A 144,179-nucleotide genomic window follows, 5' to 3' on the forward strand; every position below is an offset into this window, starting at 1 on the left:
CAGTCCCTTCACCAACAAAAGACGGGATGTTGGATCATAGAGATTGACGTGCCATGGAAAGAATCCCTCGCTGTTATAGAACTGGGATTATGATCAATATTGTCAACAGCAGCAGTGGTAAACACATGACTGCACAACTGTGGAGGGCATACCACTTGTTCTCTATGAAACTGCTGGCAGACGTGGTTCCTCATCTGAATTGAGAGCTGAAAAACACGATCATAGGATACGCTCAAGCCCAGATGTGCCATTTTATCTACAAGTTCCCTTTTACGTGTGTGGGCATGCAACATCAGTCGTATGTATAATGGAACTGGTGTCTCCTGTGCAGTACTGTGTCTGACAAAAGCTGCTGTGTCTGGTGCCCGCTTGAGCTTAACACCATCATGTTGTCTGGTCTCTTTTATGTAAAGCATCAACTCAGCAAACACAACACCAGAGGTTGATGCTGCATGTCCCTGGCCATTATCTTCAAGACCTTCTTAGTTAGCCTTTCTGGCACTATTATAGAGACCTACTACTTTTAGCACCTTACTACAGGGAAACACATTCAAGCATGGGATACAACTAAAGAAAATTGCCCTACACCTAGCCCGATCGTTCATCCAGTACCATTTAATTCCTGTGCGATCTGTACACCATCCGGGTAACAATATGAAAGTCATATAAAGCCCTGTTACCCTTGGCTCGGCTGTCCCGCGCTGGCACATCCTGTCCATTCAGGTGTGGCTATCTAACTACATCTTAATATGTAAACTATTAAGTAGATGTGGGGCTAACAAGATAGCATTTAGGACACTAAACTATCACCACAACCAGCACATTAATTACAGAAAATATGGCATTATTAAGCAGAGTGTATTTAGCTGGCACTGAACCCGCATCAGTGGCGTCACCAGTGTGCCCTGGCTGTGCTTCAACATCCACTCTTACATATCCATTCATCGAATGGTTCAGTTGTTTTCATTTTGCAGATATAAGGATTTTTGAGTTTATTGGATCAACATTCTAATTCCAATAAAATAGATAATAGCTCTATTTTCTTGCAATTTAGATTTTGGCCATATGGCTGCCATCTTGAAAGAAACAGTGGTCATATTCAGTTGTGAGGTAGAAGGAAGCTTCTGGCCAATTCCAAAGTTCCAAATTTGAATTCTGCATCATAAAAAATGATTTGAGACCGAGATCACCCATATCACACAATGATGTCGTACAAGTGACGGCTGCCATCTTGAAAAATGAATATTCAATCACAATTTTCAATTATCCAAAAGACATTTACCAAGTACTATGTACGGTAAATAAGTCTGAAATATCATATTATATCCATCACCCATAAGAAAACAGTTGTTGCTGGCGGTCATCAAATTCATGATGCCTCCATATCCAATTCTTTTTGGAATGCCTTTGGCTATAAGTGTACCAAATTTCATGCTTTTATCACAAACTGAACGATTGTTTTGGTTATCTGCTGCACTATGGTGCTCACTGCCAGCCAGATGTTTCTTTCAGAATCTGTGATAGTAGAAATATTTTAAGACATTATTTGTGCGTCAGTAATTCAAAATGTAATGTTAACTCATCAGATTGCTCATAATTCGCGCCACCGTGCCGTGCCCCCTTCTCATAATTCATTCAGTTCTTCTGATGAACTTGGCAAAGTGTTTCACAATGCAGAACTGATTAATGAACTCATGTTATACAAATCAGTGGTTCTCAAACATGTTCATGTCAAGGACCCCCTAATTAGTATTGCTTGGCCTCAAGGACTCAAGATTTACAAAAGGGTTTCAAAAATATTCCACACATTTTGTTTATACTGTTTTTTTGTTTTTTTAATAGCTGATCTACACCCTCACAACGCATCACCATGCGATGCACTGTGAGCTTGTAGATCTGCCATTTTCAAATAGGCAATTTATAGGGTTTAAGTGGTTGAACTGATTTGATTTTTAAACTTTGTTTTATTGTTTTTTCTGCACATTAATAACAGGTTCAGTGGTATTCGGTTCATGATATGTGCCTTAGGGGGAAAGGGAAAATACGTACAGGCCTTCACATTGAAGGAACCACAACAAAGGGAACGAAAAAACAAAACAAAAACCAAGAGAAAGCAACAACAGCACAGCAACAAGAGAAACAATAAAACAATCCATCCCGAAACAAAAATGAACCCAAATACAAATACTCGCGCGCACACGCACACACACACACACACACACACACACACACACACACACACACACACACACACACACACACACACACACACACACACACACACACACACACACACACACACACACACACACACACACAGCGTCAGAGCCTCTCAATGTGGATCTGATTTTCTCAAGTTGTACGTTAGTAAAAGTGTCTCTTATCCATTGAGTATGGGAAGGTGGACTTGGCGGTTTCCATCTCATAAGTATTAGTATCAGTAACCTGTAAACTGATTGTATGACATTCTAGTATAGTAGCATGTATATCTGTCTGTCTCTTATATGTCATCATGTATGCATGGGGATCTCATCTTAAACAAGCTTAGTGCTTAATGAGCTTTCCAGTTTAGTAGACCGTGTATTGTGAAATGTTAATTTGTACTTCCATGTACTGTTATGTACTGGCATGTACTGTTCTCATGTCTTACTAAATAAAGTACATCAATCAATCGATCAATCAGGCGTCTTGCCAGCAGTGTTACAAAGGCTATCAAATCTGCTTGAAATCTAGACAGAGGCAGTTGGGAAATACCAAACAGTGCAGTAATGGCGTTAGGCTCAATGAGTGTCCCAGTTAATTATATAAGAGTATTCAAAATCTCAGTCCAATATGTGCTCAGAGAATTAATTGCATGACCAAAACATATGTACAAGTGTTACAGATGACTGGTGACATGTTTCAGTTGGGATCGATATAGAGGATATGCGCATGCTTAAAGTGAATGGCACATCGAGTGGCAAATCGAGTGGCAAAGAAACATGCAAAATGAGTTTAACATTGCTTAATGTTGTTTAATGCAATTAGATATGACTTTTCTGTTTGGATGCATGGGCTGTCAAGGCCAGAAAGTATTTTTTTGACACTCAGTAGGCATTCCTGCATAACTTCCGGGTTTGATGATGATGTCACACGCATATCCTCTATTGTCGAATATTCTTGAGAGCCTAGCTTTCGTCCAGTGGGTCCGATGGACAACTTAATTAACTGATTTTGATGCTATATAACCTCATTTAGCTAGGGACCACCTGGAAACCCCCCAATGACCCCTGGCCCTGGGGGTCCCTGAGCCCACTTTGAGAACCACTGATAAACATTACCTGCTTTTGTTAGCTACTGTCTGCAAAAAACTAAGTTAAAAAAACGGATTACCAAATCTGTCTGCACACTAAAATTCTCAGTGTTAATTTAACTGTCTTAAGGATCCATTCATTCCATTGGTACCAATTGTACTCTCTTTCCCTTAATTAAACGATTTTACTTTGTACTGTAGGTTCAAAACAAAATTCATAGATATAATAATAATAATAATTCATTACAGTCAAAACAAATGAGGTCAACATTAACTCTCACTGATGTGGTCTGATTTATACCTGAAATAAACAATGACATCATGCAAATGAATATGCTAATGCCATGTCTAAGACTGTGTTGCACGGCCCAAAAAAACTGATCTAAAAGCTCACAATGCGTCACTGTGAGCTTGTAGATCAGTGATGTTTGGGCATGCAACACAGTCTTACGACGAAACATTTATAAACTTTAGAACCAGAGCGAGTCACTGTATCACCCCCTGCATTGACGAAACTTCAACCTGGTGTTTGCACGTTTTCCATTTACAGCCCTACATCTACATTAACGTTCAGATTTCAAATATAAAGTGGTTACCCCATGGCCACGGATGTTACAATTCACTTCGGGCCGGTGTAAGTACCCGTATATTCCGGATTGTTCAATAAAAAGCATTTTAATCCGATTGGTGGCCATTTTGTCATAGAGTTATAATGTAACAGTGTGCAGTACTTCTCCCAACCAATAAGGTCAAGTAGTTGAAAGCGTACGGAAATACGGAGAAAATGGCCACCAATTGAATTCAAATGCTTTTTATTGAACAATACAGACTATACGGGTATTGCTGAGTGCCCGAGTAGACTTGTAACATCCGTGGCCATAGAGTAAGCACTTTATATTTAAAATCTGAACGTTTATGTAGATGTACAGGTTGTAAAAGGAGAAAGTGCAAAAACCAGGTTGAAGTTCCGCCATGACGCTCGTGACGGACGAGCGTCGTGTGATCCATGGCTAATACACGCCAACTGCACGTTTACGATACTAACAAGTTGGATAATATTTTAATTCCATAAACTAATTAAACGTACCTGTTATCTAGCAGAGTAGAAGCATGGAAGCAACCTGTTTGTAAATAAATGTTCGCTCAGCCGACAAACGTTAGTTTCTCTGCCTCCCCGGTCTGTTCAAAACTAATAAGCTCCGCCTTGAGCTGCGTGACGTAATGTCGCACTGTAGGTTTCAGTGGTTCTCAACCTGTGGGTCGGGACCCCCAGGGGGATCCCCACATGATTGGGGGGGGGGGGGGGGGGGGGGTCATGGGTCTTCAACACTGGGTCTGTAACGCCTAGTGGGTCCTCAGAGTTACTAGAGGGGGCCCGACAAATAGTTTTGTTGTTTTGCGTTAAAAAAAGTAAAATTTCTGAAAATACACATCAACATGAATCCAATGTATTATTGGCAAAGATAAATTTAAAAAAGCACACCAAAAAAAGCAAACAAAAAACCTTTAATTGACACAACACAGATGATAGTGCTGTCAAACGGATCAATGAAGCCATCACAACTGCAGCAACACTTGGAGGCAGCCCATAGGCACTTAAAGGAAAAACCTGTGGAATACTTCAAAGCTATAGTATCAAATCTCTCAATGGACAACATGCATTGATGAGACAATCAGCTAAACATGGTGAGCTATATAGCTTAGAAAGCCTCTTTGGTGGTGGGCATACATAGCCTGATTATCAGACTGAAGCTGCGTGGAGCTTCAGTCTGACATTGGCTCCAGTGTAGGCGATTACAAGGGGGAGGGGATTCGAATTTCCCTAAACCAATTAGAATTGGTTTAGATATTCCCTAAACCAATCACAAGGGATCCCCACCCCCACCTCCGACTCTCATTGGACAATAGGTTCACATTACACCACCAGACCAAGAGAGGCAATCCACTCAGAGAGTGGGCGGGGTCTATGGTCTGGAACCAGGCTAACTTTACCCCTGTGCCACCCGAGAACGTAATTCAGGTTTTTCCTTTAATTTGCCACCCATCTATATAAAGCTGTACAATGTCATTGTACATAATATTCATTACACACAATCAGACTAATAGTATTACAGTATAGTGCACGAGTAGAAAAAATATAATGTCGTGTGTACTCAAATCCATAATAGCATGATGTGACCCATAGGTCAAGAGCTTATCTCCTGTTTCCTTAGCTTAAGGCAGCTTGATGTGGAGGTATGCCCTGGACATGACCCTCGATCCAACACTTGATACTGAGGGCCAAACAGGGAGGCATTGGGTATCATTTTTATAGTCATCTGTATGACTTAACCTCGTAAAAAATTATAGAGAGGGCACCGGAAATCTCCGCCCATTCACTTGTATGTAGTTGCTCACCCAGCGCAACGGGCGGGGCCTATTTGGGGCCTCTGTGACGTATTTTGCGAGCCCATTCGCTTGTTCATGTGTCTGGCCCCATCCGTAATAAGCTGCAGTACCTACGAACGGCCAGCATGTCCAATGCGCTTCACTGCTCCCTCTCGGTTCTGGGGGCTTGCTCGACCTCCCCGCCTCAGGGCGGACATGCTAACCACAATGTCACTGAGCTGGTTAATACATATAAAAAGCTGTATATCATTTTTCATAATAGGCATTACAAATAATCGTTATAATTGTACAGTATAGTGTACAAGTAGAAAAAAAAAGTCTATATGGCGGGACGTCTGTTGTATATTCTGTCCCCGGAAGGTGTCTTTTTCGACCAATCACAATCACAATCACGACCAATTTCAGTAGCTCCGTCACTCCCAGCGTACTGTGGCGTCAACCTACGACACAAAGAGGAGGGAATAAAGCAAAGGAAGGGGTTACATCAGCACCTGAAACTGGCACCGTTGGTTCGGTTGTTTGATTAGATCACTTGCGTGAGAGTGCAAGAAAAATAATTACTCCTCATACCTCTTTGGCATATTCTGCTGTGGCCACTTGTAACCTGCAAAACTCTTCGAGCTATCTGTAATAAGACAGATAGTCAGACAGACACCCCCTTTAAAACTCCATATCGTCTCTGTCGGGTGGAAACCTCATATGTCCAAAACTGTTACTTTTCACGATTCAAATTCAAACGCATCAAAAGTCGAGGTTGTAGATCTGCTACTTTTGATGCCTTTGCGTGACGCTGCAGTATGATCAAGTAGGGCATTTATTTGCGGAAAAACACAACAAGTTAAAATATGGAGATAAGAGGTTTCTGCCCAACAGCAATGATATATTAAAAACAAACTACATGCTTTTTTGTCATTCATAGATTGCTATGAACAATAAAACTAAAAGAGGCGTACTTTGTTCACGTGAGATCGGATGTATGGGGGTTGACTTCCGTTGGGTCTCTTCCTTGGCCTCATCCATGCTCTTCTTCCTCAGAGGGTGAGCAGATTCACGAGAGTTGTGTCTCTGTCTGGGAGGTCTAGTTTTCTTATCATTATAACGGTCTTTCAACTGCGTAGATTTGGAATGTGTAGGACTAGTCCTTTGCTCCTCTTCATCTGTTTCCACAGTGGTCCTCTTGCCTCTTGCTCTTATCTTGGTCGGGATATAAGAGGAAAGCCAATTGCTTGTCATTTTTTTCCTCCCTGAAGTTGGAGAAGATGACATTGTGGAGGCAGAATGAGACTGGCCGATAGTAGACTGGCCTTCCCTGGAGATATCCTCCAAACTGTTTCTGGAGGTCGGCAGGCCCTTTATGGATTTAGAAACACTTTCTTTTGTGGAATCTGAACTTTTTCTGGAAATGAAAGGCTTTTCTTTTGCTGAATCAGAATTTCCGCTGTATGTAGAAGGACATTCTTTTGAGAAGGATGACACTCTGGACTTAAAAGAACGTCTTGAGGATGAACTATCCCTAGTTTCAGGAAGGTGTCTTCCTGAGTCATTCTTCTCTAAAATGGACTCATGTATCCTCTTTTTTCTCTCTAATTCAGGTTGATGTGAAATGCTCTCGTGCAGATGACTCAGCTGATGATTCTCCCAACTGTTTCTGGAGGTTGGTAGGCCCGGATCTCTGGATTTAGAAACACCTTCTTTTGTAGAAGCTGAACTTTTTATGGAAATGAAAGGCCTTTCTTTTGCTGAATCTGAATTTCCACTGTATATAGAAGGAAGTTCTTTTGAGAAGGATGACCCTCTGGACTTAAAAGAACGCCTTGAGGATGAACTATCCCTAGATGTGGGAAGGTGTCCTCCTGAGTCATTCCTAAGTCTCTTCTCTAAAATGGACTCATGTATCCTCTTTCGTCTCTTTAATTCAGGTTGATGTGACATGCTCCTGTGTAGATGACTCGCCGCAGCATCACCGTTATCACCACTCTCAGATGTTGACCTATATAAAGGGCTTGGACTTGATCTATGTTCCCAGCCCTGATTAGAAACTGTTAAGCGATTTTGTTGTAGTGGGGACAATGAGTAATCAGAGCTATCTTCAGTTTCAGAAGAATTGGACTGTGGACTTCTCTGAAGTGTACATGGTTCCCTCTCAATTTCAGGTGAGGTGAATCCCGTATTTTGGCAATCAGCTGGCTGGTTGAGGTGTTGGTCACTTTTAGCCTTTGATTTAGAGTAGTCAGGGACCACGCTTTTTCTCTTCGAAGGTTTTTCTCTCTTCACCGCTCCTCTGTCATCATGACAATCAGAGTCATCCGAGCTGAGCTCTATTGCAGCACTGTGCTGTGAACTTATCTGAGGTGCCGTTCTACATGAAAGTTGGCTCCTGTTTCGGTCTTGTACATTGGCCGTTGCCGTTCGAGTATTAGAGTGCTTCTCAGACACTTCCATCTGGTTAGAAGCAGAGGCTGGCGCAGATTTTGAGTCACGTAGTTCAGTAGGAGATAGAATTCTCATTCTGCTAGCTTGTCTTTGTTCCTCTCCATGCTCGACACTTTCTGTGCTGACATGGCTTTCATCCGTGGGTTCAAATCTGAGGCTTGATATTGCCACAGGAAAGACCACCCAGTCATCATCATCATCCTCCACCTCATCTTCTGTTTCATTGTAACAGTCATAACCATAATCTGCATTTGCATACACAGATGATAGAGATTCATCCACCATCGATTCCTCACGCTGTCGACGGTTTATTTGTCCATCTTGCGTCTCATTGTGTTGTGGGAAGCTCACTGTATTGATTACTGCTGGGCTGCAATCAACTCTGTGTATGGAGGAGATATTATAATTGGTGTCCTTTTTTATTAGCTGCAACGCTCTCTCTCTCACACACTCAGGGCACGGCTGTCTCTCAAAACGATCTTCAGTATCAACATAATATGGATGGATGCATAGTTCTAAAAGGCCCTCTCTTTGGATGGGTGGATCCATGACCAGTTTGGGGACTTTCGGCGTCTGTAAAATGATGATATTGTCGGTCTGATTTAGTTTGGGTGTCCGACAATTCCCCCTGTAGGTATGAGATCTTCAGGGTGATGACATTTTTTGGACCTCTTCATCCTCTTCATGCCCTTCACTGTCAACTGTAGAAGACTTCTCAATCACAGGCGATTTGACATTCTGAGTAAGGGGGATATCCCCTTACTCTGATTTAATGTTCTAGACTCTGCTATCTTTTCTTTTCTTTAACAAGTTAAATTATTTGAGCATCTGAGAGAGGATGAGCCACCTTGTCAGTTGAAGATTGAGAGTTGGAATAGCTTTACTTATGGTTCGTGTACTGGACTGAAAACACTTTTTGCGCCAAGAAGACGATGGGGAAAGTGTACTGGTTTGCTGGCTCTCATTGAACTAGGTGGGAGATGACCATTGACATTTTCCGCTTCTAATAAAGATGTGATTCCTTGAGGCGTACCCATGGGGTTAGACACCAGCAGTGGGGAAGACCCAATAGATGAACGAGAAACTTTTGTAGTAAACCTTTCCTGGGCGGTCAACCTTGGAATTTCAACAAAGCTGGTAGGGATTGATGATGGGTGTAAATGTCCTTTCTGTGTCAGTCGAGGGGTATTCTTTGGCCTAGATGTGATGTCATCAGCATGGCCCAGAATGGTGACTGTTTCTTGGTCTCCGCTATATAGCCAAGTGGCACAACACTTTGTGGTCTCCTGCAGGTTTACAACCAAACACGGGGTGCCAGCTCACAAATCGGGAGTTACTCTTTGGCCTAGATTTGATGTTATCAGCATGGCATGGTGATATAATCATTCCATGGACAGTCCTCTGTTGCTCCCACACAGGATAGGTTTTGCAGGCCCCCAGCTCTGACAAATGACCTGGAGTCTGGACAGCTATGGTCTTTGGTCTATAGAACAAAAACAATAATATGTATTGTATGTACAACTTTAAAACGTATACCACTTCTGACTAAACTGGAAATAGGCCAATGCAATGCCTTTCCCTCTCTTGGATACATACTATGTAACTAGGAAAGTGCACTCTGAGCACAGATCTCCACCAGGCCTGGTTGCCAACCCAGGGCTGTGTCAGTCATGGGGTGCAGCCACCAGGACACGAAACAAGCTGAGGGGGGAAATAGAATTTGTACAACAGATGGTGCATCTGTTCACAATGGTGGCACCTTCAATTAGTAGAATTCAAGTCAGATTTTGGAGGTGTGCTCTATACGGGCCCCTCAACATGCAAATTCTAATTTGGGACTGACTGGATGTTGCGGTATATGATTTTAAAAATATTTGTATGAAAAAAAGCCCTTTTTGAATGCGGTTAAAGGCAAACAGTATGGGGTATGAAAACCCTGATTGACAGTCATTCTCACATGAAGTATGAGCATTTGTGGGGGAGGGGGCACCTCTCCTTTTAACTCCAGTTTTACCAGATGATTATCAGACATGGAATTTTATAACAGGGCTGTACAGTTAGTATTTTGGATATTGTAGCATTTATTTATTTGTATACTTTCATGAGGGCCTACCTCTTGGCACATGATACATGCAATTAATCCATTACAATCAATCCTTTGATTTGGCAAAGCGATTTGGGTTGTACAACCTTGGGGGTGTCACATTCTGTCACAATGACTCATCCCTGCATCCTGTTAGATCTTATTATTTTTGGTCCAACATCTGCTGGAATCTGGTTTAAGCCGGATCCCACCAGGTTTTACTGAGCTGTTTTGGCAGGGACATGACCCTGTTTGGCAAGGAAATGGTGGAGACAGATGGTGTAAATCTTAAAATGGTTTACGCTTGTATGAAAAGTAAGAAAAAATTATCAATGTGGTTCTTAAGCTACCAACACGAAGCACAGAGAAAGATGAAGAGGAAGTCAGTGTGCGACGTGCGAAAGAGACAGGCTGCTGTGTATAAATCTTACATTAGCCAACTTCTCTTTTGGGAAAGGGGCAAAACATGCTCTCTCTATCTCTATCTCTCTCTCTAAAAACCATACCCACACACCCCACACAGACCTTCTCTCTCTCTCTCACACCCACACACATCCTTTCTCTCTTTTCTCGCTCTCTCGCACATGCATAGCGAATCACAACTTACTCAGCAACCCTAACCCGTTAGCAAGAACAGACTCTGGTTCCGAGGGCTGAAAACGGGCTGAATTTCCCCCGCAGGATCAAATAGGTCTACTTTATTGTACGGTCTACAGTCATCCTGATGAAGGCATTGTTGCCGCAACGCGAAGGAGTAAATTCTTTAAATTCTTGCCATGCATTAGCCAGACTATTAAAGCTTTTAAAATCTTTCCACACAAGTGCCTTGGTTTCCTCCATTTTGTGCCAGGTCAAAATTCTATTCTTATTCTTATTATTATCATCATCATCATAGTCTATCCAAACAAAGATAGGCACCTTGGGAGTTTCATGTTCCCGAAAGCAGATGCTCTCAATACATGACCTCCTTGTGATGAGGCGAGGAGAGAGAACTGGTTTTAACTGGTATTACCAAGGGTTTAATATATTCACCCATCATTTCTTATATGGTTAATAACCTAATGTATGTATGACCATGGAAAAACACCTTCACTCCTGTGTGTAGTAAAAAACTAAAAAGAAAACACTCAGACTGACTCGGTTCTTGTAAACAAGACAAAATACTGAATATATCGATGCAATAAAATAATTTAATATCAAGCATACATACATACATACATACTAACCTAGCTTGCTTTTATGTATTAAATACGCAATTAATATTTATTCATGTTTTTATTTGAATCCTATTAAAACTATTATTTGTAATATAATTCAGAAAATTCATGTTTTTTTTTTCAAGCCCTCACACAAACTTCTATATCGTCTCTGTCGGGTGGAAACCTCATAGGCCTATGTCCAAAACTGTTACTTTTTAGGATTCAAATTCAAAAACAGCAAAAGTAGCAGATCTACAAGCTCAGAACGCGTCGCGAAGCGATGCGTTTCGAGCTTGTGGATCTGCTACTTTTGATGCTTTTGTGTGACACTGTGGTATGATCAAGTAGGGCGTTGATTTACAAAAAAAAAAAAAAAAAGTTAGAACACAGAGTTAAGACGTTTCTTTCCGACAGCAACGATATGAAGCATAAACTGCTTACCTTGTAGGCACAGTTTGTGCTGGTACTTTTAAAAATGAAGATGAGTAAAAATCTGTAAAAAGTCCGGTTTCCAAACTAGACAAAAAGCTGAGCTGGTTTGCAAAGCGACTGATATAACACGGTCTGTCACAGCACCACAATTTATATTCCACAGGATAAGGGGGGGGGGGGGGGGCAGACAACTCCCACTTTTCACAGCTGTGTAATAGTGCTGAGTCTGACCTTAACAAGAATGCAGGATATTGCATGATAGCTACACTTGTCTAATTCTCTACGGACTATGTCTGGGCGTTCAGTCAAGTTTAGGACCTCGATCTGCCAAAAATGTTTTGAGAAAAGAATTGGAGTTGAGAAAATAAGACATTTCAGACACGCACACGCACACACACACACACACACACACACACACACACACACACACACACACACACACACACACTCTGTCTTTCTCTCTGGGCTTTCCCTTAATGCGACAAAACTGACAGAGTGTACACACACACACACACACACACTTACTTCTCTTTCTCTCGCTCTCTGGGCTTTCCCTTGTTTTTTTGCAGAGACTGAAAGAGTACACAACACAAGCAATGGAGTTGAGAAAATAGACAACTCAGACGCGCCCGCCCGCCCGCCCGCCCACCCACCCGCCCGTCCACACACACACACACACACACACACACACACACACACACACACACACACACACACACACACACACACACACACACACACACACACACACACACACACACACACACACACACACACACTCTGTCTTTCTCTCTGGGCTTTAATGTGACAAAACTGACAGAGTGTACACACACACACACACACACACTCACTTCTCTTTCTCTCGCTCCCTGGGCTTTCCCTTGTGTGTGTGGCGAGACCACTCACACTACAAACAGAAAGTTATATCAATGTCCTATGGCTATCACAGAGCAATAGAAAGGAGATGTATATCCACAAAAAATACAAAACAATGGCAGTACGGTGCGTGTATGGACACTGTAATTGTCACAATACTATGCACAGGAAATTATAGACCAAACATGAAGGACAACCAAAACACTTCTATCCCACACCTCAACTGTTGGAGGGGGTGTATTACTACTGATAAGAAGATACTGGAGCCTGTGCGCGTCTGAGGGCAACACCCCACAAACCCCGCACCACAAATTACAGAGAAACACTATAACAACCAAAACATTCCTTATCCCACACCTTGAACGCTGAAGGGGGTTGTGTTACCACTGACAAGAAAATACTGGAAGTCTATGCGTGTATGAGGGCACACACCCCTACACACCCCGCACCACAAACTAAAGTTGGCTTTTTAGTTGAAACCTAGGCGACACCTGACACTTGGCACGGTCCGAGTGAAGCTACAGAAATACGTTGTACTCACGAGATGGACCACACCCCTGGCTTAGCCCTGCCGTATCTGTGACCCGGCCACCGGTGTACCTGGTGCAGTAGAAAACAGAACAAGGCAAGCTCAGAAATGCTGCTGCATGGGACCAAATCCCACAGTTAAGCAAGCCAGAGGCCAAGCCAACCCGGAGGCTCCCCGCTAAGCGGAAAGTGTCAGAGTCCCATGTAATATTAACAAATATAATTCCAATATAAAATAGTATGAATATATAAAACGATCGTTAAAAAAATGGAATAAATTATAACTTCTGAAAAACAGTCCTGGTACACTTCCTCAAATTGTTGTTCTAGGTTGACAGGTTCCCCCGGCACCACCTTATAACAGAGAACAATCAGTCATATGAGCAGGCCAGAATGAATCACTAATGCGAATTTTATGAGTAGGCTTCGCTTACCTTGAACTATTATGCCGGCTGATTCAGTCTGGTCAGCCCGTATGCCCCCAGGTGATGGGGAAAGATCTCTCTCCGTCACACAAGTGGATATAGGGGTCCGCGTCTCGGGGTCACCATAAGCCGCTAATTTGGTCCTATATCGGAGCTCATAAATAACCACATTTGAAGTGTTTTCTTACGAGACGAGACGGAGACCAAGATACTCTTCAAAAGCAATGATTTATTCACAAACTGCAGTGCCTTGATTCAGTGTACAGTCACCAAAACCAAGTGAAGTGTTCAACTGGACAACAAGCATTTATACTCTTTTCAAAGGCCAAAAATATCATTTTCTGCACGTCAGTGGGGGCCAAGGTCAGGTTTTTGGTCCTTAAAGTGTCATCACATCGTGTGTCCCATGGAGTTCACATCCTCCATGTTTGGGTCTAAAGAATGGCTGGTTATTAATATTGTGCCTGGCGGCACATTTTACCTTAACTAGCTGAAAGGCTTTTCTTTGTCAGGGTGTCTAATGAGGATGCTCAAATCCCATAGGCCCCATTTGTGTGACGTTCCCATGGCCCTTCCCTAGACCTGGCCGTTATGACGCGCAGGCCCACAGAACTATCACCCATTATATATTTGTGTCTTGCTGACTCTGCAGCCACCAGACATTTGATCATGTTGATAGAATGACGGGAGGTGACTGATTCATGACTCAGGACACAGCCTATTCTAATAAAAAGCCTTGTGGGAGACCACACTGACTGCATGTCATGCTTACATACAGAATAATAATAATGATTAAATAATCCTTTTCTAGGTAAGGCACACTTGGTTATATGTATTTTATATACTTAATATATTCATCAAAATCACTCGGCCTCCACATCCATATTCTTACTTTTTGTGTTTTCTTTCATAAAGTAATGCCCTACTTGATCATACTACAGCGTCACACAAAAGCATCAAAAGTAGCAGATCTGCAAGCTCGAATATCATGGGGAGAAGTACAATAACACTCATGTCAGTACGGTAGTTCTGCCAAGAGCACAGGGTAGAGATCATAGTTATACTGTAGCTGCTTCAAGGACAAACCGAACCATAACAAGATAGGCTGTTAACAAAACAATAGCTATTAGGCCTAGTGGAGACATCTAGGCTCTTATATTTAAACCTTTATATTTTACCATCACTTATAACACTTCTACAATACATTATATTTAGCAGCTTGTAAGCAGCCATATAATTTCTTCCTCAGCCTATTTCTTAAGGTTTCTTAACCTGCAACTGAACCCATTCGGATGTGCACATCCAGTTCTCCTTTTTTCAAATACTCTGGACTAATCTATGTACCAACGAAAAACATTGACCCTTTCTTGACACACAAACACACACTTCCCATTCTCACGATTCACAAGTTCTCCCCCAAAATAGTGCCAAGGATTTAAAAAAACAAAACGTGTTCTCTAGAAGCGCCCAGTTCTCCGGTTACCGACCACTAGTGCCCATTAATCTACATAAAATAGTGTAGGCCAGGCCTAGGTTTCATTGATAACTGACCATTTGTAGGCCCATTAAGTTCAATCTGGTGACTTCTGTCTGCCTGTTGGATCTAGTCTCAAATAGCCAGACAACTATTCCCCTATCTCTGAATGCTATGTAGAGTCTGGAGGAGGCGTCACATTACGCTTTATCCACTGATCATTTTCAGAGCTTCCACTGCTCCAGACTGTATGACGGAAGCATTTGAAAATTTGTGGGAGACAACAGTCTGGCTGGCTCACGAGACTACCTGTTGACTAGCATTCAGTCAGGGGGGGGGTCTACACTGATCTCATATGGAATCCAAATGACAACATCCATCGCCACAACAAAGACCTTTAATCCACAACTTCACTGGGATAATGTTACTTTATTTATTTTCTGGCTGAAAAAAACGCAATATATAAAATTGTAAAAAAAAAGACTCACTCATAAAATCAACTGTCGTAAGAAAATGTTTAATGAAACACATGAATCATCTTTCAAACAGATCCTGGAGAAATATACTGAATTCTGAACTGTTATTTAGCCTTGGTTCTCAGGGACAGCTGGTACTGCCGTTTTTTTCTATTGTTTTAGTAGTAGGAGCAGTAGCCTACCTTGTAGGATAGAAACTCACCCAGCACTACTACAGGTCCTGGTAGGACAGAAAACCAGCAGTACTAGAGGTCCTGGTAGGACAGAAAACCAGCAGTACTAGGGGCCTGGTAGGACAGAAACCCAGCAGTAGCCTACTAGGGGTCCTGGTAGGACAGAAAACCAGCAGTACTAGAAGGTCCTGGTAGGACAGAAAACCAGCAGTACTAGAGGTCCTGGTAGGACAGAAAACCAGCAGTACTAGAGGTCCTGGTAGGACAGAAAACCAGCAGTACTAGAGGTCCTGGTAGGACAGAAAACCAGCAGTACTAGAGGTCCTGGTAGGACAGAAAACCAGCAGTATTAGAGGTCCTGGTAGGACAGAAAACCAGCAGTACTAGGGGTCCTGGTTGGACAGAAAACCAGCAGTACTAGAGGTCCTGGTTGGACAGAAAACCAGCAGTACTAGAGGTCCCCGATGACCATGACTGAAGAACCCTGGACAAAATAATCTGAAACCAGCTCATTCCTGAATGCGTCACTTACACTTAAGACAAGCGGCTCTAAGTAGGTGGTGAGAGCGAAAAGAGACTTCAAACTTTATTGAAGTTCCTGTACTGATATGAAATCTAAACATATGGTACAGTTTGTGCGATTCTGGTACTGTGCAGAGCCTTGTTTTTCAGCCTGTACTGGAAACATCAGAGGACATCAGATCTGTCTCTCTTATGATCCCTTGCTTAATGGCACCCAGGGCCCCAATGAAATACATTATTATAATGTCATTGGGAGGGTAACAGGAGGGGTGGGCACTAAGGAAGAGTGGTCACCTCGATGTTAATTTGGTCCAAAATGTGAAAAAAATAAAAGTAATGTAAAGTATACGGGCTAATAATATTATATTTCTACAATTGCAACAAATTGTATATCCAATCATTTTTGGGCATAAACAAGAATTTGACGGGTACATTTAAGTCTGATAATGATGTATTGTTCAAATCATGCACACTACATTACTACTACTCATTTTTGAACATTTGACAAAATAGCAAATTTTACATCGGGGTGCCCACTCTTCCTTAGTGCCCACTCTTCTTGTAACACTGGGAGGACAGAGTAAAAAAAAACACAAGGATGATACGGAATATTGATTTCGGCGTGTCGTGGGAATTGAACCCATGAGCAATGTGGTTACAGTCAAGTCTCTGGGGGAGCAGGTGGGGGTGCAGACTACGTGGCTTTTGTCTTGGCGGTGGGCTCCGTTTCCTGTTCGTATTCTATCTGTACAAAGGCTCTCTTCCTGAACGCCGGACCCTTGGCAGGAGCCTTCCCTTTGGACGCAGACTTCCTCTCGGTCTCCTTCTCCATCTCCTCCTCTTCCTCACTTGACTCTTCCTCCTCCTCCTCCTCGTCTTCATCGCTGCTGGCCTGCAGGTTGTTCATGTCCTGAGGAGAGAGAGGAAGAAAGAGGGGATGATGATGAAAGGGATTTCTGGGGACTTACGTAAGCGATGGCTGTACGATGCCAACCTAACAAAGTAGTTGTACGATAAGGGCTGTCACAATTAAGACCGGGAAAGCCTCTGTGTCATTTTAGATTTCTTTGGCTATTCAAAAATAAGAGATCTACAAGCTCACAAGCTACGAGCTTGTAGATCTGCTATTTTTGAAAAATCGTGAAAATGTGTGCACATTTAATATATATATATTCATTTTTAAAGCAAACATTTTTAACTCAAATATTTGCTTCTGGGGGTCCCTGGAACAAAATATTTTGAGATGAGGGTCCAAGTACATACAATTTTGGGGGTCCTTGACATGAAAAAGTTTGAGAACCACTGATATTATAGTGTAGTGGCAAATACTTATATAAAAGAGAAATATAGACAGGTTGAAATCCTATGATAGTCAGGAGGCCTCAAGATGTTTCAGTTCTTGAGTAAATGTACTATACACCACTGTTATACAGATGTTTCTACTTAAGGCAGCAGCACTCAGAGCGTCTGCGAAGGCAGTGGAAAGTTTTAGAAGCTGTACAAGTCAGGGGTTGTACCGCAATGCATGTGTTGTTGCGCAAGAACAGGACCCCATCAAAAAGGAGGGGGCGAATCAAAAGAAGAATTGCAACATTGTGTCCTATAAATATGAGGAGAGGGTTATATTTAGTGGTAGTTGAACATTGAGCACTATGGAGCTGACTGCCTGCTAAATGCTATGCTGTAACCTGCCTGCACGCAAACAAAGAGATGATGATTGAAGATCTGCCTGGACTAAGTGTCTTTCCATCTATCCATACACCTGGTGATAGAATATCCTAGTCTACAGATATCCAATTCAATAGCAACATAAGTTTTTTCAAAAAACTGTTAAGATTTAGAAGACATTTGTAGAATCCCCCAGAAGCAAAGATTTGAGTTATAAATGTTCGCTTTAAAATATATATAAATTAAAAGATTTGCACAAATGTTCACTATTTTTCAAAAATAGATCTACAAGATCTACAAGCTCATATCGCGGCACCCGGTGCTGCGGCTATGAGCTTGGATATCTGCTTTTTTTTTTAATAGCCAAAAGAAATCTAAAATGACACAGATGCTTTCCCGGTCTTATTGGGTAACAATTAAATTGTGTTTTTGCCATTGAACATCGGAACATGAACAAAAGTTACATTTCTGTTGTCCTTTCAGGCTTTGTAAACAAAACCTGCACAGGTCAGATTGGACAAATAAATTATATTTAATCATTTTATGAATCCTTTTTTTTGTTGTTCTTCCCCTTAATGTTGCTGAAACAGTTACTTTGAGAACTGACCAGCGACCGTCGGTGGAAGAGTTTCTCTCGGCTTCCTTATTGACCGCTCATTTCTACGTAGGAGAACGAACGGCTTCGATAGGAGCCTCCATTTTATAAAGTCTAAAAATGTTATAGTGGAAATAGCCGATCTACAAGCTCGCAATGCATCGCGAGCTTGTAGATCAGCTAATTCCAACACAATGTAGCATAGCTGTACAACAGACTTTATTTACCTCAAAGTCACTGATGTCACTCTCCTCCAGCTCATCAGCAGCAATAAACTCTGTCTTTCCAACATCCTGAAAACACATTTGTTATTAATTATTGTTGCAACATCCATTTTATTCAAATGGAGATATGCCGTATCTGGAGCAATACAGTATACTGTAAAAGGTGCTATAAGTGATGTTTTTTCTTTGTTAAAAAAAAAATTCTTAAAAAGTGAAAGCTCTATATTCCAAAAGTTATCATTTCTATAGAGTGGTTGATTAGTAACAGGGGTCTCCCAATCTCTCCAGGTCTTAAGTAGAACGCCACAAAGAGATTTTTTCATAGTGTTCCAGTTCCAATTTCGACTGCAAATTTTGTTTTGTTTCATCACTTCCAAATACACTGGTTTATGCTGTATGATTTCCATTTCCTGACTGGATGAGATCGGTACGGTATCCCAACCTGAAAATGTATTTTCCATTGACTAAAGAGCTGGGGAAATGGGGAGACCCCTGTTACTGAACAATCACACTATAGCAATGATTATAATTAGAGTATAGCGCTATTTATCACTTATAACAAGAAAATATCATCTACAGTAATTGACAGCAGTTAGGGAAGGGAGGTGTTTGTGTGGGATTTGAACCCACGTGTTGTGTCTAAGGATAAATAAAGATCCAGACAGAGAGAGTAGCCTTCCTCACCTCATCTTCTTCTTCATCCTCCTCCTCCTCCTCCCCCTCTCCCTCCTCTTCCTCCTCTGACTCGCTCTCCTCCTCCTGCTTTTCCAAAGCTTTGTCAAACGCGTGTACAGGGAAGTTGTAGATGTCTCCGTACTGACAGACAGACAGGCAGCAAAAGAAAGAGAGACAGTTAGCACCTTCAAGACAACGTTCGGTTTAAAACGGTCCTCATTTTACTTTACAGGGAAAACTTGGTATTTCAATTCAAACTTCAGCCGCTTGTATTACATTATTTCATATAGTCAATTAATCTATTGATTTTATTTGCATTCCATGGGATCATTTAGCCGATACAACGGTGGTAAAATAAGGTAATAAAGCAGAAAATTATGGCAAATTCTCTGCACAAGTTATATGAACCCAAACATCTTGAAATGACTTAATGTTTACCAAGAATTCAAAAACAGAACTTTTCCTATATAATGTGGAACAAAGAAAATGTGCAAATAATAAATATTAGATTTGACTAATAAAATGTAACATCAGTGGATGAATCAACAGTACAACATACCGTTCCCTGTTTGAGCCTCTCCAGAAGTTCTTTCTCTATAGCCGTGTCCAACTGAGCTGCAATCAATGCTTTCTCCTGCACGCACACACACACACACACACACACACACACACACACACACACACACACACACACACACACACACACACACACACACACACAGATAGACAGTTAGGTTGGTTTCACACCTGGACATTTAATTAAATTTAAACAAATCCTGGACTGTATTGTTGGTACCAATACTGAAAATAAATAATAAACTATGGCTAAATTAGGCCATATTTACGGTAACCATATTTATTTTGTTCTTCCCCTTAATGTTGCTGAAAAAGTTAATTTGAGAACTGACCAGCGACCGTCGGTGAAAGTCTTTCTCTCGGCTTCCTTATTGACCGCTCATTTCTACATAGGAGAACGAACGGCTTCGATAGGAGCCTCCACTTTATACGCTCTAAAAATGTAATAAATAGTGGAAATAGCTGATCTACAAAATCACAATGCAAAACAATAAGAAATATATATATAATTAAAACCTAACCAAACGAAAACCGCAACAATGCTGCCACTTTGCCCAGAGTGTATGAACTATAGGTGTGAACCTGCCCTTCAAAGAATTTCAAACAGATGTACAGACGAAGTGATGATGGGAGTGTGTTTTGACGGGCACGTCAAAGCAAACTAAAAGAAAAAGAGTGTCTTCTAAAGAAATAGACACAAAGTCAAAGCTGTTTACAAACACGTTTATCTGTATTTTCCCCAGTTTGTTTCATTTTGTTTAGTATTTCTCTGTGAGAAATGTAACACTCTGCAATGCTTCAGTTATTTTGATTTTTGTTTCTTTACCAAACTTATAATTTGTTTACATTATTAGTAGGGTGGGCATAATAAGCTTCGGCTTCAGCCCTCACCTTTTCGGTCTATGAACAATGTCTTGTATTCTATGCTGTAATGTATATGTTTTTCTGAATGACCGAGATGAAATAAACTAACTAACTAACTAACAAAGATCAAGTGATGATGGAGTGAACATAAAGATGTACAGTAGTGATGATGGAGTGAACATAAAGATGTACAGTAGTGATGATGGGGTGAACATAAAGATGTACAGTAGTGATGATGGGGTGAACATAAAGATGAGTGAACATCTCACCTCTTTCCTCTTCTCTCTCCTCTCCACCTTCCTGCTAAGGGGAACCAACTTCCTCCTGAAAGCAACACGAAGTGAAAGATGTCAGCATTAAGGCAGGTTTATCTGTTTAGCAGCACATTTCCTACACAAAAGCTTTTCAAGATGCATTACATAAGAATGTGGTCTTCAGCAGGGGGTCTCAAGAGTTGCTACAGGGGGACCGCCAAATCTTTGTGTGATAGGAACTTATTTTTTTACCTTGACCATTTTGAACCCTAGAATCCCTACATTTGCCAAAAAATAGCACATCTACAAGCTCACAATGAGCTTGTAGATGTGCTATTTTTGGCAAGGGGAAAAAGAGCAGACCAAGCACAGAACCAAAGGTCAAGTTTACTTTTAGTTTAAAATGTCTGAAAATACACATTAACATAAATTCAACATATTAACTCATTCCCTGCCTAGAACGACTAAAACGACTTCTGTCCCATAAGCCATGCCTGCCTAGAACGACTAAAACAACTTTCCAAAGCCCAAGGAGATATGATTTTTCGACGATCTAGACTCCCATCCACTTCCTTGTTAACTTAAAAATTCTGTATCTCGGCTCCTGAGTACTTTTTTTTTCAATGACAAATCTTGGCAGTGGGCAAACGCGGCCAGAAATAATTCAGGCAGTGAATGAGTTAATAGGAAAAATGCATTAAACAAAAACGAATTGAAACAACAATGATGATAGTGCTGTCAAACAAGTCTATGAATGTATCTATGAAAAGGTTTAATCTGCAACACAATTTTATACAATATGTAGTGGGGGTCCCTGCTTTATCTCTTTCTCAGCTAAGGGGTCCTTGGCCTGAAAAACGTCAAAGACCCCTGACATAAGGCAGCACTGAAAGACATAGTAAAATGTGTATTGGAAGCCAGAGCAGATATCTGAGAATGTGTGTATGCATGGTTTTCAGCTTTCTTAGTTCTAGTTAGAACCTTCTAGTTACCTTACCCCAGTACCAACCACGCTGCTGTAATGATGACTATAAATTGCATAAATAAATTGCATCATGCACCACCCACTACCCCAGCCTATAACATATGCTATTCTGGATATCTTATCCTATAGACCATATTGAATCATTTTATACATGCATTTTTGTTGTTCTTCCCCTTAATGTTGCTGAAACAGTTACTTTGAGAACTGATCAGCGACCGTCGGTGAAAGACTTTCTCTCGGCTTCCTTATTGACCGCTCATTTCTACATAGGAGAACGAACGGCTTCGATAGGAGCCTCCATTTGACACGTTTTAAGAATTGAATAAATAGTGGAAAAAGCTGATCTAGTAACTGAACTGGTTGTACTTACTGTCGCTTGAGCGTGAGTTTTCGGATGCGGATCAGGTACTGCGTGATCTTGGTGAAACGCTGTTTACATTTATGTCGGATGAACCTGGGCCAGTAGATCAGATTTTTGTCGATCATATCCAGAGCTTGCTCGTAGTTCTTACTCAACTTCACCTGGAGACACACGTGCACATTTTTATAGGTGTGGACACTACTGTGTGTAAGACAGCAGAGGCGTAAATAATGTATTAAGATATTATTATAAGAGTTGAGGTTGTAACATTGTGATTTTGCTATGAGGTTAGTAACATATTGTGATACAGATCATATTTGTATACAAGCATTGAGACTACATGATTGCATGCAGGTTGCATAGAAGTGATCCATAACTCGTTCTCGTTTCAGATCACTCAGTGTCCTGTGTATATAGCTTGTGAGGCGCTGGGCGAGTGAGTACCCGTGCCGAGCGGTTGACATTTGATGGAACGCATTTTTCTTGACTTCTTCTCCATTGTGTCTTATGAGTGGTCGGGTTCTTTTGCAACCTGCCTGCGTGCGCATTCCTGCGTGATATCAACGTGCCGTGGTCTGATAAGGGGTCTATTATATCAATACTGAGGTTAGTATTAAAATGTGACATTGTGTGGCGCATGAGGGATTTCATGTATTCCTTATATAACCATTTGAGCCTCTATAATCTGCTTTCTACTCATAATATTCCCTTGTACTCATAATCATGCAATCATTGTTTATCACAATTTTATTGTATTCAAGTTACTGTTTTAATCATTATATATCAAATCATAAATATGTGTGTGGTTGAGTTGTGACCAAAAGGGGATTACCCAAACTACTGAAAGTAGCAGCTCACAACGTGTTGCAATGAATTGCATTTTGAGCTTATAGATCTGTTATTTTCACTACTTCTTAAGTAGATATTGTGGGAGAATTAAGGGTTAAACAGCACAGACAATCTCCCCGGCCTTAAAGGATATGAAGGCTGAGACTGAAACAGGGTGATTGGAACACCAGATAGTAATCATGATACATTACATTACATTACAGTCATTTAGCAGACGCTTTTATCCAAAGCGACTTACAATAAGTGTATTCAACATAGGTAGGGAACGAAAACTACTAATCACCAGAAGTTTTAAGTACATTTCCTGCTAAAACAAGCAACCAAGAGTATACCTAGCGCTAAGGTAAAAGTGCAATATATCAGCTACCTACTTTCTTAAACAGATGAGACAAAAATGGCAAAATCAAATGAGCACGAGCTAAAACAAATAAGTGTATCGACTAAACAAGATCCAATAAAACAATACAAAAATAAAACAAGAGTTCGTACAACTAGTTAACAACAAGTAGGCCAGGCAAAGAGGAAGGATAGTGTTTCCTGAAGAGGTGGGTTTTCAGCCTGCGGCGAAAGATGGGCAGTGACTCTGCTGTCCTGACTTCAGTGGGAAGTTCATTCCACCACTGTGGGGCCAGAACAGAAAAAAGTCGTGACCGTGTCGATCGACCAGAAGGACCGTTGAGTGGCGAGGGAGTCAGTCGCCCCGAGGTGGCAGACCGGAGTGGTCGGGCAGGGGTGTGGGCATTGATAGCGTAGGCCCAGAGTTAGAAACAATGGGGGAACATATTGATGATCAGAAAGAACCAAGGCCGTTAAGGGCAGCCAAAGAGCACCATGGCCTATTAACCTTAGGGGAAACAGAACAATCTAAGAGTATTGAATTAACAATAAGGAGAGGAGAGATAAGGGTCACCTCGACATGATTAAGGGAAAGAGTTTGGCAAACACATGTTGTGTTCTCCTCTGTGTACATGTACACAGAGGACGTACGCAAACATTGGCAACAATAACTAAATCATAAATAGAAACATGAGAAATGAGATAAGGGAAAATAACTAAGAGAGGAGGAGGGGGCGATCACAAACGATATACTGTATAAGGGCCACGCAGAGGAGAGAAGAGAGAGAGATTTGGGACCACATGTGAGCTGCTTATGCTACCTGCTAACCTTCTAAGAATGTAACTTCTCTTCTGAATAAACCTTTGTATGATGTAACCTTCACGACTGGACGTACGTTCTTATGCCTACCCACCCGACGTGATGATCAAGCCACAACAATATTAAAAAAATATGTCCACTGTCCTCAAATGCAAGCACAAATATTGAATGGGAATATAACGTTTCGGTCTGTTAGACCTTCACAAGATGAAGCTCTAATAGACCGGAATGTTGATATATTCGCACTAAATATGTTTGCTTGCATTAGGACAGTGTGCAGTGTGAGTGTTTTCTTTCATTACGATAGGGCATTCATTTGGTGTTCTCCTACGCACTTTGTAAATGTGCAAAAGACTAGCCTTTCATTAAATATATTTATGAAATTCTTTTGAAAAATGTTGGACCCATAGTTGGGTCAGGACCCAACTATGGGTCCTGACCCAGTGTTTGGGAAACACGGATATAAGCCATGGATCCGTTCATTCACTTGATGCAACAACTCTCAGGTCTTGCATCAACTCGCTGCAGCTACTGCACTTCGATGAAGATTAACACTTCGCTTTAACAATTGTTACAGTATAAATAGTATACTCACTTTCTCCCACATCTTGCGAGGAAAGGCTGCTCTTTCTATCACCTTCATGTATAGAAAAATCTGACCTAGGAGAGAGACACACACAGACACATGGTTAGAAATAGTTCCTGGTACGTTATCTATATACCAGCTTCAATGTCTTCACAGGGTAACCGGAACGCTTGCCCCAAAACACACTCGCCCCCATTTTTTCCGCGGATCACTCGCCCCCATCGGCGGACCGCTTGGCGCTGAACACTCTCCCCTCCTCCCCCCTCCCCGCGGGGACCACTTGCCCCACAACCTCTAATATTAAGTTAGGAAGTAGTTAGGCAAAAAACTGTTACGATGGAGGCACGCCGTCTGAAGCGGACTCCAGCCACGAGAGGCACCGCAGAGCTCACAACGCGTGGCGGCACGTTTTACGTTACTTATGACAGTTGACACGGTCATACGATGAAGTAAGGCATTCACTTAAAAGCTGAAATATGGACATACAAGGTTTCTGCCCGACAGTGACAATTTTCAGAAAAGAACACGCAGAAAGATGAGAAGGAGAGGCATGTGAGAGAGGCCGTGTGTGAGAGAAAGACAGATACAGACAGACAGGACGCGTGGTCTCACCTTTCTCCTCTTTGATGGTGGCATACTGGCTGTTAGCCAGTGGACAGGAGGAGCGATTACACAGGCCAGTCAGGTTGTACTCATTACGACAGAATGTCTGGGTCTTTGTCCTGCACAGGAGGACACACAGATGGAGACAGATTTAAAAAACAGACAACAAAAAACAACGAGAAATGTAGGGCTGTCACGATTACACGTAAAGTGATGCGTTGTAAGCTTGTAGATCTGTTATTTCTGTTTTTTTTATATTTGAAAATGTATTGAAAATGTTTCAACATGGAAACGATTATGACGATTATGCAAAAATAATTGCAAATAATTGCGATTAGACAATTATGTAATAATTGTGACAAGCCTAGATAAATGTTGAACAGACTTGGTGATGGAATGACATTGAAATCTTAAGCCAAATCCAAGCTTTAATAGATCGCTAATAGATCACGTCAATCAAACAGCAGCCATGCTTGTTGCATACTTACCTAACCTTGTAGGAGCAGAACCCCTTGTTTCCTATGATGTCCCAAATCACCTATAGGACCAACACACACACACACACAACATTTATAAAGAATTAACATTTTGAAACATTGACGATAATTATCTCAGTAGTTCATGTCTGTTTAAAACCAAAGGGACTTGAGACCAAACAGCTCTGACCATAATGCATCACGATTATCAAATCTATTGTTCTTTATTCTTATTTTTCTGCAGTTGTATATTTCACTACGTTTACTTTGTTTGTAGTTGTAGGGAAGCTGTTCAATCTTAACAGGGCATGTGTCTAGACACCATATTACACAATATATATCCTACAATAAAATCAAACATTGTTTTTTTTATAATACAGGCAGCACATTTATAAACAACCATAGTTGACCAAAGTGCTACACAAGTTCAAAAAACAAACAAAACAAGGCAAAACATACAAGCAAAAAACCCCCCAAAACAACAGGGGAGAGAAATGTGTGTATAAACACAAGCTTGAAACAAGTGTGCATAAATGTATAGATAGAGCAGTGGTTCTCATAGTGGCTTCCAGGGACTCTCTGGGTTCTAAATAGACCCTTACAGGCCTGTAACTCTGACAGTACACAAATGGAACCAAATGGAGCCTGACAGGTCCATTTGGTTCCATTTGTGTACTATCAGAGTTATGTGGGGTCCTTGAATGTAAAGTTTGAGAACCACTGGTATAGTCACTAGACTAGAGCAAGTACCCACATGGGTAACAGGATAGGTGGGCACCAAGGAAGAGGAGGCACCTCAGTGTTAAATTGGCTATTTCATTCCCAGTAAAGTGAAGTATACATGAATAGAACATGCTTTAATATTCGACAATTAAGGTCGAATATTTCTACAATTGCTAAAAAAAAACGTATATACAGTCATTTTGGGGCATAAACAAGAAGTTGAAGGATATTAATTAAGTCTGATAATGATGCACTGTGCATGTTAACATCATGTATACTTAAGATAATTTTTCAAATATTTTGAACAAAATAGCCAATTTCACATAGAGGTGCACACCTATCCTGTATCCTCCACATGTGCACACACACAGACCTATACATGGGAATAGAATATAAAAGATGAGATGTGACCAAAAACTTAAGTTAACTGTGGTTAAACAGACAATAGTATGTGGTGATTCAGTATTAAGCCATAATTTCGACTTGAACGAGACTGATTAAATAGATAATAGTACAGTATAATAGTGGGTCTACCGTCTATCGCCCACTATGGCTGTTTTAAGACACACTTAAAACCTGTTCCTAATAATGCCGGTGGTAGAGGAAGGCTCTAATGGAATATATAATATATATAACCATCAATTAAGCATTTAAACTTTAAAGGGTACAGATCTATGAACCAAGCTCATTATTGAACTGAAACTATGTAATGTTTAAATGTCCTGTCTGGCTGCTAGGCCTCTAGCATAGATAGTGAGTATAAAACAAGAAACACTTACGTCGTCGTGCTGCATTGTAGATTATTTCTCTGCCAACGTCACCTACTGTAGGAGTAAACGGACAGTTCGGACGCCGTCTCTGTGATATATAATAACTTAAAAGCACTATATAATGAAGTTATGATGAAATGTGTCATCTGATGAGACCACATGGACGCGTTCAGGAGACCGACATCTTTGTTATGCGACCGGCGTGTCGTCCCTGGTCAAATCCCGTGAAGTCTCGCGGTGTTAGCTTTTTTTGTTTTTTTCCCCGTTTTTGATACCTTTATTGATCCAGCCTAAGTTTACAGTTCAGATCATATGGTACCGCTACACTTTATATATTTAGTCAATATCATATGAATAAAGAATGTGAACATTGACTTTAGGTTTACTTGTTTGTCTATCACCATAACAGAGAAAACGTATACACTTTTGTCAAGGCCAAATCTTAACTTAACCTGAACAATTCACTGGAAGTGTAAAAAATTGTGCGTTTACTTTGTTGTGAATTTCTTTTGTTTCAGGAGGAACTGCAGTTAAAATAATATATTTTTTAAAAGGTGTGGGGAGATGAGACGGTGAATGAGAATGCAATGATGTATTTGTTGTATATATTTAGGTCCATTATTCACTGAATGTTTCAATCCATCTAGTTCCTTTAAAAAATATATATTTTCCTATAATGGTATTATGAGGTGTGTGTGTGTGTGTGTGTGTGTGTGTGTGTGTGTGTGTGTGTGTGTGTGTGTGTGTGTGTGTGTGTGTGTGTGTGTGTGTGTGTGTGTGTGTGTGTGTGTGTGCAGTTGTGATTGAAAAATAATTTCCGAACACTAATTAAAACCTGTAATGTTTGTTTTTTTATTCTGAGTAGGTAGGCAGAGGCAATAACTCCAAAAACCACCAGATGGCGCTGTGGACACTTTCATATTTACTTTGCGATCCCAGAATGCATCACTTCCGAATACATTATAAAACACATTGCTCTTCTGGCCGTTAAAACATAGATAACGAGTTATATTAACCCCGATTTCTCAAATATTGGACTATTTATATTCATAATGATGCATATGAATGATTTTGAAGAATACTAAAATATAATGATGAACCATGACTGAAACCACACGTCCAGTAGAACATTAACAGTGGTGGTGCCGGGTGAAAGTTCGATCCTTTCGGTTCATTCAGATGATGATTGGGTTTAATCACAGGTCTCTGTGATAGGTGCAGCTCAACAACTTGTTACGCTATGTGCCTCAGCCCTTCTGATCCTGAACCAGACACTAAATTAATTTCTGTACAATACAATTAAAACAATAGTGTAGACAGGGCCTTCAACCTTCTCAGGCCAAGGAGGACCCCCTAGCTGAGAGAGAGATGAAGCAGGGACCCCCTACTCTATTGTATAAAATTGTGTTTCAGATTATGTTTCTTTTTACTTGGTCTGCTCTTTTTTCCCTCTACACCTATGCCTCTTTGCCAAAAATAGCCGATCTACAAGCTCACAATGAGGCGTTGTGAGCATGTAGATCGGCCATGTTTGGCAAAAGTTCTCCCCAGAATAGGGATGCTAGGGTTCAAGTGGTTAAGGTAAAAAAATGATGATAAAAATGATGAACCATGACTGAAACCACTGCTCCTGTTGAACATGAGGAGTTGTGGTGCGTTTAAATCTTTGATCCTTTGGTTCATTCAAATGATGATTGGGTTAAATCACAATACTTTGTGACAGGTGCAGCTCTACTTCTTGTTACGCTATGCGCCTCAGCCCTTCTGATCCTGAACCTTAGAAAATAAACTTGAACACGTTCAAAATAATAATAATTATATTATGTTATGCTGATGACTACAATTGCAGCACAAATATGGAGAGAGTACCCATTTGTAAGCTCCAATTTGATATAAATTAGTTCCAATTTTGACTTAACCATTTTTGTTATAACCAAATGATTCTTGTCTGTTTATTCTGCAAGATGGAAATGGCATGACGACTCATAACAGTAATGATTGCTAATAACATAAATTAAAATAGACAGAATGAACACAAGAAAAAAATAAAAAAATAATATTGTATATAGATGTGCAATAACTATTGTCACTTTACATTTTGTCACATTTAGATTCATGAGTTATTTTAAGCCGACTGCTCTAGTATTCTTACGATTTAAATGTAGAATGTTGCATAGAAAAGATTTTTGAAGAAGACTAAGATGATAAAAATGATGAACCATGACTGAAGCCACTGCTCCAGTTGAACACGAGGAGTCATGGTGCATGTTGTCCTCCGATCCTTCGGTTCATTTAGATGATGATTGGGTTAAATCACAACTCTTTGTGACAGGTGCAGCTCAACTACTTGTTACGCTATGCGCCTCAGCCCTTCTGATCCTGAACCTTAGACAATAAACTTGAACACACTCAAAATAACAACATATTATGTTACCCTGGTGATTACAATTACAACAGAAAAAATATTTGTCTGCTCTGTTATTCAGTCTGTTGTCCTGTCAGTCAGACGGCCATATAGGATGGGCCTTGAACTACAGCATAGGCTGAGGGACCCACATATTTTATTCATTTTTTCTATACACATTTTAGTGAATTGTCAGTCGGCCTTGTGGCCCATGGGCCCCAGCCCCACTGGCCCCATTAGCCCGGTCCGAAATCCGTCCATGTCCTCCTGTTACTGAATTTATATATAGAATGTTGCATACTATGGGAATGATTTTGAAGAAGACTAAGATGATAAAAATGATGATGAACCACGACAAGGAGTCGCGGTGCGTGTTGACCTTTGATCCTTTGGTTCATTCAGATGATGATTGGGTGAAATCACAACTGTTTGTGACAGGTGCAGCTCAACTATTTGTTACGCTATGCGCCTCAGCCCTTCTGATCCTGAACCTTCCCTCATCATTATGATCATTATAATACTTACTGTAGTTACTACCGTTTCAGCCATTCAGGAGAGTCCAATTTGTCAGCTTAATTTTTTTGAAATATTCCAATTTTGTCTGCTCATATCTTGGTGTCATCACTTCCGATTTCACTTGTTTAATGTTTATACTGTATCCTGTACGAGTTCGCTCTCCTGATTGGATGAAATTGTGATCCCGACCTGAAAATGCATTTAGTTTATTAAAGAGCTGTAAGAGACATGGAGACTCCTGTTACTGAACATACACCTCAGTTTATAGAAAGGATTACTATCAGAATATATGTAGAGCTATTTAACACTTATTTTAATAAAATGTAATGACTGATTAAAGTAATGATTGCTAGGCTATCACACACTCACACAAAACCAACCAACTCAGTCTTAGGGGAGGCCATAATATACATTTGCATTTACGTTTTTGACTTTGGTAAACGTTTTTGACTTTGGTTTTGAGTTCAGAATTACGATCATGTTGTTTCTTACTTTATTTTACTATGGTGTAAAATAGTTGCATACATGAATTATTAGGCTTGTTGATACAAAATAAGAACACAAATACAGTAGACTCGTTTGGAAAAACAACAGAGAAATGGTTTATTTTTGTAAATAGAATGAGCTTTTCACAGCTGTACAACACTGGCATCTGTAGTTGGCACTCTTTAAAGGGACAATTCACCCCAAAACAGAACTCACATTTGCCATTTGCTGTTAAGCTCTTAAGAAGGTGAACACACTGAAACACTGATTCTATGATCCGAGATCAGAGAAGATCAGGACAGGAATAACAGATCTGAATTCTGCTTGAGGGTGAATTTTTCATTTTATTTTGTTTAAGAACCCAAAAAATACCAGTCTCTGAGACACACAGTACAAAAACCATAATAAAACAAACACACCCAGAAAGCCACAACAGGAGTTCGGCCCACAGAACTGACCCAAGGAAGAAAAAGGAAACAACATCAACATGCAAACTCACACATTTACACTGAGCTATATTAGGCATGCAAAAACAACACTGTTCTTTTAAAGAGGGTCGGATTGACAGGAAACACGCATACAGCACACACACATACTCGCACACACTCTCACACAGTACAGCACGACAAATATTCCATAAAGTATCAATGCCAATGTTTTTGCTCCTTCGTCAATGATGTGCGATTCTACCGATGTCCACATCATGTGGGATTGAATCCCTCTGACTGGTTCCATTTCTGTCCAGCCCAGTCAGAGGCTTGCCAGATCTTTTTTTGTTTTGTTTGTTAGTTTGTTTCCTTGAAGTGATACTGCAATTTGAACAAAACAGGGTCACCCAGTCCGAAATACCAGATGCACTGTGGCAAGGGGACAGCTTTAAAATCAACCCCTCAGTGCCTTGTTTGAACCATAATGGACACATACAGGATTGGGCTTATAGGGTGTGTTTATTTTATTTCCTGTGAGCAGCAATGACACCCTCATGGTCAGTAGATAGATATCTCTGTGTTAATGTCGTCTCTTTAGGCAGCGCTACGTCCAGCGTTATAGGAATATACGTCTTAATCTTCCCATAGTGAGTCACTGTGGAGGATGGAGTCCTTACTGTACCTTCACCAGTCAGATGGGACTTTTACAACAGAACAGATGTTAGCCATGCCAGTGTTAGCTGGTACACTGTACCAGCCTGACAAAATCCTACCAGCATCTGTTGAGGGGGGGGAGACTGGTGTTGGGGAAAGGGGGGTACTGGTGTTAACAATTTCCACCCTAATTAGGACTAAAAAAAAAAAAAAAACATGGGTCAGTTTATCAGCAAATCCACATTACTCATTACTGAGAGTTCAAGAAAGAGAGAGCCGGCCCGCCTTAAATGAACAACATGGTTTTCCCAGACACTTTTGGAGACTTATTCTTCTTGGGGTCAGGTCTTGTTTAATGCCGATATTCCCTCCCCTAGTGGGCTAGTACAGAGCCGCCCAAACTGTCTCCACCATAAGAAAGAAACACTTCTATATCCTTCCGGAGGTTTCTGTGAGTGCAGGTGTCCACAGTTGTGCGTTGAAAGAGTTGATGTAAGCAGAGGACTAACCCCCACAGACTCCACGTCAGGACCAAACCAGGGCTAACCAACCAGAGCTTAACCTCTTAAACCCCATATGGTTTGAGCGGAGTCCCACAGGGCTCTATACTAGTGTCTTTTCCATTTTCTGTTATTGTGGGGAAAGCTTTGGCTCTGCTATTTCCCCGCAATATGGACACTGGGGTTTAAGGGGTTATGCCACTGATGTTTTTGGAGGAGAAAAAAATAAACCCTGGTTTCCACTGCAAAGCCAGGCTTGACTTTACTACTACAAAAAGACTTGATTAAAATTTTTAATAATTATGCTTTAAAGTGTAAATATGCTTCTTTCTCAACCGGTTACTATAAGAGCCTTGACATTCAGATGGTGATAAGCCTGAGTTGGACCTGCTGTGGAATCGTTGCCAAGGTAACCCAAACCTGTTGCTATACCGTGGTAAACCACCCAAGGTGTCTGCAGTCCTGCATTTGTCCGGCACTAGAGCCTCTAATGTGGAAGATAGACTTTATTCAGTGGCATACCGTTACACAAAAATGATTTAAAAAAAAGGACCATACCGGGGATCTGTCATGTTTAGCCCGTTGATTTATGGGGCTTGAGATAAGATAATCCAACACACACTTGACCTCACCGTTACTCTTTGTCAAAGTTACGTTATCGCTGAGTATCAAAAACATGTATTGATTTTATAAGTATAGCTAAAAATAGAAAAAAGTGATTTTAAGAACAAAATTCCAAATGCTCTTCATGATTTATCAACCTTAACAGACGTTAGCTTGTCCTTGACTTCATTATTCAGGTAAAGCTTGCTAAGAGTTTAATGACTATGGAGAAAATGTAAACAAACGTGATATCTAAGAAAAAACTAAGCCATTAAAGCCAGAATGGTTTATATTCATGTACTGAAGCTGTGAATACAAAAAAATGACATGTTTTGCCTCCGGTATGGTCCTTTAAACTTCTATTAAAACAGTAATATGAAACAAAATCAAATGAACAGTTCCTCTGAGAGTTGGAGTGGTGTTGCAGTGGTAAAGCGGGCCATCCACAGCAGTGGTTCCCTAACGTTTTTAGCACCCAAAAGAGAAAGTCTCCCAAGGAGCAAAACTAGTGAAAATAGCAGATCTACAGGCTCACAACGCATCTGTGTTATGTTATGAGCTTGTAGGCTATTTTCATTACTTCTTAAAACGTTTTTTTTAATGAAATTCTTTTTGGTGAAAATGTCAGAAAATCTTTTGAAATAATAATTAAAAACAGAATGTTAACGGTCATCTACAGCACTGTTTCCCATACATTGGGTCCCATTTGTGGATATCCCTTTATTTATGTTAAGAAGTAGTGGAAATTACCACTCGACATGCTCACAATGTGGATGTGTTGCGAGCTTGTAGATCTGCTATTTTCTCTTTTTGGGTCTCAAGCTAAAAAGTTTGGGAACCAGTGATCTACAGTATCTCCGCGTTGCAACAGTCTGTATAGAATGATGTAATTCCATCCAACAGAACTGAAAAAAAACAACAACAGTTTAATCTCCAACGGAACAACAAACCCAAACAGAGCAGAGATGTTGTGAAAACTGGGCTCATAAAAAAAAAAAGTCAGTCTTTAAGAACCAATGATTTCGACAACAAAACTCAAGATTTGTCAATCTGCAATGCAATAACTGCAAAGAAATTAAAAAAAATTGAAATCCCATAAGGGTAAAACGTGACTAAGTAGCAGTAATCTAGCATAACTGTTGTTAGCCGAGCTACTGTATGATTCAAGATCAAAACACCTCCAACTGGCGTTCTGGTTAGCGCATTATTCATGGTGAGGTTCCACACTAGCCACCTACAGTATGGGTTAACAGGAGTACAACAGGCTAATACAGGTAAATATTTATAATATATATATATATATACACACACACACACACACACATACACACAGGACAGGATGGGAGAGAGACAGTATATGTTATAAAATCAATTTTTAACAAGAAACAATACAGTTAGATGCCAATAGAAAAAACATAACAAGTAGGACAGAAATAAAAGTTGTATAAAAATGTGTCGACATGAAAAATGAAGAGAGAAAAATAGGCTTCGACCAAGAATTTTTAGCATAATTCTAAAATAATAATAGAAGAAAAAAACAAACAGAAGAACTGAAAGGCAGGCAGAGAAACAATAATAAGGCAAGTTTCCATTGACAATATGTTGCACACTTGATTTAAAACTAAATATATGGATCTTTGTCACAGCTCTTAAAAACAACAATAAACGAAAAAAACTGCCCCATGAAAACAACTTGTTCAATGAAAACCTGCCTGTTTGTTGGTTTGTTTGTTTGTTTGTTAGGCACTGTATGGACGATGGACAGGTGTGTGGGCTGAACTGTGGTGTGGAACAATACTTGGTGGTAGAGCCGTTAACGTCAATAGTTCTGTTTATAACTTCAACACGGTGGCATTTTTTTTTAACCCATTAAGACCTGAGGCCGCGTCTAAAAAAAATCTAAATCCTAAAAAAAAAATTGGAAAAAAATATTTTAAAATAATTTTCACGATTTTTCAAAAATGGCAGATCTACAAGCTCGTAGCGCGGCACTCGGTGCCGCGCTATGAGCTTGTATATCTGCTATTTTTGAATAGCCAAAGTGACATAGATGCGTTCCAGGTCTTAATGGGTTAATCATAGCTCCTGTGTATTTTTGACTTCCAAAACCGTTGATGTAACCGAAAAGAAAAGAAAACATACGAGGGAAATCATTTGGAACCAATGCAGAATAAAGAGCTAATCTGTGGGCTAATCATTTACCTGGCAGACAGCAACTTTTGTACCAATGTATTTCCCCATATCGTAAAGAGCACTCGGTGAACGAAACAAACGTAACAGAAAGAGATTTAAAGATCAAGTCAAGATGGTCTGTTTTTAAGGTAATCTGTGAGAGAGGTGAGCTGCTACAATGACGGTTAGATCATTCGGTAGAGAACAAAGTGGCGGGAGACAAGTTTTAAGAATATACACAGAAAGAAAATGAAACAAAACAAAACAAAAACATGAGTCTCTAACTCAATGTCCTCTGGTTCTTTACATCACGGGGGGGGGGGGGGGGGGGGACCCAGATGTGTTTTAATTCCACTTAAAGAGTCTTCCGCCCCCACCATAGACAACTCTGCTCTTTGAAGCACGTTCGCTAAAACGCTCTCCCATTGGACGACGTGTGCAGTAAAATCCTCAGCGATTAGACAAGTGATCCTTTACGTACTTCCCCGTTCAAGTAGGTTGTCCATGTACAATACAGGGGGGGGGGGGTGCGATCGATCGTAGCGGCTCCATCCACACTTCAGAGATAAATCCTCGCACAAGCATTCTGGGAACGCAGGGCCATGGACTTGGCTGGCAGAGAGACGTGGGGTTTCAGTAAAAGATGCCTTTAGAGAGATTTTGATGTAACACTACTATATGTTAAGAGGTCAAATCCTCCAATCAGACGCAGACCTGCCCCTCCCCCTCAAGGTTTTTCAAAACGGTCTCAGCAGCTTTCAGGAGATGCGTCTCGATCAAGTACGGGCGTCTTGATCAAGTCGTTTTATTGTCTCACGAGGGATTCACAGACCTACTTCACCGCGTTAGGAGGAGGCTGATGTTTCACTATAGGGACAGCGAAGGATCTCAGGACAGATTTAGTGTCGGTCATAGGGCCGCACGAACATGACCGACACAAGAATCCTGATTATTTAGCTGATTATTGTAATCCTGATTATTATTGTTTGGTGGAAAAAATATGATTTTACAATATCCTTAATGCCTTTGTTGCACATTGTGTTTTAACTGTACCATATCTTTGGTCAAATAGTATGTGGGATGGATGTGATTTGATTGTGCCTCTGAACATGATGGATGGGGAGATGACTTGTACAATATTCTGACTTTATTTAACTGTTGTGTAACGAGACGACTGTGCTGCCCTAGTGTGGGAGCTGTAGTTTTTTTTTTTCTTAATGGGTCTTATCTGGTCAAATATGAAACATTTGTTAAACCTTAGAAATGTCTCTCTCAGCTATTTACTCGACAATAAACAGTGAAGACAAAGTCAGTGCTGTGCAGGCTTTTTTTTAACAAATTTCTACAAATTTAGCCCAGCAATAAGACCATGGGAATTAGGTTTTGTCTTTTGTGTTCTCGCACCTCAAACTGCATAAGTTCAACCGAAAAACACAATGTTAGTATTCGTAATGAAAGCCAAATGGGCGATCCTAGCTTGTTGCAGCATAGCTAGGCATATACAAGCAGGTATACTGTATATATATGCCTTGCTGTGTTAGCTTGCAGCTGGAACATTATTTTCAATAATGAATGCTAGCCGTGTAAGCATGTCGTCCTTCTAAAGGAGTGAGCGCCATGTGAAGAAGTTGTCACTACTTTTCTAGCCTTCGGGTTTTTCTTTAAGAAGCATGTCTTAACTAGTCTGGACCGGGTTTAGATCTTCCGTCTTCAGGTACTTCAGTGCGTTTTTTCTGGGTTCCAGTCAATTTTCCTTTTTTGTTTTGGATCTTTTTCCCCCTCTCCAACCGTATTTTAACGATGTTCTCATCTTCAGAGGGGTCAGGGAGAGGTGGTTGCGTCCTTGCTAGGAGGGGAGGGGAGGGGAGGGGGGGGTGTCTTAGGAGGTTTTGACCAGGTCATACACGTAGATGTGGAAGTCGTCATCAAACTTGATGAAGTAGACGGAGGGCTTGGCCTCCACCTGGTGGATCACCATCCCGGAACGCTTGCCACCGTCCTCCTTGGCGTATTCCACCTGTTTCCCCACCAGGCTGTCCACCACCTCCCCGGGTTCTCGCTCCGCTGGCACACTGTCGTCTGGATATGTGAGAGTGAGAGAGTGAGAGAGTGAGATTGAAAGAGAGAGAGCGAGAAAAGGAAGGAGTGAAATATCATATCAGCAGGAAGGAGGTTTGTGTTTAACCCTTTGGAAAGCATCCATCACTTTAGATTTTAACCACTTTAACCATTATCTTATACTTTGGCTATTCAAAAATAGTTTTTTTTTCTTTCAGATCTACAAGCTCATAGAGCTTGTATATCTGCTATTTTTGAATAGCCAAAGAAATATAAAATGACAGAGATGCGTTCCCAGATAGAATGGGTTAAATCAAATGATACAAGAGTAAATCAAACTAAAGCAGAATATATTAAATAACATTGCATAAAGCAGTAAAGTCGTACTGGAGTCGGGCATGATGCGAAGGTCTCCCTCCTTGTAGTCGTCCAGTAACTGGTACATGTACAGGACCGGGTCCTTCTCGTAGGTGATGTAGAACCAGGCGGTCATGATGGGGGCTCTGGCTAACACCATCCCCCTCCACTCCTCCTTGGGACCCTCCTCCGTCTCAAACATGTGCTCCACCGCCTTGCCGATCATCGTCTCCGCTAGCATGGAGTCGCTGACACGAGCCGGAGCTGGTGGTGACGGAACAGAGCAGAGGACAGGTCAACGTGGTGACGGAACAGAGCAGAGGACAGGTCAACGTGGTGACGGAACAGAGCAGAGGACAGGTCAACGTGGTGACGGAACAGAGCAGAGGACAGGTCAACGTGGTGACGGAACAGAGCAGAGGACAGGTCAACGTGGTGACGGAACAGAGCAGAGGACAAGTCAACGTGGTGACGGAACAGAGCAGAGGACAAGTCAACGTGGTGACAGAACAGAGCAGAGGACAGGTCAACGTGGAGACGGAACAGAGCAGAGGACAGGTCAACGTGGTGACGGAACAGAGCAGAGGACAAGTCAACGTGGTGACGGAACAGAGCAGAGGACAGGTCAACGTTTCAACGATGTACGCTTCAGATCCGAGATCAGCTACAATATTCATCCATCTATCTACATCTCACACTCTTGTCATGCAAGACCTATAGCCATGAAAGGGTTCTCATTGCTGTAACTAAATAACAAACTAACTAACAAAAAACTTAATTTAATAATGGGCTAACTAAAGACTTAATTAACTAGAACAGGGGTCTTCAACGTTTTCAGGCCAAGGACCCCCTAGCTGAGAGAGAGATGAAGCAGGGACCCCCTCTATATTGTATAAAATTGTGTTTCAGTCTCAGATCAACTTTTGCTGCTCTTTTTTCCCCTCTACGACTATGACCCGTTGCCAAAAATAGCCGATCTACAAGTTCACAACGCCTCGCTATTTTTGGCTAAAGTTCTCCTCAGAAAAGGGATGCTAGGGTTCAAGTGGTTACGGTAAAAAAACAACAAAGATTTGGCGGACCCCCTGTATTAACTCTGAGGACCCCCTAGGGGTCCCGGACTCCCCGTTGAAGACCCCTGAACTAGAAGAAGAAGAATGAGAAGAAGAAGGTGGTAGACCTTTATTAATGCTGAGGGAAATTAAGTTTTAACTTCATCCAGCTGATGGCTTCTCAGGGGCACTCAATCTTTAAGCCTTACCCCTTATGCCTATACTTTTTAGAAATGTTAAGACTATTTTGAAAAACATTTTAAAATATTGAAAATAGCCGATCTACCTCGACACATTGTGAGCCTGTAGATCGGCTATTTGTAATGTAATCCGTAGGGAGCAGGACAACATCACCCAAACTGCCCTTCACTGGACACCAGACGGTAAACACAAGAGAGGCCGACCCAAGAACACCTGGCGCAGGACAGTGGAGGGAGAGCTGAAGAACCTGCATCACACCTGGGGTTCTATAAAGACGCTGGCCCAGAACAGACAGGAGTGGAGAACCTTTGTTGCTGCCCTACATGCCAGCCGGCATAAAGGGCAGTAAGTAAGTAAGATCGGCTATTTGAACCATTTTAAAAAGTTTTTCAAAATAGTAGAAAATGCCAAAAACCTTTAGGCATACGGTGTAAGGTGGTGCGAAAGAGAGGGCCCTTGAAGGCCAGTCCACTCCAATGCAACTTTTTGCAACCATTATCCCCTAATGAAACCGGTCTGCAACTGATCAGTCCAGACAGCTGCAACATTCTCTAAAACATTTTGGTGTGGACTGGCCCTAAGTGTCTTGCTCGGGGACATTTCGACACGTATACTTGGGCGAGCCAGGAGGAGGCGAACCGGGCAACCTTCTGATTACCAGGCGGCCTCTCTACCCACCAAGCCATGGCCGACCAACATAGCGCAGCTAGTGAGCTCGCTAACAAACTCAGTAATTAGCTTTGCCACGGTGAAGATTCTTACCCACTCTGTCAGGCAGGACCTCCAGTCCTATCACCCTCTCGTCGCTGTACAGCTCCAGGCCGTAGATGCAGTCGAAGCCGTCGTATTTGATCAGGTAGAGCGACGGATTGACGGGCACCTGGTCCAACACCGTGCCCTTCCACTGCGACGACTTACCTACACAAGACATACAAGAACCAGTGTTCATTTTGTTGACTAAGACTAAAAGACTAAAAATATTTTGATATTAAGTCGACTAAGACGATATTTCAGATGACTAAAATAGGACCAAAAGTAAATGGTGTGTTATTCAAAACACTAGGATTAAATCTAAATTTGCTGTCAAAATTAACACTGATATTTAGGTACCATGAGACAAAGAAATATTGATATTTAATCGACTGAGACTAGACTAAGACTAAACGATTTCAGATGAAAATAGGACTATAACTAAATGGTGCGTTATTCAAAAGACTAAATCAGAATTTGCTGCCAAAATGAACACTGACAAGAACAGACAGACATTCAGAGTCAGGACAGACCTAGTCTCGTGTACTATTCCACAATCTCCGCATGCTAGCATACAGAGTCTGGAACTACACATCCCGAAAGCCGAGACAGGAAGCCGCCACCTGTTCGTCATTTCCGTTCACGAAAATACATTTTAAAATATCTTTGCATTACATTTTTCAATTTCCATTTCTGCTAAGCAGCAAGCTATATCTTATGAGTAAATGATTTTAATTTACATTAGGACAAATTTGCACGACTGTAAAGATGAAAACGAAAGCGGGGAGGAGGCGTCACATCCGCTTTATGGCTTTCTCCAGACTGTATGATGGAAGCATTTGAAAACTGTGGGAGACAACGGTCTGGCTCACAAGACTGGGACAGACCACACCGACAGACAGACAGCAATAGAAAAAGTAATGAAATAGTAATAATCATGTCATTAAAAAGCGTTAAAGCAGCTTTAATATACATTTGTTTGTCAAAAAACTGAACAGTCTTCCACCGCAAGATAACTACTACTCCAACTCCAGCACTACTACCAACACTACCAGAAGCACGTTTGGGTGAAATTCCCCTTGAAGGTTACACATCATGTCCAATCCCTTTGATGTCAGCCTTGCTAGCTGAGGCTGGCTATGTTAATCTACCAGTGGCTTGTTAATGTCTGGTCCCATGACTCCATCTATGCTTGAAATGTTCTACTGTTCTGACACTCAGTGGTGTAGTGATGATTTTTTTACTGGGGGGGAGGGGGGCGCCATTTTTTAATGACAAATGCGCAGACACACTCCGACCACTCGTCCCGTTTTTACGTCTGGAGACGCCCGTCTAGGACAGGCTTCAGTTCAGACACGCCTCCTCAGGAGGCTTGGCTCAGACACGCTCCGACCAGTATTATCAAATATTCATTTTTAGTTTGAGCATTTAGTTTGCATTTTAAAAACATTGTTCAGTTTTCTTTTCCAAGGAATGCCTTGATTTATAGATCCTAAGAAAGAAAGGTAGGACATGAGATGCTGATAAGATTCGCGCTATACTGACTATGGCTTGTGAAACGAGTTTGATCTTTCACTCCATTGCCCTGGGGCTAGACCAACGCATTCTACTGAATGGAGAGACCAGATGGGGGTTGGGTTGCGCATCTGAACGCGTTGTAGCGTTGTACATTACAACTTCGTTGTGCAAGGGTGTCATGCAAAAATAGCCGATCTACAAGCCCACAACACATCCCATCACGTTGTGAGCTTGCATATGTGCCATTTCTGCATGTATCGGTTATTTTTTTAAATCAATTATATTTTTAATAATCGATTACATTTTCAATTAGTTCGATTAACTGTTGCACGTCTACCCTTCTCTCTATGGTAACTGCTAGCATACAAGTAAAAAATATGAATATTTCGGTATGTAACTTCCATACCTTCACGTCTCTCCCTAAAGCAGTGATTTTCAAAATGTTTGTGCCCAAGGCACACATACTGCATGTGCAAGTCAGAATCTTATGGCATACCCGTAACAAGAATTGACGCCTATAATGACACGTCCAAAATAGTATCCCTATTGCAAAGACACAGATCCCTTGGCCTACCAAAGCTCTAGTGTTATTATTAGGCAGCCAACCTACATAAGGTTCTGCTTTGATGGTTGAACAAGCCAGAGAGCTTGATGCCATTTGAATGCTAAATATTTTTGTGCTTCCCCTCTTAAACCCATTAAGAACGGGAACGCATCTGTGTCATTTTAGATTTTAACCATTATTTTATGATGGGGGGGGGATCAAAATACATATAATTTTGGGGGGTTCCTTGACATCTCCTTGAGAGCCACTGATATTATAGCAACATCTGTTTTTCAGAAAACCGTTTGAAGACATTTTGTAGAATCGGCCTCAGGTTTTAATGGGTTAAAGGCTGGGTGTGCAGTCATTTTCCATTTTCTCCCTCAAAGTACCATACACATAAATCCAATTGTCTTTTCCACACTAAATCTGGGCACAAATTAAGACAGAATTTTTAATGGACTTCACTCTCAATATCAGTACCCAGCAGCAGCACCCACTTGTTTTGCCGCTTTAATTGCCTGCTTAAGAATACTCCTACACTGTAAATTAAACTCTCCCCCCACCAACTATATCCTGGTTATACCCTGAACAACCTAGGAAAAAAAATCTAATTTACAATCATAGGGTCTGTTGACAGGTTCTTTTCATCCTGGCAATCACCCCACAGTCTGTCCTTATCCCTTGATCATTCAGATTAATATATCGACTTGACTCGATTAACGCCTAATTTAGTCGTTACACCAATTAACCCCATCCTTTTCTGTGTTGCCACTGCCACTGGCTCACCTGAGGAGACCTCACCGGGAGGACATAGTGCCTCCGCCATACTACTCCCATTCAACACCCTACCCGCTGACTGGTGCCACCGCAGCCCGAAGGAGCTGCTAGCGCAGCGACAAAGGTCGCCCTCCCCGAACATGGCCAATTGTGTCTGTGTAGACGCTCTGACAAACCGGATACACCTCGATGGATTCTAAACCCTAGAGCAGTGCTTCTCAAACTATTTCATGTCAAGGACCCCCAAATGCACACTTATTAGCCTGCGTACCCCCATTTGAAAATATATGCCAAGGACCCCCATAAGAGAAGATTTGTACTGCTCTAGCAGTGATTCTCAACCATTTTAATCCCCTGTTTGACATGCAATAGGCTACGGACCCCCCATTTACTGGCATTTCTATCTCTGGGACCCCAATTTATATTGTAAAATCAATGTTAATTTAACTCTGAGAGTGTACAAATGGAACCAAATGGACCCGTGAGGGTCCATTTGGTTCCATTTGTACACTCTCGGAGTTACAGACCCATAAGGGTCTATTTGGTTCCTAACTATCTATCATTTAGCTGGGGACCCCCTGGAACTCCCTCAAGGACCCCTGGGGGTCCCCGGACCCCACTTTGAGAACCAAGGCCCTAGAGACTCCATGTCTCGCATTGCCAGTAGCGGGAATTTTGCGCCAACTTGGGAGCAAAATACCACATATTGGGTAAGCTTGTTCCAGTGTTGATTCTGACAGCAAATTTTGATTTAGTTTTAGTCAGTGTCTTTTGAATAAAATTCCATTTCGTTTTAGTCATATTTTAGTCGTCTGAAATGTTTTACTGTTAGTCTAGTTTTAGTCAACTAAAAATGTATTTTGGCGGTGACTTGATGGCATCATAATGGCTGATTTTACACTTGGCTGCTACGCGTTGTGAGCTTGTAGATCTGCTATTTTCGGCATGCCATGCAACACCCGAGCGCAACCAAACATAAAATGACTTGTCTATTAGTTCTACTGGATCTCTTCTCCACTAGTCCCTCACTAACATTTTAGTCTAGTTTTTATTTGTTGATGAAATTGTCCATGTTAGTTAGTCTCAGTTTTAGTCATCAAAGCTTAGTTTTTATTTAATTTCCGTCAGTGAAAAAAGGTAGTGGACGAACATTGTTCCTCATAGTTTTAGTCGACAAAATCAACACAGGCTTGTACACAACCCACAACCTGTCTGGTCGCCCCCCTCCCCACCAGTAAAAAAATCATCACTACACCACTGAGTGTGCGAGTCTGTAATCCATTTTTCCCGGAGGACTATCAATGCGTTTTGGGGAGAGGGCTAACAAACCAAATCCACCTCCCTAAAGCCAGTAATGGCATAAGGGTTCATGTGCACACAACCCTGCCACGTGCCACGTTAAAAAAAAGACCTTGCTGCGCTCGGGTGGCGCAGTGGAAAAGTCCCTGCCCACCACTCAGTGGCGTTCCCAGAAATTACATTTAGGGCAGGCGAGATTTTTTTCTCAACCTACCCCCCCCCCCCCCCCCCCCCCCTCCGAAGGGGCGGGGGGTACTCGGGGAAAAAAATCTCGGGGGAAGCAAGTTAACAACGCAACACTGACTACAAAACTGAAAAACGTTAATAAAAACAATATGCAAGTATAATCAATCAATTATTCAGCAGTGGTCTCTTCGTGTTGTAGTTTAATGGTTCAAGCTGCTCTCATACTCAGAGCCCCTTTTATGCCTGGTGAGTACAGGTGATGGCCCAGAGACCCCCACACCTGGCACTCCTGGCACCCCATGAAGATAAAGGCAAACATTTGCATCACTATAGTATAGGCGACGTCGCTCTGCTGTTTGGATACGGTAGTGATTAGCTGCCTGCCCGCGTGAATGGACGAGGTCCGACGGCCACTATTCTCTTTGGATTTTTTTCACTGCCTGTTTTTCAGTCTTTTACTTTATTTTCTAGGGGAGGCTAGATTTTAGTTGGGCAGGCGGCCGCCTGCCCTGCCTCTATGGTGGGTACGCCACTGCCACCACTACGGCGGTTGTGGGTTCAAATCCACCGTGGTACGTCCGACTTCCTCAGGCGTCTATGCAAACACAATTGGCCCGTGTTCGGGGGACGGAAGCCGGGTGGGGAGTGACAACACAGATGTGTGTGGAGAGGAAATAATTGGCATGACTAAATTGGGGAGAAAAAGGGTCACTAACATCCCAAATAGAACACATGCATGCTGCCTTCTTGAAGATATATAACCCCCCCCCCCCCCCCCCAGTCATCTATTTAATTTAATTTAATCTGATTTTGTGTCATGTCATCTAATTTAATTTAATCTGATGTCATGTAAATCTCATTTCATTGCACCTAATCTTATTTCATGTCATCTCAGTTTATTTAATATCATCATATTGGATGTGACTTACTTCCTTCCTTCCAGATGTGTTGGATCCTACAACCAACAATGTTCCTCCTGGATTGGGAGAGAGATTTACTGGGGCCTACACTGGTCCTCTGCTTCCTAGAGAAGAGACAGAAGAGAAAGCAGAGAGAAAGAGAAATGAGTTAAAAAAAAAAGAGTAGATGAAGACAGATAAGTGTTAATGACCTTCGTATGTAAAAGCACTGATCTTCAAAACAAACATTTTTATTAGCATCAACTCATTCCCTGCCAAGAACGTAAAAAACGTAATTATTTCCAATTACCAATGTTGCCAAGAACGTACAAAACGTAATTTTGATAAAACATTGATTTTATAAAGATCTCGCCGTCCTTCATCTCTCGAAGTGACACATTTCATTGTAGCACACCCGGATACGGAAAGACGTCAATTGAAGATTTCCGTTTCCGCCTGCCGCCGCTCTAAACCTTCCGCTAAATCGCCATTATCTCGGCTTTGTTTTTCTCCATCGTAGAATGCTGTTTAGAAACTGCTACTACTGCAAAATGGAATGTCGCGATTGAAAATGTCTTCTCTGGGCCACTCACACAACTACCCTGTGTCTACAAACAGTTGAACACACGATCATAAGGGATTTAGCGAGGTCTGTGGCGAGGTGAAAAAGCAAGAGAGTTTTCCGTTCACATGGCGAAACATGGTGTTTTTACACTGGGCTGGAGGAGAAGGACTCCGCCCCGATCGGAATGTCTCTTGTCTGAGCGACGTTCACGGATCGCCGGTGTGTTTATAAACGATTGGACTTCCGATCATAATGAGAGAAAAAAATTGTGAACATTTTAAAGTTATAAAAAACACTAAATCGCTGGCAGTGGGCAAACACAGCTAGAAATAAGTCTGGCAGAGAATGAGTTACAGTAATATGCATAGTGCACCATTATCATTCATAATGGTTTAATCAAATAATTTATCAAATAATAATTAATCAAATAATCCAGGATAAGAATCTAGATTTGTTTTGAATGTCTGAAGGTTGTATGTTAAGCTGGCTGTTCACTAAGGGAGTTTTTGTTTTAGGAAAATTCATAGAGAAGGCAGAGAAGGAAACCCACAGCCTGGACAATCAATATGTTTATGTATTCTGTTTGAGGACATCTTGGTGTTAATGTTAATTTTGTGAGTGTCTTGTAAGCCTGTGCGGGCTGGGCATCTTGTGGTGCAGGACACTATAATAAAAGATTATAGCTATCTATCTATTAATATTCATACACCACTGTTATCATCCATACGGGATTAGTAGTAGGGGTGTTCGATATTGAAAAAAAAACTATCACGATATTTTTCAAGAAATATCACGATAGACGATATATATCACCATATTTTTTTTAATTTTCGTTTTTCGGAGTATTATTATTTTATGATTATTAATAACATATATGATGATTAATTATATTATATTATATGATTATAACATTTTTATAAGATATGATCATGGGGCACGTATAATCATTATATTATATAATATAATGAATCATCATATCTTATTAATTAACTACATACAGATAGATAGATAGATGGATATAATATTCGTTTTTATGCTGATAGATCGATATATGTAAATATAATATTAGTTTTTATGCTGATAGATAGATAGATATATGTAGATATAATATTAGTTTTTATGCTGATAGATAGATATATGTAAATATAATATTAGTTTTTATGCTGATAGATAGATAGATAGATAGATAGATATATGTAGATATAATATTAGTTTTTATGCTGATAGATAGATAGATATATGTAGATATAATATTAGTTTTTATGCTGATATAGATAGATATATGTAGATATAATATTAGTTTTTATGCTGATAGATAGATAGATAGATATATGTAGATATAATATTAGTTTTTATGCTGATAGATAGATAGATAGATATATGTAGATATAATATTAGTTTTTTTTGCTGATATAGATAGATAGATAGATAGATAGATAGATAGATAGATAGATATATGTAGATATAATATTAGTTTTTATGCTGATAGGTAGATAGATAGATAGATAGATAGATAGATAGATAGATAGATATATGTAGATATAATATTAGTTTTTATGCTGATAGATAGATAGATAGATAGATAGATAGATAGATAGATAGAGATATAATATTAGTTTTTATGCTGCAGATAGATAGATAATCTATTCCTTTTATCCAGCTGTTGTATCATGTGACATTCAGTGTAGGCTGCTTGATGGTGAGTTAGTAGTGTAACAGACTGCTTCAGACAGAACATCTGACAGTCAGTGGTGGAATGTAACTAAGTACATGTACTTAAGTACAAATTTGAGGAATTTTCACTTTACTGGATTATCTTAAATTTTCAGTACTTTTACTTCTACTCCACTACATCTCAGAGGCAAATATTGTTCTTTTACTCCACTACAATTTAGTTACTTTGTAGATTTGTATTATTACAAAACACGCATTAACCACTTTATCCCTATATACTTCGGCTATTTGAAAATAGCCGATCTACAAGCTCACAAGGCGGCGCTTTGCGACCCGTTGTGAGCTTGTGAGTATTTCTGCATTGCAGTACTGATACTTTTACTTATTAAGTACTTTTTCCACCACTGCTGACAGTAGCCTATTACACCTACCTACCTAGTAACAGTAGACTAGCAGGTCACACAATGGATCATTGATATGCATCCAGCTAATGTTAATTCATGGTGTTGATAAGCTTTTGTAAGCGAGGTACGAATTGTTTGTAATCGATACGCGAGGTCCGTCGGTCCTTGTGCGTGCGTGCACTCTTTATGCGGGCAGCGGTGATACCTTCGCTGTTTCACCCGCGTTAGGTTAAAAGTTATATCGAGTGACGTTCGAACATTGCAAACTTTGCAATTAACTTTAGTTTGCACCGTGTCGGTGAGCCTGACTCAGTCTCCGTCCATTACTGCTGTTGTGCAGACTAACAAGTACGACGGTCCACTCGCTGCCAAGAAGAAAGGGGGCGGGGACTTTGGGAGCATGTGTGATGAACACAACAGATCTTCAAGCAATCAATGCGGTCCGGACGTGCGGTCGAGACGCGTTGTTAGCTTGTAGATCTGCTATTTTTGGCGAACGAAACCGTCGTACTGCAGAAGTATAAATTAAGGTATAGAACTGCAAATCATAGAATGTGAGTGCACACTCTACTCTATGACTGAGTGACTCACTTTATGACGATAGATACGATATCTCTGAAAACGCATATCGTGGGGACATTCTATCGTCTCGACGATAGTTATCACAATATCGAACACCCCTAATTAGTAGCAACCATTCAGTATTAAAATTCATGTTAATATTCATACAATATTAGTATTAGTATTCATAAAATATCCATCCTATTAAGGAGTTTTAACTTACTTGTGTGAATTCTTCTTCTTCATCATGTTTGCCGACACCCCGGAATGTCCTGAAATCACAGAAAGAAGTCTGTTTAATACTGGTCTTAGGAAGAATTGCTATTAAAGTTGGTTTTATAACCTACCAGGACCTCTAGTACGGCTGGTGTTCTATCCTACCAGGACCTCTAAGTACTAGCCTGGAAACCAGACGAATCTGCCAGTGAAAAAAAAAAAGCCCTCCTCAGCAGATTAGTCTGGCTCCGCTCCGTTGTGATTGGATTTCGCTGCCCCCGAAGTTGTGGGGCACCAACCAGTATGCAAATGTGGGGCAAGTTTATCACCAGAGGCATTTTTTTATCTGCCCCTTGGAAATGCAGGTTCCACACATAGATTACAGACTAATACCTAAGCAGTGATATTAGTCTGGCCATGCCAGGCTACTCTAGTACTGTAACTGCTGGTGTTCCAGCCTACCAGGACCTCTTGCACTACTGTTTTTTCTAGCCTACCAGGACCTCTAGCACTGCTGGTGTTCCAGCCTACCAGGACCTCCGTTTTTCTAGTGAACCAATTCTGCTTATAACCTGATCAACCCAACAATGGATCTAATAGATTTTTTTAAATAAATCGCCTGAATCAATGAGTCTGATCAACCACTTATGAAGCTCTACTTTACAATTTAAATATGTTGTACATCTGTGTCATGCAAAAATAGCAAAAGGGCTGATCTACAGATTCTACACAGCCAATCTACTCACAACGTGATCGCGTAGATCTGCTATTTTCAGTATTTTCGAAAATCGATTTTATTAAAATGTTAAATTTCTTTATAATGTATCAAATCGATTAGCTTGAGGAACTGTTGCAGCCATACCAGTGTTGTTTTTGGCAGCCATTTTAGTTTAGTCACATTTTAGTCATTTCTATCTGTGAAGGTTGACTGATGGTTCGAGGCTCCAAAAAGTCCAGAATGTACGTTTGAGTATATTTATTTCTCCCAAACAACAAACACCGAAAGTCCTGTGCAGTATTTACAGTGCGGGCCTTGGCAAAATTCACAGGTTAACCGAATAGGAAAGACATCAAAATGAAGACTTGGAAAAAATTGATAGCTGCAGACAAAAAGACAAATAACTCAGGCAGTGCTATACCAGGCTATACCTTCTAACTTAGGCCCTGCAGCTCTCTCCCCTGGCTGTCTGGCTGTCTGTTGCCAGCCAAACTCATACTAAACTTGGCTCATCCCAACCTGCACTTTATACCAGGTGGATCCTACCAAGACAATGACCTGTAACTGGTAATCAATTAACTAAAATAAAGCTACATGTTGGGCCACGAGTTACTTACACAATTACATAAGGAATTTACCAACAATTCAAATACATTTCCCAAGCCAATTAATTCACAAACTTAACAGAGTACTCTTAAACATCGACAAAACACCCCTCCTCTACAGTACTTGGCACCTCCCAATCAAACAGGATTGCCAGTACTGCAGAGGAGAGACAGGTGACAAACAATCACTCATTTAACAGTTTCAAATAATAAATGGAAAAGCTTAAAACTATTGAATGGTCCTTGTGATCTTTGTCAATGCAAAGATGTCCATGACGATTGTAAGAAAACATACAATACAGAACTAAAACACTTCCAAGCCGGCTTGATGTTAACTGGAAACAGTTGTATAGTGTGTGCATGCAAAGTTACTGTTCTTGTCTATAGGGCACGTGTTGCCCGGTGACACTATCCTTGATAGTTTTAGTCGACGAAAACTCAAAAGGTTTTAGTCCCGCTTCAGTAATTAGTTTTAGTCAAACAAATAAAATAATATATTTAAACTAATTTAATTAGGTCAATACTGGATTTAAGATATGACTGTGCTAACAGTATTATCATGAAATATATCCCATTTTGAAGATTCACATTAGGGGTTAACACAATATGCTACAACTTGTGTTACAACACATCATTCACAAAAACACACATAAATCTCGTCATATTTTAGTCATCAAAAATTCTGGGGGGACCGTTCGCCAAAAATAGCCCATCTACAAGCTCTCTCTGCTATGTTTGGCGAATTGATTAGTGTACAGTGAAGTAAGAGCGTACTCTTTACGGGTCTGTTTTATCAAGTACAGACGGTTTAAGTACTGAATTTGCAGCTTAACAAAAGCAAATTCACCCTGGTGTATGACGTAGGACAATTTCACGATAAATAAAAATCTCTGCGATACGATTATTGTCACAATGTGTCACAATAAACGATAATAACGATTATCGCCCCATCCCTAGTCATCGTCGCCGACGAAAACAACACTGACCCATAATGAATGATGAACAGACAGACAGACAGACAGACAGACAGACAGACAGACAGATGACTCACCCCCATCTGCTCTGGGCCGCTGGGCAGCTGGACTCTTGAATGGGGTCTTCATTCATCCACCTGGGAGTGGGCAGCCGGGCTGCCAGTGCACACTACAGTCTGGGTCTCTGCCTCCGCAGATACTGGGCCGAATGGGAGGGGGTGGGGGGAGGGCAGGGGGAGGAGGAGGAAGGGGGGGGAGGCACGGCAGGGATTACACTGGCCCCTTGGTCGGCTGCATACAGCTGGGTACAGGATATCAGCTGGAGAGAGAGGGGTGAACTACTGTATGTGTGTCTGCGATGCTCCGCCAACCTGCAGACAGAGACGGAGGAGATTATTAGAAAACAAATACGTTTCCTCTTGCTTCATGATTTGTGAGGAACCTGTTCATCAGAAAGACTTAATAAGTAGCCTTTAATTGACTTTCTCCTGCGTGTCAACAGATGACATAAAAGGTCCGAATCCCAAGTTGTCATGTCGTATATGTAGGGTCTTTGCTTTACGTCTGAATCCCAGATGATTTGAACAACAGTTATCTTTAGTTATCCTTAAAGAAGGCTCCCTCAGCAACCTCACAAGTAAACCTCATCATGGTAATTTGAAGTGGGGTATTGGCTGCCATGTCAACTGAACTGAAAATGTGATACTGATAGATTTCAGTGTACATTTAAATGTGCCTTCTATAAGTTCTTTTGATAAAGCGCCATAGGACATAACGTAACAGTTTTTACAATAAAGTTGTTATCTAGATCCTACAGTACTGTGTACCGCGCTAGAAACTCTTGCTTTCCTGACTCTTCCGTGTGACTTGCCAGTAGGTAAAGTAAAGTTGTGCCAAACCACTACTCGGGTTACACTAGCGTTCAGTGCTTTAAGTTGATGATACGTTTGTCCTTGGAGGACCAGTGGTTCCTAACCCTGGTCCCCAGAACCCTCTGTACTGCTGATTTTCCATCATACCAGGACCCCTGTACTGCTGGTTTTCCATCCTAACACGCTCAGTGATGTTGCTAGGTTTTCAATGTAATGGGTCCTGGGATGCAAGGGTGGTCTTTTAGATGGGTCCCAGGGACATTTTATGGGTCCCACAAAAATGCACAGCGTTTAACTCGTGTTTCATCTTATATGGTTATATTCATGTACATGTATCTGAAAGAAAAGTACACAATTCCAAATCCGACAACTAGTACTTGTAGTACTTGTAGTAGGCTACTTGATTTTTTTTTTACATTAACCACTTGAATCCTAGTATCCCTTTTCTGAGGAGAACTTTAGCCAAAAATAGCAGATCTACAAGCTCACACTTGTGAGCTTGTAGATCGGCTATTTTTGGAGTTATAGGTGTGTAAAGGGAAAAAAGAGCAGCAAAAGTTTATCTGAAACACAATTTTATACAATATAGAGGGGGTCCCTGCTTCATCTCTCTCTCAACTAGGGGGTCCTTGGCCTGAAAACACTGAAGACCCCTGCTCTACAGGGAATTATTTGATATCTGGCTGCACGGAAAGACACAAGAATCACAGCTGCCATTAATTAGTGCTGTTCATTGCCTAGTGGTCAAATTGGGGTCAACGAGCCATCGTTAACTTGCTTTGAAGTTGGGCTGTAAGTTGCGCAGCACTCTGACTCTCTCCCTCTAGCAGCACTCGCACTGCCCTGAGACAGAGAGAGAATACTTCTCCATACGGCGGTGTTTTACCGAGATTTTTCTTGTTTTCTGCACTATGCCTTGTAATCCGCGGACGGCTTTGAAATCCACGGATGGCCTTCAAATCCGCGGTAATTTCCGCTAAATTGTAGTGCGTCCCATGGACGCAAGACGGTGCCATGAATGCGTCCTTTTTCAATATGGTGCGTCAGAGACGCAGGACGCAGGCCTATGAGCATCTCTGCACGCTGTATGTGAACAAGTAACCAACATACATCTGTATAGTGTGTAAAGCATCTATCAAAGACTTAGGCAGCAAGAAGTGATACAAGGGAACAGAAGTTCTAGGGGATGAGGTGGAGTCTGAAGAGGTGACCTTTCAGACTGACAAATCGACTTCATTACATTTACAATCACCTATTGTTTTCACCAAGATGTCTGACAAAGCGTTTACAGCTTCTACAGTAAGTATGTCTCTCTTAAAGCGTCCTAATTGTTACGGAGAATCCCCCTTATATGGGCATTTCTTTAAGAGGAATATATGAATGACTTATGATGTAGCCACGACTGGGGACTGTCCTAATATGGTGAATACTAAATCACGACGATATAAAGGCCAGTCAACGATGGAACAGTTCAGGTCAGTAAGATCTGTATTAAACAGTAATAACAATACAAAAGAGAAGATGGGAACACTTTTGACTCCCAATTGCGTAAGTAAGACTCGAAGACCCTATAAGAGCTGGCTCTGTATCGTTTACGATAGTCAGTCACTCATATTTGATACAGTCCGTTTCTGGCGAAAATGCTACTAATTCGGCGGAAGTAACAGCGTTTTCTCACAGTCAGTTGATGCTTCATATCCATAAGCGTCAAACATCCAGGATCATTTGTTTATTTTTGGAACACAGTTCTTATTTGATGCGATATTAAACATGTCTATGGGAATTCAGAATGTGGTGAAAAAAAAACGCGACCCAGGTAGGATGCATAAATTCCGTCAGACTTCGGCGCTCTATACCAAATACAATTTAGTCACATGATGACAGCCTTCTCCTGTCCGTATCAATTGAGGAAGGAATTGAGAAATTAATATTGGATTAAAAAAATAAAAAACATAATTTTGGATAGAGTTCAATCCAACCTGTACCCTACATCAATACCCCCCCCCAGTCTCCCCACGTACACACACAGTATCGACCACCACCACCACAATAGAAAATGTGATGAAGTCTCCCAAGTTCAATCACAAACACTGAGATACAGTTTCCACTATGATAAAATGCTGGTTACTGTATCATCATGCATCACTGCTAATGGCTAAAAAACACATTGCTGAAACAATGAAAGAACACCGTGTTTTAGCATTGAAACCTACTGTAGAACCTTGACTGGAATCAAAACAGGAATGAACGTAACCAAAACTATAATTTACTCCAAAATCACTGTGGCCTGTACAGGAGTGAGCTACACACAGAGAGCAGACATGTAACACTGCAGTAATACAATCGTCTGGCAGCCTGAATGCTGCCCAGACAGCCTCGGTAAACAGGCCCTCTCTAGTCATCCTCACACCCACATAGTCTATGAGAAGTTAAACTTCAACATGGGCAATGGCAGGATAAGATCAAAGTTTAACGTCACATTCGCTGTTTTTTTCCCTGTCTTGTGTCACCTACGTGAGCATGGATATCTTTTCGCATTTGAGTAAAAATGGTGACGCCCCCCTTGGCTTGGGAGCTTGTACCTGTATGAGTGACAAATAAAACCCTAAAACCCTGTGCGATTGTATCATTTGTTATCTATAAATAAATACATTATTCAACACAGCTGTACATTAATTCTGTCCTACAGAGCGAAAGTGCAGTTACTACAAATAAGTGTCCAAAAAACGTACTAGTTACTGCACTTTGGCTTTGTAGGGCAGAATTAATACTGGCCCTTTATTGACCCCCAGAGAGGAATTAATGATCCCCTAATTCAGGGGTCTTCAACGTTTTCAGGCCAAGGACCCCCTAGCTGAGAGAGAGATGAAACAGGGACCCCCTACTCTATATTGTATAAAATTGTTTGTTTTTACTTAGTCTGCTCTTTTTCCGCTCTACACCTATAGCCTCTTTGCCGAAAATAGCAGATCTACAAGCTCTCAACGCCTCGCAGCGCCCTCAGAAAAGGAATTCTAGGGTTCAAGTGGTTAATGTAAAAAAAACTAAGTCCTATCACACAAAGATTTGGCGGACCCCCTATAGTAGCTCTGAGGACCCCCTAGGGGTCCCGGACCCCGTTGAAGACGCCTGCCCTAATTGATATCCTTAGCAGGTGTAGCGTAATTAAAATACCAAACATTTTTAAATTACCCCCAAAAAATGTGGTTTTCCGTAGTGGCCAGCATAAAGGATATTTGTAGGCCTTCTTAGGTCCAAGTTTAAGTGTAGCCTGTTCATAATAAACAGCCGACATGTGTACTTTAGTACAGTGTGGTTTAAGTGTAGCTAAATTAGTCGTAGTGTTTTATTTTGGTGTAGCGAAATTTAAATACCAAAGAAGTGTTTCATTTTGATGTTATTTCTCATGAGTGACACCAGTGACATTTCACTCAAACGCGAAAAGATTTCCATGCTCGCGTCACCTACACATAACAATGCCATCATGTAACGTTCCATTAACCACTTAACTCCATACTTTGTTGACTGGAGTCCCCAAGAGGTCTATACTGGGCCCCCTCATTTTCCTGCGTTGTAACCTTGTAGATCTGATGTTTTTTTCTGAATGTGTGCCCTAGAATAGTGACGCTAAGGTTCAAGTGGTTAAAGCCCTATTCATACTTATTCATACGCCCGGAAATAGCCGATCAACAACCTCACAGCGCGTCAGGAAGAGACGCGTTGTGAGCTTGTAGATCAGCCATTTTAGGGACACCAGTTTGAAAGTGGTTAATGTCATGTACTATTATGACATAGGCCATTACGACCGATGACTGCGGTCTTAGTTTAGCCTACTTCCTGAATGTAATGGATATATTATTGTATAATGGTAATCCATATCATCATGTGATTCTAAGTCACTAGTGCACTAAAAACAGGAAAGTGCCAGCTGTGATGAGTGAGTGATCACATTTGTTAATCGTGTTCCTCACAACCCTATGTTCAGCAGTCACTATCTATCCTCCATTATAAACAAAACCCATCTCTTCAAGAAAGACCCTCCACCACAATTTCATCTTCTATGCGCTACACTGTAACACCCTGGGTGTTCGTTGAACTCTGCAAGTTCAAATTGGACTCAGGGACCATGTTTTCGGGACAGGAGTCTTCAGTGTACTACTTTCATTATGCTCCTGGTCTTCGTTTAGATAAACATAAAATCATTATGCTGCTCTCAGCTTTTGTCCAGTCACTGTGATGTCTCCAACATCTCAGGACCATTGTCTGAGCAATATGGTTCTTATCTCCGCATCCTTACCATTGCTTGTCGTTTTAAAATACAACATATTCAACATGTTCATTTGCTATTAAGTGCATACAAAGATCATTTGCTCCATTCACCAATTGTCATCATGCCAATTGGTCATGATGACCAATTGTCACCAGTCAATTCAATTTCACAATTCAATTACAAAAGAAACCGTATGTTTATGACAGTCACCAACCCAATATCCTGAAAAATACAAGCTAATCCACCTCACATCATTTCATATGGTGGCGTTGCTGTTGCCAACCTACTTCTCTTATTCTATGGGTCACGAAAATCTGTGTTGCTAAAAGTCAAATTTGCCATATTGAGCTCGAATGGCACCTGCTGTTTGATGTGAAGTTTGGAGTGCACACTGCAGTTATGGCAGAAGGGTACTTTTAAAAAGAAAAACACCTCTGCATTTAATATATTATTAAGTTTCGGTGACACAGGACCTTCCTTAAGATAGCATTTAAATAAAGCAGGTTACTTTAAAACAGCTTGGGTTTCCTGCAAATGCCACGAGGATTAGAATGGTTATTTTCCCCCCGACAGTGTGATTTAAATTTGATCAAATCATCATGATTTGTGACCTTAAAATCGAAAGTCAAATCAAATCATGGATTTTGAGAATCGTGACATCCCTGTCTTACTATTACCATCATGATGGTGCTGCAGAATTCATGTCATTTCAATCACATGCATGAAGTCAAAGCCCAGAGTCTAACTCCAGTAGTTCAAACCCCTTTTTATGTCAAGGACCCCTAAATTGATTATGCATTACTCGGCCATGGACCCCCCCATCTGAATAGATTTTGTGCCAGGAAAGGATTTGTGTTGTTTAGATTCAAATGTAGTACAGAATTCTACAACTGTCTGGAGAGTCAACTCAAACCTATCCATACATTCTCTCAATGGGCTAACTCCTTTTACAACTGTTCCTCATTTTGCTGGGAGACCCCTAGGGAGTTTCCCTGGACCCCCACTCTGAGAACCACTAGGTTGTAACCCACTTTTTTTTTTAAATGACATTTTGAGTCCATGACCTCATCAATGATGGACACAGCCCAGGCATCATCAACCCTTCCACAAATGACCTCCTAAAAACTGTCAATCACATTAACCGTGTCAGAACGTCCCAATAAAGTCACATTAACGCTTGTGCCACCAAATTAAAAACACATTATTGTTTACAACCTATAGGTAAGGGAGGGAGGGGGGAGGAAGGATCTATTTGTTTACTGTCGCAATACGCACATGGGGGGGCGACCCCCTTGTATATCGTTGCATGCCAACGGTGAGCGAATCAATCAATGTATATGTTCTTATTGATTGACCCCTCCTCGTCACGAGGCGACGCTTCACGGAGCTCCCCTTTATGAAGCTAAAAAAAAGCCGCATTGGTGCGAAAAGGCGCAAGAAGCGAACAAAGGAGAGGGAGGAAGGTAGTGAGTCCTGCTCCTAACGTCATGGACACACACAAATGCATGCGTTAAACGTTACAACCGACCATCATGCGTCCGAACATCGATATATCACAGCTCTCACCGATATCTTACCGATAGAAGGATCAATATCGCCGCATATTCGATCAACCGTGGGTCTAAATTGATCCCCTCTCTCTCTCTGTGCCTTTTCCTTTTGCATACATACAACAACGCTACAAAAAAAATTCTTTCCAGACCCAGAGTCCCGCCTATCGCCCGCCTGCCAAATAGGGATCCGCCGTGGCTCTGCGTAGTGGAGGTATGCGGGCCGGAGCTTCCTGCCAAATGCTGCTCTCTTTTTTCACTCTGAGCTCTGCGCCGCGGTACGACGGTGTCGCGCGACAAATAAATATCACAGATCTTCAAGCCCGACGACGGGCTCGTCCCTGTGACTCTGTGGGCTCGTCCTTAGTCGTAGGCCGGCTTGTCGGGCTTGTAGATCTGTTCGTTTTTGTTGTGGCGAGCGACATTCTCGCGCGACTTCGCCGTTGTTTCGCGCGGAACGTTCACTGCATTGTAGTGTGAACGGCGACACGGCAGGTGGCGCTCTGGTTTCAGAGTCAGAACGTTGACATTTTTATTGGCTGATCATTCTGCACCTTACACAACTCTGTACCCTTTAATTACAGTTTAATTACATTTAAAAATGCTGTTTATGTTTCATTGTATATTCATATATCTTAGCCTTGGATCACAAGACAGTCTTGTATCAAGGCTACATATCTCTATGTTTGTTTTCAAAGTTGTGATAGTGACAGCTCTTTACACATTTTATGTACATATTTATTTGTCTTTCTAGACTGAGTATCTGTAAGGATGTATTATATATAGCCTATCTATAATTTTAAATACATTTTTTTTATTTTTTTATTACAAACTTGTTTTTGGTAATGTAAACGTATAGTATCCCATTCCCATGCCAATAATAAAGCCCCTTAGTTGGAATTTGATTTAATTGAGGTAAGACTGAACTCAGAACAGTTCTCTATTTCACTTCCTGTTGCGTAGTGATGGGCGGGGACGCGTGCCTGGAGGGGAAAAAAACCCAAAACACCCACCGGTGGGGTTTGTTCCTTTAATCTCTCTTGACAGCGCGAATGGGCGGTGCTCTACATTTCTCCCCTCACGCTCACTCTGTTCTAGAGGACTATTAAAACAAGCAGTAATGTCTTGACTGTATTTTTGTTTTAGGGTGTTTTGTATTGTTGTATTTTGATGATTTTATTTTATTTTATGTTCTTTACACAACATTACCTGCTCTGCCAATGTCTACCTCCTCGTTCTACAAAATGTTATCTTATTTGATTTATAAATCATGCACACCGGTAACAGGGCGCCACTACCAATGGCCATTCGAAGTGGCGCCCTGTTATATTCGGTTCCTCAAGCTCGATACAGTGTTGAAACTATCACCAATAAATAAATCCTTTAGGCTATTCCACAGGGGTGGGTCCTGGACCCCTATTAGGGGGTCCTCAGAGTTACTGCAGGGAGGTCTCCAAATCTTTGTGTGATAGGAACTTTCTTTTTTATATTAACCACTTAAACCCTAGAATCCCTATTCTGAGGGGAACATTAGCCGAAAAATAGCAGATCTACAAGCACACCACGTTGTGAGCTTATAGATCGGCTATTTTCGGCAAAGTGGTTGTAGTAGAGCGGGGGAAAAAGAGCAGACCAAGAAGTGCAGAGTGAAAGGTCAAATTTACTGCAGTAAATTTGACCGTGGCCCATGGGCAAATACTGCGGCATGGTCATGCTGGACCTCCAAAAGGCATTTGACACTGTAAATCACTCTATATCCATTGATAAGCTAAAAGCAATTGGTTTTGATAGCACATTAGTGAACTGGATGCAATCCTAACTGGAGGATAGAGAACAGGCGGTGGAGGTGAACGGAACCCTGTCCCCGCCCCTCCTAGTGAGCTGTTGCGTCCCACAAGGAAGCATACTAGGGCCTTCACTGTTCCTAATATATGTAAAAGAGTCAAGACACACATAATGACATAAGCTTGTGACTGCAATATGTTCTTGTTCGCGGATGACACGGCAAGGCTCTCCTGGTCTCGGACAAGGACAAATTGCAAGTTGAAAAAACCCTCTGAACTCGCTAAAATCTGCTCCTGGCTCGCTGATAACAAACTCTCATTACACCTGCGTAAAACTGAATCCATTCTCTTTGGGTCCAAAATAAACCTCTGCAAGGCCGATGGCCTCAAGCTACCAACAACAGTCATAACTAAGTGTGAATCCTTACTCCTTCAAAACCGCTCTAAAAGAGTAGGCCTACTTACAGGTGGCTGCAATTCGGAACTGCACCCTGTAAAAAGTCCAAGCCTATCACCAGAAATGCGCCCCCCCCCCCGAACTGTTTACTGTATACTTTTCTTCTTGATTACTACTCATTTGCATGATGTTTTTGCATAGTATTGTATGTTATTGTTTGTCATGAAATGTTTCGATGAATTGAATACACAGGACCCCAATGGAAACAAACAACTTCAAGCCAATAGAGGCCATAGTGCTTTCTTGGGTTTAATCCTTTTAGGCTAAAAGGATTAAACCCAAGAAAGCACTATGGCTTCTATGAAGCAAAACAACACAGAAAGTACAGTTCTATACAACAGTGGTTCTCAAACTTTTTCGTGCCAAGGACCCCCACATTGACACTTATTAGCCTGCGGACCCAAAGATTCGAAGATTTTTACGACTCTAGCAGTGATTCTCAACCATTTTAATTTCAAGGACCCCCAGTTTGACATGCATTAGGCTACGGAACCCCATGTAAATGGCATTTCTATCTCTGGGACCCCAATTTATATTGTAAAATCAATGTTAATGTACCTCAGAGAGTGTACAAATGGAACCAACGGGTCCATTTGGTTCCATTTGTACACTCTCTGAGTTACAGACCCATAAGGGTCCATTTGGTTCCCATATCTATCATTTAGCTGGGGACACCCTGGAACTCCCTCAAGGACCCCTAGGGGTCCCCGTACCCCACTTTGAGAACCACTGCTATACAAGGTCTGCCATAAGGCTTTTAGCAGACCTTGTATAGAACTGTACTTTCTGTGGTTTTTTGGCCAAACTGTTAAAAAATGATTCAATTAATCAATCAATCAATCAATCAATCAATCAATCAATCAATCAAACAAACAAACAATCAAACAATCAAACAAACAAACAATCAATCAATCAATCAATCAGGACGAAACTATAGCTTCCACCTATAGGCGGGCTGCGCTGCATCGCGAAACGCGCGCACGTGTGTGTGGCACAGCAGCACTTCACTCCACCAGCAGGTCGCTGCGAATCAGAGCACAGGAATTTACAGAAGGATCCCAAAGCAAAGCCCAGGCTGCTATTGTAGGCTAACAACTTTAGCATTCATCCATCCATGATCCATCCATCCGGGGGCTAAAGCTAACTAAAAAACTATTAAAACACACGGACCAACAAACAGCACGCTGGAAGAATCGGCACGCCCGCACACACACTGTCTACATGGACTCGATGTGAACATCAGCGTGAAGAAGAAGCAACGATGTGAGATGGTCCAGGAACAAGAGTCCAATGACATCATGATGGTCCGTGGAACTGTAAGTCATTAGCATTGGCCGGTGGCTAATGTATGCTAACACATCATAATAACACAGTAATAACACAGTACAGATGTGTTTTTGACAGCTGTTTGTTGTTATATTTTGGCTATAACAACATGGCACTGACTATGTTCTATCTATGACTGGCTAATAAGCAGCTAGCAATGCTAATACCAACTCAGTGATTAACTGACAAACTGCACTGTGCGTACTGTGTGATATAGTGTCTTTCTAAATGGTATGATAACCCACCATATAACATAACACACAGTACAGATGTGTTCAGTGTTTAGACAGCTGTTTGTTGTTATTGGCTCTATAACAACAACACTCACTTACAATTCTATCTATGATCTGATTACTGGCTAATCCAGCATTACTACTATCCGGGCTAAACCAGCTAGTAATGCTAGTTTTCAACTGACTGATTAACTGACAACTGCACTTCTGTGATAGTGTCTTTCTAAATGGTATGCTACCTACCCCCCCCCCCCCCCCACCACACACACACACACACACACACACACACACACACACACACACACACACACACACACACACACACACACACACACACACACACACACAACAAACGGTACAGATGTGTTGAGTGTTTAGACAGCTGTTTGTTACGTTAACCTGCATGTTTAGCTACATGTAAGCAGCAATAATCACCTCACATCCTGACTATTCCATCTATGACTGGCTAATAACCAATCTGTCAATTCAATTAATAATAATAATACACTTGATTTATATAGCACATTTCATGACATGAATGCAGATCAAAGTGCTTCACAGAGCAACAACATAATAATACAAAAATAAATAAAGCAGAAGTGCTTTACAGAAAACTAAGCAATACTAATTGACAGATTAGCTAACTAACAACTTCACTGTGCATACTGTGATAGTGTCTTTCTTACTATTAATTGTCATGCTTTCTTTCATTGTTTATTATTGCTGCCATTCTTTATTTATTTTTAATTTTGTATTATTGCTGATACAAAGTGGAAGTGAAACCAAATTTGAACCGAAACTAAATTTGATTGACTGACTGACTGACTGAATTACTTGCATGTTTGCCCCTTATCATCATTAAAGAATGAAGTAAATCGAGTGGGTTTTTTCCTTGGGTTCAGTCATCCAGAAGTATCGCATAGAACTGTTTGTAGCATTGGTAACCAATGTTTGGTTTTGTGCTGAAAACTAGACAGCAGACATAAGATCTACTGTTATGCAACATCAATGTCAACCTCACAATTTAGTATTTTAGATCGTTTTTTTTTATTATGTTGCTATATATAGCATATTGTCTCTGTCGGGTGGAAACCTCATATATCCTATAGTTAGTTAGATTTAATAAAATAATAATAAAGTAATAATTAGCAAGTTGCTCAGGTATTTATTTATTATTACTTTGGTAGGTAGACACTTCATCTCCAATGTTCAGCTAATATTTTTGTCACGTTTGCCACAATGTGGCACCTCTAAGATGGCTGATATCATAAGGTGTGTGGTGGTCACTATTAAACTATTAATAAACAGGCAAACGTAAAACAGCAGTGTTAAAGAGAGAGACTGCACTCATGTCATGTCAGCTGCGTTTTACTGTTTCTTGTTAGCTTTCCATTCAAAACCCACATCTATTATCTTCTGCTGTACTGAAACCAGCCCGATGTCAGTGAAAACATCTGAGGTCACACTACAGTACAGTACGTATGGACTGGAATGACCGCAGAGTGAGACAATGGACTGGTTTCCACTTTCCAGCTTACAACCCACATGAATGAATTAATAATGTTGGTGGTTACTTCTCTCCATCATGTCCTTCACTCTCTCTCTCGCTCTCGCTCTCGCTCTCTCACTCTCTCTCTCTCTCTCCCTCTCGCTCTCTCTCTCACTTGCTCTCTCTCTCACTTTCATTCCCACTTCTCCCCCCTGCACCTCTCTCTCATCCATCCTTCTTTCTCACTTATTCCCTCCATACCATCCTCTCCATCTCGATCTTCCTGTTTAAACTAACACACTTCTCATCCCCTCTCTCTCTCTCTCTCTCTCTCTCTCTCTCTCTCTCTGTCTAGTCTGGTGGTAGCAGAGCCAGGGTCAGTCATGCGGTCATTGTAATCTTCCTGGAGTTCTTCGCCTGGGGGCTGCTGACCACCCCCATGTTGACCGTCAGTAAAAAACACATACATTCTTTTTACACTGTGTGTGTGTGTGTGTGTGTGTGTGTGTGTGTGTGTGTGTGTGTGTGTGTGTGTGTGTGTGTGTGTGTGTGTGTGTGTGTGTGTGTGTGTGTGTGTGTGTGTGTGTGTGTGTGTGTGTGTGACATAAAAAAACTATGTTTTATGTGTGTTTGCTTTGTAATTTGTTACACCACTTATCATGTAAACAACCCATGAAACATGGGAATTAAATCTCTTCTCTGCTCTATATTCTCCTCTCCACTTCTCTCCTCTGCTCTCCTCTGCTCTCTTCTTCACTCCTATCCTCCTCTCCTCTTCGCTCCATTTCCCTCTCCACCTCTCTATTCCTCTCCAGGTTCTCCATGAGACCTTTCCTCGTCACACTTTTCTGATGAATGGACTGGTTCAGGGAGTGAAGGTAAGGAACAACTGACACATGTCCCACGTCTGTTCATCATGCCACTTACTCTTGTACTTTTGTAAGTTGCTCTGGATAAGCGTGTCTGCTAAATGCCTAAATTGTAAATTGGTTGACACCTCGTTAATGTTACAATCACATCATAATGAAGAATTGTGGGGCACCTACTATCTTAACATGAGAACTTTGAGATCAGCTTCTAATAATACTGTATGAATACTAGTACTGTACAGTATGTGACCTAAGGGATGTACTGTGGTCGTTTGTGCACTTAAAGTTGTAGGTCTGATCTATCTATGTGTTAGGGAAACGGCGACAGAGGCACAGCTATTTGTGTTTTCATAATGCTGAAGACGTGAATCACCCAGGTGTAGGGATGGGCATTTAGGTATTGTTTGTAAACGTGTACACGTTGGAATGTTGTGGGTTATCCGCAGCTCACCGTAGCATGATGTCATATTTATAGATGTAACATTGCAGTGCACATCGCAAGCCTTGGGTCACACCAACAGCATAATTGAGGTGTACTGTACGTTGCACAACTAACTGACCTACTTGAGTGCAGCGAGCAGACAGACAACTCAGTGAACAGAGTTTGTCATCTATATGTTTGGAAGTGCTTTCCTTGTTTCCTCTTAATCAGCTACGGTTTCAGAGCTATGCTTGTCATTTATTTTAAAAGCCAAGCCTTTCAACACTGAAGTGAAACTAAACTGGGATTTATCGATCATACAAAGCCGCCTATCCCGTGCCTTTGAAGTTAATATAGATTTTGTGGCGTCTTTCTGTCCAGCAAAATTACGGCTCTGGGCCGAGTAGCATGCCCTAAAGCCTGAAGCATCGTTTTCACTTGTGAGTCCGTCACTACTGGTGCCTATCGGTGCTACCTTGCTTTGGTAGGCAGTGCGGCGTGCGTCCCATAATTGAAAAAACCAAGCACTTCCACAACTAATTTAATGTGCATCCAGTCAGAAGAACTGCCGCCAGTTGCTTTGAAAAAGAGAACCAGCGTGTGTAACTGCTAGAGTAGGACAGTATTGTATTAGGAACAATTAAATGTAATATTTAAATAATTTATATTACATTTATTCATTCGAATTTTTGGTTTAATCAGTCTTAAGTGGATAGTGATACTATTTGAACTGTGTTTGTATGTTAATAATAAAGTTTAACTTAAGGTCTTATATAATGAATGATATTTCATTCAGAATAATTTATGAGCTTATCCCTGCAGGGTTTTACACGACTTTATGTGTGTTTTTGTATGTGTGCGTAGGGTCTGCTGTCATTCCTGTCGGCCCCTCTGATTGGTGCGATGTCAGATGTGTGGGGCAGGAAGTCCTTCCTCCTCATAACGGTCTTCTTCACGTGCGCTCCCATCCCTCTGATGAGACTCAGCCCCTGGTGAGACGTGTGTGTGTGTGTGTGTGTGTGTGTGTGTGTGTGTGTGTGTGTGTGTGTGTGTGTGTGTGTGTGTGTGTGTGTGAGACCCACAGCCAATCATAGACATGATTATTACATATATTAACTCATTTAGACCTGGAAAGCCTATATGTTGTTATACTACCTTTCAATCCGGGAAAGCATCTGTGTCTGCATCTGTCATTTTAGATACCGTTGCTGTAGGGCAAAAACCTATCTCCGTATACTTTTGAGTTTGTTTTCCCTTCATGAATGAACGCCCTACTTGATCATACTACAGCGTCGCTCAAAAGTAGCAGATCTAATCTGTAAATCCTAACAGTTTTTTTTTAAACTTTCTATGTCAGTGGTTCTCAAACATTTTCATGTCAAGGACAGCAAAATAATATGTATTTGGCCACGGACCCCCCCCATCTCAAAATATTTTGTTCCAGGGACCCCCCAGAAGCAAATATTTGAGTTAACAAATGTTCGCTTTAAAACGATATATATTCCAAGATTTGCACACATTTTCACGATTTTTCAAAAATAGCAGATCTACGAGTGCCGCGCTACGAGCTTGTATATCTGCTATTTTTGAATAGCCAAAGTGTAGAATAATGCTTTTTTAGCTCAAATCAAGAAGTGACACAGATGTGTTCCAGCCAGGTCTTAATCGGTTAAAAACATTTTCAAATAGTTCAAATAGCCAATCTACAAGCTCACAACGTATCGATGCAGATCGGCTAGTTCAACCATTTGACTGTTTTTAAAAATAGTAAAAAAAATGGCAAAGAAGTTTAGGGATAATGGGTAATAAGGCCCATGATCTTGTTTTCCAGCTTTGTGTCGCCTCAGTCAGTCAATGAAACAGAGAGACAGACAGTGAGGCAGTCAGTCAGTCAGTCAGTGAACGCTTCGGTGCTGAAGCTGTGGCGGTGAACAGTGCCAACATAATGCCGTGTGCTGTTCAGTCACATGCTTCTCATATGAGAGACTGAGGGGCAAAGATCAGCCCTCGGGGAGCAGGCTTATCCAGTAAAGCAGTCAGTCGGCAAAGCAGCGAGTAAGTAAGGCAGCCAGCCAGCCGGTGGGTGAATCAGTCAGACAGATTAGTAAACCAGTGAATCAGTCGGTAAAAACCAGTCAGTCCTACTCCACATAATAGTATTGATAGCTTTGTCCTCCTATTGACTTCCATTGGGTCATTTGAACACAGGTGTCAAACAGCGATAATGTGATCTATAAACTATACTTTATCCTGTGTCCTGTTTTCTACATGTGCAGGAATGAGGCCTTTGTTTAAGCTGATCTATGATACCCCCAGGCCATGCAGGGAAAAGCTTCTTCATACTTAGACATTTAAAGTTTTGCCAATAATAGACTGACGACCTGTAGTTTACACACAACTCTGGCATCTTTCTATTTGTTTCTTAAGGTCAAAATAGCCTAGGAAACGAACAAAACTTACAGTGTTCCATCTAGCCAATGGGAAAACGTCTCATATCCACAAGTCATAAGATGGATAGATAGATAGACCTTTATTGATCCTGCAGGGGAAATTCAGTTGTCGCAACGGTACAGCAGTTATGAAACAGAGGACTGATACAGCTAGGAATAACTAAAAAGAAGAAACACTAAAAGATAAATACTATTTGGCTGGATGGATGATTTTATTTTGTCATTGAACACAAGTGTACAACGAAATTAATCTTGATGGCATCAATCCAATGCAAAAAGAGCGATAGAATCCATAGATGTTGGTAGCAGCATATAGGTACTACTAGTAAATAAACAATAAAAAGCCAGTGTGTGTACAGTATGTATTTACACCTGCTACTATCACTTGAACTGACACCAAGCATAGTGGAAAAGTTAGGAGTCACGACACAAAGAAAGATAAAAAGGGACAAGAATGCTGAGCATGCCAAAACACGTCTGCTTCCTTTTGGCACGCCGGACACCAAAAACTGTTAAGACAAATAACAGAGCCACAGTGTTGCTTTGAGCAGCAGAATGCATAGTGATAAAAACAGGCACTGGTACTTTTTCCTGGAACAACTTCATTAAGAAATAGTGATTGCGCTTTTTTTAAAAGTCATCAATTGAGTGCCCATTGCCTTCTGTACATTCAAGTCTTTGTGAAACCGAAATCGAAATTGCAAATCACTGGCACTTCATAAAGTTGTTCATGGAAAAGCAATGCCTCGCCTGTGTTCATTATGATGAATTATGATGAACAAAGCAACACTCTATGACGTCTATAAAGGAAATGATACTGTATATCAGGTATTGCTGAGGGTGTAAATCAACCCGTGGTCCACCTGATTCGTATGCTATCAATGCATTGAATGGGACATTATCACGTTTTATCAGATCTATGGTCTGATAAAACGTGATAATGTCCCATTCAATGCATTGATAGCATTTGAAGCTGGTCGTAAATCAGAAGCTTTATCACGATACAATAACACCATATCAATTATCCAGATAACGATTAGATATTTACAGATATCACACATTCGCACAAGGCTGCAAATTGCATTATGGCTAGCTATTGTTGGCTACATGAAACACAGGGGTGGCCAATGCCATAGCTGAGTGGTTAGTGTGCCCGTCTGGGCAGCCAGAGCCCCCGGTTGTCGCAGGTTTGATTCCAGGCCAGGCCAGCAATGTGTCGTTATGTGTCCCTGAGTGTGTTTGGGTACTTAGAAAAGCGAGCTATTATTATGTTGCAATGGCATGCAGCATTTTCTTCAGAAAAGGGATACTTTCCGACACACACACACACACACACACACGCGCGCACACGCGCACGCACGCACGCACGCACGCACGCACGCACGCACGCACGCACGCACGCACGCACGCACACACACACAAAACCGAAACCATCGGTACAACACCTCACCTCTCCCTCACCTCCTCACATCTATTAACATGATGTTCTTGTAGTTTCTCAGAAATATCAACCACGCCTACGTTCCGTAGCGGAACTACACGTGACCACAGTCTTCCTGCAGCTCCATGTTCTCTGGAATTGTAGACAATAGACAAAATGTCTTAATACAATTGTGTGTGTGTGTGTGTGTGTGTGTGTGTGTGTGTGTGTGTGTGTGTGTGTGTGTGTGTGTGTAGGTGGTATTTTGCTTTGATCGCTGTATCAGGGGTCTTTGCTGTGACCTTCTCAGTCATCTTTGCCTACGTGGCAGATATCACAGAGGAACATGAGAGGAGCACAGCCTATGGACTGGTAAATATACCGTTACTTATTTTAGTGCACTGCATTATATGTATGTTATGGAGACTTTAGCCCTGTTTAGCCTTTAGCCTTTAGCCCAGAACCTTCCCTAAAACATCCGGGACAACGCTCCACGCGTCCCAGACTCTTCTCCCTTCTGGCTCCCAAACTATGGAACGAATTCCCCATTGCAGTTAGCACTGCAGACTCAACTCCCAATGTTCCGCCGTAATCTGAAGACTCACCTCTTCAGACTCCACCTTAGCCCGAAGCACTTGCTCTATAGCCTTGACGAACTCGCAGGGTTATGCAACGGTTAAAATGTAATTTAGATAGCATGTTATGTAGACAGATACAAGGTTCATTTGTTGACCTGGCATCCTATAGTTTGTGTAGTTTCAATGTACAGATTTTTTATTAATTTTTTATCATACTGTTTAGACTGATGAGAGGTTCTTGGTTTACCTATGATCCTATATTTCTATCTCTATGCATTTGATGTATTGAGAGCGTCTGCTAAATGCCTAAATTGTAATTGTAAATCGATTGAACGGGGTTAGTCTCTCCGGGTGAGCGAGGAAAATCGGGATTGGCATCGGCCATCAGTCACTCTAACACATTGGTTCTCAAAGTGGCGTCCGGGGACCCCCAGGGGTACTTGAGGGGATACCAGGGGGTCCCCAGCTAATGATTTATAGGAACCAAATGGACCCTTATGGGTCTGTAACTCTGAGAGTGTACAAATGGAACCAAATGGACCCGTTAGGGTCCATTTGGTTCCATTTGTACACTCTCAGAGTTAAATTAACATTGATTTTACAATATGAATTGGGGTCCCAGAGATAGAAATGCCATTAAATGGGGGTCTGTAGCCTAATGCACGTCAAACTGGGGGGGTCCTTAAATTACAATGATTGAGAATCACTGCTAGAGCCGTACAAATCTTCTCTTATGGGGGTCCCTGGCATATCTTTACAAATGGGGGTCCGCGGGCTAATAAGTGTCAATTTGGGGGTCCTTGACATGAAAAAGTTTGAGAAACACTGCTCTAACATATACCTAAATAAGGATTCTTCTTATCATCATTATTCTAGGTGTCTGCTACCTTTGCGGCCAGCCTGGTGACCAGTCCGGCCATCGGGGCGTACCTGTCGGCTAACTACGGCGACAGCCTGGTGGTGCTGATCGCCACGGTGATCGCCGTGGTGGACATCGCCTTTGTGTTTTTCGTGGTCCCAGAGTCACTGCCAGACAAGATGAGACTGGCCAACTGGGGATTCCCTTCCTGGGAACAGGCTGACCCGTTTGCTGTGAGTTCACAGGACCTTTTAACCCCATAAACTGACCCCCCTTGCTGTCAGTTCATGTTATCACTAGCCCCTAAAACGATGTGAATTCATATGAACTTTAACCCCTATACCGGTGGTCCGGGGACCCCCAGGGGTCCTTTTGAGGGGGATCTCCATCTAAGTGTTTTGAGTTACAAACCAGACCGACCCTTACGGGCTTTAACTCTGAGATCGTACAAATGGAACCCGCATGCTGCGTTCACACTGGCAGATACAAAAGATACACAGAATATCTGTCGCTTTGTAGCTGAAGTTCAAACCAACTCAACTTATTTGTAGCTTTGTGGCTGTTGTAGCTTTTGCAGCAGCTACAAACCGGTGTTGATTTTGACAGCAAATTTTGATTTAGTTTTAGTCAATAGTCTTTTGAATACAATTCCATTTAGTTTTAGTCATATTTTAGTCATCTGAAATGTTTTACTGTTAGTCTAGTTCTAGTTGACTAAATATCATAAGATCATAGTCTACTAAATCTACAGTTGATTTAGGCGATTCAAATTTAGTTTGGCGGGCGTTGATGGCGTCGTAGTGGCAGATTTTACACTTGGTTGCATGCCGAAAACAGCCGATCTACAAGCTCACAGCGCGTCCCAGCGCTACGCGTTGTGAGCTTGTAGATCTGCTGTTTTTTCAGAGCACAACAACCGAGCGCAACCAAACATAAAATGACTTGTCTTTCTAGTTCCACTGGATTTCTTCTCCTCTAGTCCCTCACTAACATTTTAGTCTAGTTTTTATTTGTTGACGAAATTGTCAATATATTTAGTCTTAGTTTTAGTCATCGTAGCTTAGTTTTTGTTTTGTTTTCGTCAGTGAAAAAAAGGAAGTCGACAAACATTTTTCGTCATAGTTTTAGTCGACAAAATCAACACGGCTACACAAACGTCGGATGTATCTTTTTATCTTCACGTCGCACTGTCGCTGGCTTCCATTGAAAACGAATGGTAGCCTGTAGCTTTATAGCTGCCAATGTGCAAGCAGCATTACGGGTCCATTTGGTTCTGTTTGTTCACCCCTTCAGAGCTATGATGCATACCAAACTGGGGGTCCTTAACATTTAAACGTTTTGGTCTGTTGTTTAGTCTCTGCGTCGCGTGGGGAAGGACTCCACCGTTCTCCTCATCTGTGTCACAGTGTTCCTCTCATACCTACCTGAGGCTGGACAATACTCAAGCTTCTTCTTATACCTGAGACAGGTAAGCTACAGACGAGTAACGCTGTCGTACACTTTTACAGTTCATATTGACAACCTAACAGTCTCCAGTACATATTAAGGTTTTTTTTTGTATGACTTCTAGGTGATAGAGTTCTCACCTGCTGCTATCGCTGCCTTCATTGCCATGGTGGGAATCCTGTCTATTATAGCCCAGGTATGAGTATGAACTGTTCTTTTAACCTCAACATACTCTACTTCTATAGACGGTTTCAAACTGACAACAATAACAGAAATGTTCCAACCCGTTTTAAACTTCCAAATTAAGTGCTTACAATGTCTAATTGTCATGCAAGTAAAACGCACAACACTAAAACCAGTAGGACCACACAAGCTAGTTCTTCGTACAAACAGTAAATATTTGGTAACAATTAAACTGTACGCAAGGTGTACCTTGCAGATTTCGACACCTGGGATCAAAACATTGTCTAATGCATGTCTAAATTCTAGTCATAGTGTGCAGGCTCTTCTCCTTTTCAACGCTACATATAAAATAACCGTAATCAACCTGTCATCACAGTTTTTGAAACCCTACATGTTAATCAGGGATGCAAACAACTCTCTTCTCCCCGCAGCTGTCATAGTAATCAGAGGACATTTTGCTTTTGTTCTGTTTGACATGCTACCATTATCTGATATGGTTTTGACTTTTAATATTGACTGGCCCTCTGAGTGCATTACACTGTTTCATGTTAGCTATGTAGCAGCAGGATTAATGCTGTTGTTACCAATACTAATTCACAGTTCCACAATAGGCCTAGATTGTAGCCCACAAACACTGTTGTAATTCACAACTTCTGCTTTAAACAAAACTACTTCACAACAGTTCAGATACACTCAACTATATGCACATGGTGTATAGGCAGCTAGAAAGGAGAGAGCAGACTGAAGTAAAGTTACATTAAATGAGAACTGTTTTTGTGTGAGCTTTAGTTTCCACTGTGCACTTTTACAATCAATGTTTGGCATAAAAAGTAACAAAAAAAAAGTAGATGCAGGCTTAAACCAGATTTCCTAACCCTACCTAACCTCTAAAACCAGATGTGAAATTGGGCAAAGTGTTCTAATATTTTACCAATAAGAAATGATATGTCACCGTGGTGTGTTGAAACAATCATTTCGGGAAGTTCTGTTAAAGCTCATAATGCTGCAATTAATTCCTGTTTATGTCGCTGATTGCTTTACGATTAGATGTAGCCACGCAGATGTTTCTTAGTAACCATTCACACCATTACTAAAGATTCACTAGTTAAGACATTTCTTAAGTTTCAGTGGTGCATGCAATTCAGTAAATAGCTTTGATCGGGTGCACTAGTATTTACTAAGAGTTTTGTGAAGACTTTACATGCAAATGTATAGTAATGAAAGTGTTAAGATGCAAACAACAATCCAGATGTTACACCACTACTGTTAGTTATATTTCCGTGAAATTGACATGGGATTTTTTTTTAAAGTAATCTCTCTCTGTCTCTGTCTCTGTCTGTCTCTCTCTCTCTCTGTCTCTCTCTCACTGTCTCTCTCACTGTCTCTGTCTCTGTCTGTCTGTCTCTTTCTCACTGTCTCTCTCTCACTGTCTCTCTGTCTCTCTCTCACTGTCTCTCTCTCACTGTCTCTCTCTCAGACGGTGCTCTTCAGTGTTCTAATGAGAACTATAGGTAATAAGAAAACAGTTATGCTGGGTCTTGGCTTCCAGATCTTCCAGCTGGCCTGGTACGGCTTTGGATCAGAACCATGGTCAGTATAGTGTGTGTGTGTGTGTGTGTGTGTGTGTGTGTGTGTGTGTGTGTGTGTGTGTGTGTGTGTGTGTGTGTGTGTGTGTGTGTGTGTGTGTGTGTGTGTGTGTGTGTGTGTGTGTGTGTGTGTGTGTGTGTGTGTGTGTGTGTGTGTGTGACTGTGTGTCAAACATGAATTTTGCATGTGAACGCCAAAGATCTGTGGTACTGTGTCGAAACGCTCGATCATTTCCTGTGGAAGTTGAGTTGACGCCCAACACACAAAATGAAGCGTTAACCTTGTTTGCACTGACTGCCGCTCTGTGTTAATGGCAAAATCCCCTAATGTCACAATGCAGTGCCCAAGACCTCATGTGTCACATTTCAACTGCTAGCAGCACTCAGTTATTCTCATGTCGTCCACTTTACCGGGCATCAGCTCTCCATTCTTGTCATATTAACCACTTAAGCTCTATTTTATACTTAGTCATGTCACGCAAAAACATTGAAATTAGCCAATCTACAAGCTCAAAATGCGTCGCATCGTGCCTTTAGTGTTACCCCTGTCAAATGTACTTAATTAATTGATGCATTGAACCATCAGGATGTATTCAGGCTAAGGCTAAGGTCTTACAGTAGGTGGCAGACTTTGAGGGCAGTAGCACTCGATGCAAACAGAATTATAGCAATATCCTCTTATAACAATTCTAAGCCAGTGTTTTCTTTTCCACATACATCAGTGATTTGCATTACATGTCACGATCTGGTGGTGTGGTGAGGACCCAAATGCAGACAGCCAGGCAGAAATAGAGTTCAAACCCATGATTGGAGATTCAATACAGGAATACAGGGAAAACGTCCCAATCACTAACCAACATGATACAACACTAAACATGATGTGACACCAAACAATGACTCGACAAGGACTGACTGGGGAACAAGACTTAATATACACATGAGGACTGATTACACAATACAGCCGGGGAAGACAAGAACATAGAACCATGAAAACTAGAACATGAACATAACACATAGAAATACAAGACTTAGACAAGACAAGACAAGGGCAAAGTCTGTGACTGTGACATTACATTGCTAGAAACCCACCACTAAGGTCTGTGTTTTAATACGAGTACATGTAGATACCCTTTCATCTAAAATAATTGAAGTATTCAGCAGATATCTCAGTGCATCATTTGGTACAGCACCACCTACACTGATGTGGGCAAATCAAATGGACAAGCAGAACTGGGCAATGTAGTAAAATGGACATGACAATAATATTGCCTCTATGGGCATGAGAGTCTTCTAGTGTGCCACCTGCTGGTAGGACAGCCACATATAGGAATGTTCTATTTAATTTTACTGTTTTTTTTGGGGGGGGGGGACAATTTCTCCCAGCCATCTGCAGCAGGTTGAAGAAAAGAGACAAAGATATATATTATGTATTGACACATGATGCATGTATTATTGACATTATGATCTGGGGGCGGCAGTGGCTCAGGGGTAGAGTGGCCGGGTAGTGTGAACTGGAAAACTGCAAGGTTCCCAGTTCGATCCCGGGCTGGGGGGCTCCCCTAGAGTTAGTGTCGAAGTGTCCTTGAGCAAGACGCTGAACCCCTAATTGCTCCCGATGAGCAGGCTGGTGCCTTGCATGGTTTCCTCCGCCATCGGTGTATGAATGTGTGTGTGAATGGGTTAATGGCACAATCAATGTAAAGCGCTTCGGATAGAAGCGCTATATAAATGCACCATTTACCATTTATGATCGAACACTGTGATCAATTGATCAATATGAACAACGACTCTGTGTAAATAAATTGTGTGTGTGTTTGTGTGTTAGGATGATGTGGGCAGCGGGTACAGTAGCAGCCATGTCGTCCATAACGTTCCCGGCCGTCTCTGCTCTGGTTTCTCGATGTGCCTCTCCTGAACAGCAGGGTAACTACACGTCTGTCTGTCTGTCGGTCTAGCTCTCACAATCTTCAATAGAGCACTTAAGTCTGACGTCATTTACGCATTCCTACCTGGGTCGCGTTTTTCCCCCCCATTTTGAATTCCCATAGACGTGTTTAATACAGGGTCCCCACGGTCATGAAATTCCAGGAAATATTTTGAAATTAGAAAAATCTTTTTCCAGTCCTGGAAAATATTTGGAATTTGTCTAGGGTCCTGGAATTTATAAATAAAATATAAAATATTTGGCTATGTATTGTTTTTGGCTATTGATTTTGTTAATACAATTTTCTTCCAAAACATCTACAACATTACACAAAATATGTTGTGTAATGATATAAAAATATCCGAACGGGCTGCGTGATTGCAGCCTAATGTATACCGGACGTGACAAAAATAACAGATCTACAAGCTCACAATGTGCTGCAGCGTGATGCGTAGTTAGTAAATTTGGCACGAAAATGGAATTGTACCATTCTATGGTTTATTTTTGCTACACTGCCTGTCTTTGGGCATTGCACATAGGAGTAAGAGACTCATTATTGCGCTGAATGATTGTTCTACTGGCCTGGAAATTGGGTTAAATATTCTGGAAAAGTCTTGGAAAAGTTTTGGAAATTCAGTGGTAAAGATGTGTGGGAACCCTGTTAATATCACGTCAAATACGAACTGTGTTCCAAAAACAAACAAATGATCCTGGCGGTTTGACTCTTATGGATATGAAGCATCAACTGACGGTGATGTTACTTCCGCCGAATTAGTTACATTGTCGCCACAAACAGACTGTATATGAGTGACTGACTATCATAAACGATACAGAGCCACCCCCCTGACAATATTGCTGAGACAGTTTGTTTATTTTTGGATCACAAGTCTTATGTGAGACGATTCTAAGATGACCCAATGTTATTCTCCATAGAGAAATTACTCCCACGAACCAGGGGATGAACGAGTGACGTCAGGACCTCTGTGCTCTATTGTTTCAATTCATTGTGCTTTATTTGCATGAAGGTTTCTCTGTTTCTGTTAATTATGTGTTTTCAGCCGCCAACTTTCTACTTTCTTATTGTGTTACATAATAAACGTGTGTGTGTGCGTGCGTGTGTGCAGGTGTGGTCCAGGGAATGGTAACTGGCATCAGAGGGCTGTGTAACGGCTTGGGACCAGCTCTCTACGGATTCATTTTCTTCCTGTTTAATGTGGAACTCAACGAACCCACTTTGTTGAACCCACTCCAACCAGTAACACCGACCCAACGCAACACAGAGGTACACTCACAACTACACAACACACGGGTACACTGCACAAAGCTAGAACTCGTACTGTAGGTGCACTGCCTTGACTACACAACTATGCTACTACACACAGATACACTCACGTCATTTATTAGTAGGGTTGTTGCAAGTAGCGCAGTGTCATGAGACTCACAGGGGACACATTTTGATAGATATTATAAATAATGTATAAATCTTCAAGGGACAGTGGGAAGAGATTCTTGTAGTGTTCATAAAACTTCAAAACAACATCATCATTTAGTTATAAAAATGTGCAAAAGCATTTAGCTGTTGATTCTGTGCATGCTGAGGATTCATAAAGTGGATAGTTCTGCATTTATGAAGTGGTAGTTACAGCTGGTATGTGCTAGAGGCTCCACTCACACATGGAAAGGAAGGCACACAAGTCGAGACAAGATTTCTCAAAAGGAGAGAGACAGATAGTCTAATATTCTAAATCCTCAACACAAATCTCATCTTTGTTAATACATGACATCCCCTTTTTAAGTCTCGATTCCATCTGCGTTTTCCGCATTGCGGAAATCTTAAAGCGCTAAAACAGATGGTGCACTGACTGAGTGCTCTGGTGACAGTACTGCATCAGGTTTAATTAACTGAAACACATAGTGGCAGAAAGGCGACCGTGCAAGTTTGGGTGCGTGGAGAAAAAAACACATGTTTCATAGCATAATGTTTAGTAGCAGTGGTGGAAAAGGTACTCGCATTTTTTACTTAAGTTAAAGTATCAATACTGCAATGTAGACTCTGTTACAAGTTAAAGTCCGTAATTCAAAATGTACTTGAGTAAAAGTACAAGCGAATTGGCATCAAAATGTGTAGTAAAAGTACACATTATACAGAATTTCACAAGATTTCTAAAAACATATTTTAAAAATAGCCGATCTACAAGCTTACAATGCGTCGCATCGCCACGCATTGTAAGCTTGTAGATCGTCTATTTTCAAATGGCCGAAATGTATATAGGGCTGAAGTGGTTACTGTTTTGTAATCATAATCAAAAGTAACTAGTAACTAAAGTTTTCAAATAATTGTAGTGGAGTAAAAGTACAATATTTGCCTCCGAGATGTAGTGGAGTTGAAGTACAAGTACTGAAAGTTTTAAATACTCCAGTAAAGTAAAAGATACGTCAAAACTGTACTTGAGTAAATGTACTGATGTTACTTTACACCACTTGTTTAGTAGTAACACAGACTCTCTGCATAGCACTGTATATATAATGAACCTCTGACTCTCGTCTCGCTCTAGAAGTCAGTGATTCCCGGCCCTCCCTTCCTGTTCGGAGCCTGCAGCGTCCTGTGTGCCATACTGGTCGCCTGCTTCATCCCCGACCACCACCGATCGGCCGACATCAAGACCGCCTGCTCCGCCCGCAAGTCCAGCACCGCCTCCGCCACGCACGCCCAGAGCGCCAACCCTATGGTCACCATCACCAGCGACACGGAGGACATCGAGCCACTCCTACAGGACAGCAGCTTGTGACTGACGGCTCGGGAGACCAATCACACAGCTTTCCCCGACTGTTCCTCCTAGTCCTATACCCCTCCTTCCATTTACATCTCTCTCTCTCTCTCTCTCTCACTCTCTCTCTGTGGTAGTGGTGGGAAAAAAAACCTTCATTTCAGTGAACGAACGATTTCGTTCACGTTCTTCACGGCAGTGATTCGTTCAAATGATTCGTTCACGTTCTCGTTCAGCAGCGCTATTTTCTAGTGAAAAACACCATCGTGGGGGAGGGTTGTTATTACGTTTGCGTGTACAGCCCGCCCTCCCGTCCTGTGTACGTACGCGGGGGGGAAGGGATGGGGGGGCATATGAACGAAAGCGTGAACGTAGCAGTTTCAGGAAGTGAACGAACTCGTTCACGTCGTCCACAGCAATGAACTAGTTCTTTTGAACGAATCGATCATGAACGACCCCATCACTACTCTGTGGAACCAGAGGTTTGTTCATAAACCCACATTTATCATCATTTATTTTCGTCATTTGGAACCATGTTGAGTGTAAAGCAGGTACCTGCTAGTAAAGTGCATGTTCCCCAGCACTCCAACCTCCTGAGACACACAGCAGGAAGTACCTAATCGCTAGTTAACGTTACTCGTGGGGGACAGGACCAAGTGTTGCCAGATTCTGTGAGAGAAACAAGCAACCAGGTCTAGGAAAACCAGCCCAAAAGAAGTGACTACGGGCCACACGAGCACTTTAACATATACATCGGCTATTTTCAAATACAATCTTGCGGGGAAATTATAATAAGCAGATCTGGCAAGCCCTGGACAGGACATAAAAAGTATTTCACTGTTGCTCCTGTAGTTCCTGCTGTTGGTCTGCTGGGGGTGCTGTCAGTTGTTAAAAGTTTTCATTGTTTCTGCCAGGCTGTGATTCGCATGTACAGTAACAAGCGCTATAGGTAGCATTTTGCTACCTTGTAGTCTCAGTCCAGAGCAATGTACCTTCTGTCTTCAAAGCTGCAGGTCTGAGTCTGGAAGTTTTTTTAAGATGTATTCAAAATTTTATTTTATTCCCAATGTAGTCATAGTCGCCAACTCCCTCGCCCCCCCCCCCCCCCCCCCCCCCCCCCCCCCCCCCAGCCCAGCCCCTCCCCATGTGTACCGAGGTCTCTGTCACGACTAGCCTCCGTTGTCCTGTGGATGGTGTTAGTAGACCAGGGGCTCCCAACCCTTTTCCACATGCCAAGGACACCCCCGAAATAGCCATAGCCTCTGGCTGTGCCCACCCTACTGGGAAATGGCTTTAAGAGAAAAATAAAAGACAATAAGACGATCTTGCAAACTCACAATGCACTCAAAAATACAAATGGAGCCACCAGACGGTACTAGGACATAAGGAGTTTCACCAGGAGAGAGTAAATGTTCCTGCCGTCTTCACTAGCTCCCCCCCCCCCCCCACTCCCAGCTGAACCTGTTGTTGTTTATAATCCTTCCGACTGAGAGGAGAAGTGAGGAGTTGCATGTCATTCGTGCACAACTAGGCCTGAAAACGACAAAGGGTCGCAGCACACTCCTCGTAGCTTGCGATGCCACAACCTTTACTTAAGGACAGAGAACAACAGCAACGCTGCCTTTTTCAGCGACCCTGAAGAGAGAGAGAGAGAGAGACGATCAGATGAAGCCCCCCCCTCAGACACAAGCAGTGTGGGAGGCTGAGTTCTCCCAAGTAGCAGCAGTTTTCCTGAGTTCTAACATGACATGACTCTATACCAGAGTTTTAAGTTCATCTTCTACATGCCATGGTAGAGTTCTTAGGCTGTCTGAACTGTTCGGTGCATTTTAGTGTTCCCTGTCCTTCAATTAAAAACGTTGGGCATTACAAGCTAGAAGCGTGCAGCGATCCTTTGTTTTAGTTTTTTTTGTGTGTGTTTTACCGTTGGCCGGCACCTCAAAGAGACTGGTGTGCGTTTGTACCTCTTTAAAACATGTACAACTCGGCCTATACCGTAATATCACGGGTTACTTGGCAACGGCCACGGAGCAGGTCTGTGGAGCCAACATGGACGCCCAGTGGATGGGATTGACTCGCAGTGAGCTGCGTCGGGGCTGTGACCATCACCATCTTCTCCTCACAGTTCTTCCTGGTGTGTTTATATGTTAAAGGAGAGAGAGAGAGAGCAGAGAATATTTCAGCAAAAAAATATTTTGTCTGTTTTTTAAAGTGCTTTTAGGTGCATTTGATTTAACTACCTGAGCTCCCACAAACAACAAGCCCCTAAACCAGGTTAAGATGCATCAAGTTCTTGTCTTTTTAATTGCTCAAATACTTGAAATGTGTTCTGTTCCGGGACTCATTGTAGCTTTATGTTTTATTTTTTAACGGAGGTTTTTGACTGATCTTGCTTGGCGCCTCAAAGTGCTTATGCCCCTCCCTCCAGGACAGGAGGACGCCAGGTTAAGGAAACTCAAGAGCTCCTATAGTTCCAGTAGTAGTTACAATGGGTAACGGGAAGAGTGGGAACTAAGGAAGAGTGGGCACCTCGATCTAATATTGGCTATTTTGTCCGAAAAAAAAAGAAGACGAAAAAAAAGGAAATTGTCTGAAGTAATGTAAAATATAAATGACGGTACATCATTATCAGACCTAAATTTAAACTATTTGGGGTCTGATAATGATCCTTAAACTTCTTGTTTATGGCCAAAATGATTGGAGTTTTGTAGCAGTTTGTTGCAATTGTGGAAATAATTGGCCTTAATTGGCGAATGTTCAAGCATGATCTAATCATGCTTGAACATTCGCCAATTGCATTACTTAAGACCATTTTCCAAATATTCAATTTTTTTTTTAACATTTTGGGAAAAATAGCCACTTTTACATGGAGGTGCCCACTCTACCTCAGTGCCCACTCTTCTTGTATCCGTTACAATGCAGTACCGGGATCAGTGATCTGGTATTTATGTTACTGTGCAATGAAGCCGCTGTTCTCTGGTTACTGTTAGGTTTTTCAGTTCATAAAATGTAAATGTCAATACCATGAAAAGGTCAGGAAAGTACAATATTATGGATTATTATTATTGATAGAAAGCAGGTCATTGTGCCATATATTCATTATTTTTACTTTTATTATCTTGCCTTTCATTTTGTCAGACATTTGAAATGTGAGTGAGTAGGACCTAAACATCGAACCAAGACATTCCAAACGAATGTGTACACACACACACACACACACACACACACACACACACACACACACACACACACACACACACACACACACACACACACACACACACACACACACACACACACACACACACACACACACACACACACACACACACACACACACACACACACACAGTCTAGGTTGGACCTGAGATGTGGTTGTTTACTCTTTTTTTTTTTACTTTCTCGTGCACATGTTAACCACACGGTAACACACATGCTCCTCATACAGAATATATCCTGCATGAAAACATACATTTCAGTTGCCAACATTTAAACACGTTGAGATGATCTTTTCACCATTAGAGAATAATTGGCTCAATTAGAATCAAATTAAAGATCTAATCGGAGAGATTGATATGGTTCTTTGCATAGGAAGTTGTCTCAATCAATTCCCTTAAGGGTGAATTATACGTATTTGCAAGCCGGCGTCATGCACAGAAAAATGGCAAATCCCCAAGTTGACAACGCATCACGCTGCAATGTGCTGAGGTTGTAGATCTGCGATTAGATTTTTTGGTGCATGACACGGTGCGCAAGCAGGTATAGCTCAGGCTTTATTCTCTTGGTGATGTTATTCTTTTTGCGATCTTTAAAGCATCTGTGTGGTTTGTTCCGGTTGCTTTCTGTCGCTCATCGTAGCTGTGTTTTTTTTTTTTCACTGCCTTTCGTTTGTGCTTTTGACACTAACCACTCTTGTCTGTGTGTTTGGTTTCATCTGACTGACGGTTCTGTCCAGTGGTGGAAAAAGTACATTTTGTACTTCAATACTGCAATGTAGAAATACTCTGTTACAGAATTCAAAATTTACTTGAGTAAAAGTACAAAATTATTGGCATCAAAATGTAATTAAAGTACCAAAAGTAAAAGTACTCATTATGCAGAATGTCCCATTTCAAGTTTTCAAATGTCTAAAATTCTTTTGAAAATAGCAGATCTACAAGCTCACAATGTGTTGCATCGCGACCTAAAAGACCTCACAATTTGACTTAAGTACAGTACTTGAGTAAATGTACTTAGTTACTTTCCATCACTGGTTCTGTCAAGCTCAATGTGTACTAAGTCGCACGACAGAACTGATCTACAAGCTAGCAACGTGTTGCTAGTTTGTAGGTCTGTTCTTGTCTGCAAGCAACACCCCGTCGTGTGATAGGGTATCAATTAGCCGTTACTCTGTACACAGTTTGTTACTGAGGTCAGTTTCTCTTCCACACTCACCAAGTTGAACTGTGGAAGATAACTGTTTTTTAAGCTGGTTTTCAACTGTTGTTGTTCGACGACCCCATGACCATGATTTAGCTCTCAACTCTTATCAGAACATCTCTATGCATGGGCCCCCCGTTTTATAAAAAAACGACATGGTTCTGTTTGAATCTAGACCGAGCATCATGCAACCAGTTTTGCGTAATGCAAAGTTCTGAATGTTAAAGGGATAGTTCACCCCCAAAATGATTTTTTTTCTATCCATTGCTCACCCCATGGAGACTTGAATTCATGGATTTTTTTTCCCTTTGTGTCTCCTACCGGAACCCACTGCTCGTCATCAAATTATTGGCTTAGGAATGCGACAAAAACAAAAGAATATCCATGAATTCAAGTCTCCACGGGGTGAGTAATGGATAGAAAAAACGTCATTTTGGGGGTGAACGATCCCTTTAACCATGAAAACCCAGCAAAGGTTGACCACCAAAAACAGGCAGGTGTTTACATATCTTGTCTGTCCTGGATAACATTAATGTTAATAACTAATTAATGATGACATCATAGTGTGTTGTAATAACAGCTTGTCTGGGTGGCTGTGAACAGCATAGCATTTTTTTTTACCTTTTTGATGTTTTAAATATGAATATTAAAGTACAAACTGTCTAGTATATAAACAGTTATTGGTCTGACATCATAGAGATTAGCATCTGATGATACAGATTTGGGTTTTTGCAGTGGAATGACCGTTTATCCAAAATATTTGATATTCATTCTAGAAAACCTTTCGTTTTGACATATCTGTGTGTTGAGTGTCATCGTGCATTATTATTTTTTTGCAAACAAACATTTCATTGAATTCCAGCAGTATTGTAACATCGCTCCGTGTTGCGTTATCTTTGCTTCTCACCTCTTCTCTGAAAGATACCGATGTCAGAAATGGGGGGGGAAAAAACAGAGCTCTATTTTTGTAAACAACCCCGTAGTTGTGAATGTTCTTTTTAGTTCTAATCTTGTGTTGTGTTCGGTCAAACACAGGTTGAACTGTCCCGTCCCGTCCCACGCAATGCATAATGATAACGCCACTAACTGCTTGTGTGTGTGTGTGTGTGTGTGTGTGTGTGTGTGTGTGTGAGAGATGTGTGTTATCAAGGTTAGAGGCTGTGACTTGGGTTCAGGTTTCATCACAATAATGCCATAAATAATGACTAGATGAACTATGCTTCTGTACAACAGGAGTTTCACTGGTCATACAGTGTTTTTGCCTCTGTTGAACAGACCGTATTGTTTGTCTCTGTTGGACAGACAGTGTTTTTGTCTCTATTGCAGTGGTTCTCAACCTTTTCAGGCCGTGACCCCCCCCCACCCCTCCACCCCCCACCCCAAATAATCATATTTTGAACAGGGGAACCCGCAACAAGCACTTGGAATGTAGGAATCGAGGCATTACATTTAGTTTGACTCGGTTCCACAGATACATATTCTGCAAATAGATCTACAAGCGAAGCGTTGTGAGCTTGTAGATCGGCTATTTTCAATCGTTTTGCCTCTTTCTTGTTATATAATTTGACAATTTGGCAAAATGTTTGTTTGAGCAGTTTTTATAGGATAGTTTGCTGATTACTTTTGATGCAGTGATGTTTTTTTTGTTTGTTGTTGAGGTATTAAAAAAGTCTTAAGTCCTTAACACCCATTAAGACCTGGAACGCGTCTGTGTCACTTTAGATTTCTTTGGCTATTCAAAAATAGCAGATATACAAGCTCACAGCGCAGCACCGAGTGCCGCGCTATGAGCTTGTAGATCTGCTATTTTTTTTAAATCGTGAAAAAAACAACAACAACTTTTTGGATTTAGAAAAAAAATTTAAGAATCGCCTCAGGTCTTAATGGGTTAAAATGTCACTTCACTGTCATCTGCCCCCCCCCCCAATTCACAGGTTGAGAACCACTGCCATAAATAATGACTAGATGAACTACACTTCTGTACAACAGGAGTGTCACTGGACAGATGGAGGTTTTTTTGTCTCTGTTGGGACAGATGGTATTGTTTGTCTCTGTCGGACAGTGTTTGTCTCTTTCAGACAGAAAGTGTGCTGCTTGTCTGTCTGTGAATGTCCTCCATGTTGCTGCCAATTCTCTTTAAAAAAAAAGTGTTGTCTGTTGAATATTAAATAATGTCCTGCATAACATCACCATGGTAACGTTATGGACAACACACTGTACAGAAACAACCACGTAAGCTAGACTGTGGGGCCAACATGGCTGCCAGTCGGTGGTGGTGGTGTCTGTCTTGGGCTCTGAACCTATGAACCTGCTCTTGTTGTAGGCCTACTCCACAACTGGTTGAGAAGAATCACAGCGTATTTGTTTTTAACCCATCAAGACCGGGAACGCATCTGTGTGTCATTTTAAGATTTCTTCGGCTATTCAAAAATAGCAGTTATACACGTTCTTAGCGCGGCACCGACTTTTAGATCTGCTATTTTTTAAAACATTTGAAAACTTGTGCAAATCTTTGAATATAGTATATCAATTTAAAGCGAACATTTTTACTCTGTTACAACTTCTGGGGGTCCCTGCAACAAAATATTTTTAGATGGCAGTCCACAGCCAAATACATATAATTTTTGAGAACCACGTGATGATATAGCAACATACGTTTAAAAAAAAGAAAATTGTAGTATCCCCAGAAGCAAAGATTTGAGTTACAAATGTTCGCTTAAAAATATATATTCAAAGATTTGCACAAATGTATAATTTCCCCCAAAAATAGCAGATCTACAAGCTCATAGCGCGGCACTCGGTGCCGCGCTATGAGCTTGTAGATCTGCTATTTTTGAATAGCCTAAGAAATCTTAAAATGACAGATGCATTCCCGGTCTTAATGGGTTAGCTTCTTTTGAAATGCAACACATGTTGCTAAGGTTATCGCTATACCACAGAACATAAAGATCATAATTCACTTATATATTATGCAGTTAAATGATGCTGATTTCCAAATGGACTGGTCTGGGGTCTGCCCTGTCGGACCCTATGCGGTGTACATGATGCATAAACATTTGCTGATTGCTGCACTTTATTCATTTCAATGAAACGTGTGCCTCCAAATGATTCATGTTAAAAAAAAACTGTTGTATTTTTTAAACTGATGGTGAATGATGTTTCCATGGGTGGTGCATTTGTAATTGCTTTTTCTTTTATGGTTATTAAAACTGTAATTTTGAATAATCTTAACAATGATATTAATAAAGAGAAATGTACGGAAATGTAATGCTTGAATGTATTTTTTTGGATTGTTTTTAGATTAGGTTTACATTGACTATTATTACATAATGGTATAATAGTAGAACATATAGGTTTACAATGACTAAGATTGATAATATTTTGTATGTAAAGAACAAAGGTTTATGATGACTATGGTTTATATACTTGGAACATACTTTTGTTTATACATAGAACATTGTTCGAACATTTGCATAAGTTGAATGCCACCATTTTGCTACCATGAGGATGAATGTAAGTTTAGGACCACATCTTAAATGTTTTTTGTAAGTGTATGGTAACATAATTATGTGCTGCACTTTATATTTGCAATGTTAACAATGTTTCATTACAGTCCGTATGAATTGTTTGTTCATTGTAACTGTTACGACCCTCGGATACTAAGGGTTAGGGTTAACACATAAAAAACACATAAAAAAGCTGTGAGGTTAACCAAGCTTGCGTGAAAAAATAAGATGTATTAATAAACACAGGAATAAACAACAAAACCACTGAGGCAAATATACTCTGAAAAATCTACAACAAAATAATTATACAAGGGTAAAAAAAATAACTAAATGCTTAGTGAAGGAAAACGGTCAACAATTGACGATCACACACTCCTATGGTATGGCACACTGACTATCAAGAAAATGAAAACATGGCACTTCATGTCAAAAAGGTTGCTGATCCCGCCAGCACTATACTAACACACACACAGAGCCCACTGCATGGCTGCCAGAAGGTGACTAAAAATGCCAATGATTTCTCAGGCCTTCATACAGTACACCAGGCAGTGACTGAGTGGTCACTCACTCGACTGGTGTAAGGAGGTTAACCAATTAAGACAAATCCCAACATGTTGCAGTGGTTCTCAAACTTTTTCATAATTGTCAAGGACCCCCAAAATGATATGTATTTAGCCGCGGACCCCCATTTCAAAATATTTCATTCCAGGGACCCCCAGAAGCAAAAATGTTATATATTCAAAGATTTCCACAGATTGTCAAGATTTTTCAAACATAGCAGATCTACAAGCTTGTATGAGTTTGTATATCTGCTATTTTTGAATAGCCAAAGTGTAAAATAATGCTTTTTAGCTCAAATCTAAAAATGACACAGATGCATTCCCGGTCTTAATGGGTTAAGGGGGCAGGACCTGGAAGGAGACACACATGAATGAAACATTAACCAAGACCAGAACCAAGATAATGACTTGTTCTACTACAGTAAAGATGTATTATATCAATTCAGTGGTGTAACACTGCCGTCATGAACAATTAGTAGGCCTATGTCCAAATGATGACCTGGCAAGAATTAAGGTGGATTCTTCAGGTCCACGTGCTTTAGTTTAGAAAACGGACAACGATCAAAATAATCAAGTAAACAAGGAGCTAATCCAACAACATAGATGAGTAACAAGATAGAAAGGAGACAATATACAAACTAGAGCTGCTTAATCGCTACTAGGAACTCATAAATCATCTCTAAATAAATCAATAACTTTTTTTTTGACAAAATAATGATGCAATTACTCATCAAAGACAGTAAGAATATGTTAATTGACAACAAAATGATAATGATGCCTTATTACTATGAAGTTATCATCAAGAGCCGTGCTGATAAATCCCCATAAACACCTAAAAGCACATAAAATATCATATATAATACAAACCTGTAAGTTTTAATGTGCCAATAGACACAGAAAACGGCTCTTAAACCCCGACCAGATCCATACAAGAGATAAACACCTTTCTAACGCATACTCTGGTGCTAACTTGTCTTATCAACTGAAGAATGGCAAATTAGCAATTACATAGAATAAATCAGTATTCTGCATCCAATTAAAAGCCATTTTTATCCACATTAGTCTTTAGTGGTCACTGTGAAGCGTGTCTAATTTCCAACGGAAGTTTATTCCACAAATGTGGAGCCCTTGCGCAAATGCTAAATCTGTTACAAGCCTTGTCCTGGGGACCTTGAGTAATAGCATGGTCTGTAGATCCAAGATTGCAGGGAGGAGTGTAAGGGGTCAGAAGGCATTTGTGGAAAAAGTACTCAAATGTTTTACTTAAGTAAAAGTATCAATACTGCGGTGTAGAAATACTCTGTTACATGTAAAATTCCGGTAATCAAAATTTACTTGAGTAAAAGTACAAAAGTATTGGCATCAAAATATACTTGAAGTAAAATTGCAGATCTACAAGCTCACAATGCGTTGCATCACGACGCATTGTGAGCTTGTAGATCTGCTATTTTTAAATGCCTAAAATATATAGGGCTGAAGTGATTAATCTATGTTTTGTGATAATAATCTAAATCTGCAAAGTAACTTGTAACTAAAGCTTCCAAATAATTGAAGTGGAGTAAAAGTACAATATTTGCCACTGAGATGTAGTGGAGTAGAAGTAAAAGTATTGAAAATGGGTAATACTCCAGTAAAGTAAAAAATCCTCAAAAGTGTCCTTAAGTACAGTACTTGAGTACATGTACTTAGTTACTTTACACCACTGTTAGAAGGTCGGAAATGTAGGCAGGTGCAAGGCAGTGCAGTGATTTAAAAACAATACCACTTTAAAATCAGTTCTGGACGCCACAGCCAGTGCAGTGCAGTGCACTGGCAAGTGCAGTGAGGCCAGGAACAGGATGGACGTGAGATGAGCTCTGTGAAGTTAACACTCTGTTTCCTGGATTCCTGCCTCTTCACTGGGTCCAGGTTCAGCTCCTCCTTGGAGATCCAACTCCTCATACAGGTGGTATTCTTCCTCTACACCCAGCTCAGTCGGCTGAGCTTCAGCGCTGAAACCAACGATGTCATAATAATCTGTGTTCACTCCTGCACACTGCCCTCTGGCCTGGAGAAACACAATAGAGCCCAACTTTAACTTACTGGATCAGATTTCTTACCTTATCACCAAAGAATGTTACTCTTGTGTACTCAAGAAGAACAGTCCAACTACTGCCATTTACATTCCAGTCTTGCATTTGTCGCGTATTATGGACCTTATGGTTTATAGTTATGAACATTATGCAAGTCAAAACCTGATAGAAATGTAGTTATTTTACTAAAGTCAGAAGAATCATGTGTTGATTCAGACCCAGCCTGGCGTCTGCATACTGTGGCTGATCAAGGACTCTGCTAGGTGTGAAGTACGATTGTAGGCCTACAGTATATTAATTAGCCTACCTTCCAGAAACAACAGAAGCCAACGATGAACAGCAGTAGAAGAAGAATCCCTGCGACTGTAACTCTGATGATGTTAGATGTCTGATGAGAAGCTGTGAGAAAAAATATGTAAGGATTAGAACATCTCCAAATATCATGCAAGCAAGAAACAGTTCTCAATAACATTATCTTAACCACTTGAACCCCAGCATCCATATTCTGTGGAGATCATTAGCCAAAAATAACAGATCTACAAGCTCACAACTCTGACGACGTTTGGCGAAGACAAAAAAACGTTCCAAGTGCAGAGCCAGCAGGTCCAGTATACTGAATCTAGAGAGTTTAAGTGGTTAAGATTTCTGAATTCATGTCACTTTCATGTTTGACTGTTTGACTGAGTTTCCGACTTGAAACGTCCTTTTCATTCACGTTACCTGTGACAGTGAGAGAGAGGAACACGCTCTCAGAGGAAAAGTTATGAGAAAAAACTGAAATGTGATAAACACAGCTGTAATTCCCTTGGTGGGTGTGGTCTACTGCAGGAAACAGGAAGTTGGCAGAGTGATTGACAGCTGGCTGGGTGTAGTTGTATGTTGTGTTTGATCCAGTGAAGGTGAGGTGGAAGGAGCCCCCTGGGTATTGTGGCTGAATGGAGCAGCTGATGGTGATGTTGGAGGAACCCTCAAACACCTGCAGCCCCTGCTGCTGGCCTTCAGAAACCCCGTTTATGGAGGGGGACAAAGTGATGTTTGGCTTAAACAGCAGATCTGTAACAAGACATAGGTGATTGGCTGAGACAACAGATATGTAAACATAATAGACTGTGTTAGAGAGATTAAATATATTGATCAGAAATCGATTAGGAACATAGGTGGTAGACTACCTGACCAGTGGGTCTAATCCCAAATTAAGAGCACTGAGAACAAACAGTATGTGTTCAATAGAAACAAACCATCACAGGCAGACCAAAGACAAGCTGTCCAGTGAAAACACAATGTGTTCAGGTGAAGATCTGACAATAAATGGTAAATGGTGCATGTGCATTACATTCACCCATTCACACACCCATTCATACACCGATGGCAGAGGAAACCATGCAAGGCACCAACCTGCTCATCGGGAGCAAATTCAGCGTCTTGCTCGAGGACACTTCGACACTAACTCTGGGGGAGCCTGGGATCGAACTGGGAACCTTGAGGTTCCCATCCGGCCTCTCTACCGGCCACTCTACCCCTGAGCCACTGCTGCCCCAATAGTACAGTAGCTAAAGTGGGTGGATGGATGGATGGATGGATGGATGGATGGATGGATGGATGGATGGATGGATGGATGGATGGATGGATGGATGGATGGATGGATGGATGGATGGATGGATGGATAGATGCATAGAGAAACAGACATAATCTCTTTGTTCTTTACCTGAACAAATCACGTTCAATTTGTAGTAGGACACATCAGACTTCTTTGTCCCATACTCCCTCAGTGAGGACTCAGACCCAACGCAGGAAGATATAATCCTCCATACATGATCATTTGTAGAACCAAACCTCCTTTTTGTTGAAACAGCAGAGCCACAGTTCAGTTGTCTACACACTAGAGTTGACAAATTTGTGTTCCAGTACGAAGCATCCACTGGTCTCCACTCTATATGGTGTTTCATCTCCAGTGTACCAATGCAGCTACTGGTTCCTCCCACTAACCTAACATACCGGTAATCAGGCTCTGTACAGAGAGACAGAAAGAGGGGTGTGGCAGAAAGATAGAAAATAAAGAGTTGGAGAGAGGAGGGAGAGAAAGGGAGAGATAAAGAAAGATGTCTATACAATCACTAAAGGATTATCATGAATGGAACACAAACACATCAATGACGAGTTATTTCACCGTACACATATACAGTACCCTCAGAAAAAGACAAATTACATGTTAAATTAACTATACAAGAAATAAATAATAATCTAGAAATCATCAACGCTTTGAGACAAAATAGAAATATTTGTATGTCTAAGCCATCAACCCAAATTGAAAATAAGATAAACAAAAAAATATTCTGGGAAAAATATACAACAAAATGAACAACCGACACACTAAAGGAAATGTCCTGACTACAGACAGACAGACATATAGATAATTGTCAGTGTTACCTGAACAAATCACCTCCAATCTCTCAGTGGAATTAACAGACTCAATTGTTCCACACTCCCTCAGTGAAGACTCAGACCCAACACAGGAAGAATTAATGCTCCATACAGGTTGATCTGTGGGACCAAATCTAATTTCTGTTGAAACAGCAGAGCCGCAGTCCAGCTGTCCACACACTGCAGATGATGACTTCTGGTGCGAGTCAGCCAGACCAACCACTGGTCTCCACTCTCCCTGGTGTTTCATCTCTAGTGTTCCAGTACAGTTTCTGGTTCCTTCCACCAACCTGACATCAGGCTGTGTACACACAAAGAGAGAGAGGATCACGCTCTCAGAGGAAAAGTTATGAGAAAAAACTGAAATGTGATAAACACAGCTGTAATTCCCTTGGTGGGTGTGGTCTGCTGCAGGAAACAGGAAGTTGGCAGAGTGATTGACAGCTGGCTGGGTGTAGTTGTATGTTGTGTTTGATCCAGTGAAGGTGAGGTGGAAGGATCCCTCGGGGTATTGTGGCTGAATGGAGCAGCTGATAGTGAATTTGGAACCGTCAAACACCTGCAGTCCCTGCTGCTGGCCCTCAGAAACACCATTCATGGAGTGCAAGAAAGTGATGTTTGGCTTAAACAGCAGACCTGTAACAAGACAGAGGTGATTGGCTGAGACAGCAGATATGTAAACATATAGACTGTGTTAGAGAGATTAAACATATTGATCAGAAATCAATTAGAAACATAGTTGGCAGACTACCTGACCAGTGGGTCTGATTCCCAAATTAAGAACACTGAAAACAGTATGTGTTCAATAGAAATAAACCATCACAGGCAGACCTGAGACAAGCTGTCCAGAGAAAACAAAATGTGTTCAGGTGAAGATCTGACAATAAATGGTAAATGGTGCATGTGCATTACATTCACACACACATTCATACTCCGATGGCGGAGGAAACCATGCAAGGCACCAACCTGCTCATCAGGAGCAATTAGGGGTTCAGCGTCTTGCTCAAGGACACTTCGACACTAACTCTGGGGGAGCCTGGGATCAAACTGGGAAACTTGAGGTTCCCATCCGGCCGCTCTACCGGCCACTCTACCCCTGAGCCACTGCTGCCCCAATAGTAGAGTAGCTAAAGTGGGTAGGTGGATGGTTGGTTGGATGGATGGGATGGATGGATAGAAAGAGTAACAGACATAAACTCTTTGTTCTTTACCTGAACAAATCACGTTCAATTTGTAGTAGGACACATCAGACTCCTTTGTCCCATACTCCCTCAGTGAGGACTCAGACCCAACGCAGGAAGATATAATCCTCCATACATGATCATTTGTAGAACCAAACCTCCTTTCTGTTGAAACTGCAGAGCCACAGTCCAGTTGTCTACACACTAGAGTTGACAAATTTGTGTTCCAGTACGAAGCCTCCACTGGTCTCCACTCTATATGGTGTTTCATCTCCAGTGTACCAATGCAGCTACTGGTTCCTCCCACTAACCTCACATACCGGTAATCAGGCTCTGTACATAGAGACAGAAAGAGAGGTGTGGCAGAAATATACAAAATAAAGAGTTGGAGAGAGGAGGGAGAGAAGGGGAGAGATGGAGAAAGATGTCTATAAAATCACTAAAGGCTTATCATGAATGGAACACAAACACAACAAAGACGAGTTATTTCACTGTACACGTATACAGTACTCTTAGAAAAATAAATATATTTTTAAATGAACTATACAAGAAATAAATAACAATCTAGAAATCATCAACGCTTTGAGACAAAATAGAAATATCTAAGCCATCAACCCATATTGAAAATATGATAAACAAAAAGAATATGATAAACAAAAATATAAAAAAAGAAATAACAACCGGCATAGAAAAGGAAATGTGTCTTTCAAAAGTGGCAATATCTGAAAATCCTGTTTTGATTCAGAATGTCAAGTCCATAATCTAAAAGACTCGAAGACAGAGAGAGAGAGAGAGAGAGAGCGAGAGCGAGACTGAGAGCGAGAGCGAGACTGAGAGATAGATAGATAGATAGATAGATAGATAGATAGATAGATAGATAGACAGGGACTGTGCTCAAGACAATGTCCTGGCTACAGACAGAGACAGACAGACAGACAGACAGACAGACAGACAGACAGACAGACAGACAGATATATAGATAATTGTCAGTGTTACCTGAACAAATCATCTCCAGTCTCTCAGTGGAATTAACAGAGTCAATTGTTCCACACTCCCTCAGTGAAGACTCAGACCCAGCACAGGAAGAATTAATGCTCCATACAGGTTGATCTGTGGAACCAATTCTCATTTCTGTTGAAACAGCAGAGCCACAGTCCAGCTGTCCACACACTACAGATGATGACTTCTGGTGTGAGTCAGCCAGACCAACCACTGGTCTCCACTCTCCCTGATGTTTCATCTCCAGTGTTCCAGTACAGTTTCTGGTTCCTCCCACCAACCTGACATCATCAGGCTCTGTACGAGAGAGAGAGAGAGAGAGAGAGAGAGAGAGAGAGAGAGAGAGAGAGAGAGAGAGAGAGAGAGAGAGAGAGAGAGAGAGAGAGGGTCAGAGAATTTGAATGTGAATAAAAAACATATCCACTCAGGGTGAATTCAGGGAAAGAGAAAGATTATTGAGATATCCAACAGCAGCATATCCAATCCCAAGCCCCCCCCCCCCCCCCTTCTCTTGGCATGCTACATTACAGGTAGTGTAAGTGATATTCTTTTTTGGGGGGAAGGGAAATGTTTTTGTTAAAAAGTTAAAGCTCTATATTTTGATAGTAATCATTGCTATAGAGTGTTTATTCAGTAACAGGGGTCTCCCCAGCTCTTTAACAGAATATACATTTTCAGTTGTTCTTTGGTAAACATGTGAAATTGGAAGTGATAACACAAAGAAACAATTTGTACTCTCTCCTGGTTGTATGGCACACTGGGGTAAAGGATGTACTTACTCTGCATTGTTACAGGTGGCAGTAGTGTTGCTGAAATGCAATAAATGAGAATGTTAAAGTTAATTCATCATCTATCATTTTGCATAGTAATCATGGGAAATGAATAGGGATGAAGATTAAAGATGAAATCCAAGAGGGGCGAGATCCCAACGTGGCGGTGGCGGGCGCCATGGCGGCCGCCGCGTCCGCCAGATCCTCCGCCCAAAGCGCCACGACCGCCTGTCGCGGTGGCGGCTGCCCTGGTGCCCGCGTCACCACCACGTTGGGATCTCGCTGTCTCTCATGAAATCAATACTGAAGACTGACATGTACCAGTACCAAATATGTGCTCAAAAGACCATGCACATGTCCGTACACTCTGTGCGCTTGGTGAATGGTTTAGCAACATGGACAGCAACAGGCCAGCATGCTGTAACCAGTGTTGCAATGCTGAATTGGAAGGTGGTTGCACTCTATTTTAAAGATGTGACACGCACGGCGCTAAACACCGACACTACAGGTCACACAATGGACAATTGATATGCATCTAGGCTCAATCCTATGTTAATTCCCTGGTGTGAGTCGGGAGCCTTTGTAAACTTTGTTGAGGTATGAATTTAAAGTAGTTTTAAATCTATGCGTGTTCCTGCACGGCGTGCAAGGCCGTCCAGTGAGCATTGCATCCCTGGATGTAACCCAGAAATCTCACCAAATTAAAATTTCTCTTTAAAAGGTGAGTTGGCACTTCTCTTGTATTGATGGAGATACAAATTGAATTAGGCTTTTCTTTGGCATACATTTTTGGGGGGGAAAGGAAATGTTTTTGTTAAAAAGTTAGAGCTCTATATTCTGATAGTAATCATTGCTATAGAGTGTTTATTCAGTAACAGGGGTCTCCCCAGCTCTTTAATAAACAGAATATACATTTTCAGTTGTTCTTTGGTAAACAAACTCTCCTGGTTGTATGGCACACTGGGGTAAAGGATGTACTTACTTGGCAGTAGTGTTGCTGAAATGCAATAAATGAGAATGTTAAAGTTAATTCATCATCTATCATTTTGCATAGTAATCATGGGAAATGAATAGGGATGAAGATTAAAGATGAAATCAATACTGAAGACTGACATGTACCAAATATGTGCTCAAAAGACCATGCACATATCCGTGCACTCTGTGCGCTTGGTGAATGGTTCAGCAACATGGGCAGCAACAGGCCAGCATGCTGTAACCAGTGTTGCAATGCTGAATTGGAAGGTGGTTGTACTCTATTTTAAAGACGTGACGCGCACGTCGCTTAACACCTACACTACAGGTCACACAATGGACAATTGATATGCATCTACTGTAGGCTCAATCCTATGTTGATTCCCTGGTGTGAGTCGGGAGCCTTTGTAAACTTTGTTGAGGTGTGAATTTAAAGTAGTTTTAAATCTATGCGTGTTCCTGCACGGCGTGCAAGGCCGTCCAGTGAGCATTGCACCCCTGGATATAACCCAGAAATCTCACCAAATTAAAATTTCTCTTTAAAAGGTGAGTTGGCACTTCTCTTGTATTGATGGAGATACAAATTGAATTAGGCTAGGTCTATTATGCAGTACAGGTTTTATTTTACAGCAGGTCCAAAGGTTAAATCTGTCTTGCCTACAACGTTATAAGCTGAAATGTATCATCTGGGCAGGAGATATATCTCTTTGACTGACTGATGTTCAAGCATGGTACAGTACACCCATACAACATGAGGTTCTAATCAGAACTGGGTCAAATTGTTGGATTATTGTGTTTGTATTGTTTGTTATCCTACTTTGGCGAGAACCCATGTGTGAGTCCACACATTACACGGGTGCCTGAGAGTGAGCGAACTGGTGATGAAATGATGTGGGAAACTGTACTTATATGTAGCGCTTGTCATAACAAGGCCAAACCAATGACCGGTTATTGTGTTTCAGTTTATTTCAGAAGAACAGGATGACATACATGAGTAAAGGGACATAACAGATGTACTTACTCTGCATTGTTACATGTGGTAGTAGCCTTGGGTCACCTGAAATGAAATACATGATAATATTAAAGTGTATTTGTCACCTATCATTTTGCATGGGGTGCAAAATGGGGTGCAAAATGGGGTGCCCATAGGGGCGGCCATAGCTGAATGATTAGTGAGCCGGCCTGGGGAGCCAGAACCCCTAGTTGTCCCATGGTACGATTCCAGGCCAGCAATGTGTCAATGTGTGTCCCTGTGCAAGACTCTTAACCCCTAATTGCTCACACGCACCGTCCTAATTGTTATAAGATGGGTAAAAAGCAGAAGATGAATTGAAAGTGAAATTTGTGTGTACATATACAGTATACATATACAGTGACAAAAAACACCCCAAGCAGCGGGGACTATTCTATAGGAAAAGAATAGGGATGAATATTGAAGATGAAAGCAAGAACTAAAGACTAACATGACACTAAATATGTACCCGAAAGACACACTGCTCCTATCTGTTTGAACACAGCAGGAACTAATATTCACCAATAGTCACCTTGGCTGAATGTGGTTAAGCGTTGCATTAAGAATACAATAATGTAGGGAATAGGGAATATTGGTGTTTAGGACAATAATATTATGTTCTTGTGAAATAAAAAAGAATTGCAGATTTCACAACCCATCACATCACAACACATGATGAGATGTGTATAGGTTGTAGATTTGCTATTTTTGGTGTGCGACATGACACTGAATGTACAATGATAAACCAGGCTTAAAACCTGATCCAGCAATGCACAGTTTTTCTGACAATCATCATAATGGAGAACTGCAAGGCATTATGAGAGATGTGAAAATCACCAAACATCCATGTATGTCACATCACTCATTCAGGGGTTCAAAGGTCATTAATGTATCACCCCAATACTGAAAACATTAAAGTTCAACCACACACAAAAATGAAGTCTTACGTTTACAAATGATATTGGGCTTTCCCCACTGACTATTTCGGCACTTGAGGAGGTAGGAGGTGCCTGCCTTCCTCACGTAACCATCAATACACAAGTATCGGTAGTTGTTATCAATTTGACAACAATTCACTGCTTCTGGAAGTTTAGTTAATTCCACGCGTGGTAACTGTGAGCAGGGACACAGGCAGTTGTCGATGTCTGCAAACAAAGAATGGAGATACCCAGGACACAATGGATTATTACAAGTAAAATAAAACCATGTCTTATTTGCATGGAAATTCATAATTAAGCTTAATTGGTCACCACCGCTAATCAGAATAACTGTATTGCCAAGTATGAGATTACAACGACTTTTCTTTGGCATACAAAAATATCCAAATACGTAATCCTTACGTATACATATACAAAAGATATAGTGCAAATTAAATGCCAATTCTATTGTAAAAAAAAACCCTGCTCCCAAGATGTCCTCTCAGTAGACCAAGAGATCAAATGCAGTCTGTTCACAGAGGATTTTGTCTGGTTGTCCATAAACAAAAGAGGAATTGCAGCAATGGGTCAGAGAATTTGAATGTGAATAAAAAACATATCCACTCAGGGTGAATTCATAAGAAAAAAATAATTGAGATATCCAACAGCAGCATATCCAATCCCAAGGCCCCCCCCCTTCTCTTGGCATGCTACATTACAGGTAGTGTAAGTGATATTCTTTTTGGGGGGGAAAGGAAAGGTTTTTGTTAAAAAGTTAAAGCTCTATATTCTGATAGTAATCATTGCTATAGAGTGTTTATTCAGTAACAGGGGTCTCCCCAGCTCTTTAATAAACAGAATATACATTTTCAGTTGTTCTTTGGTAAACATGTGAAATTGGAAATGATAACACAAAGAAACAGACACAATTGGTACTCTCTCCTGGTTGTATGGCACACTGGGGTAAAGGATGTACTTACCACTCTCCGTTGTTACAGGTGGCAGTAGTGTTGCTGAAATGCAATAAATGAGAATGTTAAAGTTAATTCATCATCTATCATTTTGCATAGTAGTCATGGGAAATGAATAGGGATGAAGATAAAAGATTAAATCACTACTGAAGACTGACATGTACCAAATATGTGCTCAAAAGACCATGCACATATCCGTGCACTCTGTGCGCTTGGTGAATGGTTCAGCAACATGGGCAGCAACAGGCCAGCATGCTGTAACCAGTGTTGCAATGCTGAATTGGAAGGTGGTTGCACTCTATTTTAAAGACGTGACGCGCACGTCGCTTAACACCTACACTACAGGTCACACAATGGACAATTGTTATGCATCTACTGTAGGCTCAATCCTATGTTGATTCCCTGGTGTGAGTCGGGAGCCTTTGTAAACTTTGTTGAGGTGTGAATTTAAAGTCGTTTTAAATCTATCCGTGTTCCTGCACGGCGTGCAAGGCCGTCCAGTGAGCATTGCACCCCTGGCTGTAACCCAGAAATCTCACCAAATTAAAATTTCTCTTTAAAAGGTGAGTTGGCACTTCTCTTGTGTTGATGGAGATACAAATTGAATTAGGCTAGGTCTATTAATGCAGTACAGGTTTTATTTTACAGCAGGTCCAAAGGTTAAATCTGTCTTGCATACAACGTTATAAGTTGAAATGTATCATCTGGACACGAGATATATCTCTTTGACTGACTGATGTTCAAGCAAAGAATTACAGCAATGCCTGTCAGTGCTACCATTCTGCAGATAAAATATGGCACTTAAAATAAATAAGATTTTTCAAAAGAAAGGCATTATTATAAGGTTATAAGCACCAATTTACACTTGGAGGAAACATAGTATCACACACCACAAACTACACATATTTAGAATTATTTAAAGTAATCTGGGAAGTTGAACATGACAAATGCATAGATGACAGATAAAGTACGACAGGCCTTTTAGTAAAAACATCGACTAATCGAATCCAACAAAATCAATCTGCAAGCAAATATTTGTCTCTCCCATACAACCAATAATGAGTAAAAACTCGATAACCTTGGATCAAATCACCACAGATCAGTTCCAAGACAGACAGACAGACAGACAGACTCGTAATCCCTAATTGCTCCGCGGGCGAGGGCTCTCTGAGCAAGTGGCTACTCACTGCTTCTAGTTGTTATAAGATGGGTAAAAAGCAGAAGATGAATTTCATATTATGTGAAATTCGTGTGTACATATATACATACAGTGACAAAAAACACCCCAAGAAGTGGGGCTATTCTATAGGAAATTAATGGGGCTGCTCCTTCCTGTTTGAACACAACTGGAACTAATATTCACCAATAGTCACCATGGCTGAATGTGGTTAAGCCTTATATTAAGAATACAATAATGTAGGTAATAGGGAATATTGGTGTTTAGGACAAGAATATTATGTAGCCTACTTGTGAAATAATAAGACAAAAGAATTGCCTGATTCAGCAATGACAGTACTTCAAATCACCACAGATCAGTTCCATCTAGAATTTTGCAAGACGATTGGTCGCAATAGATACAGTAGATAGATAGATAGATAGATAGATAGATAGATAGATAGATAGATAGATATGTAGATGGTCATTGTTACCACAGATTATGTTCAGTCTGTAGTAGGATACATCGGACTCCTTTGTTCCACACTCCCTCAGTGAAGACTCAAACCCAAAACAGGAAGATCTCATCCTCCATACATGACGATATGTAGAATCAGAACGCCTTTCTGTTGAAACAGCAGAGCCACAGTCCAGCTGCCTACACACTACAGCTGATGACTCCTGGCTCCAATTCCATGCAACTGCTGGTCTCCACTGTCCCTGGTGTTTCATATCCAGTCTACCAGCACAGTGACTGGCTCCTCCCACCAATCTGAACTCATCAGACTCTGTACAGAGAGAGAGAGAGAGAGAGAGAGAGAGAGAGAGAGAGAGAGAGAGAGAGAGAGAGAGAGAGAGAGAGAGAGAGAGAGAGAGAGAGTGTTCAGGTGAAGATTTTGTCGATAGATAGATAGATAGATAGATAGATGAAATAAGAGGCTGTATAGATTATTGTCATTGTTGAAGTCATTATTACCTGAACAAATCACCACCAGTCTGAAGGAGGACATATCAGACCATTTTGATACACACTCCCTCAGTGAAGACTCTGACCCAACACAGGACGATCTAATCCTCCAAACATATTGATGTGTAGAACAAGAACCCCTTTCTGTTGAAACAGCAAAGCCACAGCCCAGCTGTCTACACACTACAGATGATGACTCCAGGTTCCAGTCATTCCAATCATCCGCTGGTCTCCACTCTCCCTGGTGTTTCATCTCCAGTCTACCGGTACAGTTACTGGTTCCTCCCACCAATCTGACATCAAGAGGATCTGCACAGAGACAATAGAAGTAGTAAAAACAAGTAATATTACTTTGATTGTAAAATAATAATCCAAACGTAAGTATAGTTTGTCTTTTACCTGAGCAGGTGAGTCCAACAGTCTTATTAGGTGAGCAGGAGTTTGAGACTGAGGTTCCACAGTCCAGGAGAACAGCCTCGTTACCTTCACACTGGAACTCATTGGTCCACATTGGAGCTTTTCCTTCTCCATATAGCGCCCCCTGGAAGATTAAAGGAGCCCCACAGCCGAGCTCCCTACAGACCACCTCTGCATCCTGCTGGTCTAAGTCACCTTCACACACTGAGAGCCAGGACCTATTTTAGACTTCACCTCCACTCTGCCTGAACATGAACCATTGCCATTCACCAACCTCACAGACTCTGCAGAGAGAGAGAGAGAGAGAGAGAGAGAGAGAGAGAGAGAGAGAGAGAGAGAGAGAGAGAGAGAGAGAGAGAGAGAGAGAGAGAGAGAGAGAGAGAGAGAGACACACACACAGACAGAGGAGAAAAAGAGAGGGAGACAGACAAATAATTATTAATATATATATATATATATATATAGGAAAATGCGGGAATGAAATGAATGATATCTATCTATAGGCCTATTATAGCTTTTAAAAAACAAAACATCTCGGTGTGCGTTTGCAGTATTTTGATATTACGTCATTTTCCATCAGGCACAAATTAGCCGACTACTAAACAGTAAGGGGTCCTTCACTTCAAAACAACAACACAGTGGACTAAAGGCAGCTAAAGTGAGAGAAACTTAACTGAGGATTTAATAAAAAATAAACAAAAAGAAGGGAGGGAAAAAAGTTTGGCTTGGGAGTGATTTGGTGAAGTTCTTAACCCTGCCGACGACGACGAGTCAAGTGCTGGATATGTCTTATGAAAAGTTGCGATGTGAGAAAGTGGGCTTGTTGTTACCATGGATACGGATGTATACAGACAGTCATTACAGAGGTGATCGCGACAGTGGTGAGTGTCATTGTTAATACACAAGTACGTATCCATATAGAATCCTATATGTGCAGCCCTGCGGTGCGGTTGCTGCGGATCTATAAATAGGATATTATAATCAATGCGGTTGGATGGCGGATGGATAATGAACGTGTACACACGGATTCTGGTGACTAAAAAGCTTGTCCACTCAGAAATCATTAAACAGACAAACAATTAATTGCCTTGAGACTAAACACTAACAGATATTTACTCTATCCCCAAGCAATTAACCAAATTGAAAATCTAATAAATCACTCAAAAAACATACAGAACACCTTATCATATTTACACCCAGATAGATAGATAGATAGATAGATAGATAGATAGATAGATAGATAGATAGAAAAAATAAAATACTACATATTATTACTGTCATTATTAAAGTCATTGTTTGTTACCTGAACAGATTACGGCCAGTCTGGAGGAGGATAAACCAGACTTCATAGTTCCACACTCCCTCAGTGAAGACTCCGAACCAACACAGGAAGATGTCGACCATACTGGTTGACATGGAGCACCAGAACTCCATTCTGTTGAAACAGCAGAACCACAGTCTAGCTGTCTACACACTACAGATGATGACTTCTGGTACCAGTTCCAACCACACACTGGTGTCCACACTTCCTGGTGTTTCATCTCCAGTACACCAGTACAGTTGCGGGTTCCTCCCACCATCCTGACATCACCAGGGTCTGTACAGAGACATTTGAATAAGAATTAGAAAACATTTTGGGCTACAATCTATAATGTTTCAGGTTTTTTTTATGGTGGGGATCTGCAGGAGTCTATCCGTCTAAGGTTTGTTGGTCTGTCTATCTGTCTGTGATATTATCGTAAACCACTGGACCAGTCAAAAATCTTGAGAATACTGTCAGTAGACCACCTCTCATTTTCTTTCAGGTTTTATCCTTTTTGAAATATTTAACCTTAATTTTGAGCTATCTATTAATATTACATTAATGTTTGTATGTATGTATGTATGTATGTATGTATGTATGTATGTATGTATGTATGTATGTATGTATGTATGTCCCGGGCATACCTCGGGTGCCGTCTGACGGCCTCAAACTTGGTATGTATGTCCTACAGGTCCAAAGCTTGAAGTCCAAATTTAAATGTTATGTAAATGTTTTAAGTTCACGTTTTTTTGTGTTTAATGTTCAGACTTCAATGATCTTAAAGCCTCACTGTTTAACTTATTTAATGAATAAAATGTGATTTTGTCCCATCTGTATGGTAGAGTATGTTATTACAACATACGATTGGGGTGGTTGTATTTTGTCTCTTTGCTCTTCTATTGAGACATTATATCGTGTCAAAGCCAGGTCATGCCTCACCTAGGCAGAGGATCTGACCAGAATTTTGACCTGATGGTCAAGATTCAATGTATCCCCTGAGCAAGCAGGCTGGCTCTATTAGCTCAATGGTAAAACATGTCAGCACTTGCGCAGGAAACCGGGTTTAAATCCAGGGTAGAAGAGGCAAGTTACATAGTGCTGTTTTAAGTTGTTAAAGACATTTAAATACATCAATCCATATTTGTTATACAAGCCAATCAACTTTTTCAAAATAGCAACAACCGTTGTCACTTGACTTGAAACACAGCTACATCAAATGTTTCTGAAAGTAGATTTATACCTCAACAGAGCATCAGCGTAGATGACCACACTGATTTATTTGTAAAATATTTTTAGTTTTACTTCAGAGGACGTGCACCTGTTCTATATCAAGATTTATTCATTTATTTGTTATTCATTAATTACATTTTTAATAACCGATATAGACCTGTAGTAACCAATATATTGTTATACCTCTCATGTCGAGAACACGTCTATATTATATATATATATATATATATATATATATATATATATATATATATATATATATATATATATATATATATATATATAGACAAAAGTTTTACTTTTGTCAATTAAATAAGAAACAAGCATCCAAATTCCCACTAATTGTCTTTTGCAGCTACGTGTATGTTAGCATACTTGTCATTACTCAAGGAACATTGCAGGAAAATAATAACGAGACAGTCAGGCTCATTTTGTGTTCAAGGAGGTGGAAAAACAAAATTAAGAATTATACCTTCAGTCTTAATGATCCATTTTTGTACAGGTTCCAGTATTCCTGTGAGTCCATCGTAGTAGTTCTCAATTTTAAAAGTATTGTTCTTTCTGGTTTCTGAGGCGATGGCATGAAGTTTATTCACATCAACATCTTTGACCTGCCAACAGAATGCAACATGGGGATCAAGAAATATCTTCTGTCTGATGATCGTCACAACATCCATAGAACAACACTATTGAAATTAAACCCATTGCAGCTGATAATAATAATAACAATAATAACAATAACAATGATAATTATGTTTATGATAGAAATAGATTGCAAGTTATAATGAGTATTTACTATCCTGCAGTCAAAAATTTTAAGTAAATACAAAATCAAAATGATGTTTAAAACCAAACTTTAGTGTTAACCATCCATCCACCAACCAACCAACCAACCAACCAACCAACTTACCCCGATGACCAATCGACTTATGTTTTTTTCATCATACTTTTGGATAATGAGTCCTTTGTTTCTATCAGTTGGATTTCCATCCGTGATTAATACCAGAAGTTTAGCTGCATCAGTGGAGGCACCTGCAGTTTGGTTTTCAAAGATGTTTTTTCTGAAACAAATATACAAGAAGACCTGTTTAGATTTAAATCACATGAAAACTAGGACATATTCATCTCTCAAACCAACAAAGCAGTGACTGATGATCACCTGCCATCTGTCAGATCAGAGATAAAGTATAGGTGGAGGTTTTGAACAAACACATATTTAACAGTATTTCTTAACTCACAGCACATATGTTAAGGCGTTGTGTGTGTTGGAGAGTGATTTCATGTGCTTTTCTCTCTGAAGATATTCAGGAGCTCTCCCCATCTGGTAGTCATTGAAGTCAAAAACTGTTCGGGATCTGGAGGAGAACTGAACTGCAGCAAACTAAGAAGAGAAAGGAAACGGAAATGATGCAAACTTGATTGGATAAAAAAATGTATGGTATGTTCAGCATCTGCAAAACTTTCATGAATGAATGTTACAATAGAATAATAACAACCTTGATAGATGAATCGTTCAAGCGTTCCATAATGTCCAGTATAAAATCCTTGGTTTTGTCAAAGTCACTGTCTGACATGCTTCTTGATCCATCAAATAAAAAAACAAGGTTCCTTGGACACTCTAGACAAAACATGAAAGTTAGAAAAGCATGATTATCCATGACATGTTAAATATCACCCAATCATTAGTTAACACATTTACAACAATTCCGTTGATAGAAACGTTATATACATCTAATCATCCATGTTTGTTGAGCCAATCAATGTGTATTGTGCAAAGTATAACCAATGGACTGATTAGCCACCACATCACTGTCATCATACCATTCATTGCTCTGCAACTATTCATTCACATAAATGACATAGTTGTCGTTGACCGATTTGAAAATGAATTGAGATCCTTTGCCTGGGCAGCATGCACAAGAATGCAGTGGTGTAAAGTAACTAAGTACATTTACTCAAGTACTGTATACTTAAGTACAATTTTGAGGTATTTTTACTTTATTGGAGTATTTCCAATTTTCAAAACTTTTACTTCTACTCCACTACATCTCAGAGACAAATATCTTTTACTTTTACTCCACTACAATTATTTGAAAACTTTAGTTACTAGTTACTTTGCAGATATAAATGACTACATTATAAAACATACATTAACACTTTAGCCCTATTTTATACATAGGCTATTTGAAAATAGCAGATCTACAAGCTCAAAACGGGTTGCGATGCGACGCGTTGTGAGCTTGTAGATCTGCTATTTTCAAACATTTTAGTACTTTTACTTTTGGTACTTTAAGTATATTTTGATGCCAATACTTTTGTACTTTTATTCAAGTAACATTTTGAACATAGGCCTTATACTTGTAACAAAGTATTTTCATATTGTGGTGTTGCTACTTTTACTTAAGTAAAATATCTGAGTACTCCTTCCACCACTGCAAGAATATGATAAGAATATGTTGTTGATCGTGCTAGTTGTATGGATGGACTGCATACAAGAATCTATGCATGGACGCACATGCGTGCACACACACACACACACACACACACACACACACACACACACACACACACACACACACACACACACACACACACACACACACACACACACACACACACACACACACACACACACACACACACACACACACACACACACACACCTGGGGGCTTCAAAGTCTCAGCTGCAGGTAGGCTTGCATGTACACTTCCAGCTCTAAGACCTGTGGCAGCACCGTAGGTCCCTCCAGCACCGTAGGGACTTCCAGGACTGTAGGGACCTAAAGCACAGAAAAGGTGCCATTGAAACACATCGTTAGCAGCAGTGCTGCAGTGGTGAACAAAATACTCAACCACAATACTTGAGTCAAAATGATCCTGGTCAAATATTACTCAACAACAACGAGCGAAAGACGCTCAAAAAATACGTTGTACTTTCATCCTTATCTTCATAATAAGACTCCTCACTAATGCTCATAAAATGTCCATCTCACTCTGTGTCTCTTTGTGCTATGGACAGTTCCGAAACCTATCTGTACCAATGGCATCGAGATGGGGATTCCAAGCTAATAGAAACTACTGCCTTTCTGTTCCTGGAAAGTTAGTATGCTGACTGCTTGTATAGACCTGAGGCTGATTCTAAAATGCCTTCTAAAACAGTATTGACAACGTTCACTAAACATATATATTTCTCAATCTCAGTAGCAGATTGATTGAAACCTTTATTTATTCTCAAAAAGAGCATTGAGGTTTACCCTCATTTGCAATGCTGTCAAGATTAGACACAACCATTAAGACATACAGATATAAAACACAGAAACAACAAAATAAAACCATAACAGAAAACGAGTAGGTTAAAAGCAATTACAAAGTGAGGTACAGTATATGGAGATTTAAGGGCAGGTTATCAAATTGTCCATAGGATGGAAACATGAAGAGAAAAAAATACATTTTAGATATTAGACCTTTGGCTTTTTACTGACAATGACTTTCATTTGCCCTAAGGTTCATTGAAAAAATAAATCAATAAAAAAGGAAAGACAGAGAGATTTGCGTAATTTATATTGATTAGTTTTTATTTTCTTTGTTGAATATATATATATATATATATATATATAATATAGACGTGTTCTCGACATGAGAGGTATAACAATATATTGGTTACTACAGGTCTATATCGGTTATTAAAAATGTAATTAATGAATAACAAATAAATGAATAAATCTTGATATAGAACAGGTGCACGTCCTCTGAAAGCTTTTTGAGCGGTGGGAGCTCGGCTGCAGAAACAACTAATTAAAAACGAACTAAACACCCGAGAGTGGAAAACAGCAGCACACAGTCTTTTTATTCTGGCTAATGCGTTTCGGCCATTAGCCTTCCTCACTTATTTGCTCTGAGGAAGGCTAATGGCTGAAACGCGTTATAATAAAATAAAAAGTCAGGTACCTGATGCTATGGCAGCGAATAGATACTATGGAAGCGAATAAATGCCATAATTGAAATGAAATGGCCAATTTGAAAATTCCATTCAAGTAAGAGAAATGCTTTTTAATCTTCAGGAAATTAACACATGCAATGTAAAATGCAATAGTGTTTAATCTACAGGTGTGCTCATTCTATGATGGAATTAAAACGATAAATAAAATATCATTTTATTTTCAATTTGGACAATATTGGACAACATCAAAATGAAAATACAATTTTGAAAATTTTAATGAAATAAGAAAAATGCTTTTTAATCTTTTTAATCTTATGCCTTTTTAATCTTTGTTTAATCTACAGGTGTACTCATTCTATGACCGGAATGTATTATTTTCAATTTTCAAAAAATGCCCCGCTAAATGGACAAAGGACAATATTAAAATGAAAATGCAATTCAGAACATTTTAATGAAATAATTGAAATGCTTTTTAATCTTCCGATAATGAACGCATATTTTGAGACAAAAAATAATATATGATGAACAGCATTTACATTTAATCTTCAGGTGTGCTCATTCTATGACAAAATTAAATGAATACAAAGAAGGTCATTTGATTTAACATTTAAAAAAAATGCCCGCTAAATAATGGACAATATTAAAATGAAAAGGTTATTTTGAAAATGTAAATTAAATAAGGCTAATACTTTTCAATCTTAAGCTAATAAATGCATTTTTTGAGACACAAATTAACGTATAATTCAATAGCATTTCATCTCCAGGTGTTTTCATTCTTTGCCAGAATGAAAAAGCTAAAGAAAATGACATTGCTTTATCGTTTTCGAATCCTACTATTATTGCGCAGGGTAGGATTTGAAAAAGATAAAGCATACATACATTCATTTTTGTCTCAAAAAAATGCATTTATTAGCTGAAGATTAAAAAGCATTTGCCTTATTTAACTCATATACTGCCTAGAACGACTAAAACGACTTCTGTCCATAAGCCATGCCTGCCAAGAACGACTAAAACGACTTTTTAAAAAAAATTAAAAGATTAAAAATATTTTTTTTTTTTTTTTTTTTTTTTTTAGATTTTTTATTTATTTTTTGACCCAAAGACCAAGGAGATATGATTTTTCGAAGATATAGACTCCCATCCACTTCCTTGTTAACTTAAAACTTAAAAATTCTGTATCTCGGCTCCTGAGTACTTTTTTTTTTCAATGAAAAATCTTGGCGGTGTTCAAACAGGCCAGAAATAATTCTGGCAGTGAATGAGTTAATTTACATTTTCAAAATATCCTTTTCATTTGAGAATTGTCCATTATTTAGCAGGGCATTCTTTTTAAATGTTAAATCTAATGACTTTTTATGTATAATTTAAATTCAGTCATAGAATGAGCACACCTGAAGATTTAATGTAAATGCTATTGCATTATATATTAATTTTTGTCTCAAACAATGCGTTCATTATGTGAAGATTAAAAATCATTTATCTTATTTCATTTTAATTTTTTAAATAGCATTTTGATTTTAATATTGTCCACTATTTAGCTGGGCATTTTTTTAACATTAAAAATAAAATTATATTTTATTCATCAATTGAAATCTGTCATAGAATGAGCATACTTGGGAGATTAATTAAAAATTCTATTGTATTTTCATTTAAATAGCATCACAAAAATCCCTTGACATCCAGAAGATTAAAAAGCATGTCTGTGTGTGCAATTGCATTTTCAAATTTGAATTACCGCATCTATTCGCTTCCATATGATGCCTCATTGCAATGTAAGATATTTGGTTTAGGATTGACATATTATACACTTATGTGAGACACTCATTTACTTAAATGAGTTAATTGTGTTCTTTTAACCCTGTTTGATTATAGTCTTCATTATAGTCATTCATAGTACTTTAAGGAAGACTGTGCTTAAGCATAGGTTAAGCATGCAAATAAGTCTTATCTAACATCACCTAGAAAAGATCAAGCTCTGGTAAAACATGCAGGTGATGCAACATTGAAGCATTATTGATTAATTCATAATACCATGATGTGGCTTTGGGAGTTGAGAGAGACGCTGGTAATTAGCTAGGTTTAACTGTTTAAATTGCTCCACCAGCTTAACATAACACCGAAAAAAGAGCAGCAAAATCAATTATATTGTATGATAACTGCCAAAAATACACACACACACACACACACACACACACACACACACACACACACACACACACACACACACACACACACACACACACACACACACACACACACACACACACACACACACACACACACACACACACACACACACACACACACACACACACACACACACACACACACACACACACACACACATTCACATTGACATCAGCCAGCAAGCATCAGCCAGCAAGCATCATTAAAACTGAATCATACCTGAGATCATCATCCAGAGCAAGGTGAACAGCATCATTATTCGATTTAAATGTCTGTAGATGTCAGGACTGTTAAGTGGATTATGATGCTGGGATCCAGTCACTTGCTGTCTTATATCACTTTGTTTAATACGTCAACTGTCCTTCTTGCTTCATCAGGTAGTGGTTTGTGTGTAACCACACTTCACTGACATTCTGACAGGAAGCTGTCATCAACATATCTCCCTGAGTATCTAAGATGGAAAATATGACCAAAAAAAGTGAAACCTACTTCTATTTATATATATCATTAAAATTATCCATCCATCCATCCATCCATATCTCATAGGTGCCTAACTTTGATCAGAGGTGGGGGAGCCAGCTTTTAGGTTGGACCCCGCTCCACCCCTGTGGATCGACTATTTCCATGGATTATGGCTGTGGACTGTAGAAACAAAGTATCATGAGCTATTGAGCAGTTAGAAACAATACTAGTCTGTATGTTTAAATATAGCTTGGAGAAAATATAGCCTACAGAATCTCATTAGCACTCCTACGTCAAATAAAACAAAAAAACTTCAATAATAATTATAATAACTAGTCCATACCCGGGGAAGTGCGCATCCAAACTACTACATATGCTTTTGGGTTATGTGATCAGTAGCCTATGGAGTTTAACTTTTGGAGAGGAGCGCTGCTCATTACATCCTCATGGCTTGTGGTGTGGCGTGTGTGACAACCCGGTCATTTAGGACCTGGCATCGAATCATAACCACAAAAAAACACGCTCGCTCACCCCCACGCTCATAAAACATGGACACGGCCCCTAAATCGAACTCCTTTATAACTGTGTAACACTGATCTGTCCTGCCGTTCTGTGTGTGGCGTGGTGTGTGTGACGTGTGTGTATACCGCAGCCCCAAAGGTAGGTCCACCCAGCGCAGCGACTACATATCCTATAGCCTGCGGGAACCGTAACGTGACGACAGAGACCATAGGCCGTGGCTTTAGACAAAACCAGAGCCTTGTGTTAGAGTTTTGCACCAATGAGGGGGCAGAAACAGCGGCGGTCACGTGGTTCATGTAAGCTGGAAATAGTTACAAGGAGCTGTAGACTTCAATGCATTCCATGAACTTCCGGTTTAGGGCTTTGTCACTATTCGCCAATAGACGGCTATGTAGAAGACCTGGCCCGAAGAAGTGAACGCGAGTGTCAGAACTCTCTCTCTTTATGGGTCTGGACAAAACGCTAATAAACAGCTTGAATTTGGGGAAAGGGAAAAACGGGCTGCGTCACTGTCTTCATATGCTAATTGTCAATGCCAGAGGTGAACCAAATCTTTCAGATTTATTAGGCAGTCCGGTGCAGACCTTGTGTGTGTGCGCGCGCGCGTGCGTGCGTGCGTGTGTGTGCGTGTGTATGTGTGTGCTGGTGTGCGCCTTATCGCTTCATCAGGGAGTGGTTTCTGCTTTCCTAACTGACATTCTGACAGGAAGCTGTCATCAACATTTTCTATGATGGAAATTATATAGGTTACAAACACACACACATGCGCACACGCGGTCTGCACCGGACTGCCTAATAAATCTGAAAGATTTGGTTCACTATCCTATTATAAAATGAAGGAACCTCTGGCATTGACAGTTAGTCTTCACTGTGTGAGGCATTTCTGTGGTTATTGATGTACTCTGCAACGCACTCCTCAGACTTGATGCAGCCAGGACAGGACAGGCACGTCTCAATGGTGAAATGAGCATTGTTTTAATTAGTCTATATAAGATAGCCTGTTACAGTAGTCTATATAAGATAGCCTGTGCATCGGGTCCAGTATGATCGGGTCTGGTTATTCTCGGGTCCGTTTTGGACCCGGTTTGATTATCCTCGTGTCCGTTTTGTAACGCTGGACATGATGTAAATGCCCTTTTGATATGCACTTTACTACACTGTACTGGTACGTTTTGTTTACGTTTCCATTAGACCAGATCCTGAGCAGGGCCCAAAATAGGTTCTGAGAACCTTACAAGCCGTAGTGTATGGAAACACATCCTGTAAAATACGTTTCATTGCACAGAACGGTTCTCATTTCAAGTCACTTTTGGACCCATGCAGACCTATAATACACATTCTGTGCGTTGTGTACAATTACAGAGAACATGGAGCTGCAGGAAGACTGTGGTCACTTCTCACTCCAGTCAGCACAACGTAGGCACTGTGGTTGATATTTCTGAGAAACTACAAGAACATCAGGGAATACGACGAGGTGGAGATACACCACAGAGAGGAGAGGTGTTGTTACTATGGTTGCGTGTGTGTGTGTGTGTGTGTGTGTGTGTGTGTGTGTGTGTGTGTGTGTGTGTGTGTGTGTGTGTGTGTGTGTGTGTGTGTGTGTGTGTGTTTGAGGTTGTTTGTTTTTACTGCTGCCCAGAATGTGACCTTATACCATATCTTATGTAAATCTAAAAGTGCTGTGGTGTAATATCAGGGCAGTAAAGATGTCTCCATCTTTAAATTCAGTTCAATGGGTTCTATTCTGACATGCATGGTGCTGCCATTTGATAGATTACCCAAACCGAAGGTGACTAAATGAATCACATACTGTCCTACACTGAGTGGGTAGGACCCAAATGCAGGGGGAAAGTCAAGAGCAGGTTCAGAAGTGTTAATTGACACCAAAACAGGGAACACGATGATATAACCAAACACAAGGAACAAGGAAAGCACTTAGAACACTAGGACAATACCACAAGGAATACATTCAGCAAAAGTTCACGCGAGCAATACTGAACACCCTGACTAACAATCAGGATAAAACAACTAATTCCGGACTAACAAGACACAGGAGAACTAACTGATAATCAACACAGGGACTCAAGGACACATGTGCAACACATTGGCTAATTACAGGACTGGTCAAACCAGTGTGATCTAATATGAGAGTGACGACACTGGCGTTGACTCCCATTGTAAGAATGGAATGCGGAAATGCTCGTTCTCAATGAGATAGTTCCAATGTCTGGAACTATAGCCCATAGCGGCCCGCTTTGCGGTGAAATCAAAGCGTGTCATAACTCTCTCTCTCTATGGGTCTGGGTGAAACAAGACAGGCGGCAGCAGCAACAACAATAGAGAAAACCAGGAGACACTATAGAACATTAATACAAAAAATAAAAGCGTACACAAGCGTAAAATCAAAACCCAAATAAAACTAAAAAACAAGGCCGCCAAATCTTTGTGCGATATGATTTTTTTGTTTTACATTAACCACTTGAACCCTAAAGCATCCCTTTTCTGAAAATAGCAGATCTACAAGCTCACAACGCCTCGCAGCGCGAAGCGTTGTGAGCTTGTAGATATTTTTGGCAAAGAGGTATAGGTATATAGAGGGAAACAAGAGCAATCCAAGTAAAAAAAACAAAGTTTAATCTTAAACACAATTTGATACAATTATAGAGGGGGTCCCTGCTTCATCTCTCTCTCAGCAAGGGGGTCCTTGGCCTGAACATTGAAGACCCCTGCCATAGCGTATGGAAACACATCCTGTGAAATATGTTTCATTGCACGGAACGGTTCACATTTCGAGTCACTTTTGGACCCGTGCAGACACACATTTTGTGCGCTGTGTACAATTACAGAGAACATGGAGCTGCAGGAACATGGTGGTCACGTCTCACTCCAGTCAGTGCAACACGTAGGCTCTGTGGTTGATATTTCTGAGAAACTACAAGAACGTCACGGAATACGACAAGGTGTTGATACACCACAGAGAGGAGGTGTTGTTACTATGGTTGCATGTGTGTGTGTGTGTGTGTGTGTGTGTGTGTGTGTGTGTGTGTGTGTGTGTGTGTGTGTGTGTGTGTGTGTGTGTGTGTGTGTGTGTGTGCAGGGCCCAAAATAGGTGAGCAGGGCCCAAAATAGGTTCTGAGAACTTCACAAGCCGTAGCGTATGGAAACACATCCTGTAAAATACGTTTCATTGGAACCACCGGCGCCGTAATCTGAGTTCCCAGAAGTTTTCGCCAGCTCTGGCGAGGAACTTCTGGGCCAGAGCCCTGGTATTTGTGGGCGGGATGTACCTTACGCTCTGAATCTGAGCGGACACGCCTCTTACCGGTCTGAGAGCTGTGCAACTCGTCTAAAAAGTCCGACGAGAGGCAAACAGCAGTACACAACAATGGCGGCCGAAATTTCTCAAGGGGAAATTGCTTCCCGTCGATCCTATTTAGATGCAACACCCACTGCATGTGGATCCCGCCCCCTTTTCTTCATTGGCTGTTGATTTGAATCACAACGCAGTGGCCGCGCCCCTGCTGTCCAAGCTCCGACGCTAACCCTCCCAGACTACCGGCGCCGTGCATCCCCAAAATTATTCCGCTAGTTTAAAACTTGTTTAGTTTGGTATAATCGTTTCGTTTCTTTTGGTATAATAATCGTTTGGTATGTCCATTTTCTATTCTAACTTGTGGCGTGACTAGTGAAACTATTGATTCGGATTATTCGTATTATACAAAAACAATGCGACGCCAACCGGAACCAACCACCGGAACCATGATAATATTTTTCATTTTTTCTAAACCGGATCACACGGCTAGTTTTAGAATGAATACCAGGCTTTCCTCCAAGGTGGAAAGTCTGGTCTCTGGTGACACGATCAAGGTTAGCAGCAACAGAGGAAACCAGGAGACACTATACATTACTACAAAATAAGGGTACAGAAGCGTAAAATCAAAACCCAAATAAAACTAAGAAACGAAGGAAACATTACTTCAAAATTAAAGGAACACAACTGTAAAGTAAAACTAACTATAACTAAGAAACAAAGAACACAAGAAATTAACACAACAGGAATACAGAACAAGACACGGACCGTGACACAGAGGGGAGGGGTGCCTTTTCTGAAGAAAAAGCTGCTTGCAACAATTGCACTGTGATTGCAATATGTAACTGTTGTTTTAACATGCATGGCTGTGTGTGAGACAGGCTGGTGTCTCACTAGCCCTAAAACAGCTGTGATATTACATACATTTCAAGTATTCAAAATACACAGGCATAGATCGCTCCCATGCCTGCCGGGGTAGCAGCCTGATCTTCGCGGCATTAAACTTCTCAGTACTACGTGTGCACTCACCCAATAATTAATTCCTGCAACTTGGAGTCAGATATTGTCCTCTGGTTTCATATCCATTTGAAAGTTCTGGCAGAAAACGTGTGTTTGGTAAAATATCTCCACTTTTCCACGAGTTGCACTCGGACAACATTACGGAGTTTAAGCAATGGACTGCTACGGCAGAGGACTACGGTACTGGAAATGATCAGCGCTCGATAGATAAACCTGCCGTCGCCGCAGCCTATTTTACTACGCCAGAAGCTACCGTTCCACGTAGTGTCTACAACGTCAAAAATAGGTGAGTGATTTTAGTGCTTTTGACGCGTTGTTTGTAGGTATGAGCATGGCTAATTATACTCTAGTCTAAACGAATTCACGGAACAGTTACCAAAATGTTCAAAAGCAAGTTATTGGCAAGTGAAGCTGCCGCGACGGGTGTTGTCTTTGTTTATGTCTGTGTTTATGTTTGACACGTGCTGCATAGACGCGTCACCATGGAAACCAAAAAGGGGTGGGAACCCGTCGCCGACGGCTGCTTGCTTAACGATTTTGACTGCTACGGCGATTGCGTCATAGCAGCCGCACTCCGCCTGGCGTCGCCGTACTGAAAAACAGAAAGCTTAAAGTCCCTATTCTCCCCAAACGACTGTTGGACTGAACATAATGAAAACTTCCTTTGGGAACACTCTGTTTGGGAAGCACAAAGGTATGGGGCACACGATTGACAGGTGTGTTGCGATTGGTGTGGGGTAATTAATCACACCTGTCAATTGTGTGCCCCATACATTTGTGCTTCCCAAAGGAAGTTTTCATTTGTTCAGTCCATCAATCATTTCGGGCCGGTCGCTGACAGAGAATGTTGCAGATTGTGGATGGAAAAGAGGAGTTGACTAGGTTTATAACATTTGCAAGTTGGATGGCACCGGTTTGCTACCGCAGGAAGGGTCGTGTTAATGTCAGAAAGGGCACTAGGCAAAGGCCGATCCCCCCCCCCCCCCATCTACCTGGACTTCACCAACCAAGTGTAGCCTAGTTAATAACAACAGCTTGAACAAAATATAAAGCCAGCCCTGAGAGGGTCGCTTGTACAAAATAATCTATGGCTTTGATGTAGGCCTATTTGACAGTACAGAAACATAATTGCCTCGATGCATGTAACATTGACGAGCGTCAACGAGCGTCAGCAGGACACACACACGCACGCACGCGCACGCGCGCACACACACACACACACACACACACACACACACACACACACACACACACACACACACACACACACACACACACACACACACACACACACACACACACACACACACACACACACACACACACACACACACACAGGAGTCTGTCTCATTTCTCTCCAAAAGCCCTTGAATATGATGGAATATGATTAAGGATTACTGTGATTATGGTAAGCTCACATTTCATATCACACACACACTGTAAGGCTTAGGCCTACAGTAATAACTCCTGTAACTTTAACTACCCCCCCCCCCAAACATATGCAGTAGGGATAGTTATCCCTGTGCTCAGAGATAAGACTCGAGGAGGTTGAACTATTTTTGACGTGTTATTATTTAATTGTTATTTAGCGAGATTATGTCAATTATAATCAACACACTTTAAATGTTTTTGAAAAACATGAAATTATTAACAGAAAAACTACTTAATTGTGTGCATGTGACATCAGACCTCTCTGCCACGCCCACAGCCCCACCTACAGCCATCTCAAGGAACAGCATGTTCAGCATAAACAGTGAGCAGTAAGCTAAGGGTAATGATGCCGTTAATATGCCCGGAAATCTTTTTTTAAATATGAAAAGTTTTATTTCTCAGTTCTCAGTCTTTCAGTATTGCATTCAGAGGTGTAACAACACTGCTGTTATATGAAGAATTAGTATGTCCAAACAGTGACCTGGCAAGAATAAAGGTGCATTCAGGTCTGAGTGCTTTAAAACGGACAATGATCAAAAAACTAAACGAGAAAATAGATGGTGTTCATCTAACAACAGAGATAAGTAACAAGATAGATAGAACATAATATACAAACTAGAGCTGCTTGATCACTACTAGGACCTCATTAATCATCTAAATAAATTAAAACCTTCCGTGCACTGATCATAACAAATGTTTTTTTTTCTTTTTTCAATGGGAAAAATAACATCAAAGACACAGGAAGAATATAGTAATTTACAGAAAAATTACAATGCCTTATTATTATGAGGCGTTTCAAAAATAAAATTTGAGGTATTTTTGAATACATTTTGAGGTATTTGTTTTCGGTAATTTTGATGCGACGCATTGTGAGCTTGTAGATCTGCTATTTCCAAAAGATTTATTTGAAAAATGGGACACTCTGCAAAATGACTGAGTACTTTTACTTTTGGCACTTTAAGTACATTTTGATGCCAATACTTATGTACTTATACTCAAGTAAATTTTTAATTCCGGAGCAGTATTTCTACATTGCAGTGGCCTATTGATACTTTTACTGAAGTAAAAACATTTTAGTACTTTTTCCACCACTGTGTAGGCTACTGTTAATGTGATGGATGTGATATGAGCTCCCTGCAGTTGAAACTCTGTTTACTGGACTCTTGCCTCTTCACTGTGCCTGGCTTCAGCACTGGAACCAAGAACGTTATAATGCATGGTCTTCACTCCTGCACTCTGCCCTCTGGTGGCCAGCTGGAGAAACACAATTGGAAACCAACTTTAACTTACTGGACCAGATGTATTACCTTGTTGTTGTTATTCTTAATTATATATTGTGTTATTGTTATTGCTGCTATGATGTTGAGGAACCAAAACCAAATAATTTTACTTTTGGGTAGGCCTACTCATATGATAATGTAACACATACACATCTTTAATGTTGAATCTGTCTCTCTGACGTAAAAATGCATTTACATTCCAGCATTAAATAAAGATGTATATAGCCTACATTACCTTCCAGAAACAATAGAAGCCACCAATGAACAGCAGGAGCAACACCACTACCACCACTGTGACTGTAACTCTGATAGATGTCAGGTGAGAAGCTGTGAGAGAAATATGTTCGTATAAGAACACTTAAAAACATCATGCAAGGAACAGCTCTCCATAGAAAAAGCTGTATTTGAATTTGTCTGTTTGATTGAGTTTCAGACTCGAAAAAATGTCATTTTCATTCACATTACCTGTGACAGTGAGAGAGAGGAGCACGCTCTCAGAGGAAGAGTTGTGAGAACAAACAGAAATGTGATAAACACAGCTGTAATTCCCTTGGTGGGTGTGGTCTGCTGCAGGAAACAGGAAGTTGGCAGAGTGATTGACAGCTGGCTGGGCCCAGTAGTGTGTTGTGTGGGATCCAGTGAAGGTGAGGTGGAAGGAGCCTCCTGGGTATTGTGGCTGAATGGTGCAGCTGATGATGAAGTTGGAACCCTCAAACACCTGCTGCTGGTCCTCAGAAACCCCATTTATGGAGGGGGACAAAGTGATGTGTGGCTTAAACAGATCTGTAAAAAGAAAGACAGAGGTGATTGGCTGCGACAGCAGATATGTAAACATTGTACACAATGTTAGAGAGAGCAAACATATTGATGAGAGAGAGAGAGAGAGAGAGAGAGAGAGAGAGAGAGAGAGAGAGAGAGAGAGAGAGAGAGAGAGAGAGAGAGAGAGAGAGAGAGAGAGAGAGAGAGAGAGAGAGAGAGAGAGAGAGAGAGAGAGAATTCAATGGCATGGTATTGTCTTTAATATATGGCAAGGTCAGAAGGGGAGTGATGTACAGTAGGGTAAATCTGTCATGTCCACAACTTTATAGTAGCAGCACGGGTTTATAAGGACATAAAGAATGCACTTACTCTGCATTGTTACAGGTGGTGTTGTTATTAGGATAGCTGAAATGCAATGAATGAAAATGTTAGTTTATTCGTCATCTATCATTTTGCATGCTACTCATGGGAAAATAATGGGGATGAATATTAAAGAGGAAATCAAGCTCTAAATATGTGCCTAAAAGACCACGGCTCCTTCATGTTTGAACACAACAGGAAATAATATTTGCCTGAATGAATAAGTATGTTCTTCACACATATCTACAGAAAGATGACTTCAGGAAATTGACTAATGATATTCAATGGTTTCACAGTCTCCATAGCTGAATGTATGAAGAATACAATAATAGAGGTAATAGGGAATAATGGTGTTTATGTCAATAATATCATGTTCTTGTGAAATAACTAGACAAAATAATTGCAGATTTCACAACACATCGCACCACAGCGCATTGGGGTTGTAGATCTGCTATTTGTGGTGGGTGACATGACACTGGATGTACAATGATGTATAAACCAGGCTTAAAACCTGATTCAGCAATGGACAGTATTCATGACAATCATCGTAATGGAGAATTGCAAGGCATTATGAGAGATGTAAAAATCACCAAACATCCATGTATGTCACATCCCTCATTCAGGGGTTCAAAGGTCATTAATGTATCACCTCAATACCGAAAAACATTTAAGTTCAACCACACACAGATATTGAGTCTTACGTTTACAAATGAGATTGGGCTTTGACCACTGTCTATTTTGGCACTTGACGATGGTGGAGGTGCCTGCCCTCCTCACGTAACCATCAATACACTTGTACTTGTAGTTGCCGTCACGTTGACAACAATTCACTGCTTCTGGAGGTTCAGTGAATGCCACGTGTGGTAACTGTGAGCAGAGACAGGGGCAGTTGTTGATGTCTGCAAACAAAGAATGGAGATACCCAAGATACAATGCGTTATTGAAACGAGTGGTCGTCGAGTCAAATAAAAGCATGTCTTATTTTCATGAAAATGTAAATTAAGCACAATTTACGTCACCGCGAATGAGAATGAAATATTTAAGTATAAGATTACGATGACTTTTCTTTGCCATACAAAGTATATGAAAGTAATAGGGCAAAATAATGAATTGCCAATTTTGTTGCAAAGATAATGCTTTCCCGGTATCCTCTCAGTAGACCAAGATGTCAAATGCAGTTTGTTCACAGATTATCTTGTCTTGTTGTCCCTCAACTAAAGAGGAATTGCAGAAATGCCTGCCTCCTAGAGTTAAAATAAACATGTTGTCTGGTTTGTACCTTCTCTGTCTACAGAACAGGCCTTTAGTCTGTCTCTGGATGAATTGCTGACCTACTGTTGAACTACTCCTCAGAAAAACAAAACTGGATCAAATCTATGAACAGCCATAAGCACAGGTCCATTTCTACTCTCTGTTTAGTGGCTTTTGTAGGTAATTGTTCTAAGAGTTAGTTTCAGAAGAACCTGATGGCATGCAGTTGTAAAGGACATAAAGGATGTACTCACTCTGCATTGTTGTTGTAGGTGGCAGTAGTGTTGCTGAAATGAAATAAATGAGAATGTTAAAGTATATCCATCATCTATCATTTTGCATGGTAACCATGCGAAATGAATGAGGCTGAATATTAAGGATGAAATCAATAACTGAAGTCTAACATGTACTAAAGAATACTGTTCCTTCCTGTTACACAACAGGAACTAATATTTTCCTGAATGAATAATATAAGGATGCAGTTTCTCCTTCACACATATTTACAGACAGATGACTTCAGGACATTGACTGTAATGCTTTCAGTCACCATAGCTGAATGTGGATACAATAATGCAGGAAATTCATGTAATAGAGAATATGTTGTTGTTCAGGACAATATTATTATGTTATTGTGAAATACTTAGACAAAAGAATTGCATATTTCACAACACATCGCATCAGAACACATTGAGGTTGTAGATGAGCTTGCACACAACACATTTCACCCACTGTTTACACCTGTAAACCTGTGATGTGACAATAAAGTTGATTCTGATAGTCTTCAGAAGAGGGCTTAAGTTTGTTTCTGGATGCATTGCTGAACTACTGTTGAACTGCTATTTAAAAAAAACGCAACTACTTCAAAATCTATAAACAGCCATAAGCACAGGTCCATTTCTACTCTCTGTTGAGGCCATAAAAGATGTACTTACTCTGCATCGTTACAGGTGGCAGTGGTGTTGCTGAAATGCAATACATGAGAATGTTAACCCATTAAGACCTGAAGCCGATTCTAGAAATGTCTTCTAAATCGCAATACATATTTGGCCACGGACCCCCATCTCAAAACATGTTGTTCCAGGGACCCCCAAAAGCAAAGATTTGAGTTAAAAATGTTCCCTTCAAAATATATACTGTATTCAAAGATTTGCACACATTTTCACAATTTTTCAAAAATAGCAGATCTACAAGCTTGTAGCGCGGCGCGGCACTCTGTGCTATGACCTTGTATATCTGCTATTTTTGAATAGCCAAAGTGTAAAATAATGCTTTTTAGCTCAAATAAAAAAAACAACACAAAGTATATTATGATGACAGAAGTAAAGGGACATAAAAGATGTACTTACTCTGCATTGTTACAGGTGGTGGTAGCCTTGGATCACCTGAAATTAAATAAATGAGAATATTAAAGTGTATTTGTCATCTATAATTTTGCATGGACATGAAATGAATGGGGCTGAATATTAAAGTCGAAATCAGGTACTAAAGACTAATTGGCTACAGTATGAACTAAATATGCGCCTAAAAGACCACTGTTCCTTCCTGTTTGCACACAACAGGAACTAATGTTTGCCTGAATGAATAAGTATATGTTCTTTCTTCTTCACACATATCTACAGTACAGAAAGATGACTTCAGGACATTGACTGTAATGATATTCAATGGTTTCACAGTCTCCATAGCTGAATGTATGAAGAATACAATAATGTATGAAATAGAGGTAATAGGGAATAATGGTGTTTAGGTCAATAATATCAGTGGTGTAAAGTAACTAAGTACATTTACTCAAGTACTGTACTTAAATGCAATTTTGAGGTACTTTTACTGTACTGGAGTATTTCCAATTGTCTATACTTTTACTTCTACTCCACTACATCTCAGAGGCAAATATTGTACTTTTACTCCACTACAATTATTTGAAAACTTTAGTTACTATTTACTTTGCAGATATACATTATTACATTATAAAACATACATTAACCACTTTAGACCTATTTTATACCTAAGCTATTTGAAAATAGCCGATCTAAAAGCTGCGACGTGTTGTGAGCTTGTAGATCTGCTATTTTCAAACATTTTAGTACTTTCACTTTCAGTACTTTAAGTACATTTTGATACCAATACTTTTGTACTTTTACTCAAGTAAATCACCAAACATCCATGTACGGTATGTCACATCCCTCATTCAGGGGTTCAAAGGTCATTAATGTATCACCCCAATACCAAAAACATTTAAGTTCAACCACACACAGATATTGAGTCTTACGTCTACAAATGAGATTGGGCTTTGACCACTGTCTATTTTGGCACTTGATGAGGTAGGAGGTGCCTGCCTGCCTAAAGTAACCATCAATACACCTGTACAGGTAGTTGGCGTCACTTCGACAACAATTCACTGCTTCTGGACGTTCAGTTAATTCCACGTGTGGTAACTGTGAGCAGAGACACGGGCAGTAGTCGTTGTCTGCAAACAAAGAATGGAGATACCCAAGATACAATGGATTATTGAAAACGAATCAAAATTAAGTTTAAGTATAGGATTATGATGACTTTTCTTTGGCATACAAAAATATGCAAATATGCAGGTCCAAAATTCAGTATACAAAAGAAATAAGTTATTTTCCAAATAAGAAGTGGAAAATAATGGATTTCCAATGTTATTATAAAAACTTTGCTCTCTCAGTAGACTTGATGTCATATGCAGTCTGTTCAAAGATTATTTGGTCTTGTTGTCCCTAAACTAGGCGCAATTGCAGAAATGCCTGCTTCCTACAGTTAAAATAAATATATTGTCTGGTTTGTACTCACAGAACAGGGCTTGAGTCATGTTTGCTGACCTACTGTTGAGCTACTATTTCAGAAACTAAACTACATCAAATCTATGAACAGCCATAAGCACAGGTCTATTTCTACTCTCTGTTGAGTGGCTTTTGTAGAGGTAATTGTTCTAGCGTTAGTTTCAGAAGAACCTGATGGCATGCAGTTGTAAAGGACATAAAATATGTACTTACTCTGCATTGTTACAGGTGGCAGTAGTATTCCTGAAATGCAACATATGAGAATGTTAAAGTATATCCATCATCTATCATTTTGCACAGTGAAAAAAAAGGGTTAGGGTTAAGCATGAAAAATAAAATAAAAGTTTTCATTGTTTCACCACTGATCGATTATGTATGAGGTGCAATGACTTTACTTTGTCATACAAAAACAAAATGGCGCACACACACACACACACACACACACACACACACACACACACACACACACACACACACACACACACACACACACACACACACACACACACACACACACACACACACGTCTCAGTGTCATTATCATTATTAAAAATATTAATAGTCATACCTGAGATCCAGAGCAAGGTGAACAGCATCATTATTAAGATCGATGTCTAGATGTCAGGACTGTTGAGTGGATAATGATGCTGGGATCCACTCACTTGCTGTCTTATATCACTGTATGTTTAATACGTCAGCTGTCCTTATTGCTTCACCAGGGAGTGGTTTCTACGAAAACACACTTTCCTCACTGACCGCTTCTGACAGGAAGCGGTCAACAACATATCTCCCCAAGTTCCCATTATGTAAAATCCATCTATCTATATATATATCCATATATCTATGTATCCATCTATCTATCTATCTATCTATCTATCTATCTATCTATCTATCTAGTATGTATCCATCTATCTACAGTATCTATCCATCAGTGGTGGAAAAAGTACTAACATTTTGTACTTAAGTAAAACACACACACACACACACACACACACACACACACACACACACACACACACACACACTATTGGATTAACACGTTTTGTGTATTGTCTACAATTCCAGAGAACATGGAGCTGCAGGAAGACTGTGGTCACGTGTAGTTCCGCTCAGCACCACGTATGCGTGGTTGATATTTCTGAGAATCTGCAAGAACATCATGTTAATAGATGTGAGGAGGTGAGGGAGAGGCGAGGTGTTGTAACGATGGTTTCGTTTGCTCGTGCATGCATGCGCGCGCGTGCGTGCGTGCGTGCGTGTCAGAAGAAAATGCTGCATGCGATTACAACATAATAATAATAGCTCAGATTTCTATAGCACTTTTCTAAGTACCCAAAGTCGCTTTACATAGAAGAAAAGGAACCAACTTCACCAAGAAAAAACAAAAAGAATAAAAAGAGAAGTGCTAGTCAAAAAGAAACCAGAAAAAAAAACATCCAGTTGTTTTAACATGCATGGGAATGTGAGACAGGCGTCTCACAGTCAACAGGATACACAGGGTGACAGGCAGCTTAGAGTAAAACCCGCATATGGGTAACCCGGAGTCCCTCAGGGCTCAATACTAGTGTATTTTCTGTTTTCTGTTATTGTGGGGGAAGCTTTCGCTGAAAATAGCCGATCAACAAGCTCACAATGCGACGCAGTCACGCAACGCACAGTTGTAAGATATACCTCGTGGATGTTAGTTGTGGTGTACAGTTTTGTTTACCGTATACATACTTAAAAATAAAAATAAAATATGACCTCAAAGGGTCCCCCTTTAAGGTCATAATGACCCCTAACTCTCCCCTAACCCTCATCCTTCGCCCATGCAGTCGTGTGGAGAGCACCCACACAGTGCAGAAATATCCGACCCGCACGACCCACACCTTCCTCCCGCAGAGTGTGGTAGACTCACACACAGCGACACTGCACACAGCACCCTACACCATAACGTGTGAGAGACGTCGGTGCGGCACGCTGTGCCCGTGCCACAGATTTGTGGTGCTACAGATAGAAAACACATACATTTTTCCCATAGAGATTTCGGAAAACAACTTTAAGCCTGGAACGAAGATATCCAGGCTCCTGGTGAATCATGACCATAAAACATTTGATTCTGTGTCAAAAAATATTTGAAAACTGCAAAAAGGGTATTTATTGAATAGAGTATATAATATAATTACATATTCAAATGTATTTTGACACAGCATGAAATGTTTTATCGTCATGATTCACCAGGAGCCTGGATGGCTTGGTTCCAGGCTTACAATTATTTATATAAATATTTTCGGGGGCGATGAATGGGGTTTCTATTTGTGGCACCACCAAAATGGCCACCACTGCTATGACCTATAGGGTCCGAGCTGGCAGGGCATCATGTCAATAGGGAGAGAGGGTGTTTTGATTCTGAAAGTATGACAGGAAGAGGCCCCATATTGAATAGAACATTTGAGTTGATCCTCTGATACTTTATTTTCTAGTTTTAAAAAATATGATATTCTAGGTGGAGTAGCTGATTTCCACTCTAACAAGATTCTCCTCCGGGCTAACAAGGAAGCAAAGGTAAGAGCATTCTTACATTTTTTCAAAGACACTCCACACAACCCAGACTCTTCTCCCTTCTGACTCCCAAAGTGGATTTCAGGGGGTCTATCGGGGGTCCTTTAGGAGGGTATAAATTGACCCTTGCAAGTATGTAACTCTGGCAGTATACAAATGGAATACTGGGGTACCAGGGGGTCCCCAGCAAAATAAGTTAATATAGCATCACAACCATTTTAACCACTTAATAACCATATTTTATACTTTGGCTATTCAAAAATAGCAGATAAACAAGCTCATAGTGCATCACTTCTTGCTGCGCTATGAGCTTCCAGATCCCATGGCACGAGATATTTTCCAATGGGGGTCCAAGCCAAATAGGCCTACATATCATTTTGGGGGTCCTCATTGACGTGAACAAGTTTGAGAAACACTGCTTTAGAATACCAAATGCAAACTGCGTAGTGACGATTTCAAACATACATTTTGCCTCTCGGTTGGGTACAGGGATATCCGTTTTTGACGTGTTTCAATAATAGAATTTCCAAACCAAAAACTGCTGTTGGGTGAGGTTCCCATTTATTCAGTATAACAGGGAATACGGCAAGGTTTTGTCAATGCAAAATAAGAACGGTAAAAACCGTGTGATCTCCTCAGTGTACCCAAACCATGCCATCATTAACTGGCTTGTTGCACCTGTGCCTATCAACCTGCCGATTGCTACGGCAACCCACCCACAACTGTCTTAAAGGCACAAAGGCAGAATGGCTCCATCACAAATCTTCAGTAGTCAACAGGATACACAGGGTGACAGGGTGACCATCACAGTAATGTACAACAAAGCTTTTTCTTCAGCACTGAAATCAACATTGTTCTTCGCTCTGGTAGCCTGGAGAAACACAATAGAACCTTAACTTTAACTTTGACTGGATCTGACCTTGTTGTTGTATTCTTAATTATACATTTGTTATCGCTGCTACAATGTTGAGGAACCAAAACCAAATAATTGTACTCTTGGGTAGGCCTACTCACACATGAGATGTAACAAATACAAATCTTGAATGGTGAATCTGTCTCTCTGACATAAAAACAGTCTAACTCAATTACATCCCAGTCTTGAATTGAATAAATAAGTATACATTACCCTCCAGAAAGAATAGAAGGCACCGATGCACCCCAGCAGGAGCAGCAGAACCACTGCAATGATATTCAATTGTTTCACAATACACATGGCTGAATGTGGTTAAGCGTTACATTAAGAATATGTATAAACCAGGCTTAAAACCCATTCAGTATTCCTGGCAATCATCATAATGGAGAATTGCAAGGCATTATGAGAGATGTAAAACCACTGAACAGCCTATGTTACTTTACTCATTTTGGGGTTCAAAGGTCATAATTACCCCCATACCAAAAACATTTCAGTTCAGCCATACAGTACATATAAATTACATCTTACCCAGTACCCAGTATTCCCTGTCTGTCTCGGCTTCCCCGTACGGTCTCTGTTGGATGTCAAGTTTGCCTGTTGACTTTTCATCCTCACTTTCCTCCTTGATTAGCTCTCCAGATAAATATAAGGAAAATGTAAAATAAATAAAGTGCCTTACAGAAAAAGCAATCAGAAGAATCAGAAGAATCAGGTTTATTGTCACATCACAGGTTTACAGAAGTAAAGCAATAATAATAAAACAACAAAGCAAAAAGAGCAAAAACAACATTTAAATCCTCATGGACATCGCCTCATTGCGGTTGTCGTAGTAGAGGGGGGAAAAATATCCGCACGGCGAAGATAAATATCTTCCTACATAATGTCGGTGCAATGCCATTAATTAATTACGTAATTAGTGTATACAAAATAAAATAAAATAAAATAAAGATAGAACATGTTATTTCCAGTAGACCCTGTGTTTTTTAATTCCTTCCTATGGACTAATTAATACAATATGTTTTAATTGGGGTGCTCCTTCCATTCCGACATCTCACCACTCCGACTAGTGGCTTCCGCGTGCGGTTAAGGTTAGGGTTAGGGTTAGGTATAGGGTTAGTCAACGTCGGAAAGGCGACATGTCGGAAAGGAGAAATGCACCCGTTTTAATTCAACTGAACAGAGCTGCCTTGGAACTTCTTTAAGTTCACCCCCTTATTTTTTCCACTGATGTCTACAAAGGAAAGGAACTTAAAAGTCTTGTTTTGAAACTAAACCCTCCCAATAGAGCACCTGTTCTCAGTTTGACATAATTATGGACCCACGCAGCACTTCTTCATCTGTTATCGGAACATTTCTATTGTTATTGCAGAATGTGCCACGGTTTGGAACCCTTGTATCGTTCTGTAGTTTGGGCATCTGTATCTCCGTTATAGGTTCTCACCTTCAGTTATTTGATAGAGATGCAAATTTGAATTAGGCTGGGTCTGTTAATGTAGTACTGAGGGTTTTATTTCATGGTATTGTCTTTTAATATACAACAAGGTCAAAAGAGGAGTGAACGAGGGTAAATGTGTCATGCCTACAACTTTATAAGCTGAAATGTTTAATCTGGACAGGAGCGAAATAGTGTATAATGTGCCTGACTGGTTATGTTCAAGCACGGTATACCCATACACAACAGGGTCTAATCAGAACTGGGTCAAATAGTAGGATTATTGGGTTTGTATGTTTTTTTTAAATGTGTTTTTATGGAGAGATCCCATGTGTGAATCAAATTAACTAGAGGTTATTGTTTTGGCGTTTGTCTCAGAAGAAGAACCTGATGACAGTAGTAAAGGACATAAAGAATGTACTTACTCTGCATCATTACAGGTAGCGGTGGTTCTGGAGTAGCTGAAATGCAATAAATGAGAACGTTAACGTTTATTTGTCATCTATCATTTTGCATGGTACTCGTGGTAAATTAATGGGGATGAATATTAAAGATGAAATCAAGTACTAAATATGTTCCTAAAAGACCACGGCTCCTTCCTGTTTGGACACAACAGGAACTATTATTTGCCTGAATGAATAAGGATGTTCTTTCTCCTTCACACACATCTACATAAAGATGACTTCAGGACATTGACTGTAATGATATTCAATGGTTTCACAATCTACAAGGCTGAATGTGGTTAAGCTTTACAATAAGAATGTATAAACCAGACTTAAAACCCATTCAGAAATCTACAGTATTCCTGGCAATCATCATAATGGAGAATTGCAAGGCATTATGAGAGATGTAAAACCACTGAACAGCCTATGTTACTTTACTCATTTTGGGGTTCAAAGGTCATAATTACCCCATACCAAAAACATTTCAGTTCGGCCATACATGAGAATTACATCTTACCCAGTACCCAGTATTCCCTGTTTGTCTCGGCTTCCCCGTACTGTCTCTGTTGGATGTCAAGTTTGCCTGTTGACTTTTCATCCTCACTTTCCTCCTTGATTAGCTCTCCAGATAAATATAAGGAAAAGGTAAAATAAATAAAGTGCCTTACAGAAAAAGCAATCAGAATAATCAGAAGAATCAGGTTCATTGTCACATCACAGGTTTACAGAAGTAAAGCAATAATAATATGACAACAAAGCAAAAAGAAGAGCAAAAACAACATTCAAATCCTCACGGACATCGCCTCATTGCACGCATGCGGTTATCGTAGTAGAGGGGGGAAAAAATATCCGCACGGCGCACAGGGTAATCCCTTGCACAGCTGTGGCCGTTTGAATTTGAATTTGAATTTTTGCCGTAAAGCTAGAGGAACGGAGACATTGGCATTTTTCCTCAGGAAATAAAAAGCAATACTTTGCGAGTTCATGGACACAGCATCATCATCCCTGAACTGCAGATTTAGTGCTTCTGTGTTCAAACACATGCAAGATGTCGAGGATTTTATGGTCGGAAAGGGCGATTGCAAACGCATGTTGCAGTTCTATGGAAATTATTTAGATGAAGTCAGGCTGACACTGCATCGTGACATTTGCCTTGACATGGCAAAGACACAAGGACGTTGCCTGTCTTCTTTTCATGATGTAGTTGAGTTCTTGAAAGGTGAAAAGGGAGAGAGCTCCAGAGCCGTTTGCCCAGAGCTCACAAGACGGGTGAGACATGTGCTGACCATTCCTCTAACGTCATGCACGATCCACAATGGGGCAAGCAAGACTCAACCACCTTGCTCTGTTACACTGCCACAAGCATGTGGCAAAGGAGAAACTGGACCTGGACGTCATAGCCAATATATAATAATAATATCAGCCACTCATCTGCCAGGGGTAGCACCTTCCTCTTAAAAAATAAAAGCGAAAAACAAATATTTCTTTTACTGCATGCACTTGTATGCTTTGTTCGCTATATAATAGGCTGTAATTTACTGTATCAATAGCGTTGTCATGGTTGTAATAAAATAATTTCTTTCTTTCCATTTTCTTTCTTAATTTTTAGTAATCCATGATGCACAAATAGCAGCACCGACCTCAAGGAGAGAAACAGAGAGAGAAACAGAGAGAGAAAGGGAGCGAAATAGTCCCTCCACAATTAAAATAAGCAAAACTATATAATTTGTTAAATTTTAATTAAAAAAATCTATAAGCGTTCTGCTAGTGCTTGTAGCACGTTGTATTTTGTGAGATCATCAATAAATGTCTTCTTGCATAATGTCGGTGCAATGCCATTAAATAATTATGTAATTAGTATGTAAAAAATAAAATTAAATAAAGATAGAACATGTTATTTCCAGTAGACCCTGCGTTTTTTTATTCCTTGCTATGGACTAATTAATACAATATGTTTTAATTCAACTGAACAGGGCTGCCTTGGACCTTCTTTAAGTTAGGTCTGTCGGATTAACGCATGCCTCCCATTTTTTCCACTGATGTCTACAAAGGAAAGGAACTTAAAAGTCTTGTCTTGAAACTAAACCCTCTCAATAGAGCAGCTGTTCTCAGTTTGACATAATAACGGACCCACGCAGCGATTCTTCATCTGTTATCAGAACATTTCTATTGTTATTGCAGAATGTGCCACAGTTTGGAACCCTTGTATCGTTCTGTAGTTTGGGCATCTATATCTCCGTTATTGGTTCTCACCTTCAGTTATTTGATAGAGATGCAAATTTGAATTAGGCTAGGTCTGTTAATGTAGTACTGTGGGTCTTATTTCATGATATTGTCTTTTAATATACAACAAGGTCAAAAGAGGAGTGAACGAGGGTAAATCTGTCATGCCTACAACTTTATAAGCTGAAATGTTTAATTTGGACAGGAGCGAAATAGTGTATAATGTGCCTGACTGGTTATGTTCAAGCATGGTATACCCATACACAACAGGGTCTAATCAGAACTGGGTCAAATAGTAGGATTATTGGGTTTGTGTGTTTTTTTAAATATTTTTTAAATTTGTTTTTATGGAAAGATCCCATGTGTGAATCAAATTAACTAGAGGTCATTGTTTTGGAGTTTGTCTCAGAAGAAGAACCTGATGACAGGAGTAAAGGACATAAAGTATGTACTTACTCTGCGTCGTTGCAGGTAGCGGTGGTTCTGGAGTAGCTGAAATGCAATAAATGAGAATGATAACGTTTATTTGTCATCTATCATTTTGCATGGTACTCATGTTAAATTAATGGGGCTGAATTAATCGTTACATTAAAAATATTTAAAAAGTTTAAACCAGGCTTAAATCCCATTCAACAATAGATAGTATTTCTGGCGATCATCATAATGGAGAATTCATTGCAAGGCATTATGGGATATGTAAAACCAAACAGCCTACAGTATGTTACTGTATGTTACTTCACTCATTCTGGGGTTCAAATGTCAAATGTCATTACCCCAATAACAAAACATTTAAGTTCAGCCACACATAAGAATTACATCTTACGGCTACAAATGAGACTGGGCTTTGACCACTGTCGACCGTTTTTAGTCATCATGCACTTGACGAGGTGGGAGGTGCCTGCCTCACTCACGTAACCACCAATACAGCTGTACCGGTAGTTGCCGCCAATCTGACAACAATTCACTGCATCTGGACGTTCAGCAGATTCCACATCTGGTAACTGTGAGCAGAGACACGGGCAGCTGTCGTCTGCAAACAAAGATTGGAGATTCCCAGGATACAATGGATTATTGCAACGAGTGGTCGGGTCAAATAAAACCAGGTCTTACTTTCATGCAAATACTAATTAAGCTTAATTGGCTTGACACCGCTAATCACAATAAAATTACGATTACTTTTCTTTGGCCTACACAAATATGCAAATATGTAGGCCCAATACAGTATACGAAATAAATATATAATTGCCATTTTTATTGTAAAAATAATGACCTCTCAGTAGACCAAGATGTCAAATGCAGCCTGTACACAGATTATCTTGTCTTGTTGTCCCTAAACTAAATTGCAGCAATGCCTGCCTCTAAAAAATATGTTTGCTTTGTATTCTCTAGTCTAAAGAACAGTGTTTGTGTCTGTTTCTGGATGCATTGCTGACCTACTGTTGAACTACTATTTCAGAAAAACTGGATCAAATCAATAAACAGCCATACCGACAGGTCCATTTCTACTCTCTGTTGAGTGGCTTTTGTTGAGGTCATTGTTCTAGAGTTAGTTTCAGAAGAACCTGAAGAAATGCAGTTGTAAAGGACATAAAGGATGTACTTACTCTGCATTGCTACAGGTGTCAGTAGCGTTGCTGAAATGCAATAAATGAGAATGTTAAAGTATATCCATCATCTATCATTTTGCACTGTATCATGGGAAATGACTGGGACTGAATATGACATTTGAAATCAAGTACTAAAATCTATAAAATACCACTGCTCCTTCCTGTTTGGACACAACAGGAACTGGAAGAAAAATTATGCACTTTCTCCTTCACACAATTGATTTACAGATATAAATAAAACCAAATCAAAATATAAAATCTAATCAAATCTATATCATCATCTTCTTAGTTGCATGAAAAATAAAATTAAGTTTTAATTGTTTCACCCCCACTAATCAATTATGTATGAGATTGCAATGAATTGACTTTGTCATACAACAACATACAAATACTATGTAAAAGAAAAAAAGAAAAATAGAAAGGATGTCTACTGTTATTACAAGTTGTGCCACACTTTGGAACCCTTTTATCCTTCTGTATGTTGGGCATCTGTATCTCCCCTATTGGTTCTTCCCTTCACAGATTTCAATTAGGATAGGTCTGTTAATGTAGTATCCAGGGTTTTACGGTATTGTTTTACGTTTTTTTTAATATATATATACAGTATATACAGACAGCAAGGTCAAAAGTGGAGTGATCGAAGGTAAATCTGTCATGTCAACTCATTTTTTTTTTTTTCAACTTTATAATCTGACATGTTTCATCTGGACAGGCACAATACTGTATATGTGTACATGGTACACCCATACACAACAGGGTGATACTGCCTGACTAGTATGTTCAAGTACCCCACTACACCACAGGTTCTAATCAGAACTGGTCAAATAGTAGGATTAGAATAGATTAAACATGTACCTAAAAAGGATTAAAATAAAATATACAGGTGATTCAACACCGGAAGCAATATTGATTCATTCTTATTCAATGATGGTGCTTAGTGAGCTGACAGAGACAATGGTAATTAACACACTTGGGGTGACAGGGCTTTCTCAGTTGCAGCCTGAGAAAACCTCCCTCAAAACCCACCTTTTCAGACTCGCATTCCCTGCCTAATTCTCCTCCCTTTGCCTTTTAATGTTTTTGTTTTTCCTTTTAAAGTCTTAATAAAGTTGTTTTATTCATTTGTTTGTTTTGTAAAGCGACTTTGAGTACCAACAAAAGCACTATATAAATTGGATGTATTATTATAATTAGCAAATCTTAACTCTTTTAATTGCTCCATTGGCTTACAATGACTCAAAATGCAGGAAACCCAGTTCTATTCTGCGCACGCACGCACGCACACACACACACACACACACACACACACACACACACACACACACACACACACACACACACACACACACACACACACACACACACACACACACACACACACACACACACACACACACACACACACACACACACACACACTTAAAACAGAGTCATACCTGACATCCAGAGCAAGGTGAGCAGCATCATTATTAGATCTATGTTTCTAAATGTCAGGACTGTTGAGTGGATATGATACTGAGATCCAGTCACTTTCTGTTTTGCATCACTCCTTATTGCTTCAAGTGGGAGTGGTTTCTGTGTAACTACACCTTCCTCCCTGACAGGAAGCTGTCATCAACATACATCCCCAAGTGTCTTTCTATCTATCCATCTCTCCATCCACAATCCATCCATACACAGTAAACACACACACACACACACACACACACACACACACACACACACACACACACACACACACACACACACACACACACACACACACACACACACACACACACACACACACACACACACACACACACACACACACACACACACACACACACACACACATTTCAACATGTCAAATAATGTCAGCTTTTCAATCACTCGCAGAGATTAGAGGCAAAAAAGTTTAAACAATCATGTTAACTTTGGGATGTTTTGTAATCATTCCTTATCACAGATATCGTTTTCACTTTTCGTGTGTGCAGTTGTGCATCACTCACTCAACCATTTCACAGCACAGCCTCTGCCTGTTTGTCACGCACGAGCACGAACAAATAAGTCATCAAGTGATGGACATAAAATTCCACAAATGACAAATCAATGTGATTTATGTCATTTTAGATGTATGGTAACACTTCCTATACACGTACTGTAATTAACTCTTAATTAATGCTTAATTAACGATTAACTCATAGATGAATTCATCATGCATTTATCATGAACTCATCATTAATTCCTGTTAATGCTGAAGTCACTGTGACTTAACCAAAGTTGATGTATCATTAGTAAAGGACCACACGTGGTAGGTTTGTAGATCTGCCCTTTTCAATTAAATGACACATTTTCTGCATTTCTTCTATTCGTGATGTTGAATTGTTGATTGTAAAAGGGTTCTTTTACTCTAGGTATGACTTAAAAAAGTGTGTTGACATGTGTGAGAGGAAAAGCTGTGAAAAGAAGGTGTGATGTAGGCCTCTTCTTGGCATTAAGACAGAGTGGAAAGTTCCTTGTGGTTTGAACCTTTGAACTGCTATTTTCTTGTCAACCTGCTCCGTCACTACCCCCCTGGATTCCTAGAGAAATAGACAGATGGAAGAAGAGCGAGAATCGAGGAGGAAGGAGGAGGTTGGGAGGTAATGAATAGCAGAAATAGACGATCTACAAGCGCAGTACTCACAACCCATGTTTGGACTGTCTGGAAGCAGATTACACAAGTTGGCTGAGAGCAGGTGCATTTATACTGTGGTGATTGCAACAAGGATTGGCTGTGGTGAATGGAGGCAGGTGTAGTGGATACTGGTGATCGTGAATGGGGAGTGGCTAATGAGTGAAGGCAAGCCTGGTAGATAGGGAAGCGATTGGGAAGGGTGGCCGTGATCATAGATATATATAAAGGCTAGATGACTCACCCGCGCTGCTGGCCAATGGAGTACGACGTCGCCACATGGCGGCCATCTTGGGACGGTCATTCATAACATTATGTCTATGGTGCATATACTTTGAAATAACCATAGCGTGCTCAATTTTCATCCGATTTTCAAACGGTTTGGTGTTTTGTAAACACCAATGATGTAGTTATGATATTATTGTATTAAAAAAAAAAACATGATTATAATTATAAGTATGCAGTATCATAACTACATCTTTGGTGTTTACAAAACACCAAACCGTTTGAAAATCGGATGAAAATTGAGCACGCTATGGTTATTTCAAAGTATATGCACCATAGACATAATGTTATGAGTGATCGTCGCAAGATGGCCGCGGTTGAGCTACGCTTGCGCCGCCCCCTTGAGCCATCTAGCCTTTATATATATCTATGGCCGTGATAAGCAGAGGGCGGTCTCTACTCCTGAATATACGTTGAACACAACTCCATGAAGGGGTCAATAACATAGCTCCCCAAGTTCTCATGTAAAATCTATATCTATCTATATATGTATCCATCTATGGTATCTATCCATCCATCCATCCATCCACCCACCCACCCCCACACCCACACCCACACACACACACACACACACACACACACCATATTGGATTAACACATTTTGTCTATTGTCTACAATTCCAGAGAACATGGAGCTGCAGGAAGACTGTGGTCACGTGTAGTTCCGCTATGGAACGTAGGCGTGGTTGATATTTCTGAGAAACTACAAGAACATCATGTTAATAGATGTGAGGATGTGAGGGAGAGGCGAGGTGTTGTAACGATGGTTTCGTTTGTGTGTGTGTGTGTGTGTGTGTGTGTGTGTGTGTGTGTGTGTGTGTGTGTGTGTGTGTGTGTGTGTGTGTGTGCGTGCGTGTGTGTGTCAGAAAAGATCCCTTTTCCGAAGAAAATGCTCCATAGGATTGCAACATAATACTCATAATAGCTCAGATTTCTATAGCACTTTTCTAAGTACCCAAAGTCGCTTTACATGGAAGAAAAGGAACAAACTTCATTAAGAAAAACAACTAAAAGAATAAAAAGAGAAGTGCTAGTCAAAAAGAAACCAGAAAAATGAAAACGTCCAGTTGTTTTAACATGCATGGGAATGTGAGACAGGCTGGTGTCTCACAGTCAACAGGATACACAGGGTGACAGGCAGCCTAAACCCCTGGGTAACTCGGAGTCCGTCAGGGCTCAATAGGCCTACTAGTGTCTTTTCTGTTTTCTGTTATTGTGGGGGAAGCTTTCGCTGAAAATAGCCGATCGACAAGGTCACAATGCGACGCAGTCACGCAACACACAGTTGTAAGATATACCTGATTCTGAAAGTATGACAGGGAGAGGCCCCATATTGAATAGAACATTTGAGTTGATCCTCTGACAGAGTACTTTATCTTTTCTAGTTTAAAAAATATGATATTCTAGGTGGAGTAGCTGACTTCCACTCTGACAAGATTCTCCTCCGGGCTAACAAGGAAGCAAAGGCAATAGCATTCTTAAATGTTTTCAAAGACCCTCCCCACATCCCAGACTCTACTCCCTTCTGGCTCCCAAACTGTGGAACAAACTCCCCATTGCAGTTATAACAAGACTGCAATCTGTCAATTGCTAACTTGCGCCTTGAGAAAAAAAACTGAAAAGCGCTCTCCCTTGAATGGACACAGGGGGTAGAAGGCCAAGGGGGTCAAACAGGCTACTCACGGTGGAGAGTACACCCCTGTGGGTGAAAGGTTTAATATCATCTAGAGCCTTCAAGGTGTCTGTGGTAATGTTCCAGCAAATCCCTAGACTGCGTTGCATGGGGATCTCATCAATAGAGAGGTTAAGGTCCTTTATGCTTTTGGTGTGATCACTGGAAGGGAAAGCGGCCATGACCTCTGTTCTGTTAGAGGCCACTTTGTGCAGTCTGAGGTTAGACCGTGCCAGCGTGTCCTGCATCTCTGGTTTCTTCTTCAGAGTGTGGCAAGGTGAGGTTAGGCGCTTGTAGGGATACTCCCTGTTGTTAGGCTGCTGCCTTCTTGGTGAGCAGAAGGGTAAAGGTGCAACCCAACTATTTGTGTTGTCACAAAAGACCTCTTTGTCCATTATCTGCATGAAACGCTGGTCATCAATGGAAGGGCCAAGTTTATGATCATTCTCGGTACACAGGAACACTAAGTGACCTTTGGTGCGGTCAGCCGAAGTCATAGCTGCGCTGACCAGGTCAGATTGTACCAAGGTAAGTGGTCTGTAAACAGAGTCTTTGACATTCTCCTTCTAGTCAGGTTCACTATGTAAAACAATATACTTTCGTTCAAAATTTGTGGAGATTAGCAAAACTATACATTTTTTTTATCTTCAGAACATGGGGAATCCAAAAATCTATGTTTGCATTTGCACAGACACCTGCATGTCCGCCATATTGGACGTTCAAAATGGCCACCATAAAATATATAATTTGTGCTACCTTGGCTTCTAGACGACATAGACAGTTAATTAAATATGCTAATCCTATGTTTTCTGGGTCAAGGAATCCAATAGAGACTTAAAGGATAGTGCACAGGGACTTGCAGCAGCGCCCCCTAGGGGATGGCCATGGAAATGCAGGTTGACTATGTTAGAAACACTTTTGGAATCTTCAGAGCATGGGGAATCCAAAAATCCTTGTTTGCATTTGCACATATACCTGCATGGCCGCCATATTGCTCAATATGGACGACATAAAATATATAGTCTAATTTGTGCTACGTTGGATTCTAGACAACCAACCTTAATTAAATATGTTTTCCAGGGTCCAATACATACACCTCAATGTAGTTCTCAGGATTATAGAAAAGCAAGAAAACAAATGTAAATGTAAAACATAGTGTTTATAGTTGTTTAGTATCAACACATCATTGACTTTACAGGTTTACAGGTGTAAAGAAATGGGTGGAAAAACCCTTTGTTTCTGTTGTTTTCAAAGAGAAGAAAAGAAAAGAAGAGGGGGGGGGTCAGGGAGAGCAAGGAGATCTAACAGTAATAGAACACATGTCAAGGATATACAAGTGGCATAAACCAACAGATACAGTATGTACATGAGGTTAGACATAAGGCGAAAGGGCCTACTCTGTGTGGAGTTTGCATGTTCTCCCGTGTCTCCTAGGGTAGTTAATACCCTCACAAAAACATGTAGTAATCCTGGTCACTATACTGCCTCCCCCTGGTCAGCCGGGGCGCCTGATGGAGGGGAAGGGAATTGGTTGGAATAACGTGTTCCTTCCACGCGCTACGTCCAACCAGGGAAACTCCCCCCTGTCAGGTGACAAGAAGGTCAGTTGGCTCTCATGCATTGAAGGAGGCATGAGCTCGGCCTTGGCCTCCCTAGGCTGGTGGGGGGAGTGTAGTGCCCAGGATCACTTAGCTAATTGGCACCGGGTGAAAAAAGGGTTACAGAATCGAGCGATAAAAAATTGAGAAAAAAAAGCCACAAGGTGCAAGGTGGTGACACTTTGGTAGGTCTACATTAGCAGCAGGTATGATATTAGACATTAAGGTGCAAAAACAGTATGAACGATTGAACTATATACATACAATATCTACTAGATCTATCATTCAGGAATATTCTTTTACAGCTCGTCATCACTGTCTGGGGTGTCATTTTCAACATTACAGAAAGTCCGTGTCGTTTTCGCAGTCACTCACTTCCACGCAAACAAAGTTCTGTGCAAGCCAAGTTGTGTCCCCTTCGTGAACTTCTCTGGGTTGTCCAATGGGTTTTGCACTGACATCTGACCACTAACAGAAACTAACAGAGGAAGGCGACCTAACACAGGAGGTGAATGATGCATTGGCCAACTTTGTATGATGTACTGCCCAAGGGGCATCCATATAACAAGCATTCCTGACCTAAGGCGGTATCTGTTTTGCAAACATCTGGCATAAAGCAGCAAGTTGCCTCCTACCGTTGGTGCCCTTGAGGAGAACATTGAACGTGTGCATGATCAAAGTAGGGTGTGGTGCCAAGCCACTGTGACGTGGCAGAGTCTTTTTGACCCACTCAAACATGGAGCCATGGTGAGATACTACCTACTACCACAAAGGTTCCTCCTGCATCACAGGCCATTGTAGAGTTGGTCAGATGTCAGTGCACAACCCATTGTACAACCCAGAGATGTTCATGCAGGAGACACAACTTGGCTTGCACAGAACTTTGTTTGGAAGTGACTGCGAAAACAACGCAGACTGTAATGCTGAAAATGACCCTCCTAACAGTGATGAAGATCCGTAAAAGAATGATAGATGATATTGTATATAGTTCAATCTTATAACTTGTCAATACTGTTTTTGCAAGTTAATGTGTAATCTCATGTACATACCTGCTGCTAATGTAGACCTACCAAAGTGTCACCACCTTGCACCTTATGTCTAATCTCATGTACATACTGTATCTGTTGGTTTATGCCATTTGTATATCCTTGACATGTTTTCTATTACTGATAGATTGTTCTCCTTGCTCTCCCTGCCCTCTTCTTTTCTTTTCTTCTCTTTGAAAACAACAGAAACAATGGAGTTTTTCACCCATTTCTTTACATCTGTAAACCTGTGGTGTAATAAAGTCAATGATGTGTTGATATTACACAAATATAAAGACTATATTTTCCATTTACATGTGTTTTCTTGCTTTTATATAATAACTACATTGAGGTCTTTATTGGACTCCTTGACCTGGAAACATTAACTAAGGTTGGTTGTCTAGAATCCAAGATAGCACAAATTAGGCTATATATTTTATGTCGTCCATATTGAACAATATGGTGGGCCATGCAGGTATCTGTGCAAATGCAAACAAGGATTTTTGGATTCCTCATGCTCTGAAGATTACAAAAGTGTATATTTTTGCTAATCTAAACTTTTTAACGAAAATATATTTTTTAACATAGTAAACCTGAATTTCACTGGCCATCCCCTAGGTGGCGCTACTGCAAGTCCCTGTGCACAATCCTTTAGGTCTCTATTGGATTCCTTGACCCAGAAAACATTGGATTAGCATATTTAATTAACTTTCTATGTTGTTTAGAAGCCAAGATATCACAAATTATGTATTTTATGGTGGCCATTTTGAACGTCCAATATGGCGGACATGCAGGTGTCTGTGCAAATGCAAACATAGATTTTTGGATTCCCCATGTTCTGAAGATAAAAATAAAGTATTGTTTTGCTAATCTCCACAAATTTTGAACAAGAACACATAGTGAACCTGACTATTCACTTGTACGAGACTGTCGCAAGGAGTAAGGTAGTTTGGTTGGCAATTTTCAAGAATGTCTTATTAAGGACCAGATTAATGGACGAGATTAATGTGAATTAATATGTTTTACACTATATACAGTATAGCATCGGTCTTTGTATTCATGACATAATAGTGATGTCATCAATAGTCCCTATGCCTATTTGTTCATGCCAGTGCCTGAGCTCAATTTGATTGGCTGGACTTCACTTGACATACAGTATGTGCATAGTGCCTATAAAATACTAGGACGCCGCCGGATGAGACTATATATATATATAATAATTATACATATGTATATATCTACCTTACAATTTGAATCCTGCGCCATGTCGGTTGTCAGTATGTACGTTGTATGTACGTTGCGACGGTCGTCCCGAATATGGACACAACGCCAGTGTGACGTAATCTCACGATAGCATGACATCACGCATGACATCACATCCTACCTATAAATTCTAGGATGCCGTCAGATCGCACCAGTTCGACGGCTTCCATAGTGATAAATAGTAATAATCTATAACCATAGAAAGATTTAGGAGAGCACAAAACTCTCTCTCACACTGTGAGGTGCCTGTAAGGTGGCACTGCAAAGTGAACGACGCGTCACGCTAGACGTTCGGGCCGCGTAGCGGCCCGAACTTCTAGTATATATACATATGTGTATATGTACATATGTGTATATGTACATATATACACATATGTATATACATATGTACATATGTATATACATATGTACATATGTTGTGTACTCCTTTCGACATGACGGCCCTGAATACAGTACTTGAACTTCTAGTATATATACATATGTGTATATGTACATATGTGTATATGTACATATATACACATATGTATATACATATACATATGTATATACATATGTACATATGTATATACATATGTACATATGTTGTGTACTCCTTTCGACATGACGGCCCTGAATACAGTACTTGCGCTGCTTCACTGGCGCAAGTAACTACAGACTCAACTCCCAATCTTCAGACACACTGGCCCTCATTTATCAACGGAGCGTATAAACCGGCGTATATTTTTCCATATATTCGGCCGTACACCAACGTCGAAGTCACATTTATCAACGCATCCTACACAGCTGATCCGAGTGTACATTTGGTCCCAGCGTTGATAAATGTCACGGCTGAAACCGAGTGTCATTTAAATAACACGCCCTTAAATATTCTCAAAACGCCCCGACTTTACGACATGAAGATTGAAGAACCAGAATACGACCAAAGACATCATCATGAAAAGCCAATAAGAAAGAGTTCCCCCGCTCGCCTCGCCACACACGCACACGCCCCCCTCTATCTCTCTCTCACACACACACACACACACACACACACACACACACACACACACACACACACACACACACACACACACACACACACACACACACACACACACACACACACACACACACACACACACACGTTTTTCATGTAATCCGTACCGTAGTGGTACAATCTTTGTCACGTAGGCTTGTAGCCTACATGAATGACATATTATGATACCAATCACATCACCATGAATGGAATACGTTTGTATATTAATTTATTTAACCCGTACCGAGCAGTGCACGTTCGAGTTACACTAAAATAAAGCAGTCATGTAGGCTATTCCCATTTCCCAGTGAGACTCGGACCGTCGGGCGGGCGGTGTCCCGTCCCGCTCCGCATTAATGAGAGATACCGCTGCACCGGTCTAAACTCGCAGAAGCGCTCATATTTTGAAAATAGCAGATCTACAAGCTCACAACCTGGCTGGTGAGCTTGTAGATCTGCTATTTTCAATGCAGCCAGATCTACAATCTTATCTGAATGACTGTTAAAGCAGTTTCTTTAAATTACTTTATAAAATGTTATATTTTCACAGGGATTATTTATTAGTGTGTAGATATACATTTATGAGTGGATTATGTGTCCAGATGCCTGTCAGACAGTCAGACAATGTTGCTCCACAGGTCTAGGATGGAATAAAAGGGTGCAGCCAACGTCAACAACTGGTCTCTACCAGACGTGAGATCTCAGCTTACGGTAGGATGAAGCCCACGCCAGGATATATTGATAATTGCCGAAAGGTGCGGTGATCTCGCCGTACGCCCATTATTTGGGCTGCACCGCGTTGATAAATGAGGGCCACAATGAAGACTCACCTCTTCAGACTCCACCTTAGCCCGTAGCACAATGGTTCTCAAAATGGATTTCAGGGACTTTCGGGGGTCCTTTAGGAGGGTCTAAATTGACCCTTGCAAGTATCTAACTCTGACAGTATATGGAACCAAATGGACCCGTCAGGGTCCATTTGGTTCTTTTTGTATAATGTCAGAGTTAAGGGGAGACCTTAAAATGTAAAAGTTAGAGAACCATTGCCGTAGCACTTTCCCTAGCCTCGACGATCTTGCAGGCTTATGCAAAGGCTTCAGATCTGAAAAATTCAACATAACACAGCAAGAACAAATTGTAAAGTCACTTGCTCCTAAGCTCAATGGAGAACAAATGGCACTCTACGAAGCTGTCTATCAGGCAGTACATGCACCAAAAGAAGAAACCATCACACGGCAGTTCATTCTAAACTCCCCAGCAGGTTATGGCAAAACCTTTACCTTTAAGGCAATTGCAGCTAAGATTCGCGCAGAGAATGGCATTGTACTGTGTGTGGGCAGCACAGGCTTAGCGGCACAGAACCTGGAGGGTGGTAGGACAGCTCATTCAAGATTTAAGATCCCAATCCCCATTTTTGAAGACTCTGTCTGTGCCATCAACTCCGAGTCCTCCCTGGCTAGGCTCATCAAAGAGAGCAACTTGATAATCTGGGACGAGATATTCAGTGTTAACCGATTTAATGTTGAGTGTGTGGAAAGAACACTGAGGGACCTCATGCACTCGCAACAACCTTGGGGTGGCAAAACTGTCCTTCTGGGTGGAGACCCTAGGCAGACACTCCCTGTTATTAAAAGAGCAAGCAGAGCCCAGATAGTTACAGCATGCATCCAGATGTCACCACTGTATCCTCTCATGAAGCACCACAAGCTTAACATCAACATGAGGACAGAAACAGCTGAAAGGGACTTCTCCAACTATCTTCTTGCTTTAGGGGACGGAAAACTCCCTCACGAGGACACAGAAGTTCAAATCCGAATTTCACCACAACACTTGGTTAAGGATCTGAATACTCTGATTTCTTCCACCTTTCCTGACCTGCAAAATGGATGTATCAACAAAGACAACCTTCTCAAAGGCACTGTATACACTCCTCTGAACAATGACATCCGAGAAATCAACAACATATGCTTGGCTGACTTACCTACAGAAGAGAGAGTCTACCTTTCAGCCGACTCAATTCAGGAGGACGACCACAAGGATTACGTGACTGTGGAATTACTCAATTCACTGACACCCTCTGGAATCCCTGATCATAACCTCAAATTGAAAGTAGGCGCACCAGTCATGCTGCTTAGAAACCTACAATCAGGTCCTGACCGCACTCTCAAGAATGGCACCAGAATGGTGGTAATGCAAATGATGGACAGAGTCATTGAGTGTGAGATTGCAGTAGGCACAAACAGGGGTGAAACAATCTTCCTACCAAGAATACCTCACTATGACAGAGATGAGCTTCCCTTCACCTTCATTAGACGACAGTTCCCTATCCGCTTAGAATTCTCTGTTACAATCAATAAGGGTCAGGGCCAAGAGAATGAACGAGTTGGCATCTACTTGCCTAAACCTGTGTTCGCTCATGGCCAACTCTACACAGCCTTCTCTAGAGGAAAGAGAGCCAGCGCTGTAAAAGTTTTCATTGTGGATAATGACAAGGGCATTACTGACAACATTGTTTATAGCGAACTCCTTTAGGATAATGGGCATAAATGGACACAGACAGACACAGAGATCTCCATATACGGGCATAAAAGGGACACACCCAGACACATACAGAGATGTCCATATATCACAGACACAGATAGCTCCATATATGGGCATAAATGCACACACAGATGGGCATAAATGGACACAGGCAAACAGATGGCCAAAACGGGTCCTATGACAACAGGTATAATGAGGTTTGATTTAAAGGGTGGAGCATTCATTCCCTATTTACATCGTTCCTGTGTAGGCCGGTCCCCGACTAGACCCTCGGCAACCCGAAGGGCTAGACGCTCGGCCGCCCGAAGGGCGGCCGAGCTTCTAGTCAGCTATAATTCTGCGCACGCACTGCACAGGGCTCAATTAAGTAAACTTTACTGTCTACAGGTGCGGGCCAACAGATGCACAGGGATTTCTACAGTTTACAGACAGAGGAGACTATAGGGGGCATTATTACATTAAAGGCTGCATTCCAATTCAGGAGAGTAAGACAGGGGCAATTCTCTTGAATGCTGCCTCAGAGCCTTCGAGTACAGCATGGAGAAGGGGCATTTGTTTTTTTTTCCACCATTATAAATGCTGCATCCATGGTTTGGCGAGGGCACTTTTTACCGACAGACATAAAAGGGCATGTCTATGTGTGCACGTGCATGGGTGCGGGAGATTAGCTGCTCGCAGACAGATGGACGGACGGACGGGGTGCAAAACATACTCTCTCGCCATGCCTTTTGGCCTGGCGGAGACAATAATTGTACTCTTGGGTAGGCCTATATGAGATGTAACAAATACAAATCTTGAATGGTGAATCTGTCTCTCTGACATAAAAACAGTAACTCATTTACATCGCAGTACTTTATTACAAGATATTTTGTATCTTGTAATAAAGATGTATACATTACCCTCCAGAAATAATAGAAGAAACCGATGCACCACAGCAGCTCAAACACCAGCAGCTGGCCCTCAGAAACCCCTTTTATGGATCGGAAGAGAACAACAGATCTGTAACAAAAAAGAGGTGATTGGCTGAGACAGCAGATATGTAAACATAGGAGAGATTTCATGGTATTGTTTATCCTCCCGAAAGGCGTGCGTCACACCTTCATCAGAACTAAAGTGTCAGGAGTGATTTGTTACAGAAGGGTACCAGCAAGAGTTAGAGGGAAGATGTATACACGAATCCACGGCGCGCTGCCCTGCGCGCCGCCATTGCTGCGGTCTTACGTCCGCGTAGCGTTCAGACCGCAGCAATGGCTGCGCGCATTAATGGCTGCGCGCAGGGCAGCGCGCCGTGGATTCGTGTATAGGACGGTGTCACAGTCTGACCCTGTCCTCAGCCCTGCCCCCCTTCTTTCCACCCTTGGCTCGCTCCCTTCCCCCCTTTGGCCTTGATTGGAGAGACTGAACACACCTGTGTGCCCAGCTGCGCGTGTTTGCTCTAATGACATTGACTTTATTACTGGGGGACCGGCTTTGGCCTGGCGCGCGATTATTACCTATT

At 40.8% G+C, this 144,179-nt stretch overlaps 6 protein-coding genes and 3 long non-coding RNA genes across 12 annotated transcripts; 3 read left to right on the forward strand and 6 right to left on the reverse strand.

The window, feature by feature from the left end:
• Window positions 1-4,848: 4,848 nt before the first annotated feature.
• Window positions 4,849-7,586, reverse strand: LOC311043719. The gene is made up of 3 exons (XR_014600630.1): window positions 6,634-7,586; window positions 6,251-6,305; window positions 4,849-6,120 (listed from the first exon to the last, which is right to left on the reverse strand). It is a non-coding gene; the product is annotated as an uncharacterized lncRNA (long non-coding RNA).
• LOC311043720 lies at window positions 7,164-9,412 on the forward strand. The gene is made up of 2 exons (XR_014600631.1): window positions 7,164-7,272; window positions 7,600-9,412. It is a non-coding gene; the product is annotated as an uncharacterized lncRNA (long non-coding RNA).
• A 6,219-nt stretch (window positions 9,413-15,631) lies between these two features.
• Window positions 15,632-27,856, reverse strand: mak16 (MAK16 homolog). Its single transcript, XM_084054851.1, has 10 exons — window positions 27,676-27,856; window positions 26,186-26,235; window positions 25,707-25,816; window positions 25,104-25,168; window positions 22,513-22,664; window positions 21,173-21,227; window positions 20,023-20,097; window positions 19,473-19,604; window positions 18,792-18,857; window positions 15,632-17,211 (listed from the first exon to the last, which is right to left on the reverse strand). Exons 1-10 carry the CDS (start codon window positions 27,688-27,690, stop codon window positions 16,996-16,998), a joined length of 936 nt encoding a protein of 311 aa, XP_083910977.1. The 5' UTR covers window positions 27,691-27,856; the 3' UTR covers window positions 15,632-16,995.
• A 3,397-nt stretch (window positions 27,857-31,253) lies between these two features.
• LOC311043517 lies at window positions 31,254-36,156 on the forward strand. The gene is made up of 2 exons (XR_014600608.1): window positions 31,254-35,105; window positions 35,319-36,156. It is a non-coding gene; the product is annotated as an uncharacterized lncRNA (long non-coding RNA).
• Window positions 35,330-57,881, reverse strand: LOC311043516 (spindlin-1-like). 2 transcript variants are annotated; one of them, XM_084054804.1, is made up of 7 exons: window positions 57,510-57,881; window positions 50,868-51,161; window positions 48,501-48,549; window positions 45,104-45,198; window positions 39,860-40,015; window positions 37,875-38,108; window positions 35,330-37,508 (listed from the first exon to the last, which is right to left on the reverse strand). In XM_084054804.1, the coding sequence occupies exons 2-7, from the start codon at window positions 50,917-50,919 to the stop codon at window positions 37,309-37,311; spliced, it is 786 nt and encodes a 261-aa protein (XP_083910930.1). In that variant the 5' UTR covers window positions 50,920-51,161; window positions 57,510-57,881; the 3' UTR covers window positions 35,330-37,308. The 2 variants fall into 2 exon arrangements, with proteins under 2 accessions (XP_083910930.1, XP_083910931.1); XM_084054805.1 differs by having other exon boundaries at window positions 57,499-57,881.
• A 2,872-nt stretch (window positions 57,882-60,753) lies between these two features.
• Window positions 60,754-78,392, forward strand: LOC311044409 (hippocampus abundant transcript 1 protein-like). 3 transcript variants are annotated; one of them, XR_014600695.1, is made up of 13 exons: window positions 60,754-61,039; window positions 63,127-63,219; window positions 63,587-63,649; window positions 64,926-65,053; window positions 68,189-68,303; window positions 69,386-69,601; window positions 70,723-70,836; window positions 70,939-71,010; window positions 72,475-72,587; window positions 74,409-74,506; window positions 75,632-75,789; window positions 77,063-77,933; window positions 78,106-78,392. XR_014600695.1 is itself a non-coding variant. In XM_084055961.1 (12 exons), exons 1-12 carry the CDS (start codon window positions 60,992-60,994, stop codon window positions 77,294-77,296), a joined length of 1,452 nt encoding a protein of 483 aa, XP_083912087.1. In that variant the 5' UTR covers window positions 60,754-60,991; the 3' UTR covers window positions 77,297-78,392. The 3 variants fall into 3 exon arrangements, 2 of the variants coding, with proteins under 2 accessions (XP_083912087.1, XP_083912088.1); XM_084055961.1 differs by having other exon boundaries at window positions 77,063-78,392; XM_084055962.1 differs by having other exon boundaries at window positions 77,066-78,392.
• Window positions 78,393-98,735: 20,343 nt separating this feature from the next.
• Window positions 98,736-104,902, reverse strand: LOC311044342 (integrin alpha-L-like). Its single transcript, XM_084055841.1, has 9 exons — window positions 104,811-104,902; window positions 103,644-103,765; window positions 103,386-103,528; window positions 103,058-103,208; window positions 102,620-102,758; window positions 100,918-101,211; window positions 99,597-99,898; window positions 99,207-99,506; window positions 98,736-99,018 (listed from the first exon to the last, which is right to left on the reverse strand). The coding sequence occupies exons 2-7, from the start codon at window positions 103,719-103,721 to the stop codon at window positions 99,801-99,803; spliced, it is 903 nt and encodes a 300-aa protein (XP_083911967.1). The 5' UTR covers window positions 103,722-103,765; window positions 104,811-104,902; the 3' UTR covers window positions 98,736-99,018; window positions 99,207-99,506; window positions 99,597-99,800.
• LOC311044184 (uncharacterized protein) lies at window positions 104,820-122,088 on the reverse strand (the record flags this gene model as incomplete). Its single annotated transcript, XM_084055603.1, has 7 exons — window positions 122,036-122,088; window positions 121,681-121,710; window positions 117,428-117,463; window positions 116,765-117,082; window positions 116,535-116,626; window positions 116,187-116,273; window positions 104,820-104,927 (listed from the first exon to the last, which is right to left on the reverse strand). The coding sequence occupies exons 1-7, from the start codon at window positions 122,064-122,066 to the stop codon at window positions 104,820-104,822; spliced, it is 702 nt and encodes a 233-aa protein (XP_083911729.1). The 5' UTR covers window positions 122,067-122,088.
• A 2,641-nt stretch (window positions 122,089-124,729) lies between these two features.
• Window positions 124,730-135,736, reverse strand: LOC311044185 (uncharacterized protein; the record flags this gene model as incomplete). The annotated part of the gene is made up of 8 exons (XM_084055604.1): window positions 124,730-124,879; window positions 125,135-125,187; window positions 125,450-125,554; window positions 126,779-126,814; window positions 127,314-127,418; window positions 129,476-129,511; window positions 129,843-130,049; window positions 135,247-135,736. 8 exons carry the CDS (start codon window positions 135,734-135,736, stop codon window positions 124,781-124,783), a joined length of 1,131 nt encoding a protein of 376 aa, XP_083911730.1. The 3' UTR covers window positions 124,730-124,780.
• Window positions 135,737-144,179: the final 8,443 nt, after the last annotated feature.

Source organism: Gymnoscopelus microlampas (genome assembly GCF_963454915.1).
Source record: "Gymnoscopelus microlampas genome assembly, chromosome: 4".
NCBI classification, from domain to species: Eukaryota; Metazoa; Chordata; class Actinopteri; order Myctophiformes; family Myctophidae; genus Gymnoscopelus; species Gymnoscopelus microlampas.

Bases quoted from the DNA above. Each gene is read 5' to 3' on its own strand.
- LOC311044342 (XM_084055841.1), bottom strand. From the start codon at position 103,721: ATGTCAGACAGTGACTTTGACAAAACCAAGGATTTTATACTGGACATT. The intron at 103,529-103,643 runs GTTGTTATTATT...TTCTCTTCTTAG, and splicing joins TGAACGATTCATCTATCAAG to TTTGCTGCAGTTCAGTTCTC. The intron at 103,209-103,385 runs GTGAGTTAAGAA...TATTTGTTTCAG, and splicing joins AACGCCTTAACATATGTGCT to AAAAAACATCTTTGAAAACC.
- mak16 (XM_084054851.1), bottom strand. The intron at 22,665-25,103 runs GTGAGTATACTA...GTGTGTCTCCAG, and splicing joins CTCGCAAGATGTGGGAGAAA to GTGAAGTTGAGTAAGAACTA. The intron at 18,858-19,472 runs GTGAGGAAGGCT...ATGTGTTTTCAG, and splicing joins AGGATGAAGAAGAAGATGAG to GATGTTGGAAAGACAGAGTT.
- LOC311043516 (XM_084054804.1), bottom strand. From the start codon at position 50,919: ATGAAGACCCCATTCAAGAGTCCAGCTGCCCAGCGGCCCAGAGCAGAT. The intron at 48,550-50,867 runs GTGAGTCATCTG...CTGTGATTTCAG, and splicing joins GCGGCCCAGAGCAGATGGGG to GACATTCCGGGGTGTCGGCA. The intron at 38,109-39,859 runs GTAAGAATCTTC...CGTCACCACCAG, and splicing joins GGTCCTGCCTGACAGAGTGG to CTCCGGCTCGTGTCAGCGAC.
- LOC311044409 (XM_084055961.1), top strand. From the start codon at position 60,992: ATGGTCCAGGAACAAGAGTCCAATGACATCATGATGGTCCGTGGAACT. The intron at 65,054-68,188 runs GTGAGACGTGTG...GTGTGTGTGTAG, and splicing joins CTGATGAGACTCAGCCCCTG to GTGGTATTTTGCTTTGATCG. The intron at 71,011-72,474 runs GTATGAGTATGA...TCTCTCTCTCAG, and splicing joins TCCTGTCTATTATAGCCCAG to ACGGTGCTCTTCAGTGTTCT.